The 121896-nt window shown below is 38.9% G+C and overlaps 5 protein-coding genes across 6 annotated transcripts; 4 read left to right on the forward strand and 1 right to left on the reverse strand.

Annotated features, from left to right (window-relative positions):
• The first annotated feature begins 10285 nt into the window (after positions 1–10285).
• LOC121397960 (olfactory receptor 11L1-like) lies at positions 10286–11221 on the forward strand. The gene has a single exon (XM_041576275.1). The coding sequence runs from the start codon at positions 10286–10288 to the stop codon at positions 11219–11221; it is 936 nt and encodes a 311-aa protein (XP_041432209.1).
• A 43060-nt stretch (positions 11222–54281) lies between these two features.
• rsad1.L (radical S-adenosyl methionine domain containing 1 L homeolog) lies at positions 54282–60545 on the forward strand. Its single transcript, XM_018235292.2, has 9 exons — positions 54282–54493; positions 55977–56110; positions 56201–56405; positions 57038–57403; positions 57494–57557; positions 57661–57808; positions 58071–58125; positions 59074–59177; positions 60118–60545. Exons 1-9 carry the CDS (start codon positions 54362–54364, stop codon positions 60251–60253), a joined length of 1344 nt encoding a protein of 447 aa, XP_018090781.1. The 5' UTR covers positions 54282–54361; the 3' UTR covers positions 60254–60545.
• Positions 60546–62732: 2187 nt separating this feature from the next.
• mycbpap.L (MYCBP associated protein L homeolog) lies at positions 62733–82848 on the forward strand. The gene is given in 19 exon segments (NM_001096367.1): positions 62733–62838; positions 64649–64779; positions 67857–68010; positions 68998–69104; positions 69688–69859; positions 71441–71556; positions 71634–71784; positions 71893–72002; positions 72514–72629; positions 72713–72821; positions 72977–73169; positions 74055–74242; positions 74372–74515; positions 74749–74958; positions 75210–75331; positions 76949–77064; positions 77296–77429; positions 81595–81780; positions 82641–82848. Coding segments are annotated over 19 exon segments (2664 nt in total). The 5' UTR covers positions 62733–62789; the 3' UTR covers positions 82797–82848.
• Positions 82849–85212: 2364 nt separating this feature from the next.
• On the forward strand, positions 85213–102387 carry epn3.L (epsin 3 L homeolog). 2 transcript variants are annotated; one of them, XM_041576217.1, is made up of 11 exons: positions 85213–85912; positions 86910–86912; positions 94266–94868; positions 95190–95311; positions 96381–96464; positions 97249–97362; positions 97588–97732; positions 98080–98262; positions 100177–100227; positions 100315–100533; positions 101206–102387. In XM_041576217.1, exons 3-11 carry the CDS (start codon positions 94358–94360, stop codon positions 101580–101582), a joined length of 1806 nt encoding a protein of 601 aa, XP_041432151.1. In that variant the 5' UTR covers positions 85213–85912; positions 86910–86912; positions 94266–94357; the 3' UTR covers positions 101583–102387. The 2 variants fall into 2 exon arrangements, with proteins under 2 accessions (XP_041432151.1, XP_018090783.1); XM_018235294.2 differs by lacking the exon at positions 86910–86912 and having other exon boundaries at positions 85214–85912.
• A 4826-nt stretch (positions 102388–107213) lies between these two features.
• LOC121398219 lies at positions 107214–121553 on the reverse strand. Its single transcript, XM_041577097.1, has 14 exons — positions 121424–121553; positions 121171–121345; positions 120717–120772; positions 119359–119439; positions 119034–119249; positions 116325–116499; positions 115870–115925; positions 114468–114548; positions 114144–114359; positions 111477–111651; positions 111022–111077; positions 109638–109718; positions 109314–109529; positions 107214–107236 (listed from the first exon to the last, which is right to left on the reverse strand). Exons 2-14 carry the CDS (start codon positions 121292–121294, stop codon positions 107234–107236), a joined length of 1536 nt encoding a protein of 511 aa, XP_041433031.1. The 5' UTR covers positions 121295–121345; positions 121424–121553; the 3' UTR covers positions 107214–107233.
• Positions 121554–121896: the final 343 nt, after the last annotated feature.

Consider the following 121896-nt stretch of genomic DNA (forward strand, 5'->3'; position numbering starts at 1 on the left):
AAAAATAAATACACCAACTTTTAGTGTCCCCAAAATGTCCCAAAGAATCCCTGTGTTCCACCGGGGTCCGGAGCCGGAGAAAATATCCCAAAGATCGCTTCCACAGCTGGCGATCGCTCCTGAGTTTTTAAACAGAAAAAAGACAAAGACCGCACCAATGTGAAATATTCTCAAAGCCGGTATCAGGGCCCTGCTTGGTTACTACTTACAGGATTTCCCGGACACGGCTCACACACAGGAACAGATCTGCAGTGCGGTGAGGCTCAGCTTGTCTTCCTAAGCGATGTTGCTAATGCTTTCACAATTCCACAATATGCTGCGCTCGCTGCCCTTGCGATTCTGCTCCTGGACGTTCAAGTTGCCTCGTGTTCCACAGTCTCAGCGTTCTCCCAAATTGTGAAAGCATTAGCGACATCGCTTAGGAAGACAAGCTGAGCCTCACCGCACTGCAGATCTGTTCCTGTGTGTGAGCCGTGTCCGGGAAATCCTGTAAGTAGTAACCAAGCAGGGCCCTGATACCGGCTTTGAGAATATTTCACATTGGTGCGGTCTTTGTCTCTTTTCTGTTTAAAAACTCAGGAGCGATCGCCAGCTGTGGAAGCGATCTTTGGGATATTTTCTCCGGCTCCGGACCCCGGTGGAACACAGGGATTCTTTGGGACATTTTGGGGACACTAAAAGTTGGTGTATTTATTTTTAAACGGAAGCGCATATCAAGTTTATTTTTATTAAATTTTAATTGGGATTGGGATGTTCCAGCCAGCGTCAAACAGAGAGTTTTGCCATAGGTAATTACATTATTTCTTAGTAAAGGTAACACATTCTTAATTCCTTTAAGTGCCTTTTGATGCAGTTATGGTAATACCTTAACGCTTCTAATTTGTTGTCCAGATAAAGGAAATGGTAATTTCAAGCAATACAAATATTCCTTTATGTTATATAGGTAAATTCAGTCTGTAGTCTGTAGCATAGACACCTTCATAACATATTTACACCTTAAATAGCTCAGAAAATGAGTAACAAAGTATTGACATAAATATGCAATTATATAGTTATCCAAAAAGTGTTTTCCCAAATATGGTTTGACAAAGGCTAATAATTCAAGTGTCAGCATGTGGAACCCTCAAGGAGTCCAGAGGCAGAGTGCTTCCGTATAGCGGTTTGAGATGCAGCATGAATTTTCTCAAATTTGTGAATTTCCTCCATTTTGGCAATCCGTTCGGAAGGAGTTGGTATAAGTATTTGCGGGGGAATCAAAATTTTTGCTGCATTTAAAGCATATATTTTATAAAGGTGCGTCAAGGTCGTGTTGTGGTGGAACAGAGCAGCTGCAGATTTCTTATCAACGTTTAATTTGAGTTTATCAGTGCATACTGTCAAATTCTCAGTCCAGAATTTCTGTATATCTGTACATTCCCAGAAAACATGTAATAAGGTGCCCCGTCCATTTCCACATCGCCAGTATTTGATACTCCCTGAAAAATTCTACTCAGTTTGGTAGGAGTGTTATACCATCTTGTTTTAGTTATTTTCAAGTAACATAGTAAGTTATGTTGAAAAAAGACACACGTCCATCAAGTTCAACCTTTGAACTCTATTTTAACCTGCCTAACTGTTAGTTGTTCCAGAGTAAGAAAAAAACCCCATCTGAAGCCTCTCTAATTTGCCTCAGAGGCAGAAGAAATCCTTCCTGACTCCAAAATGGCAATCAGACTTTTCCATACATTTTACCAGCTTAGTTGCCCTTCTATGGACCCTCTCTAATTCAATAATGTCTTGTTTAAGCACTGGAGACCAAAACTGTATGGCAAATTCTAGATGGGACCTTACCAGTGCTCTATATAAATGGAAGAATGACCCCCCCCCCCTTCCTGTGAATCTATGACTTTTTTAATACAGCTCAAGACTTTATCTGCCCTTGATGCTGCTGACTGGCATTGCTTGCTACAGCCAAGTTTATCATCTACAAGGACTCCAAGGTCCTTTTCCCTTAATGGATTTGCCTAGTGCAGTCCCATTAAGTGTATAAGTGGCTTGGATATCTTTACATCCCATTTGCATGACTTTACATTTATCAACATTGAATCTCATTTGCCAGTTTGTCAGATACTGTTGCAAGGATGCCACATCCTGGATGGAATTAATTGGTCTGCATAGTTGTTACTAGGACAAAATTTGGATTGTGATCCCTTAACAATCCTTCAAATAATTTTCCCACCACAGAAGTCAAATTTACTGGCCTATAATTGCCAGGCTGAGATCGTAATCCCTTTTTAAATATTGGAATGACATCAGCTTACCTCCAATCCGTAGGTACCATAACAGATGAAAGCGAATCTGAGAAAATCAGAAATAAGGGCCTGAACTAAACTTATAAAAACCGGGGGACAGCTCCTTAGCCCAGTGAAGAACTTGAGAACAATATCTTCTTGTTCTGAGAATGTTTGGTTCAAGGCTTCACTCCATTTTATAAGATGAAGTTGAGGAGGCAGTTCTGTGTCTGAGTTGTTAGGAGTATCTGGTATATGGAGGAGATGTTGCGCCTAGGGGGTGCTAAATGGCGGCATAGATTTTCAAATTCTGTAAATCTGGGGGTATGTGCAGTAGGTGGAAGATTGATGGCGGATAAAACTCATCATTTGTTGGTATCGAAAGTGCTCCGCAGATGGCAATTGCAAACTCTTTTTTATGTGTTCCCACTGAGAGAGAGTTCCTTTAGGGCATAGCTGAAAATTTATGTGATTGTGACCTGTTACCATTCGGCCAAATAACCTTTGGAGAGACCTGGAGGAATGTCCATATTACCTATCAAAGGTGTTAGTAAGGATTTTGCCGTTGTCAGCTTTTTTTGATTTTGAGCAAATCCCATAGGTTCAGAGTGTAGGAGAGAAGGTGGTGAGTGGTGGTAGTATTCTGATTTTTAGGGGATAGCCAGGGAAGGAGTTTCAATGGTGAGTTGCAAATGTTTCTTCCACGGCCACCCAGGCTTTAGTATCTTCATAGTATGTCCAGTCTATGAGCTGGAGCAGCACACTTGCCTGATGGTGTGTGATGAAGTCCGGCAATCCAAGAAAATACTTTATTCTTCTACCTCCTGGAAAATATTGTAACCTTTTCTGCCATTTCATGTAAGATAACACCACAATATGCAACACAGAACCTGCTCGATTCAATGTAGTTAGGCATCAGCTATAGTTATAGCCACACAATTTGTTACGCAAAGTTTATTGTTTATTCGCAAAGTGAACAATTTGGCCTTTGACACTTTGCCCCTCACACAACAGTAGCATAGCGATTGCGAACTTTATAGTTTGCGATACTGTGCTGTGTATGTAATAAAACTTCTTAATGAAAAATTTCAACGTTTTCACCAAAAGTTTACGCCACCTTCAAGCAGGAGTTAAAGGTTCACAATGCGCAATTAAGATTCACAATGCAATAAAAGCCTAATGAAACGAATGTTCTCTTTGTGTATTTTATTACATTCCCCACTTAGAACATAAGTTGATCATGGGTCTTGTCCGACTGGCTGCCAATTTTGAGTGAAGAAGACATTTTTTCATATTCCGAGAAGCCTACCTGAGGATCTTTCAGTTGGCCCAAGTCCCAATGGGTTGCTGCCTAGGAGAATCCTCATCAGCCTTTTTTTATTGCCACCTTGTGTCAATATCATTTGACTAGGTTTAATAGAGTGTGGGCCCAGGGTGTCAGGTTTTTTGGTGGGCACTAAGAGACCCAGTCTGATACTGTGAGAAATTTAGGGAAGATATTAAGCTGCAGGAAACATATATCAATCACGGAATAATTTTGACATTTCTGCCACACTTCTGGAGATTTGCAAGTACAGCATGCATTCCAGCGGACTCTCTCAGTCCCCAGATTATAAGGCCCTAACAGCAACACTTCTCTATAAATCCCTCTTACCTTGACTGCTTAGCTAACTGCCCTCAGCCCTGTTGCTCCTAGGGAAAACTATAATAACTTGAATATTTACTGTCCCTACTATAATAGATCATATTCTCCTGCCTCTTCAGCACCAACCATCTCCTGCAAATGGCATCAAAAAAGTCAGAACCATGGGGGTCTTCCTCTTTTAAAAACCAGGGAATTGTCTGATCTCACTGCAAATAAGCTATTCTCAGTTTCCCACAGGCTGTGCATAACCAATAGATAGACAACTGCTCATCCCTCCAAACTCTGCTCACCCCCGCCCAACCCACAGCTGTTGTTATGCTTAAGGAGATTTTTTATTTACATAAACATATTCAGAAATTCAGTGTTTCCACGTCCCTCTTACGTTGTAGGAGACAGGTGATATGAAAGGGATGTAAAGTAAAAGTAAATAAACCAGGACCTAATAATAAACCTTTAACATTCAGTAATAAACATTTTGTGGTTACCAGGTCTGAAGGAAAAATCAGTGCAATGACCTTGAATCTTTGGGAGGTGTCCTCAGGATGGTATCCATGACTGAAGTAAGGTTCTTATGCGGTAACAATAAATTGTCAGAATTTACCCTTATTTGCACAATGGGGAATCTGTAATGATGGGAGCTGAGGTACAATGGAGAAAGATCTGTGGTAAGAAATCTAGAGAGGGGTTTTTGGGCTTCTGATAGTGTGAAACATTACTATTGTGTCTATGCGAAGTGAAAGTTGATTTAAAGAAGAAAGCCTATTTCTGTTTAATCTTTGTTATGGACAGTGGGGAGAGATCTGGGAAGAGTTGGTATTAGAAGTCTTTATATGAAAGGTCTACTGTGAATATGCAGCTGCTGTTTTGCCTTTTAGTGAAAAAGTACACTCCTAATATGATATATCGGGGGGGGGAGGGGTTGGCCCTCTGCCCAATTGCTTTATAAATCAAGCTCCATTCTGTTTTGTGACATATTTGGTGGTAGTTGTATTGCAGGTCTGTTAATTTTACTTTAAGGGAAACGCCTTGATGCATGTATTGAGCTGATATGATTAACTATTGGTACTTTTTTAAGTTCCCCAGATATTGGACGGTGAATGTAGTTGGATGGTGGTATACAGAATTGTACCCTGAATATTCTCTCATAACAGAACAAAAAAAAAACCCATAAGAACCCCTGTTTTTGACCACAGCTTCAAGCCAAAAACTGCTTATACACATCTAATCATGTTATGTAGCTCTTTCTTTCTGGCCAATCTCTAAACTAGTCAGGAACTCTGCCAACTAATTTGCTAATGACACCCGAGGTGGGGAAAACAGTGAAATGCTTCCCAGCTGTATCTCCCATGCATTTTTAAAAGGATACAGTCTTCAAAACAGTTTTTGAGGTATAAGTACCAATTGCACTGAGGCTGACACGGGCTTAGTTGTGGCAGATTCAACAAAAATAGTGACCTTCTAAAACATACAATTCCCTTGGGGGACTGAAAATTAGAATTAGTTTTACCGCTGAAAGGCACAAGGCTACAGGCTGAGTTATACAGGGAACTCTGAGTATCAATTTTGTATTATAAGGATAATGTACCCCCTACTGTAAATTATAAAGATATAAGAAGTCAATGAGGGGTTCTGTGACCATATAAAGACAGAAGGCTGCAGGCAGAGTTATAGCGAACTCTGAGTATCTCTCATGTAATATACGGTAAGGGATAATGTATTCTTCTACTGTAAATAATAAAGATATTAGAAGTCAATGAAAGGTTTTGTGACCATATAAAAGCATGGCAGAGTTGATCAGAACATTTTGGTTCAGTTTGACTCACTCTGATTTCTGTATACAATATTATATCACTGGTATAGCCACAAAGGTTACTTTCAGTATAAAGTGTCCCATCTTCAATTTGTGTGAGGCAGGGGTCCCCAAATTGTTTTATCCCATGAGCCCCATTCAGTTGTAAAAACAGATGGGGAGCAACACCTGGGGATACCAAATAAGGGTCGTGATTGGCTATTTGGTAGCCCCTATGTGCCCTGGCATTCTAAATGAGGCTTTGGGGAAAATTTAATAAAAATGGCATGTCACAATAATATTCTTCATTAGGCTTTATTCGCATTGCAAACAGATTGCGAACAATTTTTGCATTAGCGACCGACACATTCCTTCCTTTGTTTGGCAGTGCATCTGGTTTTATGCAACCAAAACTCCAATACTGGAATTAAAAAATATGTACATGCTTTTAGGCCACAGCCAAAGGGCTGGGGAGCAACACTGATTGGGGTCCCTGGTCTAAGGGTTTATGGGTGAAAACCTGTGGCAGCAAGTATTCACATTCTCTGGTACTTTTGGAAGATTACAGATCCCCCATTCTTAACAGTATGTTATGTATTCTGGCTCTTGTGAAATAAAGCTTATGAAGCAAATAATAAAATTTATTTTTAGTAGTTACTTGGAACTTATAATAATGAAATATTTCTCACACCAAGTAATTAACATGAAATCCCAAGCCAGCAACCTCTACGGAATAGAAAAGAATATAAACAGGCCCCTTAGCAATATAACAGTTATTCCTTCCTGGTAGAAGCAAGCAAAACACTCATGGGAAGATGCAAGGCACATCAGGATTCATTAACAATATTCCCAAGTATGGAAAAATAGAGGCCATAATTTGCTGTTTATTGAGTTCTGATGACAATATGCAGAAGTTCAGGGAAGAGAATAGGATATTGAATTATTATCACACAGATACAAAATAGTAACAGCTACATTTCTGTTTTTTACTAAAAACAAGTTGTCTTACACTTTACAATTCTCACAGCATACGTTTTTCAGATTTTGTTGATATTTCTATGCCGAATATAATTATTATACATAAGAATAGTCTACTAATATTTTTTGTAATTGTATATATCATGTGGCTCAGCATCTGTCACAGATGAATGCTTAACAGCCAACTCTGCTCAGTGGCAGGTACACAAATATATATTAATCATAGCATTTATTTTGCAACAGAAGCTAAAAATACATAGGCATTTCTTTTTAAGGTATAAGTGACCATTTTGTACATGGGTGACACGCTTACAACTGCTGCAGAAGTTGCAGGACCCCAAATTTGTCCGCAGTAAGTTGTACGAAAGATTCCATTCCGTAAAGGTATTCGCTTCAAAAGATGCATCTTGTGCATCCGTATAGTTGCGCTCGATGCCACTGCCTTTTTCCTGTTACTAATCAGGGGTTTTGCACCTATTTATAAATATGGACCCTGGTGCTACCACCACCTTCAAACAGGTACCAGTTCTCACTGTGGGCTGCATCAACTGCCACAGCATAGTTGTATCAAAAGAATAGGATATACACATCATTTGCACAAAATGCAATTACACTGGAATAATGGGAAAAAACTATGTATTGTGCAACTTATGGTTGTCAATGACCCATTAAGATTAGTTAAAGTATGATCATTCAATAAAAAAATGACTTTAATTAATTGAATAAGGCAATTGCAGTTTAATGTACTATTACTACTACTTTATTCTTTGCCAAAAGTAATACATAAGCTTTACGTATTCAGTCTAATGTGCAGGAAATTATGTATTTTTTAGCTCTAAACAAATTTACGCAGTGCTCTACATTCATGCATTTGCCCTTGTAGAGCTTGTCTACGATCCCTATCACATTCACACTCAGTAGAGTCAGTTCTACTAGGAGCCAGTTAACCTGTCTGTATGTTTTTGCAGCGCAGATATGGGGAGACTGTACATACAGTTTGAAGTGCAGTGAAGTGTTGCTGTTCACCTATTCTTAAATATAAGGATATTAGAAGTCGCTGAGGAGTTCCATTACCATATGGGGCTCATACATATTGTGCATCAAACTGTCCAGTAATGTCCTGGCATTCATATTAATGATGTTTTTTCTGTTAATACCTAATGACATGGTGGGAGATAAGATGCTATAAAATGCAAGCTTTGGGGCTTTGCAGTTTGAATTAGAAAGACATATTTACCCATTTTGGATTAGCCAGTGTATTTATTTTCTAAAAGGATATGGTTTCCTGGGGTCAATGTAGTAGGGCTATTTTAGACATAGCCATGTATCTTGTTACACAATACATATTCAAGCAGAAATCGTAAGATGTCCTAAAGAATAAACATTTTTAAATGTTTTTTAAACTTTAATAATGATTAGATGTATGGGCATATTTATCAAGCCATGTAATTTATGTGAAGCATGTAAAAACCAATGGGATTTGTTAGTGATACTGATAATTGTAGTCAGATACTGATAATTGTAGTCAGAAATTCCATGACATCAAGTATCCTTAATGGCCATGTAAAACGTGGTTTTTTCTGCTGGCATATCTATCTCTAGGATAAAAATACTGATCTTCTTTCTTCTTCCCCTAAATTACTGTGCATTGACAGATATGGCATAGGCCTGTTGGCGCAAATGTGCTACGAATACGCTAATTCATTAAAATGCGAAGTTTCGTCCTGGGCATCGGACGCTAGTGACTTTTTGCTGTCGTTACTTCGGCTGTGCGAGCATTTCATAGCGAAGATGCGCTAGAATTAATTTGTGCCTAGCGAAACTTCGCTAGTGATCTTGCACTTAGGTCAATTTGCATAGGGTGGGAAACTTAAAGTTGTATGGACATCTTTATTATAAATGTTGCTGCAAATGGTTTTCATTACACATGTCCAGGGAACCGTAATAAAGACAAGAGAGTTAAATATAATGCCCTACACATGAGCCCACTGTAAAATTAATGTTACATATGTTATAAAATGTGTGGAGAAAACCGGTTACCCAAAAAAGTAAGTTAGGACTTTTGCAGCCAATCCCGCTTAAAAAAAGGAAAAGTCGTTAGCGTTTTTTGAACTTTAATTTATTTTTGGCACACAGGATATGATTTAAGTGACAGAAGATTGAGGAAGATCTAGGGGCACATTTACTAAGGGTCGAATATCGAGGGTTAATTAACCCTCGATATTCGACCATCGAAGTAAAATCCTTTGAATATCGAAGTCAAAGGATTTACCGCAAATAATTCGATCGAAGGAAAAAACGTTCAATCGAACGATTTTAATCCATCGATCGAAGGATTTTCCTTTGATCAAAAAAAAACTTAGAAAGCTTATGGGGAAGGTCCCCATAGGCTAACATTGGTGCTTGGTAGGTTTAGAGTGGCGAAGTAGGTAGTCGAAGTTTTTTTTTTAAAGAGACGGTACTTCAATTATCAACTGGTCGAACGATTTTTAGTTAGAATCGTTTGATTCGTAGTCGAAGGTCGAAGTAGCCTATTCGATGGTCGAAGTACCCAAAAAAATACTTCGAAATTCGAAGTATTTATATTCGAATCCTTCACTCGAGCTTAGTAAATTTGCCCCCTAGCTTCTTTTTAGCACTTTGTCTGGTCTGAGGAGAGCAAAAAGTTGTCTGGCGATAGAGTGCGAATGCACGCTAGCGACGGTCCCGTTTGCTAGTGAATTGGCGCCTGCTCCTGTTAGTTCATTGGTGATGTCCCTGCGGGTGGCAAAGCTGGCAAAAATTCGCTAGCATCAGCCACTTCGCCTCTTTAGTGAATATGCCCCCTAGTCTTGGAAATGTGAAAGTATTCATTTTCAAATTCCACCCCTGGGTAAAAGGAACTGGATCATCATTTTCGGAGTAAATATGTGGGCTGAAAAAAATGCGACATGACCCTAACAGTTATTGATACATTACATTATTATTAATTTGTCATACACGAACAGATAATGTTATATGAGGTTTCTTATGATAATCTTAAAGGTTTGATTCATTCATATGCAGCACTTACAATTGTACTATCTTTCTAGATGATGACTTCCTAAACAAAAATCTGACAACCATCCTTGTGAGCATGGCCCATCTGATGACTGATCTTTTCTACCAATGATCATATTTGCAAGATATTAGTGTTTATTAAGCGATTCATGACTGTAGAGCGAGTTATTGTTAGTCCAACATACGTCTGTATCTGTGTGTTTACGGCCATCTTCAAATGTTAACATCACAATTGCCACTGGAAGAATTTGTAGGCTGATGCCTGTAGAAGCTCTGTGACACCAAGGGGCAGATTTATCAAGGGTTGAATTTAGAAATTTTTAAAGTCAGTACATGATAAATTTCAATATGGGAATTTTCTAATTTTTTTCAAATTCAAATAGACTTTGGACTATTTCCTAGTCGAAGTACACAAAAATTAGCTCGAAATTCATATTTTTACTTAGACCTTTGATAAATCTGCCCCTAGATATGGATCTTTCCTTATATGAATACAATTTGCTGGTCTTTATATACTGATTCATACTCTCACTAAACCCCAGAGATTAGATACTACATCTTAATATGTCAGATGAAAATGAGACACAAGTCACTTATTTACTTCTTCAAGGATTTTGGAACCTTCACAGCTTCAACATGTTTTTCTTCATTATATTTCTAATCATTTTCCTTTCTACGTTAATCGGAAACCTTCTGATCATCGTATTAGTTTCAACCAGCCAGCCTCTTCATGCCCCTATGTACTTCTTTCTGTGCCACCTCTCTGTGTCTGACATCATTCTGTCACTGAATATTGCTCCCATCTTGCTCTGTACCCTGCTGGGTGGGGCCCAACGAATGTCTTTTCGAGGCTGCATAGTACAATTTTCAGTATTTAGTGCCATCACAATTATAGAATGTCTCCTACTTTTGGTGATGTCTTATGATCGATACCTTGCTATCTGTTATCCTTTGCGATATGCTTCTGTTATGGACTTCAAGACCTGTATCCATTTGGCAGCATGGTCCTGGTTTCTTGGGTATTCGGTACACTTGTGTGGATTTGTCCCAATAACTACCCTGCGGTTCTGCCACAACAAACTCATCATTGACCATTTTTATTGTGATCTTTCACCCCTTCAAAGACTTGCATGCTCTGATACCTCGTTAGTAATGTTAATAGTGTTTGTTTTTGCCATCCCTGTATTTGTGCTTCCCTGCTGCTTAATCATCATGTCTTATATTTATATTTTTATCACCATACTAAGAATCCCATCCACAACAGGAAAGCGAAAAGCATTTTCAACGTGCAGTTCCCATCTGATTGTGGTGGCCACTTTTTATGGTACACTGATCACTAAATATATGCTCCCCTACTGGGGTCATTTATTGCTTATAGATAAGGTAATATCTCTGTTGCACACTGTGCTAACCCCATTATTTAACCCAGTGATATACACTCTTAGGAACAAAGATATCAAAAAAGCAGCCAGGACTATGTGTAGGAAATACTGTATATGAAATTAGGGCTTTTTTGGCCCTATAGTTTTGCAATGGTAAAACATAATTAGGGAATTTTTGGGTCTGTTACTAAGTAAAAAAAAAATACAGTTATACACTGTACCAAATTTCAGTCGGTTGAACTTAGTTTGATTTCGGGGTTTCATTAGCAATGCAAGGAGATACTAGTATCAGTTTGGAGGTTGCTAGGACCATACTATCATGTGAATGTAAGGATTCAGCTGGTAGTATACAAAAAATATACCGACATATAGTAGAATTTTTAATCCTTCTAGCAAACCCAATCACTTAAGTGTCTAGTATTGCTGAAGTATCATCACTTGAAGAGTTTTACAACATTGTGGCCTGAACCCTCTTGGAGTTTGGTCAGAGTAAATGAAGTTTGTGAAAAGGTGGCCACGCATACTCTGAATAGCTTTTAAATAATGGAACAGTTTATACCCATATTTAACACAATAAAAAAGAGCCTGTTTTGAACATAATTTTTGCATTCTTTTTTTAAGATATATCTATGGTTCTTGTTATTCCAGTGTCTAACCTCCTCTAGATCCTGCTGGTCCAGTGTTTTCAAAGGAGTAAGCAGTAAAACAAGTTACTATTCCATACTTAAGTTGGTGTGAGATCACTTATTGTATGGTTTACTATCCACCTGTGCTGAGTGAGTGTTGTGACGCATATCTGTGTATCCCTCTGACTGTGCTCGTAAGACTGGGATCTGATTAGTAGGTTGTGCTAGAAGGGAGTGATTGCAATCCCTAGTCACCTGAGATGTGCAATGAGAGGACTGAGTATCTTTGTAAAAACTCTGGGTTCTGTGCAAAGGCCGAATGGCAGAGCTCTGAACTGATAATGTTGTTGAGAACTGTGAATCTCAGGTACTTTTGGGATTCTTTTCTTCAAATTGAGGTCTGAAGGTACGTTTTTTTTTTTTTGCTACCAGGAACAGGTTTGAATAGAACCCTTTGTAGTGTTCCTGAGCGGGACTTTGTTGCTGTGCAATTTTTTGATTATAGCTAGTAGAGCTTGTCTTTTGATTAGCTCTCTTGGAGTAGACAAGTGTTTGAATGTGCGAGGTGGTAGGGCGTCAAAAGGAATTCTGTATTCTCTGTTGATAATGGATAGTACTCAATTGTACTGTATGTGAGTGAGCTTGCCATACTTGGGAAAATTCCTCTAGACGACCTCCACTGAGAGTCTCCACTGGATTGTGAAGATGGTAAGAAGGTGCTTTTACCTCCCATAACCTCCGTTATAATCTGCTTTAAATCAGCACCAAACAGTTTATAACCTGTAAATTTGAGGTTTAGTAATTTGGTCTTGGCTGCTGTATCTCCAGACCAATGACGTAGCCATAGAGCCCATCTGGTAGATATTGTATCCATACTGACTTTGGCTGATAGTCTTACAGTGTCCATGGCTGCATCTGATAGGAAAGCCAATGCTGAGCTTAAACGTTGCAGCTCCTCTGGTGATGTAGGTTTTTGTAATAACTCTTGGCACCAATGTCTAGATCAGGGGTGCCCAAACTTTTTGCAATGAGGGCCAGATTTGGTGAGGTGAAAATGTGCGGGGGCCGACCATTCAGCCCGACATTCTTTGAACCATTAACATTAAATTACAGGAATCGAGTAATCGAGTAATCGTAGCAGTAATATTTGGGCACATTAGTGAAATGATCTACCACTTGGTCTATATTGCTGCCTGTGTGCTGAAGGTGTTAGCAATAGACACATTCTGGAACATAGTGAAGCCATACTTCTTTAGTTTACTGTACTGGCATGCCAGTAAGTCTATTGACACTTACAGCTCTAAAGAAGTATGCGAAAACAGCACATCTCTACGTGCCATTATGCGTCTATTGCTAACACCTTCAGCACACAGGCAACAGTATACACCAAGTGACAGATCATTTCACTAATGTGCCTTAATATTACTACTATGGGATTCCTGGTCGCACTGTGCTGGGGGGGCCTTATTATTATTAATTTTATGATGGAGGCTGAGGGCCGGTGTAAATGTGAAAACGGGCCGCAACTGGCACCCGGCCACACTTTGGACATGCCTGGTCTAGATGTAAGTGCTAGGCCTGCCGCTGCTACTCCCGGACGTAGAATTGCTCTAGCATGGGTGTAGTCCTTTCTAAGGAAGACTTCCATCTTTTTGTCCATCGGCTCTTTAAATACTGCTTCCTCTGTTGGTAATGTAGTGTTTTTGGACAGTCAAGCTACTGCTGAGTCGACTTTAGGGGCCTAGTCTCAAATCTTTTGTTGTTGCTCTGGAATTGGGTAAGTGCTGAGGAAACATTGGGTTAATGTAAGACAGTGTTCTGGTATTGACCACTCATTGTCTTATCAGTTGGGCCACTGACTTAAAAATATGGAAAACTCTAGACTTCCTAGGTTGGACTCCTAAGACTTTGTCAGCCTTTGAGGTGGCTGCTGTCTCATCCCTAATCTCTAGTGTGGCCAGCATCTCCCGCAGCAGACGTTTGGCTGTGTCTGGACCCGCAATTGAACGGTATCGATGTTCTCTGTTTGAGTCATCGGAGGAGCTCTCACTGGCTGACAGCTCTCCAGGTTCTATATCACTATCGTGATCACTGATATCGTTTGAGCCATAGGAATTTGAATCCAAAATAACTTGTGCTCTCCGTTTCTTAGCCTGAATGGCAGGTTTGTTGATGGATGTCTGAATCGTGGATTTAGTCCAATGTAAAAATTTCCCCATTTGAGGAGGTTTAAGTGAGGTAGAGGGGTCTTGTATGTCATTGTCTTGAGGACTACCTTGTGCCTGTTGTAACGGAATTGGAAGCCGTGACAAAACGAGCTAAATCTGGTGGGTCTGCACAATCTAGGCATAGTCCATTTAAATTGGCCTTGAGATTTTTTATCTGTTGCTTTTATAGTTTTTTTCCCTACCCCTTGTGGGTGTAGTGATGGTACTTGTCATCTCCTTCCTGAGATCCTTTAAACCAGGGCTGTCCAACTGGTGGCCCGTGACTCCCCCCCCCTGTTGTGGCCCTCCACATCAAAGTCTGCCTGCTGAGTCTCTTTACCATTTGTAAAATTTAAAAGGTATCACTACAGAGATTAACTGGCCCCTGCATAGTTTAAACCTCAAATCTACACTGTAATCCCCTGTATTGTTCACACATGTAATCCCCCCTGCATTGTTCACACTTGTGACACCTCTATTGTTCACATCCTAAAGACCTGTACTGTTCCAACTGAGACCCAGACTGAAACTGCCCACATTGTTCACCTGTTTAACACCTTATTCAAAATGCTAATGGGGCACCAGCACTGTGTCACTGTATGTAGTACATATTAGACTGGTCCTGATTCCTGTCTCCTGCTCTGTTCTGTCTTCCCTATGTTCCCTGTGTGTGTCATACATTGCCTGCTCTTTGCACCCTGTGTTTGCCATACTCTGCCTGACCTATGATCCCTTTGGAACATAAGCCTGGCATTTGTTCTGGGGGTTTGTTAGCATTTAAAAATTATTGTTAGGGGCCCCTAAAATGTTTAATCATATGCTGGTGTACTGTATTATACACAGGGGAGGAGGAGGCATATGGATTTAAGGGTATATGTCTTGATATGACTTCACTTTTTTCACATATGAGTGGCATCCCTGCCGGTGCCGGGTCAAGGTAGTTTGGCACCCTAGGCAAGAGCTTCAATCAGCGCCCCCCTGTCCTGCATTTACATTTACCTCCTTACCATGATGGTTTTTAAATAAAGCAAGAAAATGTACAACACTTTTTCATTTATATTACTGCCCCTCCGTACCTGTACCAGCAAGCCCAGCAGCGATCCATCATACTGCCCCCATACCTGTGCCAGTAGCCATCCATCATACTGCCCCCCATACCTGTGCCAGCAAGCTCAGCAGCCATCCATCATACAGCCCTCCAGCAGCCAAGCAGCCATCATATTGCTCCCAATCTTTACCTGTGTCAGCAGCAGCCAAAAATAAATCTGATTGCCCCCAAGTATTTATGTACCTGTGCCAGCGCCCAGCAGCAAACATATGGCCCCTGGCCCAAATCTGTACCTGGTTGTGCCAGCAGGACCAGTTCAGTGCAACTGTGCAAGGCTGAGAGCAGCAAGCAAGAGCCACACCAAGCAGACCACCAGCTCTCTGCCACCCAACCGACCCAGCCCCATTAAAGTAGGGATGCACCGAATCCGGGATTCGGTCTTTCGCAGGATTCGGATTCGGCCAAATCCTTCTGCCCGGCCGAACCAAAACATAAGCAAATTTGGATTCGGTTCGGCAGGGCAGAAGGATTCGGTCGAATCCTGCATATGCAAATTAGGGGCGGGGAGGGAAATTGAGTAACTTTTTGTCACAAAACAAGGAAGTAAAAATGTTTGCCCCTTCCCACCCCTAATTTGCATATGCAAATGAGGATTTGGTTCGCTATTCAGCCGAATCTTTTGCAACCAGGTAGCTGCTGAAATTCCGAACTGGAGAGCTGCTGAACATAAAGCAAAATAACTCAAAAACCTCAAATAATAAAAAATGAAAACCAGTTGCAGATTATCTCTCTACATCATAATAAAAGTTAAAACCTGAACAACCCCTTTAGGTTAAAAAGTTAACAGCTCTTTAGTATGCATTTTTTCCCCATTTTCTGTAGTAATAATACTGGCGTGTCTGGGGTTAATATGTTAATTTTTCTGTAATAATTACACGGCACGTCTAGGGTTGCCATTCCCATTATACATTTTTTGTAGTAATTATACTGGCACATCTGGTAGCATGTTTTGGTAACATGGCAAGGTATTAGGGACATGGCCATGAAGTCCCCCTTTCTATCTTTCAAATGTTGGGATGTATGCTAAAGAGAGTGCCTAAGATGTATGACCTAAAATACAAACACCACAAAATGAACAATGTTTTTTGAGCCCCAAGTTCCACTTTTGTCTTAGGCCCTGGCATATGGAATCATTCAGAATTAAAATGAACGATCAAGAGAAAAATGACAGGTAAGATCTGGTGAAGAATGAGTGGGACAGGAGTCTAACCTACAGATGATATATAAAGCTTGCTTTATTTTACAGGCATTACTGGAGAAGAATAGTCTGATATTTTCCCCCTACTGGCTGAAATGGAACAATACGCCTGTGTATTAGGACCCTGTTTTAACCGATTTGTGAATTATGTACACTTAAATCAGTTATTGCACTGTTCTGTATTGTTTCATAGATGAAACTGCTTCATAAACTACAGTTTCACTAGAGGTTACTTATTAAATGCAGCACAGGGTGCCAAGGGCAAAAAAGTGGTAATTTTTAATTTAACCCTATATGAGTATCAAGAACAAAATACAAAGAAGTAGATTTTTCCAGTAGCAAAGAAAAACCAAAAAACTTATCCAGTAGAAAAACTTTCCAAAACTGCACTACGTTACACATTATAACACACTGGGGCACAATTATAAACACTGGGAGAATCTGCACTGAGCAGTCATCCAATCGGATTTTTGCTTTCCATGCTCTACCAGCAGCTACACATGACTTAGTTGCCATGGGTTAAATTTATATGAAAGTGTAAACCTGTATAACCAAAACCTGAGACCATTTTGCCAGAATAAAAAAATCACCTTGTGTAAGAGCTCTAAAACGTATGTTTATAGCATTTCAACAGTTACATATTACGATTTCTTAAACTCACTGCATACATGTTAATGTGGTATATCTGAGTATACACTTGAGTACAGCTGAATATTCAGAGCCTATGATTAAGATAAGAAACGCATAACTCAATGCCTAATTAGAACAAAATAAATCGACTTGAATTTTATTACATCTGTGTAGAAGAGGAATGGTTCTTTGAGTACCTGCTCAATTACATTATGGTTTGGATCCGATCCCTTAGCTAACGGTTCAGGGAGGTGCACCTGAACCTTCTCCTATACTTTGTCATTTTATTTCCATTTGATTTAGAAATCATCAGCCTGTCCCAAGGGAGCCTATTATCTATGGTCCCTATCAGGTCAGTTTAATCAAAAGCCAATTAGCCAATTAACCTTCCTAATTATGCAAGATATTATACAGGATGGTAGTTCAGAGGGAGCTGAGCACATAAGACACGTGCCAATGCTTTAAGTACATGTTGTCTAGTCTTGGACTCTCCATCTTAGACTTGCAGACTGGCTGCCGAGGGCTGTGGTGTTCTGTTGTGGGCACTGGTTTGTAGATAGCCATCCCATCTAGGTACAGGTTCCCAGTGTTTTGAACTGCATGAAGAACACACACAGATGATAAGTATATCCAGTAAACTTTAACTAGCAAAGTTCATGACAGACACCTCTAAAGGAGAATGTAGCAATAAGTACAAAGTGTGCTACTGGTGTAGTAACCCATAGCGTTCCATCACCTAGTAACTTTAAATAGTTTGGAAAAAAACATCTGATCGGTTGTTTTATTTTATGTTATATTTTATAATTTTTTTTATTGATCATTAGAATCGATACACATTCTCAACCACAATAACATACATTAACATATCTTGATATTCAGAGTATATCCACATATATCTCCTTCATCAAATCATTTCTGCGTGGCCTTCCTCTGGTTCCTGGATTCCTCAATTGGTAGGCTGTGTATTTAGGGGCTGGTTAGTTTGCAGGGATGTAGGGGGGAGAAGAGGGGGGAACATACTTTGCACATTTTAATACATAACCCCAATATTTGGCTTACTACCTGGGCATATTCCAGAGGCCTTACACTGTATACAGAGAGAACCAATGGCTGCTGGACATTGAAAAATAGACCCAGCAGAATCAGTAGCAAAGGTCCAGCTGTATAAAGGACTTCACAGCAGCCTTGACTGATGCACAACTTTAGTCAGGGCTGTATTTTCTATAAAGGGACCCAAGGGCACATGCCTAGGAGCCGCAGTTATAAACCCCCTTACAGAGACAGAATAGACACTGGGGCTCGCATTTTTAACATAGGAATTTTGCCATGATTCCGGAGAAGTTTCTAGGGTGGCCAATGCAAATGACCTCTTTTAAAGGCTCAAAACCAAGGGTCACCTTTTCAGAAGAAAATTATATTCGCCCAATAATCAACTTGACAAATAGACATCAGGCTGGTGATTGCCAGTTTAGTTACCCTTCAAGAAGATATCCACCCAAATCAATCATAATAAAAGGAAATCAAATTATGAGCTACTTTATACACATTAATTATAAGTGTTTTGTACATACTGTATTACCACTACTGAAAGTGGTTTTCTGTCTGTTCTTTTGCTATTCCTTTGACTGTTTGCTTGACAACTGTAGCAATGTAGCAGGAAATGCCTTGGAATCACAGAACATGCAAAGGCATGGCAGGACCTGGAGGCTGGAGTCCTGGCTGCAGAAGTTCTAACTGACCCGGTAGCGTTTAGTTATGTTACTGCAGAGAACAGTAAAGGTGGCATTACATGGGTAGAGCCGCTTGTTCGGAGAGTTCGTCAACGAGCAGATATTGCCCCGATATGGCCACCTAGAGATCGGACTAATCCGATTGTGGGCGCAAGGACCGCATCAAAATGCCATCCATGATCTGACAGGATATTTAAACCTGCCTGAATGAGGCCAGATATCGATTGGTAAAGCCCATGGGAGGGCCCCATATTCTGCCCAGTAAGCTGCCGGCTTGGTATGTAGGCAGCTTTTATCAGCCCATGTATGGCCACTTTAAAGTGTAGAGATGTAGAGAGTGATATTCTGAGATAATTTTCAGTTGGTTTTCCTTTTTTATTATGCGTGTTTTTTGAGTTATTTAGCGTTTTTTGTTCAGCAGCTTTCTAGGGTGCAGTTATAGCAAGTTGGTTGCTAGGGTCCAAATGACCTAGGCAACCATGCATTGATGTGAATAACAGACGGAATATGAATAGGAGAGGACATGAAAAGAAAGATGAATAATCAAAAGTAGCAGTAACAATAAATTTGTAGTTTTACAGAGCATTTGTTTTAAGATGGAGTCGGTGACCCCCTATTTGAAAGTTGAAAAAAAATCAGAAGGCAAATAATGAAAAAACTATAAAAAAAAATGAAGACCAATGGAAAAGTTCGGTAACATGCTAAAAGTTTACATAAAGGTGAACCACCCTTTTAAGGCAGATACTGCTCTCAAGAGTTGTTATGTTTTCAAACCAATTTTAATGAATGTATATAAGAAAGTAGTAGTAGAAAAAATAAAATGTTTCCTTTTAGGTATCATTGCAAGGTAAGCTGTAGTGATTCTGTAGAATACTTACACAATACAATACACAAAGGGCAGCTGCAATGATCTCAAATTAGTATGCTAGATACGAGTTTTTCACCCAGGTTCCTAAAATGTCTTGCAAGCCTAGGATTAAAATTATTGCCTTGCAGTGCCAAACTTGAAGACAATTTATACTGCCATTAAGAGAGGGGTCTTGGGTGAAATAAAGTCACAAAATAGTCTAGTATTTGAGATGTATTTTCCATGGTTACAAATTAGTGATAGTAACTGGGAAAGAATGACACCTACAATCAAACAATTCTTGAGCACTACTAAGCTGAAGGGAATTGTGTAACCCCGAAACATTGTGTATTGTCCTGCTATGTAACAAAATATGCTAAAACGGTAAAATGAAAAAAACGTTTCCCTTGACTGCAACAAGACCATGTAGGTGTCAACCTCGGACCCTCATTTAGCACAAGGGGATAAATTTATCAAAGAGTGACGTTAATAGTGAAGTTCCGCCACTAGAGTGAAATTCCACCACTTTCCATTAATTTCTATGGGATTTTTAAAGGCGTATTTATCAAAGGGTGAACTTTCACTTTCACCCATTGATAAATACGCCTTTCAAAATCCCATAGAAATGAATTGTGAGCTGCGGAATTTCACTCTAGTGGCGGAACTTCACTCTTTGATAAATTTACCCAGGGTACGAAGTGTCGGGATGCACAGCCTGCACCATGCTGCACCACTTAGTGCTTTTGCACTTGCGCCCCCCTGGGACATAAATGACCCTTATGAACTTTCTCAGCAATTCAAATATCTTTAATGGCATTAATCTGGGGAATGAAACAGGCCAGACTCCCAGCCAACATCAGGTACACTAATAAGCTGATGGCTGGACTGTCATGCCCCAACCATTCATGCTTACTACAAAGCCACAATATTAAACTAAAAAGTGGATCGGCATCTGTCACCAGGAATCAAAATTTGGGTGGCCGTGGAACTGGCACTGTGGGAAACACCTCTACGTGCCTCTGCAATCCTCATACTCACAACCAAAGCATCATTTCTCTTATAGAAACCACCAGCAACACTGACACCTCTTCAATTGTTGGCACACAACATACACTGGGGCCCATTTATCAACACTTGGCAAATTTGCCCATGGGCTGTTATCTATAGCAACCAATCAGTGATTAGCTTTTTAAGGCCAGATGCAAGAAGAACAATGAATGCAGCAATCTGATTGGTTGCTATAGGTAACTGCCCATGGGCAAATTTGCCCAGTGTTAATAAGTGAGCCCCACTGACTTTCACTAGAAAGCAAGCAGGCATATGTAAAAAGTGGGAACCTTTTAACAACAATGAACTATTTTCCTTTACAGAGACCATATTCTATACAGAATTCTAAACAAAAAATGTTTCAATTATCTCCAAACATCATTTCTTACATACCAATAAAATGCTCCAATTACACTCCCCAACTACAGTCGAAAGCAAATACCTACAAAAATCAACTGATATAAGGGGCATTACGTTGGCCTACAAACTACTCCTCAAAGAAAGCCTAAAGTAATAGCCTGCAGCAATATCAGCCTGAGAGCATGACCACCAAACATGGAACTTTTTTCTCAGAATGCCAAATACTTCAGGTTCCTAAGCTACCTTGGACTGACCTGAAGCATTTATGTACCAAGGTACTGGACACCTGATAGAATTCATGCAGCATACCCTAACTGTACTGACCTATGATGGAGAATGCAGAGGAAACTGCACTCTTTCCAACATTTAATGGACTTGCCCCATAGAAAAGCAGTTCTAGTCTCAAATTGCTAATCATACAAGTGTTAAACAATCATTGGATTCTAACCCCTGATTTGGCACTCTTAGGGCTAGTCCCACCCAAAACATGCCAAAAATATATTACACTGCATATTAAATGTGCAAGCAGATATCCCTAAGCTAAGAAGTGGAAGAAAACCACCGTCCCACCACGGTTCAAAATTCAATTAAAAACTCCCACAGTTCTATGTATAAAATACAATTATTTTTCTACTGCTCAGCTAAAGTCCATTGGTCTCCTTGGAATGCCCAGATTACAAAGCACTCTAAAAGAAGCCATGTCCCAAAGCTCCAACTATATATGCTATAATTTTTTATAGAGTTGCATAAATGATTTCCTATGGTGCTTCTTCCTCTTCTAACCCCCCCTCCCCTCACCCTATCCTCCTTCTCTGAACTTCAAACCCGTTATCAGCTAAATGAACAGTACCATAGAAAGGTACGGTACGTGTTATCTTAAATGCTCGGGACCTAGGGTTTTCTGGATGATGAATCTTTCCATAATTTGGATCTTCAATACCTTAAGTCTACTAGAAAATCGTTTAAACATTAAATAACACCAATAGGCTGGTTTTGCTTCCAATAAGGATTAATTATATCTTAGTTTGGATCAAGTACAAGATAATTTTTTATTATAACAGAGAAAAAGGAAATCATTTTTAAAAATTTAGATTATTTGGATAAAATGGAGCCTATGAGAGATGGCCTTCCACTAAGTCAAAGCTTTTTGGGTAATGGGTTTCCAGATAACAGATCCCATAACTGTAGTAAAATATTAACAAAAATTGAGCTGGATCACAAGATTTCACACTCGGTAGACAAACAAAAAATAGACACCTTTAGCGTCCGTTAGTTTAATGGCTTATACAAAACATAATAAATAATACTACGAAAATATACACTTAAGACTGTGCTCCGTAGCCTAACTTCACATTTACAAAAAATTCTATCCATGTCTATTATTCTTTTTCTCCCAATTGTTAAACACCTCCATTATGTAATTAAATCTAACATGGAAGCAGCAATTAGCGAGTTATGCCATTTTTACTCATTTTACTTTATACAGTAAATACCAGCCTTCTAGATACAGGTACTGGCATTGAAGCTGTGTTGCGTATTTGTTTTACCTGCTCTATAAATATGTTTTAATCAACCATTAGATAATGTTCAAGGCAGTATCATTGGACATTTTAGCAAGGCTTAAAACAATGACTTATGGATGGACTTAGTTGGACTCTTGGTTCCTTAACAGCTAGTGATGCACCAAATCCACTATTTTGGATTCGGCCGAACCACCAAATCCTTCGTGAAAGATTCGGCCTAATACCGAATCCTAATTTGCATGGGAAGGGAAAAACATTTTTTACTTCCTTGTTTTGTGACAAAAAGTCATGCGATTTCCCTCCCTGTCCCTAATTTGCATACGCAAATTAGGATTCAGTTCGGCCGAATCCTGCTGAAAAAGGCCGAATCCCGAACCGAATCCTGGATTCGGTGCATCCCTATTAACAACCAAGAATGGGATTTCAATTGTGTCTATATTATCTAAAGCATTGGGTTCACTATCACTTTATTTTTTTACATGCTCTCTGGTCAAAGTATATGGTCACTAGGATGCTATAAATGTTTCGTCATAGTTGGTTTTAATACTCTTGATAAAGGCTGAAACATGCGGTGTCCACAACTACCCTAACAAAATAGATTACATTCTGCTTGTGTTCTCTTTCTTTATTTTTATTTTATTATATTTTAAACAGTTGGGTGACCCGAGGCAAGGTTCTTTTCACCTGACCTCATGGTAGAAGTGAAAATCCAGGCCAAGGTATAGCAGGAAGCATACCCTGGAAGGTTATATCATCTGTGGTATCTTTATGATGTGTCGAGTTCAAGACAGGCCTCTTCTATAAATTCTAATTTGTGGGTCATTAACTTTTTTTCTTGGCGCTTAAGAGTTGGAGCTTTCTTCTCAAGGGTTTGGAGGAATTAGAATCTATAGAACAAAAAAAGGTAATCATTAGTTAAACAACATGTTAGGGATTAATCTGAATTCTTAACAAATGTTTGGTATAAAACTGATCACCGTCCCTAATGTTTAATGATTAGGGAATGTTGCTTGCTTACCCCTAACTCTATCTTCATCCACACGGCACCATGAGGCTCGGTCGGATGAAGGTTAAACCACCCATTCATGGTAAGACCCTGCTCCGTGATGAGGTTGGACAAGGGAATCGTCATTGCTCCCATTGGCCCAGATACTTTGTCTTTTACCTGCAAAATAAAATACAATAGTGTCTCAGAAACCAATAAAGGGAAAACCAACAGCAATCGTTAACAAGACAGAAAGGAAACAAGTAATGTACATATAGAGAGACAAAGAAAATAAATTAGGACCTTTCTACTTACAGTTATCTCTAATATCTCATCCGTAGGGTCTTTTAACGGGAAGCTGAATTTCTGCTTCCATTCTGGGAACTCCGTGTCTTTACGGAACTGGGAAAATGAAATAATTCAATATAAGTACATGATACAAAATGAATAATAATCTACAGAATTGTTTGCATCTAAACAAATTAAACTTATTAATTAGAGAACTACATTTCTCAGCATCAGGAATGGAAAATTCCTGTAAATGGCAGAAAATCATGCTGTCGATACCTTAGTCTTCCTCTTGGCATCCCGGATCTTCATCTCTACTCTGGCAGTTGGTATCTCCTCACTATTTTTCAGCTGTTGGAAAAGAACAGAAAGTAATGCATTAGGGATTGTTGCCGGCAGTGTCCCTTATGGATAAAACATATAATAATAAAGATGGTACAATGATGACTAGGTGCCTTACCTTTAGATCCTTGCCCTTTTGAACATCTACAAAAAGGATGGCGGATGAAAACTCCTTAATCTGTATAGGCCGAGAGATTTCATTGGCCCTTAGGATCTGGAAAAAAACAACAATTTTATAAACTCCAAAGAAGGGAACAAGCATTGCCTAAGCAGCCAGTGAAGGGGATCATGGGTAATACCTGTTGAAGTCTGGCAGCATCTGGCACAGCACTAATGGTTTCCACCCTGACGTGGAGTCTCCCTGGTATTTCATCCTGAAATTGGAGCCACTGTATGGGAAAGAGAAGCAGAACTCAGTACAAAAAACTCGCTCAGCCCACAGGGCAAAATGTTATTATTCTCTCTATTCCTGGGAATATAGATTCTTACCCTATCAACAACGTTCTCTCCGTTAATTGTCTCTCCACTGAGTTGGCAGCTGTGTGTGGGAAATAATGAAAAAAGGTAAATTAAAACAAAGCTTATACCCTGAGACCTGGAGACAGACAACTCTTGAGTTAAACTATAACTAAAGTCCATTAAACAGAAGGACCCAGAAATCACAGAGCTCTGTGAAATGTAGACTTAAAAAGATGTACTCACCTGCCATAAATTTTTGATATTCCCAGTTCGCGATAAAATACGCCAAATTTGATCTTCTGATGGGGAAGATCAGTAAATATAATCTGTGGAGAAAACATTGAATCTTTTGAGAAGGAGATACATGTATGTAGATGTATGTATACAGAGGGATGTTTGGTGAATGCAATAAATGCTCTTATTACCCTACTATTCTATGTGAATAACATAGAAATGTTATACAGATAAGTCAAGTTTGAAAAATGATGAAAAGAGAATGTTATTGTAGGTGTGTGTGCAGGTAATTGTAGAGAATTGATACCTCATATGCTTGGTTCCAAGCTGGTTGCTGATTCCTCTTCGCTAAGTTAGTCTGTGCTTTCTTGCCTGCGCCACTTATAACCACGTAGGGTCGGAACATCTTTCTGATACCATGTGGGGCTAAATCTTCCGCCTCAAGTACATGAACACGAATCACATTCTGCGAAAACAATTGTATTCATTCGTTTAAATAGCTACTTAATGACCAGACACACAGATAAAAGTCTGTCCCCTACTCTTGTTTTGGGTTTTAGCCAATTGGAATATTAAAATATTTAAGTAGGTAGTGGGGTTAAGCCTACTAGGGATTATAAACTCATGCCTGACAGAAAACCTGACAGAAAACGGTGGGGACACAGGATCACAGACAGAGCTTAAAATAGTTCCAGGACATACCTTGGGCACTTTAAAGTGCAAAACATCCACATCAACTTCTTTCCATAATTTAACTGATGTGTGGGCTGGCGCGACAAAATAGTAATCCACATATTTGATAGCCGCTTTGTTCAGTAATTTCCTGCAACAGAACATAATATATTAATAAAATAAGCCCTTTCTATAGGGGAAACATGGAAAATAAAACACCAACACTGGATAGAAGCACTTACTTCACTCCAGGGATTCGCGACAGGATTCCAGTCCATCTTATTTTCACAGCCTGCAAAAAATAAATCTTAGCTCAGTAAATGAGAACTGGACAGAAAGAGCCATGCCCCTAAACTTTCCTTTTCTATTAATTGTGGGGTCTGATCGACTGCAATAACAGCTAATGATTGCCCCTCAGCGCCTGGTTACCAGCCCTGCACCCCAGAAAAATAACCTATTATATAAGAATTGTACAGCAATATTTGTCCCAATTGTCTCTAAATGGTGTTTTTATTAACTTACCGGTCGTTCTGGCAGATACCAGGTCACTGCTCCAAAAAGTGGCATGTCATTCACCAGCGGTGCCAGTATCACCCGTACTGTTCCATGTAACTGAAAGAAAGGAAAGGATATTTATTTATATGTAGGGGAAAAAAGGGAACATACATGGGGGTACATAAATAATGCCTCACACTCACTTCAATGTGACTGGCTCCAACCTTTAAGAAACGCTTGAAGAGAGCAACATCAGCCTTAATAGGTCCTTCAACACTGCAAGAAAAAGAAACGTTATATCAGTTCCTTGGGTTGTAGCTCAAGCTCCAGTTATAAAATTATATGACTGGATGAATGAGGCGAGTAAATAAGATCATGCACACTACTTACCTAATGTCCACATCAAGGACAATTTGCTTCTTTACACTCGGGATCCTCACTGCAGTTATCCGCGGTGGCTAAACAGAACATGGAAGGGTTAGTGAGTTGGGTATGAGATCTCTAAACAATACAATCTACTATGCAATATTATCAGTACAGTTATAATGAGGCTTTGAAGCTGCTAGTATAATATCAACTGACTCTGGGAGAAACTAATGCTGGATTGACATGAATATGCTCACTATATCATGCTCGAGGTCCGGAGGTGACTTCTTTAGAGGGCTCAAAATTCTACAAACAATGCGTTAACTGCATATGCCAGTCTAATTTAACTTTGCGATTTTTTCACTTCTAAATCTATAATAGGCCTAAAGAACCGGGGAACTAGCACATTGAATTAGAAGAGTTAGATGCATTACCTTTTCACCCAAATCGAATTCAAGGAAGCGGAATAACTTTAAGAACACTGACAATGCGCAGATTCGAGGCTGATAATAATCGATAAGGAGATTCTTTAAATATCGATTGAAGTACGGCCAAATTTCTGCAAGTAGCTGCAAGAGAATGGAAAGAAATCAGATTTAATGGGGTATGAAATGAGGGCAGGTTACTGGAGACACAAAATCATTATCACATCCGTTACGTACAGAAATGGCCTCTTACCTTGTTTTTAGGATCTTCTTGATTATCTGTTTCCTTTTTGGGCTCATCCTTTTCTTCTTCCTGTTGGCCAATCTGCAGATTTACAGAAAGAGAGAGAGAGATATTAGGTTCATGTTCTGATTCTTCATGTGCACCCACCAACTTATATACAGGTATGGGATCTCTTCTCCAACCTTATTGACATAGCAATAAACTGTCAAACTGTATAAAATCCCCACTTTAGTCAATTTATTTCAATAATAATATAATATATAATAAAGGCGCATTAGATATTGCCCCATTAATAGCCCACACATTATGTATGTATTTGTCTAACAACCCTAAGTATCATGAGATGAGGCATATATTATATTACAGGTATGGAAACTAGTGCCCAGAATCCTTGGGTTTTTCATAATTTGATCACTGTACCTCAAATCTACCAAAAACATAACAAATAAACCACCCCAAAATAAAGAAAGTAATTATTTTCTAAAAATGGAAGAGATTGGAGATGGCCTTCCTGTAATTCAGAGCTTTCTGGACACTGGGTCTCTGCATAAGAGATCCCATACCTGTACCAATACATTTATCCCTGAGCATCACAGGCTCCTCCTGTGTCTGGTAAGCTAGTAAACTAATGTGTTATTCTATAAAAAGTTTTTGGGGAACATACCGCTACTGCTTCTTCCTTTCTTTCTCTGTCAGTATTAGAGGTGTGGGTTCTCTCTTCCTCTGGGTCTTCATCACAGTAGACCCACCAGAAGACCAGCAGCCCAAGCGCTATGTATCCAATGTGCACATTCACTTTTCCTAAACAGTAACCTAGGGATACAGTTACAAGGATGGGAAGGGCTTTCCAGTTTTGTCTCACTTCTTCATGCCGGGCTGGTATCCGCTCTTGCTCGGGGGTTAAATAAAATCTCACAATCATGCAGGCAAGGACATAAACAACGGGTATATCGCTTCTTCCATTTAAATATGCAAGTAAAAATGTAATGGTAAATTTTATAATCCAAAAATTAATAGTCATTTTTATGTGTTTTTAAATGATAACTTTGCAAGCTGGCAGTATCTCAGGAGCTCTCTCCTTTGACGCAGCCAACTTGCAAATGACTGGTTTAATAGGGTTGTTTACACAAGTCTTCTAACTGTTATTATGAGGTCATCGGATTATACCATTTCATAAACTGGTGAAGGGGGAATTGCATTATGATGTCATCACATTATACCATTTCACATTGTGATGTCACAATGCCAAACAGCTGCTGGACTTTTGCCAGTTATATCGGAATATACCATTTAATAATATATTGCAGGGGGGATTGCATTGCGATGTCATCACATTATACCATTTAACAAACTCACCATTTCACACTGTAATGGCACAACCCCAAACAGCTGCTGGACTCTTGCCAATCATGGAATATACCATTTAATAAGGGGGTGTTATTGTGATGTCCCAATCAACTGCTTTCCTGTACCAAGCCAAATGCAATATAACATTAAATAAAATGGTAAAGGGAGGCATTACATTCAGTTTGCATTTATATAAATTATAAACAGTACACACAAGTGTAACTGTTAAGTTTGAAATATTTTATTTGGTTTTCACAATAAACCATAAAAATCAATATGATAACAAATAGTATACTAGTGTAACTGTTAAGCGCATATGACTGTAATTATTACACATTTTAAGCACTTGAGTGTGATTGTTACATATATTTGTGATTATTCTGCACAAGTGTGATTATTACGTACACAACTGTGATTTCCATGCACAAACAAACAAAGTATTATATATATATTATTATAAGTTTTACACACACAAGAGTGTGCTTGTTACATCCTATTTTGTTTGATAGGTGACACCAAAGGTCACATTTACCTAGGGTCGAATATCGAGGGTTAAATAACCCTTGATATTCGACCGTCGAAGTAAAATCCTTCGACTTCGAATGTCGAAGTTGAAGGATTTAGCGTAATTCGAACGATTGAAGGAATAATCGTTCGATCGAACGATTAAATCCTTCGAATTGAACGATTCGAAGGATTTAATCCATCAATCGAAGGATATTCCTTTGATCAGAAAATTGTTAGGAAGCCTATGGGGACCTTCCACATAGGCTAACATCAGCCTCGGTAGGTTTTAGGTGGCGAACTAGGGGGTCGAAGAATTCTTTAAAGAGACAGTACTTCGACTATCAAATGGTCGAATAGTCGAATGATTTTTAGTTCGAATCGTTCGAGTCGAAGTAGCCAAAAAAAACATTCGAAATTCTAACTATTTTTCCTCTATTCCTTCACTCTAACTAAGTAAATGGGCCCCCAAGTGTGCACATTTGAAGATACTCCTGCAGCAATCTTTAACAGAGGAGGTTGTGCGGGGAGGGGGCAGTTGGAGAAAGGTTTTTTATTCTCATATAATCTTATACCTACTTAATACTCTCTGGTCTCCACCTAATTGCCCTTTTTTATTGAAAAATTACATTCTTCCCCTATTAACCTAGTAAGGGCCCTATCAGATATTTCATGTTATGAATTTAGTATTTTTCTAAAAATCACACTACAATAAGAAAATTTGCTCCAAAATACTATCTGAAGCTTAGACATGCCTATTTGCTTCAGCCAGGGAACCATCTCTGCCCAACATTGAGGTCTACCTGGTCTCCTGTTCAACCGTACCAACTTCCTTAGTGTACATAAACTACATACTGCAACCCCCCAGGAGAATGAGATAAGACAATCTGTGATATATCCCTCATATTAGGCTCCGACTCATGGGTTGAAGTGCTATAGTCTCATCCCATAGGTGCGCTATGCCAACTGCAGCATTTATTCATCTCATCTGGGAAATGTTTAAATAATCTTATAAGGCCTAAACTTTTTTTTGCTGAAAAAAATTATTTGTTTGAAGTCATTGATGACCTAGGGGCAGATTTATCAAAGGTTGAAGTTAAAAAAACGTTGAATTCAAAAAGACCAACCGAAAGGTGGTCGAAATTTTTTTGAGGTCGAAGTGGGCCTACTTCGAATCGTATGAATCGAAGTTTTTTTTTACTTCGACCTTCGATCTCCCAAACCCCCTCCTAATTGCCTCCATACAGGTTCTAGGAGGTCCCCCATAGGCTAAAACAGTACTTCGGCAGCTTTTAGGTGGCAAATGGTCGAAGTTTTAAAGAGACAGTACTTCAAAAAAATTTGACCTTAGAATTTTGACGTTTTTTCAACTTTGAATCAAAGTATGACTATTCCCTAGTCGAAGCATCGAAAAAATAGCTCGAAATTCAAAGTTTTGCCACTTCGAAACTTCACCTCGACCTTTGATAAATCTGCCAACTAGTATTGGACAATACTGTAATGAACACTTTTTATTTATTAAAAGGTATAATGCTTTAGGCAAGTCTGCCATGCCTAACTGTGCCAGGCTAGTAGAAACTGGGAAATAATACCCTGCCTCTTATTTTTTTATTTTACTATTTTGAGTGTTCTTTAGAAGGCTGAAAATTTGCACATTGATTAAAAATTACACCACTGTGTGCTATATAAAGGCACAAGGCTGCAGGCTGAGTTATACAGGGAACTATATCACTCGTGTATTATAAAGGATAATGTACCCCTACTGTAAATTATAAGGATATGACAAATCACTGAGGGGGTTCTGTGACCATATAAAGGCACAAGGCTGCAGGCTGAGTTATACAGGGAACTTTGAGTATCACCCATGTATTATAAGGGATAATATACCCCCTACTGTAAATTATAAGGATAATAGAAGTCACTGAGGGTTCTTTGACCATATAAAGGCACAAGGCTGCAGGCTGTGTTACACAGGGAACTCTGAGTATCATTCATGTATTATAAGGGATAATGTACCCCCCTATTGTAAATGATAAGGATATCTATATATGCATATATAAAATATGCATGTGTATAAGTAAAACACCAGCACGCATTTATGTGTGGGCTGCTTTGATTTTTTTTGCCGGGTCTGCTCTTTACTCCCAGTTTGGCCCTGATGGGCATATTAATCCCAGAAATGCCAGTATAATTCTATAGAAAATATCATAGAATAATCAGCATATTAACCAAAGCTGGGCCAGTATAATACCGAGATATGGCCAATAAGCAATTCATCATCCCGGACATGCCAGTAAGATCACTGAAAAATGTCCAATAAGTACTTCATTAACTCTACACATGGCAGTAAACTCACTGTAAAATGGCCAGTAACATTAGTGAATAGATTGAAAGCTTTACCAAAAACTTGCACAGGCAGCAAATTTTCATCTTTCTCTGTGCTCCCACAGCAGCTTGGCGCACTTTTCTCTCTCTGCCTGCCTGTCTGCCTGCTCTGTATGCTGCGTAAAGATCCAAGATGGCTGTGTGCTCCACAGTGGAATGTAAGGTCCTACACGAAGAACAGAAGAGTGACAGGAGTAAGGAAGGCAGTGAGAGTGGATGCAACGACAGGGAGGGAAATCATTTATTTTAAAAAATAAAACCTTTTCGCACAGTATGCCACCCAAGAGAATTTCCCTTGAGAAAGGCTAAAAGCCGAAATGGCGGGGCGATTCTCCTCTCAGGGCAGGTGTATCCGCTTTCTTTATCATATTGCTGTTATATATCACTATATTTTGAGTGGTATGTATATTTGAATCTCTGTGATATTGTCTGGCATGTTTTGGCCCTGTCTTATGTATGTGATTTATTTCTTTTTAAATATATAAATATATGACTATTCAAATACCACTTGGTCTATCTATTTATTTGCTGGAGTGCAGGCCTTTTTGCATAATTCTGTGTCTGGCCTTATATGGGGGCTTTCTTTGGGCTTTATTTTATTTATTGTATGTATGGTATATTAGAGTGCCCTCCATCTGAGAATATTTCCTAGAGTACACCACCCAAATCAGGCGGCCCTGGGCAGATGTCCCATTGTTTAAAGTTGTCCTGCCCATACTGGTTAGGGTGGGTCCCCCTGATCCCCCATAAATTTATTGAATTACGACAACCAATCTATGAGTTGATTTCTATAATCTGGGTCACCCAAGAAAAAAGGGGGTTGTTCACCTTTAAATTAACTTTTAGTATGATGTAGAGAGTGATATTCTGAGACAATTTGCAATTGTTTTTCATTGTTTATTATTTGTGGTTTTTGAGTTATTTAGCACCTTACAGGTGCCAAAGCAATGCCAGGGGAGAGACATTCTGAAAACACTTGCTTGTTTAAAAACAAAAATCCCCCATACTTGCTTTCAGAATAATTCTGCCATTTGGCTTCCGACTTAATAAGGTCATTTGTCTTTCTTACACCTACATTTCCCTCCTAAACACCTTTCTGTATTAGAAATAATTGGGGAAGAACCAGCAGCCAACCCCCATGAATAAAGCACTACCTGAGTTTGGCAAAGCTGTATTTAGGCATATGTTTGTAGACACACCACCCTCCTGCCCCCTTAAAATGGCCATACACGAGCAGATTAAAGCCGACAATATTAAAGATCGATTCGGCAGCTTAGCTGCCCGTGTATGGGGCTTCCGATGGTTATCCACGATCGATATCTGGCCAAGATATCAATCAGAGAGGTTTGATTTTTCTGGCAACTGAGGACCGCATCTGCTAGTTGATGCGGTCCATGTCCTGTCGGTGCCCATTCTCTTTGTTCTAATATGCCCTTGGGCTGAACTTTCAGATTAACCTATCGCCCTGCCATTGGAAAAAGAGATCCGCTTATTTGGTGACCTCGCTAAACGAGCAGAACTTATCGTGTATAGCTACGTGTTATTCAGACATGTAATTTCGTTATTGCCAGTGAATACAGGCCCTGTACTTACCAACTGCCCTGGGGCAGAAGGTAAGTACAGGGCTGCCTTTCACTTATCATCATTTTGTCTTGGATATTTTTTAACCAAGGCAAGGGGCAGGGTGCAGCACTGTCCTTACAGCATGTTGGAGGTGATTGTGCACTAAGGGATGTGCTTCTGCGACCCTTAGTCTCCTGCATGTGTGGCAGGGTCAGTAATCATTAAGTCCTAATGTGGATATTTTGGCAGTTCCCTTTATAACTGAAGAAAGTTGGCACAGCGGAACATTGTAGTGACATGAATATATTCTGTACATAACGCCCTACCTGTCCTTTTGTCAGATTTCAGGACTGGCATATGCCCTCTCTCCTCTTTATAACATAGGTGTTATCTGTGTCTTCTTCATCTCCCTCCTCTTCTCTTCCTCCTGTAAGTAGAATGGGAGAATGTAGCTTATGGAGCAAACCATTTTTTCTGTATTTACAAAACATTTATATTCCTCATTATGGTTTCAGACTCTACTAAATCCCCAACTCATCTGAATGGGAATTTGCACACAACTATAAAACCTCTCCTATCTGTCAGGGGGCACTGGTATTGCAGTTTAACAAATGGAAAGTTTAATGTAAGATCAGGGCTGCAATGAGAGAGTGGCAGGACTACTCTAGGACTGGACATCAGTTATTTCCTAAATGCAGCAATATCTTGACCTACACGCTTCAGGGCAGGCAAGACAATATTTGGGACTCAGTGATGTTTATTAAGGGCTCATTTCTCTTGCCATCAGTATGGGGAAGCTCCACTTTAATTGTATGGGGCCCCACTCACTTCCTAACACTCCCTCCTGTGATTGTATCTGTAGCTTTGCAGACCGAAATTTCTCAGCACCCAATGAATGTCAAGTAGTATACCGGAAATTCAGCCACATACAGTGCTCAGTGAATGAGGAGATAGACATCAGAGCGCTGTCCTTAACCTTACGTTTAGATAGGTCACAACTGATATCTGTGAAGGTAGACAAAAGCCTAGGCAGTTATACACATGAACTGACATTTTCTGGCAAAATTCAGAATTTCTCTATAACAGCAAACTTTTTAAGCTGGAAATGACTAGCTTTGGCCTACTGTCACTCTGAAACTTGTCTAGGGGAACTTAGCACTAATTATCAGAAGACAAGTAATGGTAAGTATAGTAGGAAGAGATTATTCCTATAGTAGCAGTGGGATTCCGGGAGTGAAAAGTAGTTGTGGGATAGCAGGTATAGTAGGGAGAGATGGTGCCTATAGTAACAGTGGGATAATAGTCTCTGGGAAGGGACTGTGGGATAGCAGGTATAGTAGGTAGAGATGGTGCCTATAGTAACAGAGGGATAATAGTCTCTGGGAAGGGACTGTGACTGTGGGATAGCAGGTATAGTAGGGAGAGTTGTTTAATGAGTGGGAAGACAGTAATAATTAATTAAGAAAAGTGATACAGATGGATACTGCTGTAAAGGCAAAAAGGAGGATTCAAATATACAACCTTTTGGAGGGCAAACTATCATCAATGTCATCCAGCATGATAGTAAGTTACAGGGGGCATTCACATGAAAATCAACATTTGCCCTAATTTCGGCATATCAATAAGATATAAATGTTTATGTTCTAAAAGCCTTTATAATTATTATGGTCAGAATAATTTATACTTTACTTAACAAAAAGTTTCAGAGTCACGTAACACAAAGTACATCATTACAGGGGTTGAGTGAACTTTTAATATGATATAGATGGTGATTTTTTTTGAGTTTTTTAGCTTTTTATTCTGCAGCTTTCAAGTTTGCAAAAAGTCTGGAATTTGAATAGGAGAGGACCTGGTTAGAGTAATGAAAAGTTGCAATAACAATACATTTCTAGCTTTAAAGAGCATTTATTTTTTAAGATGGCATCAGTGACCCCCATTTGGAAGCTGGAAGAAGAAGGCACATTTTTGAAAAACTCTAAAAAAAGAAAAAAATTAAGGTAATTTGAAAAGTTGCTTAGAATTGGCCATTCTATAACATAATAAAACTTAATTTAAAGGTGAACCACCCCTATAAGCACCAATTATAACTAATGGCAACACAAAGGATAACCATGCCTTTTCTGTATTGTAAATGGTCATTAAACAGTTTATAATGTTGCCCTATATTTATATAGCGATGTCATGTGATGTACAGCTTCAGTCGCATTTGTTATACAGGTATGGGACCTGTTATCCAGAATGCTCGGGACCTGGGGTTTTCCGGATAACGGATCTTTCTGTAATTTGGGTCTTCATGCCTTATGTCTACTTGAAATTCATTTAAACATTAAATAAACCCAATAGGCTGGTTTTGCTTCCAATAAGGATTAATTATATCTTAGTTGGGATCAAGTACAAGCTACTGTTTTATTATTACAATCATTTTTAAAAATTTTGATTATTTGGATAAGATGGAGTCTATGGGAGACAGCCATTCCGTAATTCGGAGCTTTCTGGATATCGGGTTTCCGGATAAGGGATCCTATACCTGTACTTATGAATATAACAGCTTACACTCTATCTAAATGACAGCATTGTTGTTGAATTTGTTTACTAATTGAACAGAATACGTTATTATCTTTATCTGTTTCCTTTCCAGATTCCCATATTGTTTCAGTCACGTGGCTTCTCATTCGTTCTTCCCTGCTACTGATTTGGTGGTGCTGACAAGCAAATACTGTACCCGGAATATAAAGACCCCACTCTGCACTTAATGGACTGAATTAAACATTAATTAAGAAGAAATATTCATTGCTGCATTGTGTTCTAAAGGCCAACTAAACCCCCAGGTGCATTACTGCTTAGTTTTTGGGTTCTGGGGAGAACACTGAGCACACATTCTAATGCTTAAGGCAATGGCAGACAAAGCACATAGGCAACCTTTCTCCTGCCCCCTAGCCATTCCTTAAAGGGGAACTATCGCGAAAATAAAAATGTAATATAAGCTTCACCATACAGAAATATGAAACTTTCTAAATATAACCTGTTCAGTAAAAATGTTATCCCCAACCAAAGGTGAGGGCTAATAGAGCCCGCATTCCGGTTAGGGATAACAGTAGTTTTTTCTTAAAAATGCCCCCCGCCAGCGCTACGTTACCCGCACACGGAGGGATCTCTCGCATGTGCATAACGTACATGTGCCGTCACGCATGCGCATAATGAACTATTCATGATGGCACATTACCATTATGGGCATGTGAGTGACCGGACATGGCTGCTCGCAGCGGGAGCATATCTCTGGCGGGGGGCATTTTTTAAAAAAAACTACTGTTATCTCCATCCGGAATGCGGGCTCTATTATCCCGCACCCTTTGGTTGGGGATAGCAAAAATCCTGCATGTAGAGAGACAGAATTTCTGGGGATTTTGAAAGTGTGAGCTCTAATACAGATTGGCAGATACCTATTAAGCATCTTCTGTCCTTGTTCACTCTCCCATTCACTACTGTGCATGCGTACAGTCACGCTCAGACGCGCACATATTCAGGCGCATATTATATATTACATTTTCATTTTTGCTATAGTTCCCCTTTAAACAATGCATCATTCAGATGTGCAAGTTAAGGAGCAGTGGTGGCAGGGCCTCGCTATATGACAAGAGAAAGTACAGGACTTGCCATGCCCAGTGATCTGCAGCTCGAGACAGATTTTTTATATATTCTTGGTGCTTCTTAGCTCTGCTGTAAATGACCTCCATAGATGAAAAGAAATATACCTGAGTTTTTAGGTGCCCTTTCATTTTTCAGGGAAGTAAGGTTCTGATGAATTGATAGTGAAGCAAATCCAAAGCAAGGAATGCTGTATGAATCAAATCTGATACCAACCTGCACTAAAGCCATTATTCATCTCAGCAGCGAGATAACTGACACTTGCAGAATCAAGTCCAAATGAAAGATCCAAGAGGAAGGCCCGGTCCTTCTGCCCAACACTGTATTGAAGTGTGACAGGAAATGGTCATCAGCTTCTGGGCCAATGGTACACATTACACAGTATGCTAATAACCCAAACTAGATACATTCCCTTCCACCCAGCAACTAGGGAATTAGGAAGTATAGGGTTTTAAAGCCATAGGGGGCCATTAACTTTGTGGATAATCTCTCTCTCCATAGGGCAAAACTGCATTAACGCCTGCATTTTCTGCCACTCTTTAAAGGGGTGGTTCATCTATAAGTTAACTTTTAGTATGTTATAGAATGACTAATTCTAAGCAACTTTTCCATTGGTGTTCATTTTTTCTTTTTTATAGTTTTTTTACTTATTTGCCTTCATTCTGTGTTCAGTGTTTGGGTGGCAGTAAGTGTGGGTGGCGGCCAGGGTAGGTGTGGAGTAGGGTTGCCACCTTGTGTGGAAAAAAATACCGGCCTTCCTATATATTGATCTTTTTTGCCAATTAATAACATTGGGATCAACCATCATTTTTACTGGCGAGGCCAGGTGGCAGCCCTAGTGTGGAGCAGGGAGGGAGGGAAGGTTGGTGCCCAGGAGGGAGAGACGAATGAGGGGTGAGTGTGCCTACATTCTTCCTGGTCCTCATCAATACATCACTGCCAGATATAGCCACTGCTAGGTTGCTGGGCTCCAAAGCAAAATCATATTAGGGCCCCCTAAACTTTGAAAATTAGACATTCCTCATTAACAAATATTGACTAGGGCCCCCCACCAGACACTGGATCTACTCCTTCAAAAATTACCTCCCCCTATTAGCCCGGATGCTTTGTGCCTTTTAATAAGCAAATACAGGTATGGGAACTGTTATCCAGAATGCTAGGGACCTGGGGTTTTCCGGATAATGGATCTTTCCGTAAATTTGGGTCTTCATGCCTTAAGTCTACTAGAGATTAATTTAAACATTAAATAAACTCAATAGATTGGTTTTGCTTCCAATAAGCATTAATGATCTCTTAGTTTGGATCAAGTACAAGCTACTGTTTTATTATTACGGAAAAAAAGGAAATCATTTTTAAAAATTTTGATAAAATGGAGTCTATGGGAGGCAGCCATTCCGTAATTCGGAGCTTTCTGCATATCGGGTTTCCGGATAAGGGATCCTATACCTGTACTTGATAATTACATTTAAATATAAAAAAATTTGAAAGCTCTAGAACTACAAAATGTGGCTTTTTATTTCAGTATTTTTCTTTCATTTGTATGATTTTTTAAAATTCATTTTCATTTTGTTGATCATTTCCTGTTGCAAAAATAAAGAGTCTACAAATATTACAATGACTTGGGAAGTCTGTAGAGTGTTTTGTGCAAAGGAAATGGGGTTGTTGTGACCAGGAGGTAGCTTGGGCCTTGGGGTCCCCCTGGGATCCATGTATATGAGGGGGGTGGGGTGGAGTCTGGTACCTGCTCATCTATTGTATGTTGTTTCCTATAGCTTGTAACTGTGCACACTGGTTCATTTCAGAAGACATCTCCAAATAGTCATGTATTAACAGAGGTGTAGTTTCTCTCCTAGTGTGGGATTTCCAAACCAAAGCAAGCTGCAGAGGACAGCCAGGCCAAAATCATGTACCCTTAACTTGTTTCCAAAAATCTGATATTAGTCACTTTAACATTCCTTTATTTAGTTGAGGCTTTTAATTTATTTAAATTTTTTGCAGCATCTCTCTCATTTTTCATGCCGCTCTCCCAATTTTTGTCATCCTAGGCCAGGGCCTTTGTGGCCAGCCCTCAATTCCGGACTTGAGGGCAATGCAGGATTAAGCAGCAATCCAAGGCAGCATCCGGTGAAAAACTGTCCTGTATGCCTTTCCTCATAATAACCCTAATATGTAAATAAGATCACTGCAAAAATAGACAATGATCACCTTAACCCCAGATATTCCAGTAAAATCCCAGCAGAAAATGAACACTGAGCAAACTAATAATTAGAGGCCTGTGAAGGCTGCGTCTTTCTCTCGCCCTTGAGCTGGCCCTACCATTTGCAAAGTGCCTGCTTAAGTCTACTAGAACATGATGTAAATATTAAATAAACCCAATAGGCTGGGGATCCATTCATTACCACTAGGGATAGGCGAATTTTTTCGCCACAGAAATGACGCCCATAGACTTCTATTGCATTGCGCATCAAAAAAAAAAATTCGGTGTGTGTCAAAAAATTTTTGACGCCCATAGACTTTAATGGGCGTTGGCGACATTTCACTGGCGGCGAATTTTTGGCAAAACGAACCGGGTCAAATTCGCCCAAGGCTAATTACCACTGTGCTAATTTACTAAAATGTGAAGTTTCATCTCAGCAGCTGAACTGAACTGAATTTTTGCTAGAGTTACTTCGGCGGTAACCCCAAGCCCTAAGGGATACTGCCCCTATACAAACAAACAGGATCTGCATGACTGTGCATTTTTTGAAAGCATCCAAATTGTATTTCGTTGCATGTTATGGACTGTTATTTCTTGCAAATTGGCTGCAGGCATCTGTGCTGGCTTGCATGTGTATCTGCTCCTCATCCTGGATTTTCAGGGGCATATTTAATATGCTGTGTAAAGTGAAATTCGTCAAATGACATCAGAACACATCATTTATAACTGATGACATCAGAACTCACAGTTTATAAGGATATAATTTTAAAGATATTCATGGCTTTTGTGTATTATATATATAAATATATATATATATATATATATATATATATATACAGTATATATATATATATATATATATATATATATATATATATATATATATATATATAGTCAAATACAAGAGTCCTCTGCACTCAACCCATTATCAATATATTTAAGACAGCGACATTTTGTGCATACTGCTACTAAAAAATGCCTTACCCTTTAAACAAAACAGGGATTGTTTGTCCATATATTGCAATATATTTAAGCTGGCCAACTACGTCAAAGTCATCCCATATCTGGCCAGTCCTATGCTCAATTTTATCTGATTCATTAAGAATTTAATTGCTTCATTATACATTTTACAAAGGGACCAGGTTTTACCTGCAACTTACTAGCTGCTTTCAAAGTAAACCTCCCAAACTTGACTGCCCTTTTATTAGACACCAGTGGGATCACCTGACTATAGTTGGGAAGGGTGGGAGCAATATATGGACAAACAATCCCTGTTTTGTTTAAAGGGTAAGGCATTTTTTAGTAGCAGTATGCACAATATGTCGCTGTCTTAAATATATTGATAATGGGTTGAGTGCAGAGGACCTCTTGTATTTGACTATATGTATTTTGTGGTCACAGCCTCATTGCACCCCCGCCTAATGGTTTTAAAAAATAGTGGTGAGCACAACTTTCCCTTGATATATATATATATATATATATATATATATATATATATATATATATATTTATTCACATGTAGATCATGTGGAAGAAAAAAATAAATTCATGCAGTGAGTTGGAAACAGGAGCCAATTGGGTGAAAAAAACCTAATAACACAAGCCATTTGTTCATTGTCAGTGAATTTTAATTGGTTCTTGACATTTTTACAAAATCATAAAAATTATGCTACGTTGACAAAATAAATCTAAAAGCACAAAACTGATAAAGTGATAATACATATTTTGTAACAACGAATTAGCTGACAAAATGAATTAGGTGATATAATGTAGCTATCTGAAGCATAAACATTGATGTTAATCCATTTTGTCAAACAACATAGGTAATGTGAAAAATATACATATATTTTAAAATAATAAAATAAATATGGTTATACATAATTAGGGATGGGCGAATTTCACCTGTTTAGTTTGGGCAAAAATTTGCCGCCCGCGAAATGTCGCCGACGCCCATTAAAGTCTATGGGCGTCAAAAAAATGTTGGCAAATTTTTTTTGACGCGAGGCGAAATTGTTTTTGAGGCACGCCGTCATACAAGTCTATGGGCGTCATTTTTGCGGCGAAAAAATTCGCCAATTCCCTATACATAATTTGTTTGGTGATACAAAAAGCAGTATGTTCTTTTGTAAAACAGTAGAAGTTGAGAAAAACCTGTTTGTGCTACAAAAATAATTTGCACTTTTAAAATAAAATAGATATATTATGTGTGCACCATTTCTTTTTAACTATTATCAGTTTTGTTCCACAATATGATTTTTTTAACAAAATATATATTTAAGCATTACTACCAATATTGTGTGGCATAAATATATGTTCTCATTTATTCAAAATCTATGTTTTCATTTATACAGAAAATCCTATTAACAGATTAATTTTGCTTATTTGTTGACAAAATGTACATAGGACAAACAGCACACCATATAGGAGTGATCTGAGACATTTTGGAATTGGCAAAGTCAATCAGGTCCTCTGCTATCACATAGTCTAGATTGTTGCTCACCTACTCATAGAAGGCATGTTTTTGCCAACTTTTGCCATAAAAAATTATCCCCTAACCTCACACATGTACGGCATTTCATACTACATGGCAACATAATAAGTTGGTCGTTTTTAAAAGATAGGTATAGCGTCCGAGATCGGGAAATGTATCGGTATAATCAAATCCGACATTACTTAACTTCGGTGCAGAAAAAATGCTCCTTTCACCCTAACACTTTTTTTGAATCGTTATGCCTACATCGGCCAAGTATGAAAGGCTCTCTTAGTCATATCTACCATCAAAGCATTAATACTCAGCCTATAGCTTCTTTAAAATTTGTACAAAGGTGGAACATGGAACTGACGTTAACATTGCAAGATCAAGACTGGCAGGAAATTTTTTTATGTGCCAAACGTGCTTCCACCAATGTTTTAGCGCAGGAAACTGTATATAAAGTTATTAGCAGATGGTACTTAGTTCCGAGTCGCATAGCTAAATGGAATCCCCAAACCAACCCTAATTGTTTTAGAGGTTGTTCCGAGGCTGGAACAATGGCTCATATATTTTGGCATTGTACCAGAGCACAACGCCTATGGATCCGGGTGTATCACATGATCTATTCGGTATTGCAAGTGAATCTACCTAAACGGCCTGAGGATGCTCTCCTACACAAACGAATTGACGCTATCTCTAGGGCACAATACTCCTTAATTACACATTTTTTCACAGTAACGAAGCAGGTGATAGCAAAAGCCTGGTTGACTCCGAAATTGTTTTTTTCTGATGTAAAAACCAGGATAGATGGAGTGTTCATTATGGAAAAGTTGACGAGTATAGCATTAGACAAACAGGAAAAATTCGCGGTTTGGGACCCCTGTATCACCTACCGTTATCCTACCGTTATCCGACCAGATTTAATCGATCAGCCCTAGTATATTGAGGAGAGGTCACCATGATTTTAGGGGGCAAGATAGTGAAAAGCTAGTCTTTGCCTACAAGGTCAAGGTTCTTAAGGCAGTGGAATTAAATTTTATTTTATTTTCTTTATTTTATTTTATCTTTTCTTTTTCTTTAATAGTATTTTATTTTCTCCTTTTGTTGTTTCCCTTTTTTTTTTCTTTTTCTCTTCTGTTCTGTACTTTACAGTTCTCCTTTTTCTTCTTTAATAATATGTATAAAAGGAAAACGTGCAGTGTCTACCCTTTATACTGTGTGGACTTGATACATGCTCAGCTATCATGTCATCTGCTCTGTATGTTATTCAGTTTGGATTTAGCTACTTCACTGTTAACAAAAGGGATGTTTTCATCGCTGTCTATGTCTGTGAGATAACAGTAACAATACTGTCGGATTTGTTGTTATGCACGCTTTTCTCAATAAAAAATATTGAAATGAAAAAAATAAAAAAATTATCCCCTGAGAAAACAATGATCTTAGAGTGCTACAGACTATATTCTTTAAACCAAAGTTTCTTCTCCTTTAAGCTCACTTTAGGAGCAGAGAAGACTCTCAAAGCAGGAAAGAAAAGATTTCACATCTTTTGGAGATTTAGGGGGTTATTTACTATAATTGATTTTTTTTCTTGTGGAGGTTTTTTGGGCAAAACCCCCTAGTTTTAGAGAAAAAGCAACTTGGATTTTTTGAGATTTAGGAGGTTACTTGTCAAATCGGTAAAGTTCTCACTTTTCTGAAAACTACTCCGACCAAATCTGCATGGATTTTTCACCTCTATTTATCAATAAATGTTCCCAAAAATTTCTTGTGTTGGGAAAAAACTTGATAAAATCATAAAAAAATCCAAATACCACAACTTTTTCGATTTGATGCCCGAATACTGCGACTTTTTAAATTTGACTCTCAGAATACCGCAAATTTTTTGAATTTGATGACTGAATACCTCAACTTGTTCGATTTGATACCCGAATACCGCTACTTTTTCAGAAACACAGCACAAATCAAGTATCTTCAGGACATCTGCCATTGACTTCTACCTTAACTCCGCAGGTCTGAGTTGCAGTACTTTTTTATTCAGAATTTTAACACCATCGGGGCTTAATAATTCACAAAAAAAAAAAAAAAATTTCCCTTGAAAAAAGTTTTTCCTCCTTTAAAAGTTCAATCAAGAAAAAACTGGACTTTAATATAATAACCCCCTTATTATACCCTGAAGCTGCAAAAAGTCTTTCATCTCAAATCTGTTAAGGTCATGTATAAATCAGTTGCAGATGTCCCTCCTATAATTTGAAAATATTGTGATCTGCACTAGGTTTTGTCCGATAATCTGAAAAATTTGGGGTTTTCGGGCGATAACTCGAAAAAATCTAGCGATTTGAGCATCAAATTGGATATATTCATACAATTCAGGTTTTCGCTAATTTTTATCAAGTTTTTCCCAAACTGACTTTTTTAAGTTATTTTATTGATAAATCAGATAAAATCATGGATGGGAGTTTGGTTGAGCTTGGTTTAATAAAAATAAAAAACTTCCTGCTTTTCAGCTCTCTAACTCTGAGTTAGTCAGCGACTTGAAGGGGGGCCACATGGGACATAATTGTTTAGTAAGTTTGCAATTGATCCCCAGCATGCAGGTCATATTCAAAAGCAACAGTTATGACCCATGTGCCCCCCTCAAGTCTCTGGTTACCAATCAGTGGAAACCAAGAGTGCTGCAAAGTAGGAAGTAGTGTTTTGGCTATTATGTTAGACATCCAGTCACCCCAGCCTTTATACATTACATATTTGGCTAACTAAATATATTAGAATTTTTTATTTTGTACAGCCTATTTACTCAGTTTTTATTTTTACACTGAACAATTCCTTTGGTATTGTTAAATATGCATTTATATATTTCATTAAAAAAACCTTATACTTCAAAAGTCAAGAAGATGTAAAAGATATTGCTAAAAGATATTACTTCCATCAGTAAGTTGATGGTAGGAAACACAGGCAATGGAATTTCTCGCATGCTGGCTGGGAAAATTCACTTCACCTTTAAATTAGGGAAGTCAAATCTTTCCATCACTTCCCCTTTAAAAAGTGTGGTCCGAAATCTGGCCGTCGGAAATCAAGCCATCACTAACCCTTTAAAAAGTGAGATCTGAAATCTGACTGTAACTTCCCCTTTAAAAAGTGGGGTCTGAAATCTGGCCGTCACTTCCCCTTTAAAAAGTGGGGTCCGATATCTGACCATCACTTCCCCTTTAAAAACTGGGGTTGGAAATCAGGCCATCACTTCTCAATTAAAAAAATTTGTGTTGGAATGCTGGCCGTCAATTCCCCTTTAAAAAGTGGGGTCCAAAATATGGCCACTTCTCCTTTGAAAAGTGGGGTCTGAAATCTGGCCATCACTTCCACTTTAAAAGTGGGTTTGAAAATCTGCCCGTCACTTCCCCTTTAAAAAGTGGGGTCGGAACTATGGGCATCACTTCTCATTTAAAAAGTGGGGTCTGAAATCGCTCCATCACTTCCCCTTTGAAAAGAGGGGTTTGAAATGTGTCTGTCACTTCCCCTTTAAAAAGAGGGTCAAAAATAAGATTGTCACTTCCCCTTTAAAAAGTGGGGTCGGAAAGCAGGCCGTCACTTCTCCATTAAAAATTTGAGTCGGTAATCTGTCTGTCATTTCCCCTTTAAAAAGTGGGGTCGGAAATCTGGCTGTCACTTCCCCTTTAAAAAGTGGGGTCTGAAATCTGGCCATCACTTCCCCTTTAATAAGTGGGGTTGGAAATTTGGCCATCACTTCTCTTTTAAAAAGTGGGGTTGGAAATCTGGTTGTCCCTTCCCCTTTAAATTAAGGGTCTAAAATTAGTAACTAAAATTCACCTGGTAAATGTGTGTAAAAAACAGGCTGATATAAAAATTTTGTGTATTTTAAGGTTAAACACGAAAAAAAAATCGAGAATTTAAGTCCTCCATAGAACTTAATGGTACTTGAAAAATTAATACAAATTGATAAATCTCAATATGTTTGACGAATACATTTCAGGTATACCCTCCGCAAACTCAAAACAAAAACGTGAAAAAAATGAAAATATCATAGGCTGTCGTGAACACTTTAATAAATCTCGAAATTAGCGATATTGGGAAAAGAATATTATATTTCTGACAAATAATTAGTAAATAGCCCCCTTAGTGTCACTGATGTATGATAAGGGATAATGTACCCCCTACTGTAAATTATAAGGATATTAGAAGTCATTGAGGGGTTCTGTGGCCATATAAAGAGACAAGGCTGCAGACTGAGTTATATAGTGAATAAAGTACCCCCTCTTGTAAAATATAAGGATATTATAAGTTACCGAGGAGTTTCATGACCATATAAAAACACGAGGCCGAAGGCCGAGTGTTTTTATACAGGTCATGGAACTCCGAGGTAACTTCTAATATCCTCATATTTTGCAACTGGGGGTACTTTATTTATTATAATACACACGTTTCAGTGAGTCATGTGACAGAAATGACATCAGAACTCACCGTTTATACATGATGACATCAGAACTCACCGTTTATAAGGATATAATTTACAAGATATTCATAGCTTTTGTGTATTATACAGAGTTATATAACTCTGAGTATTGCTCATGTATTATAAGGGATAAAGTATCCCCTACTGAGAGTGCTAGAAACCTTAATCCACTGCTGGTTGCTGTCCTGCGGAAGAGATCTAGCATTCCATTATGTATATTTTCACTAAAAGCAATATTCAGTCTTCACCCCTGGCCCCTCAGCAAGTGATGAGTTGTCTGTCTTTTGTTAGGTCTCCTGATGCCCGGCAGTAGCTTTTTCCCCTAGAAAGCCAGTGTATGGGTCTACAGAAAACATATGAGTGGGAGCTGCCATGTTGTTTGCCTTGGAAAATACAAGAATGCAGCTTATAAGCAGCTTTCCATAGTTACATGGTATAGTACATAATTAAGTTGGGTCCAAGTTCATCAAGTTCAACCCCTTCACAAGTTCCCCAGTGCACACATATACACAAATGTATACTGACCTATCTATACACTCACGTAAATAACTAGCCTGTAGTATGTAACACGTAGGGGGTTATTTATCCAAGTCCGAATTTATCTCAATATTTTCTGAAAAAAACTCCGACCAAATCCACACGGGTTTTTTGGCTTATTTATTAATACACTTTCCTGAAAATTTTGTTTGCGAGAAAAAATCTGAGAAAAAACGTGAAAAATCTGATTTTCGCGATTTTTTCAGATCTTTCATCCGGTTTTCAAGTTTTTTTTTTTATTTTTCGCCCGAAAACTCAGAAACTTAGGGGTATTGCCAAAAACCCAGCACACATCAAAAAATCATTGGGACTTCTCCCATTGACTTATGTGCAACCTCAACAGGTCTGAGATGCCGGATTTCAGATTGGGACTTTTTTAAAAGTCCGATTTTATAAAAAAAAAAAATTGTGAATTTTTCGTGATTTTTGCATTTGGAGTTTAGTAAATAACCCCCGTAGTGTGATTCACCAGGACTCCCTGATTAGTTGAGCACATGTTAACAACATTGTGGACATCCCTTTTTACGCTTCTCCCTATAACTATCCTGATATTTATTATGTGGGAAGAAAGGTTCCATCTTTATGCCCCAGTCCTTTTATTCATGGAGGCCAGGTTTGGTTTATGTATCAGGAACTCTTTTCATGTTCCCTGTGTTCCCTACCTACACATAATAGTTACAGAGTACAAAAATAACTAATTGACTAATCTTTTAATGCAATGAAATTGAAAAAATCACTAGATCACATAAATATAATGATGCCAACCAATAACATAAAGTTGGCGTCCAAATTAAAAACATGAATGCACTGCTATGAAAGATGAGGCTCGGCTGCACCTGCCCCAAACAGATGACTCCAGAAATCTCTGCATCAGCACTTTTCATAGATAAGCCATGAGCTAGGTATTAATATACATATATTCATCATTCCCAGGATTCTGAAGGAAAGTAAAGGGAATGTGTATTCATTGAAATAAATGAGAATAATTGTATATATAAAAACTGATATTAGACAGCTGGGGCCATCACAATGACTGTTGTCTGCTGGTGACCTCACAATGACTTGTCTGCTGGTAACATCACAATGACTTGTCAGGAAGTGACATCACAATATCAAGATACCACCCACTAAGAAAAACAAGCCTGGGACATCACTGAGAGATTGCAGTCATGTGACATCACATCATGACATCACAATGACATGAATCAAGGTACTGACTTTGATCAGGTCAGTTTTGATCAGTTGCAGTGAGTGAGTGAGGTCTTAGCTTCACATCACTGTCACTGATTCAATTTCTATTAATTTCTATTTAACCTTTATTAACTATATTTACTCTAAAAATCTCAATATGAAGAAAAGTTGTATAACATGTTTAGCCTTATTACCAATAATTTGGACAGTTTGGACGACCATTTGCCTTGCAATATCTTATACTATAGCTCTTACTCTGGGACACATAAAGCCTCTTGTGCCATTTATAAGGTAAGTCTGTGTTCTTTTCCTACATGGAATGTGCTTGGGCTGGATAGCAACCAGGACCATCTAATAACATATGATTTCTATTTATCTTTTAGTGAATTAGGAATACAGCAACCAGAGATGACTTTTACCAAGACTACATCAACAATCTCCTGCATTATAGGTAAGTCAAAGCAATAGCATTAAATAGATATATTTATATAGTACAGGTATGGGATCCATTATCCAGAAACCCATTATCCAGAAAGCTTCGAATTACAGAAAGGCTGTCTCCCATAGACTCTTTTATCCAAATAACCAGAATTTTTAAAAATGATTTCCCTTTTCTTTGTAATAATAAAACAGTATCTTGTACTTGATCCAAACTAAGATATAATTAATCCCTATAAGAAGCAGAACCAGCCTATTGGGATTATTTAATGTTTACATGATTTTCTAGAAGACTTAAGGTAAGAAGATACAAATTACGGAAAGATCCGTTATTTGGAAAACCCCAGGTCCCATGCATTCTGGAATAACAGATCCCATACCTGTAAAATATAACATCACCTTCAATATTTTTTAATAATATGTCAGTTTTCTAATGTCTAACTCCATTACCCATGATCTAATAAGGTTTATTTACATTTTTCAGAAGTTGCAGTGATGTATTTGAACTTTAAATTCATCAAGCTGTACAAACCCGAAATCAGTCGGCGCCGTAATATATTCATGTTATGCTGTGGACTCCTATCCTGTGTCGGCTTTGCCTTAGCTGCTTATATTAGGGTAAAAAACTGTTCCTGTTTTTCAAATTTGATCTTGAAATCAAAATTCCAGGCACTAATTGTCGCGTTTCTTTTGTAGGGGGAGGAATCGACAGTTGGCCATCGATTAGGAGGAGGTCTGGGATTTGGCATGGGAGGTTTTTACAACCTATTGCAATGTATCGTGTACATCAAGAGTTCGGCCCAACAGAAAAACCCATGGATGGTTTATTACCGGATGTTTGTTTGCGTGTTAACTGCTATTCCATTTATAACCTGTATCCTTTCTTGTTAACTGGTTCAAGTTCATGATTTATTTGTGTCCTGTATGAATTCCACTTGGGGGAGGGGCAGGTTAGAATCCAGTTTGGGGCACAATGGTTCAGTAAATCAATAGTCCACTAAAAGGATGGGTGTAACCTCATGTTCCTTTAGTATGGGGTCTTCCATCTATAGAACCTGGTTAGGTAGATGGCAAACAACAATGTCCCTGCCACCTAATTAGTATGTGGTTTTGTGTAGCCTTCCTGATAACCCCATTATGTTATTTTGTACTTGTTATAGATATTGGTCATTTACACCCCAGTATGTTCCTGTACCTGTACCCCTAAAGTATTTATACTGTTGCCTGTATATTGGTAATGTGTTTTCCTTAATGCAGACATCTTTTAGTTCCGACAATATATCTTACTTGTGAGGTATTGCAGAGCTGCAATGAACTCTATATGGTAAGTCATCATTACGCATTTAGATGTTATTTGTATATTTTAGCAGTCATGTTTGTTTATTTTTATTAGCCACAAGAACTGGGAATATCTTGTAAAATATATCCTTGTCAGCACTGTGGGGGTTATTCATCAGTGTTCGTATTTTTGATATTCCGCTATTCAGATCTTTTTTTGTTAAAAATCATGAATGTGAATCATGGTTTAAAAAAAATAAATGTTTAATATTTATTGAAATGTAAAACTTTGGCATCCAAAAGTCGTGTGCAAGTCAGTAGGAGCTGCTATTTATTTAATTCTAGTTTTTTGTGAAAAAAAAAATTGGGGCTTGTTATCCACAAAGTTTAGAATTAAGGAATAGCCCATTCTCCATTTTATCCAAATAATCCAAATTTTTAAAAATAATTTCACTTTTCTCTGTAATAATAAAACAGTCCCTTGTACTTGATTCAAACTAAGATATAATTAATCCCTATCAGAAGCAGAACCAGCCTATTGGGTTTATTTAATCTTTACATAAATTTCTAGTAGATTTAAGTTGAAGATCCAAATTACGGAAGGATCCATTATCCAGAAAACCCCAGGTTTCCGAGCATTCTGGAGAACGGGTCCCATACCTGCAGTTGAAAAAAACCTCTCAAATCACACAAATCGAATTATTAATAAATAGGCCTCACTGTGATGTCAGCCATTATCATCGGAGCTTAGTGATGTAATTTATGACACAGCATAGCCTGATGCATTGATTTAGCTAAGGAACTCATATTTTACAATAAGGCATTATACATAAATTGTATCTTATGTTAAGTCTATGTTAGCCTAGGATACATGTAGAGGTATATCATTTTATCTTCTGTGTTTTGTTGCTTTTTTGGATTTTGTGGGGGGCAAGGTCAGGTTCTGTTGGAGTTTTGATTACAGCAAAATCAAAAATGTCTCATAATAACCATTTTAACTGCTTTTTTTTTTTTTTTAGACAAATGCAATTTGCACACTGGAGTGGATAGGAATGTTTGGGCTTCTCTGCTATATGCCTACATATGCCATGGAACTAAAGGTCAGTAAATGTGATTTATTTTTGCTGAAGACATATAACTGTATGGGAATCATCATTTCTCGCTAATGTCCTAACCATTTTTTTTTTTTTTTACTATTCAGAACATGACTCTAAAACGCCCAAAAAACATGAAAGACGACTGGATATGCAAGCGGGAAGTATCTACATTTGATGACGAGGCCCCTGAAGAACCAACACCTGTAATCTGTGTGCACAAGATAACTTTGTTACCCTCCAATCAGATCATTGGGCTCAGCGATCCAGTTAATATACAGGGAACGTATCAACTAACAGTATTAAAATAGCAACAAGAAGAAGAGTCATGTGCACAGAACACAGGAAGGAGCAAACTGCTCAGGATTTGCTCATTCCAGAAGATTTATTTTTGCCTCAGTAGTCCATGATCATGAAAATATTGTTTTAAACAAATATGCAAATAAAAATGTTTTTAAAAAGTATTATGATTTGTTAGCATTGTTATTTTTTATTTAATAAAATCTAAATTTTTCTAGAAAGGTATTTCTCAACATACCTATGTATAAAGATTATAGAAAATGTTATCAATATTTTATTATAATTATTATTTAATAACAGGTACCAATATTTGGTATGCATAGAATTATAACATTTATCTCGTGGCTGGCCATGCACAATGTTATAGGTTTAGCAAACTGAAATATTGTAAAACAAGATTATTTCCCATCAGCCTAGTAAAGAAAGAATTCTGTGCTCCATGTTATGTGGTTCAAATACTGAAATAAATTTTTATTTTTTGATGCTGAGAGTTTCCTTATTAGCAGTGAATAATACTGGGACTAACTCTTATTCATTAGGCCTGCTGGTCTTTTTTTGTAGGGATTGGGTGGAGGGTTTTGTAGGGTTAGTAGACCAGGGTTCTCCATGATACTTGTATTAGGGGATGACAAACCAAGTTTGTCATTTTTGTCACCATATTATGTATTTAATACAGTATCTTCCAAAACCAGTTAATACCTTGGTAGGTTCTTTGTAGGAGGGATTCAAGTGAGGGTTGCCGACTGTACAACTTGGGAATCCTGCAAGTTTTAGTTGAACAACAGTTAAACGGTCTTAGGTGCAAACAAACTGCCTTTATATAATTTAAAGGGTCCTATAAAGTCTGATTTTCCCCATGGTCCCATTGCTTTGAATTTAGAGTTGGTCAAGTTTGATAGTTTTGACTATAACACAAATTTTGGAAATTTGAGTTTGAATTTTAAATTCGACCCTTAATAAATCTGCCCCATTGTTTTTCTTTAACTTTCCTTTGAGTGTGCTATGTCCCATTCAAGGGCGGTGCTCCCAGTTGCCCCAGGGGTGGTATGGTTATTTACTTTGTTTTAGGACTGTGTATGGTTTACTCTACTGAATGGGGTGGATTTGCTGAAGGTTCTGAGGTGGGACACCTCAATTAGGATAAGCCGGGCTCTAAGTTTGGCTGGACACCTATAAATAAGTCATGGAAGGGACCTACTAAATGAAGGATTCTAGGGTAGCTCCTGCTATAATACACTCTAGGGGCGAGATTTATTACATTTCGAATTTATCCAGTAAAGGATTTTAAGAGGAAAACTCAACTTTATTGAGGAAAAAACTTAAATTTTTAGAGATTTGTTATACCCCAATGCTGCTAAAAATCCAAATCTGAAAATACTCCATCTCAAACCTGTCAAGGTCATGTAGAAGTCAATGGAAGGTGTCCCTGAAGTTATTTCTTGACATTTATCTGCGTTATCTGCACTGGATAATCCGACAAAGTCGAGTTTTCGCAGCGCCAATAATGTTGAGTTTTCGTGTGTGTCAATTGTTCCCTGTGTGTCATCCTCCAGAGTGTGGTGGACCCTGAGATATAAAGTGAAAACGATTGGAGCACAACGTGATTTCCTGATATTCTTAAGAACCCATTGTGGAATGAGGCTCTTTCTTTATCATTGTAATTATGATTTGTAGTTACTCTTGCTCATTATGTGTTTACTCTGAGTAATACTAGCTTTTTATTTTTTCAAACCATAATCTACATCTGTCTCTCAATCTTTACTAATTAAAATTGATTTAATTGTCTTAAAAGGGTTGTTCACCTTTAATTAACATTTAGTATCATGTAGAGAGTGATATTCTAAGACAATTTGCAAGTGGTTTTCATTTGTTATTATATTTGTTTATTCAGCAGCTCTCCAATTTGCAATTCCAACAATCTAGTTGCTAGGGTTCTAATTACCCTAGCAACCATGCAAAAGTAGCAATAACTACATTTGTAGCCTTACAGAGCATGTATTTTTAGATGGGGTCATTGACCCTAATTAGGAAGCTGAAAGCGTCAGATGGCAGCAAATAAAAAATAAAAACTATTTGGAAAAAATGAGAACAAATAGAGTTAGGCTTACTTATATGGACAAAAAAGGTCTCATTATTCTTACTCTTTTTGTTCTCATTCAGAATTTAAGAATGATCATGATACAGGTATTACAAATACAGTATTATTATTGCAGAGAAAATGAAATCAATTTTAAATATGTGAATTGGATTGTATGGGAGACAGCTTTTCTGTAATTTGGAGCTTTGTAAATAAGGGGTTTCCGGATTATGGATCCCATACCTGTATAGGCAAATACGTTCAATGGCTGAGGGGGGGTAGGAGGATCCACTCATGCCTGGGCCCATTGGGTGATTTCATTGAACACTACTTAGCCATTCACTGTGAATGTCAACAGGGCTGCAGTTTGAGCAACACAGATATAAAGTATTACTGTTGCCATTTTGGCTTAGTTCAACCATCTTATTCTGGTATACCAGCTATCCCACATGCCTATAGCTCTGTCATGCCTACTAAGTGGGACCTGGGCCGCTGAAATGGCAGATGTATCACATATTGTAATTTATAAGGGTATTAGAAGCCACTGAGCGGTTCTGTGACCATATAAAGGCACAAGTATCACTCATGTATTATAAGGGATAATGTACCCCCTACTATAAATTATAAGGATATTAGAAGTCACTGAGGGATCCTGTGACCATATAAAGGCACAAGGCTGCAGGCTGAGTTATACAGGGAACTCTGAGTATCACTCATGTATTATAAGGGTTAATGTACCCCCTACTGTAAATTATAAGGATATTCAAAGTCACTGAGGGGTTCTGTGACCACATAAAGGCACAAGACTGCAGGCTGAATTATACAGGGAACTCTGAGTATCACTCATGTATTATAAGGGATAATGTACCCCCTACTGTAAATTATAAGGATATTAGAAGTCACTGAGGAGTTCTGTGACCATTTAAAGGCACAAGGCTGCAGGCTAAGTTATACAGGGAATTCTGAGTTTATCACTCGTATATTATAAGGGATAATGTACCCCCTACTGTAAATTATAAAAATATATGAGTAGTCACCGATGGGTTCTGTGACTATATATAAAGACACAAGGCTGCAGGCTGAGTTATACAGGGAACTCTGAGTATCACTCATGTATTATAAGGGATAATGTACCCCCCACTGTAAATTATAAGGGTATTAGAAGTCACTGAGGGGTTCTGTGACCACATAAAGACACAAAACATGTTAGTGGGAGCTGTCATGTTGTTTGCCTTGACAATTGCCTGCTTGATGCAGGTGCTGGACTGTTCGGTGAAACTCTGGTGCAATCCTTGTGGAGTAAGTTTTACATCAACTTTTATCTCTTCAGAGTCACATGTTAAATAATTTTATCTTTATTATTATTATTCATTCTAATCAGTGTTCGTTCAATTACTTCAGTTGAGAAGTGAATCACAGTAACTATAGCGGAGGACTGTAAAGCAGCTGCCGTTGATTGTGGGGTTGGGTATATATTAGTTCAAGCCAAGATAGCTAGAGCAGGGCAAAATGGGAAGTGCCTCCCTTTGTTGTTACCCAAACCCTGGCCTAAGTGTAGCTTTCAACAGTCTGAGAGCAGGGGTGTAACTATGCAGGGAGCAAGCCTGTACCTGGCTAGAAGATATACTCTATGTGCTCATATGTGGTGCCAGTGGGATGCTGACTGATAACCAGTTGCCTCACAATGTATAATATTACCAGTAATTCAGGGATCTTTTATATTAATTGATATTGAATGTTATTTGAGGGGCATTTTGATACTGTGAAAGGTCACCTCTTCATTTATAAAAATGGAATCTGTAACTTGTGCCATTTGTGTGCTTTAGGCACTAATACAAGGGCATGTTGTGCCAGGAGGAGCCAGCAGATGGCGATAAGCCTTTAATTGTGCACCAAGGAAGTGCAGGATGTGTAGGGGAAGTGTGAGAGGATAATGTAGTGTGGAACACGAGAACATGTACTCAGAGGACATAGAATGAGCAGGTTCATCTCCAGGGCTGCAGTGCTGTACCAGGGAGCTGTAAGGGGTCTCTGTGTCTCCTCTAAGCAGGAGAGAGAATCTGCAACCCAGCCATGCTCAGAGAAAGAGGCAACCGTGTATGTTCATGTAAGTACTGGGCTGGCACTGTGGTTGAGGGAAGGGCTGGCACTGTGAGTGATTGAGGAAGGGCTGGCACTATGGGTGAGGGTAGGGCTGGCACTGTGAGGGTAGGGCTGGCACTGAGTGATTGAGGAAGGGCTGGCACTGTGGGTGAGGGTAGGGCTGACACTGGGTGAGGGAAGGGCTGGCACTGAGGGAATGACTGGCATTGTGAGTGATTGAGGAAGGGCTGGCACTGTGGGTGAGGGAAGGACTGGCACTGTAAGTGATTAAGGAAGGGCTGGCACTGTGGGTGAGGGTAGGGCTGACACTGGGTGAGGGAAGGGCTGGCACTTTGAGGGAATGACTGGCATTGTGAGTGATTGAGGAAGGGCTGGCACTGTGGGTGAGGGAAGGACTGGCACTGTAAGTGATTAAGGAAGGGCTGGCACTGTGAGGGAAGGGCTGGCACTGGGTGAGGGAATGACTGGCATTGTGAGTGATTGAGGAAGGGCTGGCACTGTGGGTGAGGGAAGGACTGGCACTGTAAGTGTTTAAGGAAGGTTGGCACTGTGAGGGAAGGGCTGGCACTGTGAGGGGAGGGCTGGCACTGGGTGAGGGAATGACTGGCATTGTGAGTGATTGAGGAAGGGCTGGCACTGTGGGTGAGGGAATGACTGGCATTGTGAGTGATTGAGGAAGGGCTGGCACTGTGGGTGAGGGAAGGACTGGCATTGTGAGTGATTAAGGAAGGGCTGGCACTGCGATTGGGGGGAGGTCTGGTACAGTGAGTCAGGGCCAGAACTAGGGGTAGGCAGAGTGCCTAGGGCGCAAAGCTTGGGGGCCACTTCTGCCTACCCCTAGTGCGACTGAGTGAGTTCCACGCTTCCGCCTATTTGTGCGCAAGTGCGCGCACATGAGGGGAGGGTGCACCAGAAGGGTTTCATGCGGCGGTCAGCGCGCATGCGACACTCTTCCTACACGTGCGGTGGATGGGGCATCAGGGCTGGCCGGGTTGCCTGGGGCGCCCAGCGGTCCTAGCCCGGCCCTGCAGTGAGTAAATGAAGGGCTGGCACTGTGAGTGAGGGGAATGCTGGCACTAAGTTTTTGAGAAAAGGGCTGACACTGTAAGTCACAGTAAAGATGGCATTACAGCTAGGCTTGTCTCCTCACCATTATAGTACTTGCCACATATTGAATTCAAATCCTGTATGCAGAATTAGCACATTCTATAGACCACAATGGTATCTGTGCAGCCATGCATCTATATTAATTGTTTATTAGTCTTGCCAGTTGTGGTTTCAATTTGTAGAATACATTATTATTAATGGGGTAGCAAACCTGTCTGAAACTAGCTAATAGTGCATGCTATCTATGTTATGTGAATGCTGTTGTCTCGTTGGCTGGCATACTTGCATGGAACCTAGTTGGATGTGCAAGTAACACAATGAAAGAGAAATTTGGTTGATATCTGTACATAAGCCCCTGTGATCATGACTTTTCCCTCCAGTGGCCCTACTGTGAGAAGCGCTGCACATACTGCAATTTCAACAAGTATATTCCCCGCTCTGAGAATGAAACTGCCATCCGCTCCTGTCTGGTGCAAGAGGCTCGCACACTGATCCAACTCAGCCAGGTGCACAGGTGAGCAAAATATTCCTCACAAACAGCATTCCAGAGTCTTCGGCAAATGGTGCTGCTGTACATTACTTATTTCTCTCTTTTTTTCTACAGGGTCACTTCAGTGTTTTTTGGGGGTGGGACCCCAAGTCTTGCTAGCTATGATAGCATTGCTGCAGTGCTTGAGGCAATCTCCCAGACTGCACTGCTGCCACAAGATGCAGAAATCACTTTAGAAGCCAACCCCACATCAGCAGAAAGAAGTCGGTTGCAGCAGTTTAAAAAGGCTGGAGTGAATCGACTGTCTCTGGGGGTGCAGGTAAGCCAAATGCGCAGTTTTCACTATGTATGGGCATGTACAAATTTACTTGGCAGGACCTGTATATTTCTCCCCTACAAAGCTTCATGTGGCTATTTGAAGTATATACTCATCCCTAAAATTAATAGTTGGTGTGGTAAGCCTATATATTTTTTTTTTAATTAAGTATTTGGTCACTAAAGGGCAATAGGTTACTGCAGTTTATTGATGCAATCTTATAATTTCTCAGCAGGATAGTTTATGTACTAAGTGCAAGCTGATATTTTTATACTAAATGTATCGTCATTATATATCTGTGCTAGGGATGCACTGAATCCAGGATTCGGTTTGTGATTCTGCCTTTTTCAGCAGGATTCGGATTCGGCCGATTCCTTCTGCCTGGCCGAATCCTAATTTGCATATGCAAATTAGGGTGGGGAGGGAAATTGCGTGACTTCTTGTCACAAAACAAGGAAGTAAAAAAAGTTTTCCCCTTCCCAGCCCTAATTTCCATATGCAAATTAGGATTCAGTTCAGTATTAATACTCTTAATATATTATTATAATATATTATTATTTTAGTCTTTTAATATAATTGCCATTTTTCCACCTATCCTCTTTCTATGATTGCACACCGCCATTCCTTGTGGGAAGTCTCTGGAGGACCAAGAACTTCTGCTTTTGGGAAGGACTCACTCTGCCTATGAGGCACAAAAGACTCTAGAAGAAGCTTGCAATCTCTTCCCTGGGCGCACTTCGGTGGATATCATATTTGGGCTTCCAGGGCAAAGCTTGGCATCCTGGCACAGGACTTTGAGGCAGCTGCTTGACATTTGTGATGACCATGTTTCCTTATACCAGCTGACCTTGGAAAGGGGTACTGCTCTCTTTAAAATGGTGCATGATGGTCGACTCCCTACCCCAGATGTGGAGGTAGCTGCCCAGATGTATGAGGATGCCAGAAAAACCCTCTGTGAAGCTGGATTCCGACACTATGAGGTGTCCAACTTTGCTAGAAATGTAAGCACTTTAGTCTCTGCCTACTGGGGGGGGTGTGTGCTAGGGTATCTTTACTCTGTATAACCAACATTCGTTCTATTCTTTATATAGGGAGCACTGAGTGTGCACAATATGTCCTACTGGCTGGGGAAGCAATATATTGGGATAGGACCAGGTAAGGCCTCTCCAGTTCTATAAGATCAAGGTCATGACATATGACTTTATGAATCCAAAGGGCATTGTGACCTGGAAGTGATAACCACATGCTTGTATTTTAGGGGCACATAGTCGTTTTGTGCCACGTGGCAGTGGGGGCCAACGCAGACAGGCCCGAATACAAACTCTAGAACCAGAGCCTTGGATGAAGGAAGTGACACGTTATGGACACGGAACACGGAAAGTCACAGAACTCAGCGAACTGGATGTGTTAGTATTTGGCTCTATGCCGTGTTCTCTCTTTTTTCTATTCCCCCCCTTCCCCCAGGAGTGCTATTACATTACCAGCTGAAGGAGGTCATGAGGTTAAAAACAACTAAAGGGTTGCAGGTTGCATGGCTTGTATTCATCTGGAACATAGTGGATCTTTTTTACTGTGGATGCAGAAGTACATGAGCAACATCTCTATATATTAAGTGCTTGGCTTGCACCCGTTTGCAACTATTGCTAATGTGCTCTTTCTGCTCCTCAGCTTGTCGGAAACCCTGGTTCAAGGATTAAGAACTGATATTGGTATTACTCACGAGGTAAGTCTGTACAGTGGGAGGCGAGTTTATCGCTGGTAGGGATTTTATATTGGGAAAACATGGGAAAAGTGAACAGGAATCAGTAAAGGATGTCTGCATTCCAGGCACCCACAGAGACCTTTATTGCACCATCTTAGTTTGTTAGTCCCGAAGCAGCAACTGGTCATAGTGGTGCCAGGAATGGGGTGCTGGAAGCATGAAAAGGCTGGGGTGAGGTACAATAGATTAAAGCAACACTGGTAAAGGGGAAGTTCACCTATAAGTTAACTTTTAGTATGTTATAGAAAGGCTAATTCTAAACGACTTTTCCATTGGCATTCATTTTTTCTTTTTTATTTTTTTTTAATTATTCACTTTCTTCTGACCCTTTCCAGCTTTGAAATGGGAGTTACTGACCCATCTAAAAAACAAATGCTCTGTAAAGCTGCAAATGCATTGTTGTTTTTCTATTACTTGTCTTTTTTATTCAGGCCCTCTCCTATTCATATTCCAGTCTCTTATTCATATCAATGCCTGGTTGCTATGGTAATTTAGATCCTAGCAGCCAGATGGTTGAAATTGCAAACGAGAGAGCTGCTGAAAAAGAAGCTAAATAACTCAAAAACCATAAATAATAATAGATGAAACCCAACTGCAAATTGTCTCAGTGTATCACTCTCTACACCATACTAAAAGTTAATTTATAGGTGAACAACCCCTTCAACTTGCCTTGTCCTTTAAAGTTGGAGCTATGGCATATGTGCAGCAGGCCCCATAGTGCCACACACTATGGATAATGATAATTTTAATAGTAACTTCACTTTTAAATGTCTCTCTGGACCTCAGATATACAGACCTCCAGATTTTGCTACAGATAATCTTTGCCAAATGTTGTGGGTGGGTATGACCGTCTCCTGAACCAGTACCATCAGGATAATGAGAGACCTTGTTTCTTTTTGTGTCTCTTAGCGTTGGCAGAAAATTTTTCCCTCTCTCAGTCTATTCCATGTGTTTGGCGCATCACAGGAGATCGAGGAGCTGCTGCAGGCGGAATTACTGGTGCTGGATGAAAGGTAATACACACTATTCACTAACAGAAGAAAGGAGAATAGAACTGTGGCTTCATGGTCATAGTGATGGGTGAATCTGACCTGTTTCGTTATGGTGAAAATTTGCCAAAATGCATTGAAGTCCCATTGGGAGTCTTTGCACATCATTTTTACAGCAAAACTTGGCTTAAGTTTCACTTATCACTATTTATGGAACTTTAATCAATTTTTTTGTGTAAACAAGTATCACAAATTTGATTTAATTTTGTACTTTTTGTAATAAAATGCAATCCCTCCTGGTAAGTAGGTGTTTTGACTTCTTCAAGTACAGGAATTTGAACTGCCTGTCTGACATATCCCTTACACTTTATTAAGGTTCGAATTGAATGTTCGAGTTGGATTTTTGGTAAAAAAAAACCTCACAAATTCGAGTTGGGAATAATCCAAATTCCAATTTTATCATACTTGGACCATGGGATCAACTCAAATTCGAAAATTCGTCACCTACAACCTGCCGAGTTCATGTAGAAGTCAATGGCAGAGGTCCAGTGACTTCTAGATTTTAATAGCCTTCCTGACATTTAAGGTTTTTTTTTCAGAGAAAAAATTTGATTTGAGTGTAGTCTCATTTGATTTGAGTTTTTGGGTCTGTAACATTCGTTATGAGTTTTAGACATTAGAGTTTTTTCTTAAAAAAAACTTTTAAGAGTCGACCTACGATAATTGAGCCCATTAGAACTGTCAAGCTGTAGCGTTCTATACCAAAAAGGGTTGTACTGGCAGATACAATATATCGTTTCAAGGAATGGGAACTGTCTTTTCAGCTAGTGAGAAAATACAAGGCTACTGATATAGATAGATAGATAGATAGATAGATAGATATGAGCAAATTTCCCAGTTGTTGTCCCAGTAAATAGCTTAAATGACTGTCACTCTTAGACTAACTCCCCTTTTTCCTCCACAGAAGCCTTCGCTGCTCCAGGAAGGGACTGGCTGTATTAGACTGCTTGCTGTTACCTCTGCTGACTCAACTGCAGGAGCACTGGGCTCAGAGAGAGACACTGACATCTTGTGAGCACCACAATACCCCTAAATTATAGAAACCAGCTCCAATCTTCCACAGCCATAGAGTGCGATGTAAAGCCAAGTCTAGTCACAAGTGCAAATCCTTACAAATCATACTCACAGTCATACATAAGCACTGATACACTAATTTTTCCCTTACCCTCCATATTTTTTTTGTTTTTACTTTTTTCCTCTCCCCCAGGTCCAAATGAAAGGATATACCAGACACTAAATGCCAAATAATTAAGGGTTTTATTTATTGATGTTGTAAAAAAAGAATTTAAGCATATTTCTTTATTTATTTGGAAAATAAATTTTAAAAAAAGACAGTTTATTATTGCAATGTATTTTTTTTATTCAGAAAAAGTGGCAAACAGAATCACCTTTTAGGGTAATGGTAAGATTGGTAAGATTTATCACCTGTGGTTAAATCTGCGGCGATCTGGTGTAATCGTGGGAGAGCATGGCGGTCTTAAAGGAAAACTATAGCCCCCTAACAATGTAGGTCTCTATAACAAGATATTGAATAAAACAGCTCATATGTAAAACCCCGCTTCATGTAAATAAACCATTTTCATAACATACTTTTTAGTAGTATGTGCCATTGAGAAATCATAAATAGAAAATGGCCACCCCCTGGGATCGTAGGATTCACGGTGCACACAAACAAACCAAACATGTTAGGTCACATGAGCCAATACAGACAGAGTTCTGTATTTTGCTTCCACGCTTCTTCCTGTTATATCACCTGACCAGAAATACTACAAGTCTAACTTTGAGGCAGCACACAGACCATCACGAAATGGTGGCTCAAGGCAAGAGATGTGAAAGGGCAATATTTACTTAAATATAGATTCCAGTTTGGTAAGATTCTTTACTATGCCACTTAATTTCATATAAACTATCTGTTGCTTAAGTATTCATTTTGGGGTATAGTTTTCCTTTAAGCATTCTGGATAATAGATGCCATACAAATGCATTAAAAAAATTAAAACATAAAAGCTGTTCTTCCAATAGCAATACAAAGATCTACATTACAAATGTATGTTTTTGTTTCCCCCCCCCCAGAATTATTATTGATGCCAATATTGATCACAAAACCGATGTCAAAAAGACAATTTCTGGGGACAAAGAAATCCCTGAAATCCTATAGAATTATCAGTTAGTACTAGGGGTGCATTGGCAGGCAGTGTCAAAATGCGGCCTGCAAAAGAACCTGGGTCCTTTATTTGGCATTTTTGTCTTCTTGTTGTTTTTACTGGCCAGCGGCCAGCTTTACACAATGGTGCATTGGAGCTAATTTTGGATAGGTTTTAAAGGGGTGGTTCACCCCTTTATTATTATCTATTTTTTACAGTTTCTTTAAATTATTTGCCCAGCTTTTAAATGGGGGTCAGCGACCCTCCATCTAAAAAAACAAATGCTCTGTAAGGCTACAAATATATTGTTATTGCTATTTTTTATTACTCTTCTTTCTATTCAGGCCTCTCCTATTCATATTTAAAGGACCAGTAACATCAAAAAAATCAAGACAAATGAAACTTTAAAATCGCAAAGTCTTAATTAAGAAATAACTTACAGAACTCTGCTTACGGTCCTCTTCAGAAAAGGTGATCCATCGTGCGGCGCTCGATTTCTCCTCCCTGTCTTCATTATAGGAGATAGCCAGGGAGGAGAATTCAAGCGCCGCACAATGGATTGTCGCTTTTTCTGAAGAGGAGCGGAAGCAGAGTTTCGGGAATTTATTTCTTAATAAAGGCTTTGCGATCTTAAAGTTTAATTTGTCTTGGTGGTTTTTTTTTCAATGTATACGAACAAATGTTTTAAGTCTCTTATGCAAATCATTGCTAGGGAGATTCAGGCCCTAGCAACCAGATTGCTGAAATTGCACGCTGTAGAGCTGCTTAATATTAAGCTAAAGAAGTAAAAAAAACACAAATAATAAAAAATCAAAACCAATTACAAATTGGCTCGGAATATCACTCTCTACTTCCTACTAAAAGTTAACTCAAAATGAACCACTCCTTTTCAGTTGTGGGGTTAAATTTAAAATATGCTAATTGTGGGGAGCCTGAGACTGGGCTATTGGTGAAGGGGCCACAAGTGGGAGACTTGTTTTGAAGACCTACTAATGTAGGGTGCAGCGCCCATTAATGTTTAGCTAGGCCAGTGAATGTAGGTGTGCTAAGGGCATCTAAATAAATGGCTGACCCTCCTTTCAACTAGAAGAGGTTTTTCTCGTCAAAAACGACGAAAAAAAATGTTTATTGAAAAAAACCTAAGCCTCTTGCTAAAAATAAGGGACAACAAAGTCACAGATGGCGACTATGTTTGCCTTCAAATTATATTCAAGAGGCGGCTCACATCGCACTACCGTCATTTCTCGCAAGAAAAAGCCTCAGCTCTGTTTTTAAGAGCTGTGTGCGTCCTGTTGCTACGCGGAAGTACGCCGCCGCGCTGCCTCCTGGGATCTGTAGTCTTTCGCTGATGAAAGGCGCAGTACGAGGAACTTGCGTGAGCGTAAAATGGCTTGTATACGGTTGCCTTGGAAACCGCTCTGTAAGACGAAGCATGGCGAATAGAACTGGCAGAAGGGATACCCGGACTCGGACACCTACTGGTAGAAACTCTCCTGGGTTTTAGTTGTTTTACGTCAGGCTGTACAGGATACACTAAAAAGGGTGATACCATTTTAGTAAGACTGGGGGGTGACCGGCAGCAATAACGAGGTACAATGAGGCTGAAATGATAAAAACAAGGGGTGCAGTGACAGGCTGGAATTGTAAGAGGGGATACAGTGAGTGAGGCTGAAATAAGGAGTCCAGACTCCAGTGGGGCTAAAGTAATGAGAGGTACTACAGAGGCTGGAATGATAAGGAGAATACAGTGACAGGGTACAGTGAGGCTGAAATACTGAGGGGTACAGTGACAGGCTGCAATTATAAGGAGGTTACAGTAACAAGATGAAAGAATATGGGATTACAGTGACAGGGTGAAATAATAATTGTGGGCGGATGGGGGGAGCCCAAGCTTATTATGCCACGTTTCCCTGGGGAACCAGATACATCAGCGCTGCCACCCCAAATTGGTTTAATGCAGAATAGGAACCTTGTTTCATCTAATACTACATAGCAGTGTTGGACTGGGACACCAGGGGCACACCCAAAAACCTTTGACCAGGGGCCCACCAATTAATCTTAACACCAGGGGCCCACACTTAGTCTCTTTTCTTTACATGCTATACTCTATTTTTCCATCTATTTAGGGACAGATTTATCAAAGGTCGAGGTGAATTTTCAAATGAAAAAGGGAGTAGTCCAAATTCGTTTTGAAAAAATGCGAATATCGAAATTTATCCTGACTGTCACTTTAAAAGTTCGACTTCGACCATTCGCCATCTTAAACCTGCCGAATTGCTGTTTTAGCCTATGGGGGATCTCCTAGAACCTATTTGAAGTCAATTGGTGGACTTTGAAAAAAATCAAAGGTTTTTTTGGGGGAAAACGTTGAGTCGAATTAGCTATTCCTTTGATTCGTACGATTGGAATTCAACCGAATACCGACCTATTCGATCGAAAACGGACCTACTCGGCAGAAAAAAAACCTTCAACTTAATTTCAGTTGGTCTTTTTGAATTTCTAAGTTTTTTCAATTCAGAATTCGACCCTTGATAAATATGCCCCTTAGTTCTTATAGAAATAGGGAATGGCCATGAAATAAGCATGAGGGCCCGCTGACACCTGGACCCACCAGGAGTTATCCTGGTGGGCCAGTCTGACACTGCCGTCTAGGATTTCTTTTCATGGAGACCTAAAGTCAGGTTCATGAGTTGCCAGTTATCCTACTAGTGTGTTTTGGACTGGGATAGAGAATCACAGCACCCATGGGAACCCATGCAGACATGGGCAAAATATACCAACTCTGTTTTTAAGTTGGAGCTGAACTGATTCACATTAATTGTAGGCTAATGCCATGTTAAAAAGAAACATTCAATATTATGGCTATAAATGGGGCAAAAGAACACATGCCGCCAATCTGAACGAATAGTAATATGTGATTTAAAGAATAAACATATATACATTATAAGGAAAAAATAGATACTGCTCATAGTATTTCCTTTACTGTTCTCCCACTCACTGGAATCAGAAGAGATACTTTAAAGACAAAAAGCCCTGTGTAATGAGGCCCTTCCCATGATGGACTCCACTCAAGATAAAAAGATTATAAGGGTGGGTTTAACTATGAGGTAGAATGTGGCTAAATGGTTTCTTCTCCAAAAAATGGCAAAAAGATGGGATCAAGAGTAAATTGCACTGTTTAGTACATGAACCCTATCTGTGGTACGCCTGAGGAACACACACTTGCAGTAAACCTATAAAGACTTTCATTGAGCAACCATTTGTCAGAATAATGATCCCTTTGTCTTGCAGAGAGAAAGAAATCAAAAGTCTTAGAACAGCCCACCCCACCTGTAGCAGAGGAACCTGAGCCAGACCCCAGCAATGTGTTGAAGGGAGATGAGATTCAAGCACTAGCAATCAGATTGGAAGATCTTGAAAAGGTAAAAAATGGCCTGTCTTGTGCCCCAGCACAGATTTCAGCACATAAACTGACTGACCACCTTTAAATTGCCGCTTTGCTGGCTTTTATTTTCAAAACAACAAAAGAAATCTTCAGCCCACTGGCTTCACATGGGGGGAAATAACATAACCAGTCCCACTTTACACCCTCACTGGTGTTCTCTTTACTTATGTTTGAGTTTTAGCCCTCACTTGCTTTCAGCGGACCACAATTCCCAGAATCCTCTCTGGGCACACTTGAGACACTTGTCTCCTTTGAGCGGTTTCTTTGGTCCTCTCCCAGACCTTTGGAGCCCTCTCCAACTCAGGGGAATAACACACTTGTTCCCTGGTGCTCACCAACACTCCTTCTGTGGCCCCTCACCCTCCTCCACTCCAGGAGATCTCTAGGGGAAACATCAGCAGCAGGCCTGTGGTGTTGCTCCAAACCTCCTTTTAACTATTCTTAATTAGCTAGCTACATTAGTTTCGGCAGCTGCAAAAGCAAAACCTTATATAGCACAAGGGATGGAAGCCCACCCTGCTCACTTCCATTCACTCCAGGGACCCATTATCCAGCTTTTCCCAAGCTGGTGCAGAATTTAAGGGGCAGTAATGTAAAAAAATGAAAGTGTTTTAAAGTAATAAAAATATAAAGCAGCGTGGCCCTGCACTGGTAAAACTGCTGTGTTTGCTTCAGAAACACTACTATTGTTTATATAAATAAGCTGCTGTGTAGCAATGGGGGCAGCCATTCAAAGGAGAAAAGGTTCTGGTTACACAGCAGATAGCAGATAAGCTCTGTAGAACATAATGGTGTTATTATCTGTTATCCACTATTTAACCTGTGCCATATAGCCTTTTTTAAAATTCCACCATTGCTACACAGCAGCTTGTTTATATGAACTATAGTAGTGTTTCTGAAGCAAACACATAAGTTTTACCAGTGCAGGGCAACAGTACATCATATTTTCATTACTTTAAAACACTTCCATGTTTTGGCGTTACTGTTCCTTTAAGCAGCACTACATACTGCAGCAACACACTTTTCCCTGGAGTTCTGATTTCACCAGCTTTAATGCTCGTGAAATACACACAATATAGTGCCCTTTAGGCAGCCATATCTTACAATATCCTCCTTATACAACTGTATCACATTCTGAGCATTCTGTTTTTTGAAGTTTAGTGATGCTTCAACCCAAAGGGCTTCTATGCTTCAGCAAAGGACCAGTGAATAACATACAGAATATGAAATAGATAATATTTATGATAAGGCTGTAGCACGCTACTGTGCAGCAGTCGCCAATACATGAACATCATAGTTGTCCTTTTTTGTGGGATGCCAGAGAAGGCATTGTGTACCCCTTTGGCAAATGAAGGCCTTGTATACACAGTGTGACTGTTAATTGGCATACAGTACCATTTCTCAAAAGAGCAAACAGATTTTTTTATATTCGACTTTGAAATTTGACATGGGGCTAGACATATTGTCAATTTCCCAGCTGCCCCAAGTCATGTGACTTGTGCTCTGATAAACTTCAATCACTCTTTACTGCTGTACTGCAAGTTGGAGTGATATCACCCCCTCCCCTCCCCCCCCCCCCCCCCCAGCAGCCAAACAAAAGAACAATGGGAAGGTAACCAGATAACAGCTCCCTAACACAAGATAACAGCTGCCTGGTAGATCTAAGAACAGCACTTAATAGTAAAAACCCATGTCCCACTGAGACACATTCAGTTACTGCCAGAAAGCATTTCTCTCCTAAAGTGCAGGCACAAGTCACATGACCAGGGGCAGCTGGGAAATTGACAAAATGTCTAGCCCCATGTCAGATTTCAAAATTGAATATAAAAAAATCTGTTTGCTCTTTTGAGAAATGGATTTCAGTGCAGAATTCTGCTGGAGCAGCACTGTTAACTGATTCAGTTTGAAAAATGTTTTTTTCCCATGACAGTATCATGAACAATGATGTCTCTTCTGTTTTTGGTCTGCAACCTTGTGCATACACCCTGCACTGCCCTTCAGTCTTGCTTGTTTTTAGTTGCATGAACAGGTGAATGCTGCACTTGTCACAGTACCTTAAGGTCATATCCAAATTCCCCTGTTGTGTGCCTTTGTCAGCTTTCTTTACAGTTAACCATACATGGGAGTCGTCCACCATATGAGATCATTCCCCAAATTGGCCATCCGGGTGATTCAAATCCTTCTGATCCAATTATAAGACCCCAATGTCAATGATCAGATCACATAGAAGCCCCAAGCAGACTCATTAGGAGAGAACCGCACATATGACCTGATTCTGGTGCATTGCCCTTTTCTGGCTGGATTTTCCAACCTTCTTGAATTAAAATAAGATATTATTCAGGGAGGCCATCATTTTGGCCCATATTCCAGCATATAAACTGTCAAATTTGTTTGGAGTGGACAAGTCAGCAGTCATGTTTCTGGATTCTGGAGTTGCATTCCATAAGAATGGTTTCTCATTCTAGATTAGATTAAAATTATGTTTTTGAATTCTTGGAGCAGACCAGCATTCACCAACCAACCTCTCCATTTGGACTACCCTGTTATGTTTAATGCCTTGAGGCGTTAAGCCATTGTAAAAGATTTTCAGAAACTTCCAGTGCAGTCTATGGGAAGCATCTAGTAATTGTGACTGTCTCACTAAAATGTGTACAGTCACATCTGGCATAGATAGTCATGACAAAAATGTTAGCAACTATTCTCTGAATGTGATATGCACCTCCTCCTTTTAAGTACACTTTATAAACAACCTGTAGCCCCATTTTTGGGTCTTGACCAATCAGATAACTCCATCCTTAGGTTATTTATCCCATGAAAAGCAATATGTGAAAGAATTGGATATATTAATACTAATCTTATTGTAGGGTAATGCTCTATATTGGCCCAGTCCTTGCGCTGAGCAGGAAGGATAAATCCTTGTTTTTCAGGAGTTTTGATCTCCAGCTCTTGTTGAATTATAAATTCCAGTGGACAGACATTGCATAACAGCTGCTTGGGGCTCTTTGCTTTCATATTGCATATATTTCTAAAACAAATATCTTTTATATTTGCTAGATTCACCCGCCTCGGCTTTCCAAAGAAGAGCAAAATGTTACCGGGACTAACCATGTTTTGGTTAGGAAACACAATACAGATGGAAGGAAGAGATGTCTACTTGTGGCTCGCCCAGCACCTCCTGAGTTGGAGACACGTGATCTGGTCTATTTTGGTATTTCAGCATCTCTCTGCTCTATTAATGCGTGCAAATTGCACGATACTTTAAAAAAAATCCATAAACTTTGTAGTCCATTATTGTAGTCCAAATTTCGATTCAGACTGGACACATCAGTGAGCATCATTTAAGGGAAAACATGCTCTATGTAACTTGTATCCCATGCATTAATGGCTAGAAATATAAACTTTTACTGCTGCAGTGAAAGCCCCTTTTCCATTGTGTTGTTATCATAATGATTTCATAGTGCTGCGATGTCCCTTGTAAGCACCCAAAAATCTGTTCCTCTCATCCAGTAAGAACAGTTGGTGCTCATTATTTGGATCACTTATTCTGGGCTACAAAACCTTGACCCTTTAAATGCAGGTAATCCTTTGTTTTTCTTCTCTTCCCACCTTAAAGGAAAACTATACCCCCCAAACAATGTAGGTCTCTATTAAAAGATACTGAGTAAAACAGCTCATGTGTAAAACCCTGCTTCATGTAAATGAACCATTATCATAATAATATACTTTTTTAGTAGTATGTGCCATTGGGTAATCATAAATAGAAAATTGCCATTTTAAAAAATAAGGGCCGCCCCCTGAGATCGTAAGATTCACTGTGTACACATACAAACCACATGTAAGGTCACATGAGCCAATGAACAGACAGAGTTCTGTCTTTTGCTTCAACACTTCTTCCTGTTACAGTTAGTGTTGTAGTATTTCTGGTCAGGTGATCTCTGAGGCAGCACAGATACAGTCACGAAATGGTGGTTCAAGGCAAGAGATGTAAAAGGGCAATATTTATGTAAATATATATTCCAGTTTGGTAAGATTCTTTAATATGTCATTCAATTTGATATAAACTATCTTTTGCTTAAGTATTCATTTTGGGGGTATAGTTTTCCTTTAAGGAATGAAATATTTCTTGGGGATATCCCCGAATTTTACATTTAGTAACAGTCAATTTAAAATTGATAGTTTTTTAATCTTGTTTCAGGAAATGAATTCAGTTTGTTTGGATCCCAGAAGCAAATTCAGCCACACAGCATCCTGGGAACACTGCAAGACTTGAAAAGAGTTGCTTCAGCACATGGAAATACACAGGTATCCCCCAATCCTCAAAGGCCTTCCTGCATTGAATTTACTATCAGTTTAAAGAATTCTTGCTGTTTGTTCTGTAGGAGCTAATACTGCATATATCTAATTGTAATGTTATAGTACATCAGATATGTACTTTTGTGTACATTAACACCTTAAAATCCCCAAACATTCACAGTAAGTCATAGAGTCTGCTTCCTCTCTAGTTTCACTTTTGATTTCAAGTTTAATTTCCTGTTGTTTTTCTGCATTGAGTTTTATTTCTGACTGTTCAATAAGAGCAAGAATTTAGTTAGCTAGTTAGAACATATATGTATGATATCAGTAAAGATTAATGTAAGAGAAAGCAATTGAAAGACTAGAAGACAACATACACAGCTATAAAAGACTGATATGACATCTTCAAAGTTCTATAGAACTAGCTTGTTGTGTAGCAAGTTATTTTGTAGCTGAAATATGTTTGATTTAATGCTATTACATTGGTAGCTGGCTATTGTAATACACTAACACAGTCAACATCCAGCCATGCATGATTGATTTCAAGTGGTTCTAGCCTTAAAAGCTAACGCAGAGTTTGGCATTTACCCAGGTAGCCCAACTTATTCCAGAGCCTGACACTGTCCAAATCGGCCTCAGAAAATATAAGAGATTTCAACAAAACAATCAAGATGATTCTGGACTCCCTATAAAACAAGACAGCTCTCTGATCAACTGGCAGCATCACATGAGCTTGAGAAAGAAGCAGGTGGAGACACTGTCCCGTGAGTTGAATGTGTGAATGATGCTGTGTGTTTCCTTTACCTTATAAATCACTGTCCGTGTGTAATACCCACAACTACTTATTTGGTATGAACAAGTTGCTTTATGTTGGCTAAGGCACTTGGCTATTAGAACCTTGAAAAAGGGCACTGCCCGAAACATGTAGTGCGCAAACACTGCTAATAAATATTTTGCAGTTTAAAACTACTGTTTGGAGCTGTGATTGATTCACCTTTATGCTTTATTAGAATCTTGACAAGTACTTAAAGAGCAAGTCAACCCCAAAATTAAAAGTTTTCTAATAAATGAAAATATAATTCTGAGCAACTCTCCAATATACAATTATTAAACATTTTCAGTGCTTATTTGTTAAAACAATTGCAGTTGAAAGCAGCATTTGCTTAACCCATAGTTGTTACTTTTTAAACAATGTTGCAAAAGCCTTATTTCCCCAGTCTGTTAATCAGATGCGTTGTCATACATTGTATCAACAGTCTCAGCCACCAGGGCACAGTATAGAATGGGACAGACAAATTGTGCATTTGATAGCAATATATATACAAATAACTAAAAAAACCATAGAAAAACATTAATGCGTGTATATTGCTAGTTGCTTAGAAATATGTTTTCTTTGATTAGGCAAAAATATTTTTTGGGGTTGACATTCCCTTTAAAGGGGTGGTTCACCTTTAAGTTATATTTCAGTTTAGTTATAGAATGTTCCATTCCAAGAAACCTTTCAATTGGTATTCATTATTTATTATTTGAATAGTTTTTAAATGATTTGCCTTCTTCCTCTGACTCTTTCCAGTTTTCGAATGGGGGTCACTGACTCCATCTAAAAAAACAAATGCTCTGTAAGGCTACAAATGTATTGTTATTACTACTTTTTATTACTCATCTTTCTATTCAGGCTCTCTCCTATTCATATTCCAGTCTCTTAATCAAATCAATGCAGATTACTAAAATTGAAAACTGGAGAGCTGCTTAATAAAAAGCTCAATAAATAACTCAAAACCACAAATAAAAAATGAAAACCTATTGCAAATTGTCTCAGAAGATCACTCTCTACATCATAATAAAAGTGAATAACCCCTTTAACACATAGGAGCAGATTTATCAAGGGTCGAATTTCAAAGTTAAAAGTACTTCGAAATTCGACCATCTAATTGAAATACTTCGGCTTTGAATATCGAATCAAACGATTCGAAGGATTTCAGCGATCGATCGAACGATTTTACTTCGACTTCCAAAAACGTAGAAAAATGCTCTAGAAGGTCCCCATAGGCTAACATAGCACTTCGGCAGATTTAATTTGGCGAAGTATTGAATTCGACGTTTTTTAAAGAGACAGTACTTCGATTATTGAATGGTTGAATATTCGAACAATTTTACTTCGAGTCGAAGTCGTAGTATCCTATTCGATGGTCGAAGTATCCAAAAAATTACTTCAAGTTTTGAATTTTTTTACTTAGAATTTACTTCGTTCTCTATATTCCAGTTTTTTTTCCTGCTATCTTTCAGTGTTCTCTGTGTTTTCCATAATGTCCCCCATTCTAATCCTGTTCCTCTAATTAACTCAGGTCGGCTAGGTAAGCCTGCTGATAGGCTTGTGATGAACCTTGGGGAGGGTTTCCGAAATGTCCAAGAGGAGAAACAATTGATTGACATGAGCATTTCAGCAGCTGAACATGGAAAGGTAAGACTGCGGGGAATCTCTATTCTGGTTTGAGGGAAAGTTGAGATTAAGGTGCTTATATAAATATCTCCCTACAGGGCAGTAAGCTTGGGAGTGAATTCTGGAAGTTGCCTCAGCGCATTGGAGATGAGCTAAGTGGCTTGACATTGACCCTTCCCAGAAGTGATCGTGGTTACCCAGTACCATTAACTCGTATCGGAAAACCTCATCGTATCAAGGAAGAAACAGGTATGTCACCTCAGTAAAAAAAAGTTATTTTCCTTCAAATATTAATGGTGCTTAGAAACAAACATCGAGAGTGTAAGAGCTTTTATCTTATTTTGGAATATTTTCCAGGCGCCTTGCTTCGCTCACCATATGACCAAAGTTGGGATAAGAGTCTTTACCTTGAGCAGCGCCGACATGAGTTGAGAGCTGTCATGGAGGAACTGAACTTTCCCAAGCCGGTGAGAGACATTCCATAATTCACTTGGTATAGAACTAGCCATCTGCAAATACTGTTACTGACTGGCCATAGACACAGTAGCAAAGAAAAACATGGCAAATCTGTAAGGTTGTGGACAAACAGGAACATAAAACCGCAGAAACTGTGCTGCAAGGTTTTTTTATTCACAACATGTTTCGAGCTAGTGGCTCTTTCGTCAAAGAAAAACATGGGATCCCTCTTCCTTCACACAAAAATAAAAGCATTACGACAGTAATCATGATGCCTCTGACCCCACTTGCAATACCATTCTTTCCACCTCCAGCATAATGTGGGTGTAACACTTGTAAAGCTTCTCCAACACATTGCCACTGATTTACTTCACCCCAACACATTGACAGTGACTCTCAGCACAGCTCATTGTAAGGTTCACCTTGCACTTCCCACCTCAACATCTTTGACTTTTTGACCTCCAGTGATAACTTGTAGTCAGATATACTTACTTTAATCAGAGTTGTCCTTTACTTTTGCAGGACATCGATGGGTTGGAAGTGATTGGGCATGGGCAGCCTTTCACCTCATTATCTGCAGAACAGTTCCCTTTAAGTGAAGAACCAGAGGAAGCTGCCTCAGAAGAGAAAGAAAACATGTGAGTGCTCCAATGTTGGTCCTTATTGTATATGTATCTGATATTCAAATGGATTTTTTGCTGAGTTGGCTATTCTTTTTTAGGGACCCCCTGAAAAACTTCCCTGATGTGGTGCCGGAATTTGTTTTGGGCCCCTCACTAATCTTCTGTGGGCAGCTGGCACAATGGGTGGAGGATGATGTATCGCACAGGGTAGTTTGACCTTTCTGTTTTCTGTCTCAACCACAGCAATCTGTGACTAAATTTCTTCCTCTTCGCCTTGTTTAGTACTGTTTGTTTTATAAATTTTTTCTGGGACATGTGCTTTCCTTACAGCCCCTTTCCAATGATTTCAACTTTTTTTGTAGGACAAAGTTGGCATTTCTACACGTATCACCTTTGAAGCACTGGCAGGAGAAAAAGCCTCCTCGGTCCTGGAGGTAGTAAACAATGGAAGTGCTGCAATATGGTATGAATGGAGGCGTCTGCCTCCAGCCGCCCGTCTTCAAAGGAGTCACAAAGAGCCCAGAGTGCAACGTTTCTACTTCAATACCAGCTCTGGTGAGTATATGATAGGAGGAGAGTTGGTTTTGTGTGTGAGAATGATAGTGAAGTAAAGTAAACTGTGTAGAGGGTGTTTTTAAAGACTGTCTGACACAGGCCTTTCCCTCTTGTATACCCACATGTGCAACTTCTGTGCACTAAATTCATGTTCTTTTGCATGCTTTGTAACACCATACACAGAGGGATTTTGCAGCCATTGCACCTGTTAAATCGAATGAGGTGCAAAATATATGAAGTAATTTACAATCAGGTCTGGACTGAGAACCAAGAGGCCCTGACATTTCAGGTACAGTCAGCCCACACAGGGCCCAAACAGCCCCCACCAGCCCACTAAATACTGACTTTCTATGGCACCTTATAGCAGCCCTTCTGGCATTTGCCAGAACCCACAGATTGCCAGTCTGGGCCTGTTTACAATGCTCCGTGCATTACACATGCACACTGTGCAAAGTGCCCACTGTGCAAAGTGCAGGCAGTACTGCATGTATTAGGCAACACTTGATTTAAAAGAGGTGGGCCTATGTGCCTCCTTTGGCCTCTATCCATGCTTTGAACCTCTTTCAGGTGCAAGTTTCTTAGCAGAGCACAGCAGACAGGGGCACACAAGTGCTTCTGGAATGAACGCTAAGGGGCACGCTCTGACACTCTTTAGTGCACTTGCACGCCTGGTTGTCATAAATGACCCCTGTAGTGCCTGGGGCAATGTACAGTGAGCAGTTGGTGCATATTGCACCCACATGCTGATTTTGGGAAACTGCAAACAAATGGAGCATTGTGGAATCAAAAATGGATAGTTGCCCCAATCATTTTGCAATTGGCACTTTGTCCATGTTAGTCAGTAAAGCTTAATATCACATTTGCTCAATGTTTGCTTCACCACAGGTGTGATCCTGCCTGGAGAGACTCAGCTTTTCCCCTTCCACTTCAAATCTCCGACTGCTGGGATCTTTGGAGAGAACTGGGAATTCTGCACCCATCCTGTCTTATTAGCTGGGGCCCTGCTGCAAGTATCTCTCTGGGGCATTGCTCTTTATGAAGATAAGACAGCGCCACACAGAGAAGCTTTGCAGGTTTGTAAAACACTAGGTAGCCACCCTTGAGTGCCCAAGCTCCATTGCCTGGCTCTGTGTTTATGCAACTCTTACTGTCTGACCACTGGGAAAGATATTTTGCCAAATCTTTTATCTTTTTCAACTCAGAGGGAACTGGAGGCCCGGGAAGCTCTGGTAGTAGCACAGCAAATTGTTGAGGAGTTGCTGGAAGGAGTTCGGAGCCCAGAGCGCCCACAATCTCCTATCAGAAGTGTGACTGAGGAGGAAGCTTTCATCACAGTAAATCCAAAGGTATCTGCTGTGTTTTCTGTGCCATGTGGATTGTGTCACAAATTGTGTCATACATAACAAGAATCCATTACTTTAGGTGTAGCCAGAAGCTATCTTGCTATTCCTCATATGTATAATCATCTTTTAATGTAACCAAAAGACATTTTGTTTTCCCTTATCTGAATGTTCACCAATTGCCATTTGTGTAACCAATAATTTGTGTAAGCCGTGATGTTTTCCTGTATTTGCCACAGTTGCATTATAAACATCAAACAGTGCAAGAGCTTAAACACTTATGGGACCTCCAAACCTCTACATCTGCCCCTGAGGAGAGCAGATCTCTCTCTAGTTCCCTGATTGATTCTCTTCAACTGATTGATGGTGCTGAGGAGACTCATGTGCCCCAAGCAAACACTGACGAAAACAGCCACCCCTGGAACTTGTCAGTAAAGGATCTGAAACAGGTAAATGAACTTAACATCGCACATGCTAACTCAGAAGCACACACGCTGGAACTCCGCAACCAAATCAAATGTCTGATTATTTGCTATGAAATACTGTACTTGTGCACTCTTACATCTGTTTTAGTAGTTCATTTAACAAAGCCAGTCTATGGTGCTACTGCCACTGTCCAAATACAACTACCCAATATTAACAAGCCACCAGTTATGGTAACTAATTCTCTAAAGTTGTGGTCCTGCTACTTCTCCCCCAGGCAGCTGGTTGCATAGAAGAGGACGGAGAGAGAGAAATGTTTTTGTCTCAGATAAATAAGAACATTGCTGAGCTCACTGTGCCACCACAAGAGGCAGCAGTGGACCTTTTGCACCAGGCAAGGTAAGTGTCTCATATTTGGGAAATTGTATTGCTAGCCTTAGTGCATATATTGGAACTTCAAACCCTAGGATAAACATGGGGCTATATGCTTTCATGCACCTGTCTGTCTGTTTGTTGCTTTACTTTCTGCCTGTGGACAGAACCATCAAACAGCAGCTGACAGAGATTCATCTTGCTGAACTGTCTTTTATATGAGTTGGCCCTAGGAAATTCTGAGCCTTTTAATGAAGAAATGTGCTGCATTTCCAATGACCCTTACAAAATGGCAGCTGCATTTTCCACAGACACACACAAATAAATCTGCAGGCCTTATTTATGAACACAAGCATGCAAACTAACTTTTTTACCCACAACCACTTTTCCTTACAATTGTTACATAATTGGAGGCAGCTGTATAATTGTGTACCCCACAAGTTTACCAGTGCACAGAGCAGCAAGAATGTTAGCTTGTAGTTCATTAAGTACAGGTATGTATGTGCAACAGACAAAAACAAGCAAGTTTTAATTCAAGCCTCCCTTGTGTTTGTGCACCCTGAACAAGTACCTTTATGAATTGCTTATAAATGTGTGCAATTAAGCATTTCATTCTGTGCTTTGCACTTGTGTTCATACATCTTGTAGAGCGTCTAGAACTGTAAATAAAACACTAAAAGTTTTTGTAACAGATCCATATTGATTTTAAAGCCACAATAATTGATCAGCTTCTGTGCCTTTGCAAATATGCTGCAAATAAAATTGCAACCCCCTCTATTGAATTAGATAGCATACCCACTAAGACTAGTGAAAATTGTCATGTAGAGTTAGGGCATCTACACATGCCAAACAGATATTTAGCCTATGGGAATTTTTCAAATGGATAATACAGTGGCAGCTCATGATGGGTGACTTGATGATTTCTATTTGCCATTATAATCAAGGAAAGCAATGTAATGGAGAAGGAGATCTGCAGCAAATTTAGCCCAGCTGTATTTTGCAGGAAACCTTGTTCAGCAAGTTTCACCACTCCTTTAAAATTCTGCATACCTATGGAATGAGTGTTTTTTTTTTCTTGTTTGCTTTAAAGATTTAATTAAAGTGTCCTTGATCTAGACAGTTGTAATAACTGCATGCTTTGCAAACCCTAGTGCATAGCAGTGCAAAAATAAGAGGCAGCTTAGTGATGTTCCAGACTACCTTTTATTATCACATTTGATGTGGAGGTACTCTATATTCATAATCCAGTGATAACTGAGCCATGAACACAAATACAGAATAATCATTGGTCCTGCCGAAACGTCAGTTTTTGTGCCCACATTAAACTTGTTTGATTACTCGTAAGACCTGTAAGTGCTCCTTCTTGAGGACTTTTAAAGGATTGCACCCAGGCAGTCAGTTACATCTTTTTTTGCGAGTGCCGGCATTTCAATAGTATATACTGTATATAGAGAGAGAGAGAGTTTATGTAGCTTGCATTTCCAAAGGACAGCCACTAGGTGGAGGGATGTTACAAAGAATATGTTCTCACCAACAACAATACAAGTGTGGTGTATCTGTAAAAAATAACCTTTAGTTTTAGGATCTTTTTTTTACATCTTAATAACATTTTCTGGAAGATAACGTGTACATTTCCCTTATTAGTTTGCAGTTGTGGCGTGGGGCGATCGATGAGATGGTGGAGCGATCTTTTCAGCTGAGAAGTTTACTAGGAATGCCTAATAAGGATGTCTTTGTTGAATCTTTACCACTGGAACAAGGTAAAATTTGCAAAGTTAATTTCAAAGATTTTATGTGTGCATAACATTTTTTTATGCACAGATTTTAATCTGTGCATAAAGTAACAGATTATTATAAAGCAGGTTTGTCCAGATCCCTGAATGGCAACTGTAGCCCCAGATCTCAATGCACTGATTCCACAGCCAGTTACATAAATGCAAACTGATCCTAAAACCAGCAGGCAAGATAAAGCCCTATCAACATGTTTGCAGGTCTGGACCTAAAGACAACCAAAGCAGGAAAGGAAGAGAAGAAGGGAGGGAGTCCCAAGGAAGAGAAGAAGACATCACCAGTAAAGGATAAAGAGGACAAGAAAGGAGGGAAGACAGGGACAAAAGATAAGGAGGTAAGTGAAGAAACACTTGTACAACAATGAAAAGGAGCCAGTTCCATACTGTCAAGTTAAAGGACCAGTAACATCAAAAAAGAAATTGTTTTAAAGTAATATAAATATAATGCACTGTTGCCTTGCACTAGTAAAACTGCTGTGTTTGCTTCAGAAACACTACTATTGTTTATATAAATAAGCTGCTGTGTAGCAATGGGGGCAGCTATTTCAAAGAAGAAAAGGCTCAAGTTACACAGCAGATAGCAGATAAGCTCTGTAGAACATAATGCTATCTGTTATCCATTATTTATTCTGTGCCATATAGCCGTTTTTCCGCTATTGCTACTCAGCAGCTTGTTTATATAAACAATAGTAGTGTTTCTGAAGCAAACACATCAGTTTTACCAGTGCAAGGCAACACTACATGATATTTTCATTACTTTAAAACACTTTCAGTTTTTGGTGTTACTGTTCCTTTAACAACTCTGGCAAATGCCAAAGGGACCAGGGATTCAGCTCTCTGACTCTGTTGGTCAGCGACTTTAAGGGGGGGCACATGGGACATAACTGTTCAGTGAGTTTGCAATTGATCCTTAGCATGCAGCTCAGATTCAAAAGCAACAGTTATGACCCATGTGGTCCTCTCTCAGGTCAATGTTTGGTTACTGCCTGGTAACCTATCAGTGGAAACCAAGAGAGCTGCAAAGCAGGAAGTCGTGTTCTGTTATGTTAGACATCCAGTCACTCCTGCCATTTTTGGCTAACTAACTATATTGATTTTTTTTTATTTTGCAAAGCCTATCTATTTACCCAGTTTTTATTTATTTATTTATTTTTGATTGTTTTCAGCTTATTAATGGGGAAGTATAGTGAACATTTAAATGTAATATACTCTTCATCATACTGAAACATGAAGCTTTCTAAACATAACCAATTAAAAATTCTGAGTCGTTTATGAAACAATCAAGTCACTCCCCACCACCCCTCTCTCAACATCTGTCTCTCTTCATTCTGTCTTCATGCAGGAGCTGGGAGTCTGATTATGATTGATAGTTAGGTCTAATATATCCTTTGGGGGGGCTCCGAAAGGGAAATAGGGGAGAGCAACCAGACCATTTCAAAAACAGTCAAGAACCATTTTTTTATATTTAAAATTTTTATTTTCAATTATCAACATATGGCAAGAATAGGTACAGTAAAGTATAGTAAAACTCAAGAGTCTGCAGGTACTGGACAATTCCCAGGCTGCAGCAATATAAAGTCACATTGTTACATAAATTACATTCCTGAGTTTTGTAGTGGAGTTGCGTCAGTAGCAAGCAAATAAATTATATAAAAAAGAAAAGGAAAAGAAATGATCAAAAGTAAACCATTAAACTAAATAAACTATTGCCTTTAACACCTGTGAGTACTGTCCTCATTTCTGCACTTGCAGTTTCAGTATCCGGTCAAGAAAATTTAGGGTATCTGCTGGGTCAGGGTGGGAGAGCATTAAAGAACACTTAGGTTAATTAAATATTCTGGTATGCTAACCAATGGGACCAAAGATTTCTGTGTGCCATTTGTGTAGTTAGATAGTTTCTTAAGAATGAGGACATTGTCTAGGCTCCTTTTAACCTCAGGAAAGTTTAAGATGGGGGGGGGGACTTCCAGGCTGCAGCTATGACCTGTTTGGAGGCAGAGAAAATATGCATTATTCATTTCCTGGTGAATTTGTTAATTCCTGGGATCCGCTTGTTGATCAGTGCCTCCCCTGGATCCTTTTTTAGTGATAGTCCCGTCACATTTGTAATCAGTGTGTATATTCGTATCCAAAATTGGGCCGCCTTGGGGCATTCCCACCATGTGTGTAAGAACGAACTGTGGTGGCCACAGCTCCGAAAGCATAGGGGGGAGCATGTGGGGTACCATTTTGTCAATTTAGAGTGGACCATGTACCACTGGTGTAGTACTTTCTGGGAAGTTTCCTGGATAGATATGTTCACCGAGCAGTGTATATTGTCCTTAATAATATCAGACCATTGATCTGCCTCCATACAAATATGTAAGTCTTTTTCCCATAGTTGAACAAACCTTAAGTCCTTAATAGGGGTCAGGTGGATCAAGTGATCATATATTGCTGATATAGCCTTCTCCCGTGGGAGTATTTGCAAGCACATATTTTCAAACATAGTTGGGTTAGGAAATTTTTTGTCCCGACCATAGGGAAGATATATACCTTCTGATTTGCAAGTATCTATAATATTCACTCTGTGGGGCATTGTAAGAGTCTTGTAGCTGTTGCCATGATAGTAGTTTGTTGGTTTTGGCCAGAGCATGTATGGTGTGAAGGTTGTTTAGTTTCCACCACTTGAAAGATTCTTTCTTTGTACCCAGAGGGAACTCTGTGTTGAGGTTAAAATTGACGACCAGTTTATGAGGAGAAGACAATTTGTGCGAATGGGAGATTGACTTCCAAACTTTCAGGGAGTGTGATATTATAGGATTGTAATTGAGTTTTAGACCACAGCAAGTTGTGTAAGGATCCCACAGGGAGGGTATCTTGCTCTATGGTGGCCCATATCGGGTTGTCTGGGGATTCATGCCATTGCCAGTTTTTATTTTTATACTGAACATTTCCTTTAAGCCTTAGTCCAGACATCAGGAAAATATAGCTACAGTGCCAGAGAATGTCCATATTATCCAGATAAACAAACATTGTATCCGTAAAGGTAAACTTACGCATTGAATAGGGATGGTGCAATGAAACCCTGGGTGCCAAAAAAACAGTTTTGGGGCAATGGAAAAACGTACCTGATGTGCTGTGGCATGGTTGCAGTCTAAAGCTGGCCATAGATGCAAAGATCAGCCGATGTTCTGCCCCTGACAGCAATCTTACGAAAGTTATGTCCGACAAAAGCTAGTGACAGTCTCCCATTGGAAATCGTACGATCGGCAATACATGCAGAGATATTATCGGCAGCCGACAGAAATCTTTTAACGTGTCCGTTCGACCAAACGACCGATCTCCGCCGGACGAAAAATGACAGGACTCTCCACACACGGTCCAAAAATCGTACGAATCTTCGATTGTATCGTAGCGCCCAGCGCCGATCCGCGCCTTTATGCCTCCTGAGGCGGCCTTCCGTTGCCGACCCCTCCTCACGGCGCTCACATTTTCTGCACAGGGGGTCGGGGCGCTGCACGACGCTAGTGCAGAGAGCGCAATTGCGCTCTCTGCACTAGAAGAGCCGAATTTCCAGGTTGAAAACTGGAAATTCGGCTCTTAATTACCAGGAGCGGCATTTTTGCCGCCCCTGGTAACCAGGGGGGCGCTGCCGCCTGAGGCGAGTGTCTCAACTCGCCTCATTGGTGGAGCGCCCCTGGTAGCGTCTATGGCCAGCTTAAGAGTGTGACATGTATCACATTTCATAAGGATGCAGCCTACTTGCAGTGACCTTATTTTAGTCTACTTCCTTCATTGTAGTCATCCTTGCAGGGACCTGCTGATTGCTTTGCAGGGTTGCTTTCAAATGATGAACCCTCTTAGAGCCCATTCAGGGGCTATAGCTGCTGCAAACACCACTAAGATATGTTATTATTTACAGCATTTAGAATAATACATTCATATATGCATTGGGTATCTTCACATATCAAGTACAAAGCTTATTTTTCATTATGACTTAGAGAGAGTATATAGTTAGTGACATAATGGCAATAAACTGACATTGCTTCCTGTCAGTGCTGTCTAGTCAGTGTGTGACTTACAGTTTTAGCCTGACATATAGGTTTGAACTGACCCCTGGCTGAGTCCGAAAACGGCACAAATTATAAGAGACTGGAGCAAAGCCAACCACAGTGATATCATAGCATAGAGGTACTGGACACACCTACACAGAACAGTGTATTTGCATAGGCAGTGGGGGAACAACCTTAACAGTTATAATATCCCATTGGATATTTAAAAATCCCATTGGATGAGGACAGCATTGGTGTGTTAATGTGGTCCTCTCCCTCTGAGGTCTCCATAGGCCTGCTGTATAACCCTGACTAAATTATCAGATCAGTCCATTTTGTCCCCAAGCATGGGAGGCCAAAATGAGGTTAAGATCTGCTTGTTTGGCATCCTCAAAAAACCAAGCAAAACTTGTTGAGTATATAAATGACCTCACAAAGCCTGGCAACCATTTTGTGTGCATTGCAGGATCGTCCCGGCAGCAGGAAGGCAAAAGGGAAAGATGAGAAAAAATCACTGAAGCCTTTATTAGGCAGTGAGAGCAACGAGTTGATATCATCAGGAGAGAGTCTGGATCCTAGTCCTACTGGCTCCCAGCTCTGGCAAGTCGATCCAGTTTTGCAGAGGAAGTATGAAGATAATATGTACCTTGAGGTGCGTCCCAATCACTTACAAAAAATACATCATCTTCATAAATATCTTGATTGTTCCTATTCCTAGTCTGTACTACCCACATCTGGATCATTTCAGTTAAGTCTGTATTGACCAGCACTGGGGTCAGTTCCTTTGTATTTGTAAGGCAATCAGTAGGTTGATAACAAACGAGGGAAATCAGTAGGTTGAGTCCAGCGGTGGGTAATTAACCCTGGGCCCTTAGTCAGAAAATATCCGTAGTAAAACAATAAGCTGCATATATCATTGGTATACTGTATGTTTGATTATAATAATTTATTTTCTATGCCCATGCTAAGGGTTTCAGCCTGCTAGCTGCTGCTTTACAACAACTCCCAGAATCCTATCCCCAGCCAGATACATCTGGTGATTCACAGAAAGGACACCTTGAAATAAAATAGAAAAGCAAATCTACTGAACAACAGCTTTATTTTGGCCAGCCTGCATTGTACAGTGCTTCTATGTGTCTCTCAGGGGGACCTAAAATGTTCGGAAAGACGAGGCGTCTTGTATGTAGTTTGAAGTGCCACCCTAGTGTGCCATCAGTCCTAATGGGCAAGGCTTGGAAATGCCCTGTCTTTTACATGTTGTTATATGTATTATGAACCCCTGGTGCTGTTAGATTAGATTATGTGTGCCTAAAGGGACAACATGCCCATTCATTTTATAAATGAAATATTATTTTCTATTTTAAACGATGCACATGGTGCATCCAAACACCTAGTACTATGGACAAATCACACTGATCTGAGCAATGGGACTGCAGATTCAGATCTGGCTGGGTATATATTCCTCATGGCCAAGAAACCATTACTTCTTTTAACCAATTCCAATTGTTTCAGGTCTACGGAATCCTTGTGCGAGTGATAGAGGATATGGTAACTGTTGCGGAAGACTCGAAAGCTGGAGACTCTGCAGTGGACGAAGAGGACTTTCCAAAGAGTTTGTTGTTCAGAGGAAGAGCTGAACATGAAAGTGACACACAAACCACTCTGTAAATGACTTAAAGGGGTAGTTCATAATTAAATAAACTATGTATACTGTATGTCATAGAATACCCTATTATTAGCAATTATTTGCCTTCTGCCTCTTTCCATTTTTTTAAAGGAGGGGTCACTGACCCCAGCATCGAAAAACCTCTGCAAGGCTACAAATTGTTATTGTTACTTTTCTATTATTTATCTTTCTATTCAGGCCCTCTCCATATTCCAGTCTCTCATTTAAACTACTTCCTGGTTGCTAGGGTAAACCAAATAGCTGCTGAAACTTCAAACTACAGAGCTGCTGAACAAAAAGGTAAATCACTCAAAGTAAGAAATGAAAATCAATTGCAAAATGTCCCTGTCTACATCATACTAACAGTTCATTTAAATGTGATCTACCTCTTTAACGCCTATGCTAAAATGACTCTAGCAGTTTGCTGTTTCCTCTTGTTGCATCAGAGGTGGCATTACCCAATATAAACACCAGACTCATCGTCGTCACACCCAGCATTATGTGTAATATATTCCTTCGTGCTATAAGGAAACAGTGACAATGCCTTATACACCCAAAATGACTTTAGCGCCAGCATGGCAGTGTCTCAGCCGAGGATTACAGACTGCTACTCTCTGTAACCTTGTTGCTTTGATTTTTGTTTTTTCACGCCAGTTACAGAAATAAACCAGAATGAGCAGGCTGTAGGCAAGGATGGAACAGAGGGTGTGTTAACAATTCACCTTAAAACCATTTGATGTTAAACAGCCTTGCAACACAGCGCAGTGATCCCAAGGATACAGATGCAGGGCCATGTTTGTGCACCAGCTAGAGGATTCCGGTTAAGCATCCCAGCTTTTATTGTACCGATGATAAAATGTAAAAGCTGCTGTGGACTTTACCATGACAGGTCAATTGCCAGTGACAGCAAAATGATTAACCATATGGATCACACCAGAGCAGCGTACAAATCATCTTTTCGTGTAAGGCAAAATATCCACACAAAATTTTCGTTTCTGTTATGTTAATGCACGACAACCTCATTGGGTCTTCACCTAAATGAAGCAAAGTATTTATAATGGAAACATCAAGGTCTTCAGCATGTAAACAATCTTGATGGCAACCTCTGATTTCTATAAAGACCTCCAGGCCCTCCTCATCATTACGTGTCTGTTCTTGTCAGCCCTGACCTGTTCTTATCTGCACGTTTGCTGTTGCCTCAATAAAGTGTGTACTAACAAACAGAAATGGATGTGTTAGGATCTAGTATTAGGAAATGGGGATCTCTGACTGACGCACAGTTTGTTTATAGAGAGAACTAGACAGACCAGTCCACCCATTGCTATTTACTAATTAAACCTTCCACCCAGGAGGGCAGAAATTTATGTCACTTTCGACCACTAATTTTCAAAAGCCCGGCTTTAAAAGACACTGATACTCAACACACCTTTCTATGTATAAATATAAGAAAGAAAAGACCAGAAAAGGTTACTTTGTGTTCTTGCTCATGTCACAATTTCTGTAAACTCTCATACAACAGCATTGTTGGCTTGCTTTATGGCCAATAAAATCTGCCGGTTGTGCTTCTCAATACCAATCAGCAATGGGGCCCTACCTAACAGATATTGATTGGTCAATTTAAAAAATGCCTTTGGGTGAGGGCTACATAGATTTAGTCCGCACCTGATGGGATTTTCATTGACAGTTTAACCAAGCCAAGATCCATCCATTTGCCAGCCTGACAAAACAATGTGGATCTTATAGCTTTATGGTTATATCAAGTGGAACAAGAGATATCGCAGGATCCTTTTTCTTTAAGGCTTACTGTATGTTCATTTGCAGCACTGCTGCCTGGAGTTGCTTCGGACTAAATTGTACAGTGAGAGAAATAAGAAAGCCTGAGAAACATGAGGCATAAATACCTTTATTAAACCTAAGAAATACCCATTAAAAAATACCCTTTAATGCAGAAGAAAGGCGGTGATCTTCAGTTTTCGGCATTAGAGCACTATTTATTAACCTCGATTTTTTTCTGGTCTGGCTTTTTGGGGCAAAAACACAAGTTTTTCATTGGAAAAAATTTTTTTCAAGATTTATTATACCCCGATTTGCAAAAAAGCCTGAATCTGAAAATCTGCCCAGACCTGTTGAGGTCTTTTATTAGTCAAATGTCCCTGGTTTGTGCTGGGTTTAGCCCAGTAATACAATTAATTCGGGGTTTTTGGGGAAAAAATTTAGCGATTCAGGAAACAAAGCCCAAAGAAATCATATGATTCGTGTTTTCGCTTGATTTTATCAGGTTTTTTTCCAATCCGATTAATTTGAGTTTTTTTAAGTAAGTAAGGTCAAATCAGGCATGGGAGTTTGGACGTAGTTTTTTTAAATAAAAATATGAGATAAATTTGTGGTTTAGTAAATAACCCCCTATGTGTGCCATTGCATTTATAGTGTAATAAGAAGCTCATGCCAGTGGAGTCATCTGGGGCCCTCAAACAGTTGTTGCACTACAGTTCCTTTTGGCTCCTTGGGATTGTAGTTCTACTTCACCTAGAGGGCTGCAGACTGGACATCATGATTCCCTCTGCACTCACCCATACCTTAAATGCACGTCTGTCCCTTATTCCTATTGACTTCCCCTCCTCTTTTTTTTTTTTACCTGAAACCAATTCGCTGCCTCGTCACAGAAGGGGTTAAACAAATGCCAAATTCCTTTCGTCTGTCCTGCCTAACAGGCTGTGCAACTTAAAGCAAATACAGAGACCAGGGAAGTGAGTGACATGGAGACTGACAGGGACACAGTCACAGCCTGAAAAAAACACCTTAAGGACACCGACAATTAAAGAAGAGGTGCAGGCAGAGCCAGACTGGCAGCAACAAGGCAAGACTGGCAGAGGCACGGGCAAGACTCTTAACATCCAGAGAACTGGGCTCCTCTTTATATATCTAAACTGCTGTTTAAACTCATCTACACTTGTGTAGAGCTAATCCCTCTCCTATACACGTTTATGTGCACCTATAGTGCCAATAGCCTGTATTTGTTTACACCGAGACGTATCTGAACATGACATTGCGAGGCTGAGTCAGATTTACTAAACAGCTGCTCCCTACGGTGAAGAAGACGGAAGAGGAGCTGTTCTGTGTGAGTACAGATATGGGAGGGCTGCTTTGGAAGTTAGGAAACTGCGCTTGAGATTCTGGTATCTGGATGCTGGTTCTGAATGTGTTTCATTAAATTGGATGCTTTAATGTTCAGCAGAACTGAGGTGTGTGTGTGTGGTTGTAACTAGGCACTATTAATATAGGGTGATTTTATCCATGCTGGATATTTGGGCATCTTGTGTTTATGCTATAACTCAGCTCGCACCCAAGGATTCCAGGTACCTGTGTTGTGTATGCCGGGCTCCTCTCTGAAATAATCATGGCTTTTATAGAACTAATGGTTACCATTTTTTTTTAATCCCCACCTTGGGGAATGTTATGTACATAACTGCCTTCAGAACCTTTATACGTTTCAGGTTATGTAGCGCCCCGTGTGCACTAGTGCAGTGCCTTCCTTGACAATTTTAAAGGCAGCATACCAAGTCCAGTGCTCCCCTGATCTACCCCCTGCTTTAAACCCACCTGGTTATATTATCTTACCCATCACTGCTTAGTATTAATAGCCAGTCAGTGCCCCCTATCCATATGCTGCCCTGTGCAGTGTGGGAGGTAGTTACGCAGTGTATGTAGGTAAGTACATATGTGTGTGTATACACGTCAGAGTAAGGCGCCTCGCCTTATATGTATTTATATACTTCCTGTTCCTTCAATTCAGGGCTATAAATACAATTCCACCCTTGTTGTGGCAGTGGAGAAGGTGTGTGGGGGGGGGCTTGAACAGCAGCATCTGGTTATGGTTTCTAATTCCGGAATTTCTGCTTTTCCTAAATATTTAATTAAACAGGCTTAATTTGCCTGTGGCATTATTTTGGCTGTTGGAGGCATGCTGTGAGTTGTAGTTCAGCATCATTGGGTTGGGGGATTTGAATGGAATCAGGAAATCTGCTCTTTGCCTTCTGTCAAGCTCACATTTGTTTAGAGTATGGATTAGTACAGCCATATCTGTACCTTTTCTAAACAAATATCTGTCAGTGCAGGGTGTGGGTGCGTGCTTTTCATTTCTGTGTTCACCTCACTGTGTTACCTGTCTTATCTGCCCCACTGTGTGTAAAGGTCCTTAGGTGTGAGGATATTTGTTTATGTTATGAAGATCACTGTGAAAGTGTTATCAGAAACAGGGTGGAGCACTAAGGGGGTGTATGAAACAGCTTTGCATACAGATGTAAAGGACCCCTTTCTGTTAATGACATAGAATAATGTACCCCCTACTGTAAATGATAAGGATATTAGAAGTCACTGAGGAGTTCTGTGACCATATAAAGACACAAGGCTGCAGGCTGTCATACAGGGAACTCTGAGTATCACTCATGTATTATAAGGAGGGATGCACCGAATCCACTATTTTGGATTCGGCCGAACCCCCGAATCCTTTGTGAAAGATTTGGCCAAATACTGAATCCTAATTTGCATATGCAAATTAGGGGTGGGAAGGGGAAAACATTTTTTACTTTTGTTTTGAGACAAAAAGTTATGCGAGTTCCCTCCCCGCCCCTAGTTTACATATGCAAATTCAGATTAGTTTCGGCTGGGCAGAAGGATTCTGCCGAATCCTGCTGAAAAAGCCCAAATCCCGAATCCTGGATTCGGTGCATCCCTAATTATAAGGGATAATGTACCCCCTACTGTAAGTGACAATGACCATATAAAGGCACAAGGCTGCAGGCTGAGTTATACAGGGAACTCTGAGTATCACTCGTGTATTATCGGGGATAATGTACCCCCTACTGTAAATGATAAGGATTTAAGAGGTCAATGCAGAGTTCTGTGACCAAATAAAGGCACAAGGCTGCAGGCTGAGATATACAGGGAATTCTGAGTATCACCCTTGTATTATAAGGGATAATGTACCCCGTACTGTAAATGATAAGGATATTAGAGACCAGTGCAGAGTTCTGTGACTATATAAAGGCACAAGGCTGAGATATACATGGAATTCTGAGTATCACTCTTGTATTATAAGAGATAATGTACCCCCTACTGTAAATTATAAGGATATTAGAGGCCAGTGCAGAGTTCTGTGACCATATAAAGGCACAAGGCTGCAGGCTGAGTTATACAGGGAATACTGAGTATCACTCATGTATTATAAGGGTGGTATAATGTACCACCTACTGTAAATTATAAGGATATTAGAAGTCACTGAGGGGTTCTTTGACCATATAAAGGCACAAGGCTGCAGGCTGAGTTATACAGGGAACTCTGAGTATCACTTATGTATTATAAGGGATAATGTACCCCCCCTACTGTAAATTATAAGGATATTAGAAGTCACTGAGGGGTTCTTTGACCATATAAAGGCACAAGGCTGCAGGCTGAGTTATACAACCAACTCTGAGTATCACTCATGTATTATAAGGGATAATGTACCCCCTACTGTAAATTATGAGGATATTAGAAGTCACTGGGGCTCATTCATCAACACTGCGCAAATTTGCCCACGGGCAGTTACCTATAGCAACCAATCAGTGATTAACTTTTTGAAGCAAGCTGCAAGTAGGACAATGAATGCAGCAATCTGATTGTTTAACATGGGTTACTGCCCATGGGCAAATTTGCCCATTGTTGATAAATGACCTTCACTGAGGGGTTCTTTGACCATGTAAAGGCACACGGCTGTGACTGGGCTGCAAGGCTGAAACTGTCAGCAGGATCAGAATCCCCTTCGTAGAAGCAAAGAAAAAACATTATAATGGATATAATTTCACATGATTATGTAAATTCCAAACATATTGTACTATAATTATACAATGTAATTCATATGTTTAGCATGACCATTTTTTTCTGAGGGGGCCCTTCTCCTCCTGGAGGCATAAGGCCAATGTTGTTCTAAAACTGTAAATTAACCCAGTTTCTTTGCCAGCTTCTCCCTGTAAACCAAGCTTTTCTCAAGGTCTCTGGGGTCGTTTCAGCCCTGGTTGCTGCCCAGTCCCTTATCACTCTATGGCTTCAAACTGACATTAGGCACTGCCATGCTTGTAATAAAGATATCTGACCAAATGTTCCACCCCTCCAGTACTAATCTGTTCAACTCACGTGCTCCACTTTGTATTGTGGAATGCCTGATAACACTAATGGAGCAGTAATGCAGTTTAAACATGGCTTTTAGCAATTCACCGGTTTATACATTTCCTAGACTTGCTATCCAACATCACGGACAGTGTTCTTAAACGGAAACGTTATCCTGTTTCAAAGTCCTCTTTATAGTCCTTTAACTTAACTGTAAATGTACCATAAAACACATTGGCATAGGTTATTGTGCCTAGGAAACCTTTTTTTATCTGGGTATTTGTGTTTATTAATGTCAGTAGGAATTGCCTTGATTGCAGTGATGAGGAAATTTCGGACGACTTCGGAAAACAAAGTGCTGCGATTTTCATTCTAGCCGGCAGGGAGGGCAGTTCAGGGAGATTAGTCGCCCGAAGAAGAGGAGATTTGTCACCGGGCGACTAATCTCCCCGACTGGTGGGGGGCGGGTACAAAAAGGGGCGGGTGTGACATCAAAGGGCGGGGTTGTGTCGTAAAGGGGTGGGGCCATGGAGCGGCCAGGACAAAAACGGAGGAAAAAGCTAAGTTCACAGGGGATTGGGGGCGAGCCGAGGGGTCTTTTTAAGGAAATTACAAATTTACCGGCAGCTACATTGCCGGTAAATTTGTAGCCCCGGCCTTGGCAGGTGTTTTACCGACTAGGCCTGTAAAATACCGGCCGGGTGGCAACCCTAGGCATGGCTATGGGAGTCAAGTGGATCCAGGCACATCACTTTATCAGACGACCAGGTTCTATTTGAACAGTCACATGAGTAATTGCACTCCGGTTCTGCCATCAAGTGGTTCCAGTCTTCATCTTATCACTTAAAAGATATAATGCAGACTGGCAATGGGTCCTGAAAATATTATATGTGGTTGTATAAAACAAGGAACTCCTGGACCTGAGAGATGCTTCATTCCAAAGTGAGTGAAAGGGATTGTTGGAGACAATGATTATAGTGACCCTCTAAAGTCTTTAGTGTAGTTGCAGTCTGAGTGATTTTTCTTATGGGTGCCAAGTGGGTCCAGGCATATCATGTGATCAAACTACTAGTTCAATTGCAATATAAGTGGTACTGCTAGGGGTGTCAAATGGATCCAGGCACATCAAGTGATCAAACTACAAGGGTTGGAAGGTATTGCTGCAGCCAGAACACTTGCAATTACAAGTAATTGCACTCCAGTTCACCTATCAAGTGGTTCCAGACTCCATCTTATCACTAAAAAAGTCACAATGCTGACCATGTATTCTGAAAATATTATATGTGCTTGTATAAAACAAGGGAACTCCTGGGCCTGAGAGACGCTTCATTTTAGAGTGACAGTTATTGTCAGAGACAATGTGTATAGTGTCTCTAACATCTTTAAAGGAATTGTTCAGTGTAAAAATAAAAACTGGGTAAATAAATAGGCTGTGCAAAATAAAAAAATGTTTCTAATATAGTTAGCCAAAAATGTAATCTACAGCTGGAGTAAGCGGATATAGAACAGAACACTACTTCCTGATTTTCAGCTCTCTGACTCTGAGTCAGTCAGTGACTTTAAGGAGGGCCACATGGGACATAACTGTTTAGTGAGTTTGCAATTGATCCTCAGCATTCAGCTCAGATTCAAAGGCAACAGATATGACCTATGTGCCCCCCCCCCACTCAAGTCACTGGAAACCAAGAGATAGTGTCGGACTGGCCCACCAGGATACCAGGAAAACTCCTGGTGGTCCCATGTGTCTGGGGCCGTGTGCTGCTAAAGATTTGGCCTATTTAATGTCCATTTCCTATTGCCTTGAAAACATAGAGGCTAAATAGATGGAATCATAGATTAAAGTATGTAATAGAGACTACGGGGCCGATTCACAAAGGGTCGAATATCGAGGGTTAATTAACCCTCGATATTCGACTGGGAATTAAAATCCTTCGACTTTGAATATCAAAGTCGAAGGATTTTAGCGCAAATAGTGCGATCGAAGGATTATTCCTTCAATTGAACGATAAAATCATTCGAATCGAACGATTTTAATCCAACGATCGAAGGAATATCCTTCGATCATAAAAAGTTAGCCAAGCCTATGGGGACCTTCCCCATAGGCTAACATTGAGTTCGGTAGCTTTTAGATGGCGAACTAGGGGGTCGAAGTTTTTTCTTAAAGAGACAGTACTTCGACTATCGAATGGTCGAATGATTTTTAGTTCGAATAGTTCGATTCGAAGTCGTAGTCGAAGGTCGTAGTAGCCCATTTGATGGTCGAAGTAGCCCAAAAAACACTTTGAAATTCGAAGTTTTTTTACTTTGAATCCTTCACTCGAAGTTAGTGAATCGGCCCCTACGAGAATAGAGGTTGAGTGAGGAGAAGAATAATAATAGTACTGAGAGTGGGCCCCTGGTCTATGGTTCTTTGGTGGGCCCCTGGTCAAAGGCTTTTAGGTGGGCCCCTGATGTCCCAGTCCGACACTGCCAAGAGAGCTGCAAAGCAGGTGTACTGGCTATTATGTTAGACATCCAGTCACTCCAGCCTTTATACATTACATTTTTGGCTAACTAACTATATTAGAAACATTTTTTATTTTGCACAGCCTATCTATTTACCCAGTTTTTATTTTTACACTGAACAATTCCTTTAAGGTAGTTGCAGTCTGAGTGATTCTTCTTATGGGGGTCAAATGGGTCCTGGCATATCATGTGAAACTAATAGGATTGGAAGGGATTGTTGCAGACAATGATCATAAATGTTTTAGTGTAATTGCAATATAAGTGGTTCTTCTGAGGTACTGCTATGGAAGTCAAGTGGCTCCAGGCACATCATGTGATCAAACTACCAGGGTTGAATGCCATTGTTGCAGACAGAAAACTTGGTTCTGTTTGAACAGTCTCATGAATAATTGCACTCCAGTTCACCTCTCTGCAGTCAGGTGCTTACACTCCATCTTATCACTAAAAAACATGCAATGCCGACTGGTTATGGATCCTGAAAATATTATTTGTGCTTCATTCTAAAGTGAGTGTTCTCCCATCTTCCCTTGAGTAATATATTCCCAATAGAAATGCAGCTATGACAGTCATACCAATGTATGTTACTGTATTTTTAAGGATGAAAGAAATGGTGTTTGCTAGGAGGTGTAGAGGCTAAAAAGGTTGCGGAAATACCTGCCCAAACTGATTATGGGTTGGGTACACCATAGGAGAGGTGAACCCTGCCCATGCATGTGATTTACTATATATACAACATATACATGTGTGTGCTGACAAGACAAAAAGTGTATGTTAGTGTGAATATTAGTCAGCATCGGATGCCCAGTGTATTAATGCAAATAGAAACAGGTGGATCTGCCAGTGACTCACCCAATAATTAACCTCAGTGCCAGGCCCTGGAGACTCGGGACACGTTTCTATTTTTATATCTATAGAAAACATTGGTCAGAATCTTTTGTTATTGACACGTGGCCTGACCTCTGACTTTTTCGGGAAATGTGCGAGAAAAAGACAAATGTTCCCACTTTCATTCTATCAGAAGCAGCAGGAGTGTTTTTTGCAGCAAGAAAGATAATGGCTGGGTTTATGAAATTCACAAAATAATACATATCTCAAAAACTATATAAAATGTAAGAATATGGAAAGAAAATATGTATTTATTACACCTACAGTAGCAGCAGTCTACAGCCATCATGGCAGATATTTGGTTACTTCACTGTCACTAAATTATGTTGTCAAGAAAGAAAGAAATTTGTAATTGCTTCCTCCAAAATAACAAATATTTGTGTTTGAGGCAGCATACTGTATGCAATGATTGCTTTACACTGAACATACTGTTATTACATATTTTACTGTGAAATATTATGTTACATATGCAACTCTATCTTATGTAATAAGACAGTGGCCTCCCCTGGGGTAAGCCTGCAGCAGTGGTGGGGGCTCATCCTAAAAGATAATTTGAGTGCCCTTTTCCTGTCCTAAATATACCTGAAAGCATAATCTGAAGGTCAGTTGGGGTGAGATTTTGGATTTCTTCTATCCAAGATGTTCTTTGAACTATGGCTGATATGCCAATGTTTTCCTTTATCTGTAACCTTGTTATGAGCTAAGGGGGCCCAACCTGAAGGTCAGTTAGGGTGATATTTGGGATGAGTATAATTTGTGCCCTGGGTACCCCTGGAACTATAGCAGGGTGACTGTTACCCTAATGTTTCTATATATCTGTAACCTTGTTATGAGCTAAGGGGGCCCAGACTGAAGGCCAGTTAGGGTGAGATTTGGGATGAGTATAATTTGTGCCATGGTTACCCCTGGAATTATAGCAGGGTGACTGTTACCCCAATGTTTATATATATATATATCTGTAACCTTGTTATGAGTTAAGGGAGCCCAGCCTGAAGGCCAGTTAGGGTGAGATTTGGGGTGATGCTTATTTGTGCCCTGGGTACCCCTTGAAATATAGCAGAGTGACTGTTACCTCCATGTTTCTATTACCTTGTTATGATATTTAAGGGTGATATTTGATATTAGGTTGAGTGCTCTGGGTACTCCTGGAACTATAGCAGGATGACCCCAATGGTTGTTCTCTTTTATCTTTAAGTATGTTAGGAGCTAAGGGTGGGTCCCTGACCAAATGTTACACCTCGAAGGGGTCTTGAACCAAAAAACTGCAAAAAAAAAACACTGTATACAGAATAATACAGTATACACCCACATGAAATTTAGCCAGTCAGTAGCATAACTTAGAAGGTTCTTTAACTTTGGGATTACAGCCAAAAAATGGGAAGTTCATCTAAAGCTAAAGGTATGCACATGTATAATAAAAGAAGAATCCCACCTGTTTCCAGTGAAAGCCTAGGGCCCCAAGCAACACATATTTACAGACTCATATTGCTAATGTTAAATGTTTCCCCTGAATACTGTGGCCAACCTAACATGCTGCAACTTGTATCTTTATACACCATCATATGTTAGGGGGTTTAGTCTGATTAATTTATACATACTGAAGGAAAATGATGGCTAGGTGGGTTCAAGTTGGAGTGGTCCTTGGTACTTTGAGATGCATTTTGCAAAGGATTTTTGGCACCTAACATGCTAATTTCTACCAAATGTTTTCCCTTATGTTCTTCAAAAAAAAAAAAAAAAAAACACTTAAAACCACTTATGACAGTCACTGCCCACTGACCTATATTTCTAATTGAATGTGTTTATATGTTTTGGAGTATAACTGTAGAGCAAGATGGACCCCATGGGTTATTCCTGGGATGGAGCTGGAGATATAGGTGGTAGATTATTGCTTTGACAATGATTATTTATGATACAAATTTTGTGTTTTTTTACAGACATCTCTAAAGAGAAATATAGAATTTGCGAAAGGGTGTGTATAGACCCAATATATTCTGTTCTGCATTCCTACCACTATCAAAAAAGTATTATGGCCACATCATCCATACGCCGGCAAATGAAGAACATTGTAAACAATTACTCTGAAGCAGAAGTCAAGGTGAGAGAAGCCACTTCCAATGACCCATGGGGTCCATCTACATCCCTCATGTCTGAGATATCTTTTATGACATACCATGCGGAAGCCTTCCCCGAGGTAATGATTATGATTTGGAAGAGGCTGAATGACAATGGGAAGAACTGGCGCCATGTGTACAAAGCTCTCACCCTCCTGGATTATCTCATTAAGAATGGGTCGAAGAAGGTGGTAGATGAGTGCAACGAAAATATCCACTCTGTACAGACACTGAAGGACTTTCAGTTTATGGATCGCGATGGAAAGGATCAAGGTATCAATGTGCGGGAAAAGGCAAAGCAAATAGTCTCCTTGCTGAAAGATGAGGAGAGGCTGAAACAAGAAAGGATACAAGCGAAGAACACAAAAAGGAGGATATCGCAAGGATTCAATGCCATTAGCACTCGAAAAATAAGCTTTAGTCAAGGTATGATCTGTCTTTAAAAGCTTTGGTCTTTGGTGCCTCTGCAACTGCTACCTAATCCTCACACTATCACAAAGGCCCTCAACCTGTAACATTCAACTAGGGATGTACTGAATGCAGGTTTCAGTTGAGGATTCATGGATTTGGTGCATCCCTACATTCAACTCTGGACAGAGATCTACAGCTGACTTATACATTTAGAGAGGGGTTCCTTCTCAGCACTTCTCTGCATTGTGTCATGCCAAATTGGCCTTTTATATTCTTTTCATATACATCACATGCATCCCAGTTTAATATTCTCCACAATTAAAATCTTTTTCACAGCTGCTTCAGGCTCATGTTCAGAGCTCTCTCCAGACCTGGAACAAGCCAGACCCCAGAGTAGTGGTGAGGAAGAACTTCAGCTTCAGCTTGCGCTAGCCATGAGCCGGGATGAGGCTGAGAAGGTAATGGTCCAGGCAGCTTACTGTTAGTTGCTTGCATTTTCCTAATTTAAAGATTACGTCCAAAAACCTTGATCCATTTTCATTAGACTAATTTTCTACTTCCCCATATCCATTTGCATCCATTCTATCCACGTACTTACCCAGGTAAAGAAATCTGATTCTCTGTGCTGCTCTAATTCTTCTGTGCTACTTTTTCCCATTTTGATGTAGGGCATCCTCAGGGTGGTAGATTGAGACCCAAGATGGGGTTCTTCTTCATTAAACTAGATTAACCCTTTAAAACCCCTGTAAGTTCATTACTACTTCCTTAGTACACCCAATGGAAATGATATCCACCACAGATAACTATAAATTATAATTCCTTAATTACCTAATTGTCTGGTTCTACGGGAAGTACTAAGGTGTACAGCAAAACGTGTTCATTTATTTGGATCTCACACATAGTGGGAGGGTATAATATTTATTAATAAAAACCTTTAGCTTCACTTTGATGGATATAAGAAGATTTATAGCTCTGCTAACAAAATTATCCACCAGGCCAAGATCAAAAATCTTGACTAATGTATGTCTGCTACCTGTGTAAATTAGGGATGCACTGAATCCTCTATTTTAGGATTTGGGTGAATACTGAATCCATTGTGAAAGATTCGGCCGAATACCAAACTGAATTCTTATTTGCAGGGTTGGACTGGGGGCCCCCCCTTGCGCATACGTAAACCGCGCCTGTGCGCATGTGCACATGGCGCCACTTTGGAGCGCATGCACTCACGGCGCTGCGCGTTGCCAAAAATACATCTCAACGAGTGTAAGGACGGGGTCGGCCCAGTTTGCATATGTAAATTAGAGAAACGAGGGGGAATGAGAACTATGTGAGCACTTACAATATTTTTGCCTTCCTTGTTTGTGTGATGAAAAGTCACATGATTTTTTGCACTCGGATTTGGTTCAGCCAAGCAATTGGATTCAGCTGAATCCAAATCCTGGTGGAAAAGGTCAAATCCCGAACCAAATCCTGGATTCAGTGCATCCCTAACATAAGTACAGTCACAGAATCTCCTTTTTATTGCAGAAGAATGTTCCTTCAGCCCCGGATGAAGAAGAAGAGCAGCAGCTGCAAACAGCATTAAACCAGAGTAAAGAAGAATATGAAAAGGTACTTGTGTGTTGCCTCTTGGACCCAAAATTAAGAAAACAGAAATTCCTCCATAAAGGCAATTTACATGTAACACTGGGTTAATGGCTCTGCAGGTCATGGCACCTCATCAGAATTAGTCCCACTGCTTAGATCTGGAAATTCTAATGAAGACTGGACTTAACCAACACTGATAATATATTGAAATTACTGTATTTCTGCATAAAGTTCAGATCAAAGTCTCATTTTGTACATTGTAGTCTTTTAATGGTATCTTTTGAAGGCTTCATAATAATTTCAAGCAAAGGCCCTTAAATGAAAAGTAACTGCCCAACCTCCTTTTTTAAGTGTTGGACCACATGCATAGGGGACCACCATCCCAACACATTATGTAAAGACCTTGTAAATAATCTCTAAATGCAGAGTTGAATAGCAGGGTTGGTGGTCACAATGTTTGGCAACATCATATCCAGAAGACAGGTCCAGATTGGCTTCCAATAATTATTTGCAATTTTTAAAGTTAGCTGAGTGTTCATATGAACCAAATCTGAACCTTAAAAGCAACACTGACATAAACTCCAGCTTATTTAAATATTTCAGCAGGGCCATTCTCTCGACTCGATATTTGGATACATTTTCATGTCTACAGCCCCCTGAACTTGTAGTCCATAATCATTCCATAGTGCCTGAGGAGTGCAAAAAAGTAGGGTTGCTGCTCTTTCTTGTCTATGGAATCACCCATTATGCCTGCAGCCTAAAGTGTTCCCATTTCGATAACTGTGCATCCCTCCCTATGTTTTTAAAGCAAATGAGGTTGGCTCATGGTGAGAATTCGTTGATTGAGAGGGCCCTGAACCAATTCCAACCGTCTAGTGAATATCACGAGTTGGAAGCCATCAAGAAACCAGAGAAATCTGAGGTAAGTAATTACAGGTCGGGGCAAGGCAATAGAGGAGAAACACAGATAATGATCTGCTTCCAATACTAAAGCCTAATTACACTCAGTTGTTGCTAATGAATTGTACAGGGAAATTATTATGCTGGGATAGTTTTGTAGTTATATATGCTGGGATAGTTATATATATATCTCTTGTACACATAGGTTAAGAATTCACGGTGCTATATGTATTGCCTTTTTTTCTAGACACATCTTTTGGATCTGGTTGATATATTTGGTCCTGCACCATCATCCTCTACAGACCCCTGGAATTCTGTCTCTTTACCGCCACCAAATAATGGCCCAACAAGATCAGCTTCGTTTGGGTCCTTATATCCAACTTGGGCAACAAGTAAGTTGTTACAATCTGCAGATATAGCCAGTTCCCTCATAGGGCTTTTGAATAAGTACATGAAGATATCCAATCAAATTTACAGAAACAAACAAAAAATGTAGTGTTATATTACAGGACATTATGTGTTGCCCTTGGGTTTTGACCCTCACAGAATCAGGTGGAGAATGTGTGTATTTAAGATAAGATTATGATATGTCTCAACAAAGGAGGAAACTGGCCAAAAATGTGCATGGACCATAATAATTCATGTGTAAGTCCAATTCAAATGTAAGTCCAGCTCATCAAGCCTAAAAGGTTTTCCTGATGTATTCAAGGAAACAAAAATATGGATTTCTCTTTTTTAGGTGGAGTTTCAGCCATGGGTTCTTCATCACTTCCTTGGGATACTCCTTCTCCTAGTACCCAGCTTCGTGAAGATCAGGCAAGCCAAAGCATAATATTTGGATCTGAATCATCGGCAGGCTTACAGGAATCAATGATTATTGTGAAGAATCCTCCTTCTGATCCATGGGGGGACAATACTTCAAGTGAGTACCTGCATAAATTCATTCACTTGTGTATGGATGGAGCGGATACCTCTATGTAGTTTTTTTGATGTGGAACCAACCAATAAGGTGCTTTTGTATCTACTAGTATTAAGAGTGATAGCTGATGGAAAGGGGTGTCAAAATGTGCCGTGTGCTATAACCCTATGAGAACATGTTTGTCTAGAGCTTGAGACATATGGTCCTAGTAAAGCCTAAAAACTGATGGAACCCAGGGAGTATGGTGTCAGCCTATTCAGGAGGCAGGAAGAGCATGAAACCACCTCTGGTGCTTTATTTGAATGGAACATGCGTGACATATTGGCACTGGTGCTTTTCAGCCCAAAATCACATCCAGCAGTGGTGGATTCTGGTGCTTCTGCAGAAAATAAACCCTTTGTGATATTAGCCTAAAAGAATGGCAGTGTAGTGAATGGAGAACTACTTTTGTAATTTGCAATTTGTACTGTGAATAATCACCACCTTTTTTCACAGGCCCATAATTATGCTTCTATTTACTAATAATTAGCATGTTTGCACATTATCACTGTGTCTGATTATCGCTCAGTTAAGCAGAGGTTTAAGTTAAACCATTTATAGGTATATATTCACGTTTCTTTGTATATTAATGTTGAGTAGAAGATAGTGGCATAGGGTTTTCTTTATTTTGGAAACCTCATTTACAGGAACATTTTTGTTTGTAATACTCCATTGTAGCAGCCCCCTCTGGTGGACTAAAATTGTCAAAATGCTTCCTTAGCTTTACCAGTCAATGACTTAGCAGCTTAGAGTTGCCACCTGGCCGGTAAAAATGATGGCTGATCCCAATGTTATTAATAGGGAAAAAAGATAGATATATAGGAAGGCCGTTTTTTTTTCCAGAAAAGGTGGCAACCCTAATGTTGCTTCATTCAGAAGAAACATTTGTATTTGTTCATAGAATTCCTTATTAATCAGTATAATTCTCATTAAGGTCTTTTTCACTTTGGCATTTCCGTTAGACTGACAATGATACATAATAGTATAATGCTACATAAAAGTATTTCCCCTAATCTGGGGGAAGAACTCAAGTCAGTCGAAGATGCAATATCACTTCAGTTCCAATGTGATTCCCATCCCTTATCATAGACATTAGTGGTAATGCAGCAGAAAATGTTCATGATGCAATGCCATCCACCTCCCACAAGTAGGGTTGCCACCTGGCCTGGCCTGGCCGGCTTGGATGACAATGATATTAATAGGGAAAACCCATAGAAGTATAGGATAGCCGGTATTTTTTTCCAAAAAAGGTGGCAACCCTACCCACGAGGTAAAACATCCATAGAAGTAAATTTGTTAAGTCAAGGATATGAATCACTGTGGGTGGAGAGGAGCAGAATGAGTTGCTGTATGGAACCTCTGGATTTTATATTATTTTTTTGCATTCAACACTGCATTTGCATTAGACTAATACTGACTGCTGATTGGGAAGTATGGGCTACATTGTTGGGTCCCTAACTGTGAGGATGACTCACTGGGATAGCCTGTAGTTGTGGTAAGGGGGCTCAGGCTAAAGGCCTATGTGGGTGAGATTTGGGGAGAATGCCTATTTCCAATTTAGATATCCTAGATATTCTTGGAACAATTGATGAATGTCCATTGTTTCCTACATGTATATCTGTTATGAACTAAGGGGTCCCTGACCTACAAGGGTTGCTTGAACTGAAAAAGTCCTACAACCACTGGGTTAGTAGAGTTGGGACTCTGCACCAGACTTGTAGAGTCAATGTAAAAGAGTCCATATTAGATAAATCATATATACTCCACTAGATTGGCAGTAGACTATTCAAAAACTATTTATACCAAAAGTTTTTTTTATACCTAGTGAGTATTTATTTAATGTATATCAGTCTAGTAATGTAATTTTTCTTCTTTTAGACCTTGCTGGCAACACCTTCAAGTCTCCCTTGATGTCTGAATCCCCTTTTGGTAAGGAGTTATGAATGTCTTAGAAATCCATATTTGTGGATGATCCTTGAATATTAACATGCTATATTCTATTTCTTTCTGCTGCAGAACTAGATGTCTTTGGTGAAGTTGTCTCCACCACTAAGCTGAACACAGATAGTCTTGATTTAAAGGCTCTTGAAGACTCCCTTGATGATGCCAAGGCTAACCCTCGGTGTCGCACCCCAGAATCCTTTTTAGATCCAGCTGCACGGTCCCTTGTCAATCTGGATAGCCTGATTCCAGGCCCAGGTTCTAGTGCCAAGAATCGAAACCCCTTTGCTTCTGGTGAGTCTCTGGCATTCAGAACAAAAGTAATATATAGCATTGGTTGGTTTAAAGACAGAGTAGATGGGGTATACATGAATAAGGGAGATGTGGAATGTCCCTTGTTCAACACTACTTGAGGTTCAATACCTCTGTTTCATCAAAGCTTTACATGATTAAAATGGTCAATACCTGCAGAGATGCCAACCCAGATCCAAAGTGATTCTGGTGAATCTTGGCCATGCCATTATCCCCTTAAATCATCCACCATTCAGTCTCAGCTCAGTCATATTTAATGATTTGGGACAGCAAAGGTACCATTAAAACAAACCATGATGGACTATTTGTGTTAATGGCCATTCTTACAGTTGAGGTATACAGAGATTATCAGTCAGAATACTGTAGGCCCTGCATGTGCCAAATAAAAAGCGGAAGAGGTAATATTGTTGGTGTTTTCCATTTATAAAATAAATATGTAATATATACAGATGGAGCTGCCATCATTTTGCAGGCACATTTGTTGCACATTACACAATATTTGGTTCAGTGGGGAAAAGGAGCGAAAATGTATGCCAGATACACAGGTCATGGTGGCTCCATCTGAATCTACAGGTTCATGCATCTAAAGGTTAATTTACATACATTGGTATGGAGACAGGATGTTAAATCTCAGTTTTCTGTTTCTTTGTCCAGGACTCAGCACACCAACACCTAACAACCCATTCCAACTGGGAGAGCAGAAACTTTCTCTAAACCAGATGAGACCCACCTCCCCAGAGCCGGGCACAGTGGTTCCACTTATACCTGTGCAGAATGTTTCTACCATGCCAGCCGTCTCTATGGGACACATACCAAACACCTTACCAACTCTCTCTACAGGGCCTGGCTTTGTTATGCCAAATTCCACCCAGCTTCTGATGCCACTGTATGGCCCTGCAGCTGCAATGGGAATGCCTCCCTCACTGAGTGTCCCACTCCATCAGGTGCCAGCTATACATCAAGCACCTTTCAGTTTACCACCACCAATACTGCCACAATCTTCCCAGGTTGGGAACAATCCTTTCCTGTGATCCTTAGCAATGTAAATGCATTGCAGGTTCTGAAATCACATCTGTTGGCTGGGATGAACCATTGTGGCTATACAGACAGTTATACATTGAATTTGTGACCACTTGTTGCAGGGCGGCGGTAACACTTAACAAACCTGTCTAATTAGAACTTGCAAACCAAGCAAGAATTGGATTCAAACAAAATAACTGCTTTATTTTCCTTATAACATGAACCGGCTTCATTCCCTGATTAGATGGACTATACTGGCCTCTCTAATGGGTAATTATTATGAATCAGTATCTTTGCCAGGCAGCAATGAATGCCCTCTAGTCTATAAATGTGGGCACACAATCCTTACCTGCCTAATTGCTCCTGGTGCCAGAAATCATTAACATTATTGCTGAGTCAGGTGAAGAATTATTCAAATGCCTTCTTCAGCTGCAAGATATACCCTGAAACTGTCATGTTATTCTGGCAATTAGCACATCTCATTTACATAGCAATTAGATAAAATGGCCTTCTGACAATGCGGGTTTTAAAGAAACATGATGACGTGGATTCTTTTGTGTTCTGTTCTATTTTGGTCTAGCACTTTCGAGTTCTTTCACATGCAGAGACAGAGAGGGGATACAGGTGGTATATGAGGTGCAATGAACAAACCTAGGCCTTTGTATTATTTAACATAAATAGCATTGTGACTTCTTTTGTGTTGTAACTTCTTCTGTGTAAAGATCCATAGCAAATACACTACAAAAGTATCAGATGGGAAATCTAAAGATATATATAGTAATAAATGGATTAATAAAAATATTGATTTTGTGTGGACACAATGCTGCCAGCATTATATATGCAAACATCCATTATCGAATTTGTCACAAGGTCAGACTGGGCCAGTGAGACACCAGGGGAAGTCCTGATGGGCCCAATGCCCACTACCTGCCAGGTGGTAGTAATGCATGAACAATTGCTCATCTAGCCCCACTAGGGTTTCCACCTTTTGCAAAAAAAAATTCCGGCTGGTGGGGTGCGGGTACAAAAAGGGGCGTGGTGTGACGTCAAAGAGGGCAGGGTTGTGACACAAAGGGGCGGGGGCACGACCAGGACAAAAACCAAAGGACAAGCTAAGTTTACAGGGGATTGGGGGCGGGCCGAGGGGTCTTTTTAAGGGTATTATAAATTTACCGGCAGCTACATTGCCGGTAAATTTGTAATCCCGGCCTTGGCAGGTGTTTCACCGGCTAGGCCTGTAAAATACCGGCCGGGTGGCAACCCTAAGCCCCACTAATGTAGGGGTGTTATTTGTTTATATACTTGTGCTTATCCTGTACCCTCTAATGACATCAGCAAAGGGATGGGTGAGATGCAGGTATATAAATTGGAGCAGCACAGTGGGTCCATTTGGTGATCCAGCTCAAGTTAGGGTCAGGTCGAATTTTTTTTCTATTAATGTGTGGGACAGGGGATGATTTGCTGGAAGTTGGGCTGGGGGGGTTTACAATGGTGATAGGGTCTTCAGTGACTTGGGTGGTGAGATCTTGAGGTTACAGTCCCCAATGGGCCCCATATACCCCAGTCCAACACTGAACTGCCATATGGCAACGTTCAGAACCAGTACACAGTTTACCCACACTAGGACCAGAAATGAAAGACAAAACACAAGGTGATAGAAAAGGGACAAAGGCAACACAATATAAAAGAGCAGAATTGAAAGCATCCAAAAGGCAGAACACAAGAGAGGACGAAGAAGTGAAGAAGAAAAAGGGTAATGATGGTAATATAGGCCCATTATGAAGTATATTGGAACCATCATGTACAGTTACCTAAAATGACTGACACCATGCCCATTATTTAGCTACCACATGATCCCACATCGTGTCAATACAAAACTAGCCCATTGCTAAATACTTCAAATTTAAAAGTACAAACCACACTTTATTATATATTAAAATTCTAGACTGACCACAGGAAGCCAGGCAAACGTATTTCATGCTTACCCCGCACTTAATATTAGGCCCCAAAGGGAAACACGTGGCGATCAGTATATATCACATTAAACTTAGAATTTATACATATCCCAGTATACATTTACTCAGTGTTCAACTTTTTTATAAATCCGTAAAGTAAAAATATAAACACATCATTTCACATAAGTTATTTATTACTTAGTTACTCAAACATAATTCATCCTAAATCATCTTAATGCAAACAGAATTAAGACATAGAACTATATATTAGTTTGGGTTTGATCATTGATCTTCTATTGTTCAAAACAGTTCAAGGTCCTCAACTTGACTCATATCTTTCCTTTTGAGGAGGAGCACTAAGAGAGAGATCAGCCACACATGGAGACATAAGTGACAGAATTTATAGCCACCACAAACTATTGGGTTCAATAGATTTTAAATAAACTGTATTGGTCTCCAGACAAGGATTCTAGGGTGGAAATCCCAATCAGAATATGGGTCTCGTCCCACTTTAGGCCCCATTCACTTTTACTTGTGGTTTATTTTTGTCCTGCACTAAACGGATGGTTCACTAAAGTTAACTAAAAAAAAAAACACTGTTCAATTGGCTTTAATTTTTTATTTTTCATAGTTTTTGAATGCAGATTTCTTCTTTCTTCTCAAATGGGGGTCACTGCCCCCTTCTAAAAAAACAGATGCTCTGTAAGGCATCACATTTAGGGGCAGATTTATCAAAGGTCGAAGAAAATTTTAATGTCAAGCTAATTTTTGTGTGCTTCGACTAGGGAATAGTCCAAATTCGATTAGAATTTGAAAAAAATTCAAATTTCGAATTGAAGTCAATTGGTGGGCTTTGAAAAATCGAAGGTTTTTTTGGAAAAACTTTGAATCAAATTAGATTGAATGCGCTATTACTTGGATTCGTATTATTCGATCGAAAACGGACCTATTCGGCCAAAAACTACCTTCGATTTAAAGTCCTTTAATACTGTTAGTTGATAAGTTCCCTGTGTATTATTGGGATCGCTGAGCCCGATTATCTGATTGGAGGGTAACAACGTTATTTTGTGCACACAGATTTCAGGTGTTGGTTCTTCAGGGGCCTCTTCATCAGATGTAGATACTTCCAGCTTGCATATCCAGTCGTCTTTCATGTTTTTTGGGCGTTTTAGAGTCAGATTCTAAATAGTAAAAAAAACAATAAAATAGAAAGTGTTAAGACATTAGAAAGAAATAATGATTCCCATACAGTTAAGTGTCTTCAGCAAAAATAAATCACATTTACTGACCTTAAGTTCCATGGCATATGTAGGCATATAGCAGAGAAGCCCAAGCATTCCTATCCACTCCAGTGTGCTAAGTGTATTTTTCTTAAAATAAAAAAAAGGATTAATTAGTGGTTGGGATGTATAAGGGTAATTTTTATGGGACATTTTTTATTTTCATTTATCAGTTATCAAATCTCAACTACAGAAGCAACAGAAGATAAAATGATATGCCTCTACATGTGTCCTAGACTAACATAGGCATAACATGGGATAAAATCAGGACCAGAACTATGGGTAGGCAGAAGAGGCACTTGCCTAGGGCGCAAAGGTAGAGGGGCGCCAGGCACATACCTCTTCTGACACCACAGAGAGGCCTATTTATCAATATTCAGATTTATGTCATTTTAGAGGGGTTTTTTCTACTATTAATAAACACAATCTCACAATTTAAAACAACCCCCACAAAGGTTTACCTTATTTATTAAAAATTCCATATATAAAAGACTCAAATGAATACAATTGTGGAAAAAAAACCTGAATACCTTGAACTTTGTCTCGTCATTTTAGAGTTTACAAGTTCTAAAAATAAATGTACAAAACTTAGAATTGAATAAATAGTTTACATTTTGTTCCCATTGACTTGTACATGACTTAGGTGCCAAAGTTTTCCATTCAAGATTTTTTTTTTGATTAATAAATGCTGCAATTCATTTTTTTAAATTATGATTCACATTCATGATAAAATTTGAATCGTGGAATAAAAAAAATATGAACGTTCATAAATAACCCACATAGTGTCGATAACGATATATTATAAGGATATATTCTTTTGGGTAATAACAATAAACACATCACTGCTAGCATTTACAAATAACATCTTAGATTTATCAAGGGTCGAATTTCCAAGTAATGGGAGTTTTTTGAACTCCCATAACTTTGAAATTCAAATTAAAAAAGATCGGAAATTATTAAAAAAAATCTAAGTTTTTTTTGGCTGAATGGGTCTGTTTTCGATCGAATAGGTCCGTTTTCGATCAAATTCGAATCATACGACTCAAAGTAATAAGGCATTCGAATCATACGGTTCAAAGTTTTTCCAAAAAAAAAATTGGATTTTTCAAAATCCACCAATTAACTCCAAATAAGTTCTAGGAGGTCCCCCATAGGCTAAAACAGCAATTAGGCAGGTTTTAGATGGTGAATGGTCAAAGTCGAATTTTTCAAGAGACAGTACATGATAAATTTCGAAATGTTTTTATTTCTTTTTTTAAATTCGAATCGAATTTGGACTATTCCCTAGTAGAAGTACACTAAAATTAGCTAGAAATTCCAATTTTTTAATTTGAACTTTCACTTCAACCTTTATAAATCTGCCCATAAATGTGTAATGATGACGTACCAGATAATGTTCATTGCAGCTCTTCAATATCTCACAAGTAATACGTACTGTCGGAACTAAAAGATATCTACATTAAGGAAAAACACATTACCAATATACTGGCAACAGTATAAATACTTTAGGGGTACAGGCACATACTGGGGTGTAAATGACCAATATCTATAACAAGTACAAAATAACATAATGGGGTTATCAGGAAGGCTACACAAAACCACATACTAATTAGGTGGCAGGGACATTGTTGTTTGCCATCTACCTAACCAGGTTCTATAGATGGAAGACCCTATAGAAAAGGAACATGAGGTTACACCCATCCTTTTAGTGGACTATTGATTTACTGAACCATTGGGGCACCAGACTGGATTCTAACCTGCCCCTCCCCCAGATGGTGAAAGTGGAATTCATACAGGACACAAATAAATCATGAACTTGTACCAGTTACCAAGAAAGGATACAGGCTACTAATACAACACCAGTGACTATGCAAACAGACATCCGGAAATAAACCATCCGTAGGTTTTTCCGGCCTGGAGTCAAGATGTACACCAAACATTGCAAAAAGTTGTATACATTTTCCATGCCAAATCCGAGAACTGCTCCTAATCGATGACCAGATTCCGATTCCTCCCCCTACAATAGAAACATGTCAATTAGTGCCTGAAATTTTGGTGTCAAGATTAAATTTGAAAAACAGGAACAGTTTTTTACCGTAACATAAGCAGCTATGGCAAAGCCGACACAGGCTAGGAGTCCGCAGCATAAAATGAATATATTACAGCGCAGACTGAGTTCGGGTTTGTAGAGCTTGATGAATTTGAAGTTCACAAACTTTACAGCAACATCTGAAAAATGTAAATAAACTTTATTAGCTCATGGTTAATGGTGTTAGACATTAGAAAACTGACATATTATTGAAATATATTGAAGGAGATGTTATACTATATAAATATATTTAATGCTATTGCTGTGACTTACCTATAACGCAGGCGATTGTTATTGCAGTCTTGGTAAAAGTCATCTCTGGTAGCTGCGTTACTAATTCACTAAAAGATAAATAGAAATCATATGTTATTGGATGGTCCTGGTTGCTATCCAGCCCAAGCACATTCCATGTAGGAAAAGAACACAGACTTACCTTATAAATGGCAGAAAAGGCTTTATGTGTCCCAGAGTAAGAGCTATAGTATAAGATATTGCAAGGCCAATGGCCGTCCAAACCGTCCAAATTATTGGTAATAAGGCTAAACCTGTTATACAGTTTTTCTTCATATTGAGATTGTCAAAGGGTAAATATAATTAATAAAGGTTAAATAGAAATTAATAGAAATTGAATCAGTGACAGTGATGTGAAGACAAGACCTCACTCACTCACTGCAACTGATAAAAACTGACATGATCAAAGTCAGTACCTTGATTCATGTCATTGTGATGTCATAATGTTGTGTCACATGACTGTTATCTCTCAGTGATGTCCAGGCTTGGTTTTCTTAGTGGGTGGTAGCTTGACATTGTGATGTCACTAGCTGACAACAGTCATTGTGATGTTACCAGCAGACAACAGTCATTGTGAGGTCACCAGCTGTCAAATATTAAGTTTTTATGTATACAATTATTCTCATTAATTGTAATGAATACATGTTTCTTTTATTTTCCTTCAGAATCCTGGGAATGATGAATATATGAATATTAATACAGAGTGCATGGCTTATACAGGTATGGGATCCGTTATGAACATCTCCCATAGACTCCATTATAATCAAATAATCCACATTTTTTAAAAAGGATTCCCTTTTTCTCTATAATAATAAAACAGTACCATGTACTTGATCCAAACTAAGATATAATTAATCATTATTGGAAGCAGAACCAGCGTATTGGGTTTATTTAATGTTTATATTATTTTCTAGTAGAGTTAAGGTGTGAAGACCTAAATTACGGAAAGATCTGTTATCCGGAACACCCCAGGTCCCGAGCATTCTGGATGCATACCTGTATAAGATAAGAAATGTGTTGCTACAGAGATTTCTGGAGCCATCTGTTTGCGGCATGTGCAGCCGAGCTGCAACTTTCATGGCAGTGCATTCATATTTTCAAATAGTTCAAATTTAAAAGTACAAACCACACTTTATTATATATTAAAATTCTAGACTGACCACAGGAAACCAGGCAAACGTATTTCATGCTTACCCCTAACTTAATATTAGGCCCCAAAAGGAAACACGTGGCGATCAGTATATATCACATTAAACTTAGAATTTATACATATCCCAGTATACATTTACTCAGTGTTCAACTTTTTTATAAATCCGTACAGTAAAAATATAAACACATCATTTCACATAAGTTATTTATTACTTAGTTCCTCAAACATAATTCATCCTAAGTCATCTTAATGCAAACAGAATTAAGACATAGAACTATATATTAGTTTGGGTTTGATCATTGATCTTCTATTGTTCATAACAGTTCAAGGTCCTCAACTTGACTCATATCTTTCCTTTTGAGCAGGAGCACTAAGAGAGATCAGCCACACATGGAGACATAAGTGTCAGAATTTATAGCCACCACAAACTATTGGGTTCAATAGATTTTAAATGAACTGTATTGGTCTCCAGACAAGGATTCTAGGGTGGAAATCCCAATCAGAATATGGGTCTCGTCCCACTTTAGGCCCCATTCACCTTTACTTGTGGTTTATTTTTGTCCTGCACTAAACGGATGGTTCACTAAAGTTAACTAAAAAAAAAAACACTGTTCAATTGGCTTTCATTTTTTATTTTTCATAGTTTTTGAATGCAGATTTCTTCTTTCTTCTCAAATGGGGGTCACTGCCCCCTTCTAAAAAACAGATGCTCTGTAAGGCATCAAATTTAGGGGCAGATTTATCAAAGGTCGAAGAAAATTTGAATGTCGAGCTAATTTTTGTGTGCTTCGACTAGGGAATAGTCCAAATTCGATTAGAATTTGAAAAAAATTCAAATTTCGAATTGAAGTCAATTGGTGGGCTTTGAAAAATCGAAGGTTTTTTTTGGAAAAACTTTGAATCAAATTCGATTGAATGCGCTATTACTTGGATTCGTATTATTCGATCGAAAACGGACCTATTCGGCCAAAAACAACCTTCGATTTAAAGTCCTTTAATACTGTTAGTTGATAAGTTCCCTGTATATTATTGGGATCGCTGAGCCCGATTATCTGATTGGAGGGTAACAACGTTATTTTGTGCACACAGATTTCAGGTGTTGGTTCTTCAGGGGCCTCTTCATCAGATGTAGATACTTCCCGCTTGCATATCCAGTCGTCTTTCATGTTTTTTGGGCGTTTTAGAGTCAGATTCTAAAAAGTAAAAAAAACAATAAAATAGAAAGTGTTAAGACATTAGCGAGAAATGATCATCCCTATACAGTTATATGTCTTCAGCAAAAATAAATCACATTTACTGACCTTAAGTTCCATGGCATATGTAGGCATATAGCAGAGAAGCCCAAGCATTCCTATCCACTCCAGTGTGCTAAGTGTATTTTTCTGGAAAAAAAATTAAAAAAAGGATTAATTAGTGGTTGGGATGTATAAGGGTAATTTTTATGGGACATTGTTTATTTTCATTTATCAGTTATCAAATCTCAACTACAGAAGCAACAGAAGATAAAATGATATGCCTCTACATGTGTCCTAGACTAACATAGGCATAACATGGGATAAAATCAGGAGCGGAACTATGGGTAGGCAGAAGAGGCACTTGCCTAGGGCGCAAAGGTAGAGGGGCGCCAGGCACATACCTCTTCTGACACCACAGAGAGGCCTATTTATCAATATTTATATTTATGTCATTTTAGAGGGTTTTTTTCTACTATTAATAAACACAATCTCACAATTTAAAACAACCCCCACAAATGTTTACCTTATTTATTAAAAATTCCATAAATAAAAGACTCAAATGAATACAATTATGGAAAAAAAAACTGAATACCTTGAACTTTGTCTCGTCATTTTAGAGTTTACAAGTTCTAAAAATAAATGTACAAAACCTAGAATTGAATAAATAGTTTACATTTTGTTCCCATTGACTTGTACATGACTTAGGTGCCAAAGTTTTCCATTAAAGATTTTTTTTTGATTAATAAATGCTGCAATTAATTTTTTTAAATTATGATTCACATTCATGATAAGATTTGAATCGTGGAATAAAAAAAATATGAACGTTCATAAATAATCCACATAGTGTTGATAAAGATATATTATAAGGATATATTTTACAAGATATTCACAGTTCTTTTGGGTAATAACAATAAACACATCACTGCTAGCATTTACAAATAACATCTTAGATTTATCAAGGGTCGAATTTCCAAGTAATGGGAGTTTTTTTGAACTCCCATAACTTTGAAATTCGAATTAAAAAAGACCAATCGGAAATTATTAAAAAAAATCTTTTTTTTTTGGCTGAATGGGTCTGTTTTCGATCGAATAGGTCCGTTTTCTATCAAATTTGAATCATACGACTCAAAGTAATAGCGCATTCGAAATCATATGGTTCCAAAAAATTTTTCAAAATCCACCAATTAACTCCAAATAAGTTCTAGGAGGTCCCCCATAGGCTAAAACAGCAATTAGGCAGGTTTTAGACGGTGAATGGTGAAAGTCGAATTTTTCAAGAGACAGTACATGATAAATTTCGAAATTTTGAAAAAAAAATTTAAATTCGAATCAAATTTGGACTATTCCCTGGTCGAAGTACAGTAAAATTAGCTAGAAATTCAAATTTTTTTATTTGAATTTTCACTTCAACCTTTATAAATCTGACCATAAATGTGTAATGATGACGTACCAGATAATGTTCATTGCAGCTCTTCAATATCTCACAAGTAATACGTACTGTCGGAACTAAAAGATGTCTACATTAAGGAAAAACACATTACCAATATACAGGTAACAGTATAAATACTTTAGGGATACAGGCACATACTGGGGTGTAAATGATCAATATCTATAACAAGTACAAAATAACATAATGGGGTTATCAGGAAGGCTACACAAAACCACATACTAATTAGGTGGCAGGGACATTGTTGTTTGCCATCTACCTAACCAGGTTCTATAGATGGAAGACCCTATAGAAAAGGAACATGAGGTTACACCCATCCTTTTAGTGGACTATTGATTTACTGAACCATTGGGGCACCAGACTGGATTCTAACCTGCCCCTCCCCCAGATGGTGAAAGTGGAATTCATACAGGACACAAATAAATCATGAACTTGTACCAGTTACCAAGAAAGGATACAGGCTACTAATACAACACCAGTGACTATGCAAACAGACATCCGGAAATAAACCATCCGTAGGTTTTTCCGGCCTGGAGTCAAGATGTACACCAAACATTGCAAAAAGTTGTATAAATTTTCCATGCCAAATCCGAGAACTGCTCCTAATCGATGACCAGCTTCCGATTCCTCCCCCTACAATAGAAACGTGTCAATTAGTGCCTGAAATTTTGGTGTCAAGATTAAATTTGAAAAACAGGAACAGTTTTTTACCGTAACATAAGCAGCTATGGCAAAGCCGACACAGGCTAGGAGTCCGCAGCATAAAATGAATATATTACAGCGCAGACTGAGTTCGGGTTTGTAGAGCTTGATGAATTTGAAGTTCACAAACTTTACAGCAACATCTGAAAAATGTAAATAAACTTTATTAGCTCATGGTTAATGGTGTTAGACATTAGAAAACTGACATATTATTGAAATATATTGAAGGAGATGTTATACTATATAAATATATTTAATGCTATTGCTGTGACTTACCTATAACGCAGGCGATTGTTATTGCAGTCTTGGTAAAAGTCATCTCTGGTAGCTGCGTTACTAATTCACTAAAAGATAAATAGAAATCATATGTTATTGGATGGTCCTGGTTGCTATCCAGCCCAAGCACATTCCATGTAGGAAAAGAACACAGACTTACCTTATAAATGGCAGAAAAGGCTTTATGTGTCCCAGAGTAAGAGCTATAGTATAAGATATTGCAAGGCCAATGGCCGTCCAAACCGTCCAAATTATTGGTAATAAGGCTAAACCTGTTATACAGTTTTTCTTCATATTGAGATTGTCAAAGGGTAAATATAATTAATAAAGGTTAAATAGAAATTAATAGAAATTGAATCAGTGACAGTGATGTGAAGACAAGACCTCACTCACTCACTGCAACTGATAAAAACTGACATGATCAAAGTCAGTACCTTGATTCATGTCATTGTGATGTCATAATGTTGTGTCACATGACTGTTATCTCTCAGTGATGTCCAGGCTTGGTTTTCTTAGTGGGTGGTAGCTTGACATTGTGATGTCACTAGCTGACAACAGTCATTGTGATGTTACCAGCAGACAACAGTCATTGTGAGGTCACCAGCTGTCAAATATTAAGTTTTTATGTATACAATTATTCTCATTAATTGTAATGAATACATGTTTCTTTTATTTTCCTTCAGAATCCTGGGAATGATGAATATATGAATATTAATACAGAGTGCATGGCTTATACAGGTATGGGATCCGTTATGAACATCTCCCATAGACTCCATTATAATCAAATAATCCACATTTTTAAAAAGGATTCCCTTTTTCTCTATAATAATAAAACAGTACCATGTACTTGATCCAAACTAAGATATAATTAATCATTATTGGAAGCAGAACCAGCGTATTGGGTTTATTTAATGTTTATATTATTTTCTAGTAGAGTTAAGGTGTGAAGACCTAAATTACGGAAAGATCTGTTATCCGGAACACCCCAAGTCCCGAGCATTCTGGATGCATACCTGTATAAGATAAGAAATGTGTTGCTACAGAGATTTCTGGAGCCATCTGTTTGCGGCATGTGCAGCCGAGCTGCAACTTTCATGGCAGTGCATTCATATTTTCAAATAGTTCAAATTTAAAAGTACAAACCACACTTTATTATATATTAAAATTCTAGACTGACCACAGGAAACCAGGCAAACGTATTTCATGCTTACCCCTAACTTAATATTAGGCCCCAAAAGGAAACACGTGGCGATCAGTATATATCACATTAAACTTAGAATTTATACATATCCCAGTATACATTTACTCAGTGTTCAACTTTTTTATAAATCCGTACAGTAAAAATATAAACACATCATTTCACATAAGTTATTTATTACTTAGTTCCTCAAACATAATTCATCCTAAGTCATCTTAATGCAAACAGAATTAAGACATAGAACTATATATTAGTTTGGGTTTGATCATTGATCTTCTATTGTTCATAACAGTTCAAGGTCCTCAACTTGACTCATATCTTTCCTTTTGAGCAGGAGCACTAAGAGAGATCAGCCACACATGGAGACATAAGTGTCAGAATTTATAGCCACCACAAACTATTGGGTTCAATAGATTTTAAATGAACTGTATTGGTCTCCAGACAAGGATTCTAGGGTGGAAATCCCAATCAGAATATGGGTCTCGTCCCACTTTAGGCCCCATTCACCTTTACTTGTGGTTTATTTTTGTCCTGCACTAAACGGATGGTTCACTAAAGTTAACTAAAAAAAAAAAAACACTGTTCAATTGGCTTTCATTTTTTATTTTTCATAGTTTTTGAATGCAGATTTCTTCTTTCTTCTCAAATGGGGGTCACTGCCCCCTTCTAAAAAACAGATGCTCTGTAAGGCATCAAATTTAGGGGCAGATTTATCAAAGGTCGAAGAAAATTTGAATGTCGAGCTAATTTTTGTGTGCTTCGACTAGGGAATAGTCCAAATTTCGATTAGAATTTGAAAAAAATTCAAATTTCGAATTGAAGTCAATTGGTGGGCTTTGAAAAATCGAAGGTTTTTTTTGGAAAAACTTTGAATCAAATTCGATTGAATGCGCTATTACTTGGATTCGTATTATTCGATCGAAAACGGACCTATTCGGCCAAAAACAACCTTCGATTTAAAGTCCTTTAATACTGTTAGTTGATAAGTTCCCTGTATATTATTGGGATCGCTGAGCCCGATTATCTGATTGGAGGGTAACAACGTTATTTTGTGCACACAGATTTCAGGTGTTGGTTCTTCAGGGGCCTCTTCATCAGATGTAGATACTTCCCGCTTGCATATCCAGTCGTCTTTCATGTTTTTTGGGCGTTTTAGAGTCAGATTCTAAAAAGTAAAAAAAACAATAAAATAGAAAGTGTTAAGACATTAGCGAGAAATGATCATCCCTATACAGTTATATGTCTTCAGCAAAAATAAATCACATTTACTGACCTTAAGTTCCATGGCATATGTAGGCATATAGCAGAGAAGCCCAAGCATTCCTATCCACTCCAGTGTGCTAAGTGTATTTTTCTGGAAAAAAAATTTAAAAAAAGGATTAATTAGTGGTTGGGATGTATAAGGGTAATTTTTATGGGACATTGTTTATTTTCATTTATCAGTTATCAAATCTCAACTACAGAAGCAACAGAAGATAAAATGATATGCCTCTACATGTGTCCTAGACTAACATAGGCATAACATGGGATAAAATCAGGAGCGGAACTATGGGTAGGCAGAAGAGGCACTTGCCTAGGGCGCAAAGGTAGAGGGGCGCCAGGCACATACCTCTTCTGACACCACAGAGAGGCCTATTTATCAATATTTATATTTATGTCATTTTAGAGGGTTTTTTTCTACTATTAATAAACACAATCTCACAATTTAAAACAACCCCCACAAATGTTTACCTTATTTATTAAAAATTCCATATATAAAAGACTCAAATGAATACAATTGTGGAAAAAAAACCTGAATACCTTGAACTTTGTCTCGTCATTTTAGAGTTTACAAGTTCTAAAAATAAATGTACAAAACTTAGAATTGAATAAATAGTTTACATTTTGTTCCCATTGACTTGTACATGACTTAGGTGCCAAAGTTTTCCATTCAAGATTTTTTTTTTGATTAATAAATGCTGCAGTTAATTTTTTTAAATTATGATTCACATTCATAATAAAATTTGAATCGTGGAATAAAAAAAATATGAACGTTCATAAATAACCCACATAGTGTCGATAAAGATATATTATAAGGATATATTTTACAAGATATTCACTGTTCTTTTGGGTAATAACAATAAACACATCACTGCTAGCATTTACAAATAACATCTTAGATTTATCAAGGGTCGAATTTCCAAGTAATGGGAGTTTTTTGAACTCCCATAACTTTGAAATTCAAATTAAAAAAGATCGGAAATTATTAAAAACAATCTACGTTTTTTTTGGCTGAATGGGTCTGTTTTCGATCGAATAGGTCCGTTTTCGATCAAATTCGAATCATACGACTCAAAGTAATAAGGCATTCGAATCATACGGTTCAAAGTTTTTCCAAAAAAAAAATTGGATTTTTCAAAATCCACCAATTAACTCCAAATAAGTTCTAGGAGGTCCCCCATAGGCTAAAACAGCAATTAGGCAGGTTTTAGACGGTGAATGGTCAAAGTCGAATTTTTCAAGAGACAGTACATGATAAATTTCGAAATGTTTTTATTTTATTTTTAAATTCGAATCGAATTTGGACTATTCCCTAGTAGAAGTACACTAAAATTAGCTAGAAATTCCAATTTTTTTATTTGAATTTTCACTTCAACCTTTATAAATCTGCCCATAAATGTGTAATGATGACGTACCAGATAATGTTCATTGCAGCTCTTCAATATCTCACAAGTAATACGTACTGTCGGAACTAAAAGATGTCTACATTTAGGAAAAACACATTACCAATATACAGGCAACAGTATAAATACTTTAGGGGTACAGGCACATACTGGGGTGTAAATGACCAATATCTATAACAAGTACAAAATAACATAATGGGGTTATCACGAAGGCTACACAAAACCACATACTAATTAGGTGGCAGGGACATTGTTGTTTGCCATCTACCTAACCAGGTTCTATAGATGGAAGACCCTATAGAAAAGGAACATGAGGTTACACCCATCCTTTTAGTGGACTATTGATTTACTGAACCATTGGGGCACCAGACTGGATTCTAACCTGCCCCTCCCCCAGATGGTGAAAGTGGAATTCATACAGGACACAAATAAATCATGAACTTGTACCAGTTACCAAGAAAGGATACAGGCTACTAATACAACACCAGTGACTATGCAAACAGACATCCGGAAATAAACCATCCGTAGGTTTTTCCGGCCTGGAGTCAAGATGTACACCAAACATTGCAAAAAGTTGTATACATTTTCCATGCCAAATCCGAGAACTGCTCCTAATCGATGACCAGCTTCCGATTCCTCCCCCTACAATAGAAACATGTCAATTAGTGCCTGAAATTTTTGTGTCAAGATTAAATTTGAAAAACAGGAACAGTTTTTTACCGTAACATAAGCAGCTATGGCAAAGCCGACACAGGCTAGGAGTCCGCAGCATAAAATGAATATATTACAGCGCAGACTGAGTTCGGGTTTGTAGAGCTTGATGAATTTGAAGTTCACAAACTTTACAGCAACATCTGAAAAATGTAAATAAACTTTATTAGCTCATGGTTAATGGTGTTAGACATTAGAAAACTGACATATTATTGAAATATATTGAAGGAGATGTTATACTATATAAATATATATAATGCTATTGCTGTGACTTACCTATAACGCAGGCGATTGTTATTGCAGTCTTGGTAAAAGTCATCTCTGGTAGCTGCGTTACTAATTCACTAAAAGATAAATAGAAATCATATGTTATTAGATGGTCCTGGTTGCTCTCCAGCCCAAGCACATTCCATGTAGGAAAAGAAACACAGACTTACCTTATAAATGGCAGAAAAGGCTTTATGTGTCCCAGAGTAAGAGCTATAGTATAAGATATTGCAAGGCCAATGGCCGTCCAAACCGTCCAAATTATTGGTAATAAGGCTAAACCTGTTATACAGTTTTTCTTCATATTGAGATTGTCAAAGGGTAAATATAATTAATAAAGGTTAAATGGAAATTAATAGAAATTGAATCAGTGACAGTGATGTGAAGACAAGACCTCACTCACTCACTGCAACTGATAAAAACTGACCTGATCAAAGTCAGTACCTTGATTCATGTCATTGTGATGTCATAATGTTGTGTCACATGACTAATCTCTCAGTGATGTCCAGGCTTGGTTTTCTTAGTGGGTGGTAGCTTGACATTGTGATGTCACTAGCTGACAACAGTCATTGTGAGGTCACCAGCAGACAACAGTCATTGTGAGGTCACCAGCTGTCAAATATTAGGTTTTTATGTATACAATTATTCTCATTAATTGTAATGAATACATGTTTCTTTTATTTTCCTTCAGAATCCTGGGGATGATGAATATATGAATAGTAATACAGAGTGCATGGCTTATACAGGTATGGGATCCGTTATCCGGAAACCCATTATCCAGAAAGTTCCGAATTACCGAATGAACATCTCCCATAGACTCCATTATAATCAAATAATCCACATTTTGAAAAAGGATTCCCTTTTTCTCTATAATAATAAAACAGTAGCATGTACTTGATCCAAACTAAGATATAATTAATCCTTATTGGAAGCAGAACCAGCATATTGGGTTTATTTAATGTTTACATTATTTTCTAGTAGAAGTAAGGTGTGAAGACCTAAATTACGGAAAGATCTGTTATCCGGAACACCCCAGGTCCCGAGCATTCTGGATAACAGATCCCATACCTGTATAAGAAATGTGTTGCTACAGAGATTTATGGAGCCATCTGTTTGCAGCACGTGCAGCCGAGCTGCAACTTTCATGGCAGTGCATTCATATTTTCAAATAGTTCAAATTTAAAAAGTACAAACCACACTTTATTATATATTAAAATTCTAGACTGACCACAGGAAACCAGGCAAACATATTTCATGCTTACCCCGCACTTAATAATAGGCCCCAAAGGGAAACACGTGGCGATCAGTATATAGCACATTAAACTTAGAATTTATACTGCACATATCCCAGTATACATTTACTCAGTGTTCAACTTTTTTATAAATCCGTAAAGTAAAAATATAAACACATCATTTCACATAAGTTATTTATTACTTAGTTACTCAAACATAATTCATCCTTAGTCATCTTAATGCAAACAGAATTAAGACATAGAACTATATATTAGTTTGGGTTTGATCATTGATCTTCTATTGTTCATAACAGTTCAAGGTCCTCAACTTGACTCATAACTTTCCTTTTGAGGAGGAGCACTAAGAGAGATCAGCCACACATGGAGACATAAGTGACAGAATTTATAGCCACCACAAACTATTGGGTTCAATAGATTTTAAATAAACTGTATTGGTCTCCAGACAAGGATTCTAGGGTGGAAATCCCAATCAGAATATGGGTCTCGTCCCACTTTAGGCCCCATTCACCTTTAATTGTGGTTTATTTTTGTCCTGCACTAAACGGATGGTTCACTAAAGTAAACTAAAAAAAAAACACTGTTCAATTGGCTTTCATTTTTTATTTTTCATAGTTTTTGAATGGAGATTTCTTCTTTCTTCTCAAATGGGGGTCACTGCCCCCTTCTAAAAAACAGATGCTCTGTAAGGCATCAAATTTAGGGGCAGATTTATCAAAGGTCGAAGAAAATTTGAATGTCGAGCTAATTATTGTGTGCTTCGACTGGGGAATAGTCCGAATTCGATTAGAATTTGAAAAAAATTCAAATTTCGAATTGAAGTCAATTGGCGGGCTTTGAAAAATCGAAGGTTTTTTTGGAAAAACTTTGAATCAAATTCGATTGAATGCACTATTACTTGGATTCGTATTATTCGATCGAAAACGGACCTATTCGGCCAAAAACTACCTTCGATTTAAAGTCCTTTAATACTGTTAGTTGATAAGTTCCCTGTATATTATTGGGATCGCTGAGCCCGATTATCTGATTGGAGGGTAACAACGTTATTTTGTGCACACAGATTTCAGGTGTTGGTTCTTCAGGGGCCTCTTCATCAGATGTAGATACTTCCCGCTTGCATATCCAGTCGTCTTTCATGTTTTTTGGGCGTTTTAGAGTCAGATTCTAAAAAGTAAAAAAAAACAATGAAATAGAAAGTGTTAAGACATTAGAAAGAAATGATGATTCCCATACAGTTATATGTCTTCAGCAAAAATAAATCACATTTACTGACCTTAAGTTCCATGGCATATGTAGGCATATAGCAGAGAAGCCCAAGCATTCCTATCCACTCCAGTGTGCTAAGTGTATTTTTCTTAAAATAAAAAAAAGGATTAATTAGTGTTGGGATGTATAAGGGTAATTTTTATGGGACATTTTTTATTTTCATTTATCAGTTATCAAATCTCAACTACAGAAGCAACAGAAGATAAAATGATATGCCTCTACATGTGTCCTAGACTAACATAGGCATAACATGGGATAAAATCAGGACCAGAACTATGGGTAGGCAGAAGAGGCACTTGCCTAGGGCGCAAAGGTAGAGGGGCGCCAGGCACATACCTCTTCTAACACCACAGAGAGGCCTATTTATCAATATTCGGATTTATGTCAATTTAGAGGGTTTTTTTCTACTATTAATAAACACAATCTCACAATTTAAAACAACCCCCGCAAATGTTTACCTTATTTATTAAAAATTCCATATATAAAAGACTCAAATGAATACAATTGTGGAAAAAAAACCTGAATACCTTGAACTTTGTCTCATCATTTTAGAGTTTACAAGTTCTAAAAATAAATGTACAAAATCTAGAATTGAATAAATAGTTTACATTTTGTTCCCATTGACTTGTACATGACTTAGGTGCCAAAGTTTTCCATTCAAGATGTTTTTTTGATTAATAAATGCTGCAATTCATTTTTTTAAATTATGATTCACATTCATGATAAGATTTGAATCGTGGAATAAAAAAAATATGAACGTTCATAAATAACCCACATAGTGTTGATAAAGATATATTATAAGGATATATTTTACAAGATATTCACAGTTCTTTTGGGTAATAACAATAAACACATCACTGCTAGCATTTACAAATAACATCTTAGATTTATCAAGGGTCGAATTTCCAAGTAATGGGAGTTTTTTTGAACTCCCATAACTTTGAAATTCGAATTAAAAAAGACCAATTGGAAATTATTTTAAAAAAATCTATTTTTTTTTGGCTGAATGGGTCTGTTTTCGATCTATTAGGTCCGTTTTCTATCAAATTCGAATCATACGACTCAAAGTAATAGCGCATTCGAAATCATATGGTTCAACGTTTTTCCAAAAAAAAATTGGATATTTCAAAATCCACCAATTAACTCCAAATATGTTCTAGGAGGCCCCCCATAGGCTAAAACAGCAATTAGGCAGGTTAGACGGTGAATGGTCAAAGTCGAATTTTTCAAGAGACAGTACATGATAAATTTTGGACTATTCCCTGGTCGAGGTACAGTAAAATTAGCTAGAAATTCCAATTTTTTAATTTGAACTTTCACTTCAACCTTTATAAATCTGCCCATAAATGTGTAATGATGACGTACCAGATAATGTTCATTGCAGCTCTTCAATATCTCACAAGTAATACGTACTGTCGGAACTAAAAGATGTCTACATTAAGGAAAACACATTACCAATATACAGGCAACAGTATAAATACTTTAGGGGTACAGGCACATACTGGGGTGTAAATGATCAATATCTATAACAAGTACAAAATAACATAATGGGGTTATCACGAAGGCTACACAAAACCACATACTAATTAGGTGGCAGGAACATTGTTGTTTGCCATCTACCTAACCAGGTTCTATAGATGGAAGACCCTATAGAAAAGGAACATGAGGTTACACCCATCCTTTTAGTGGACTATTGATTTACTGAACCATTGGGGCACCAGACTGGATTCTAACCTGCCCCTCCCCCAGATGGTAAAAGTGGAATTCATACAGGACACAAATAAATCATGAACTTGTACCAGTTACCAAGAAAGGATACAGGCTACTAATACAACACCAGTGACTATGCAAACAAACATCCGGAAATAAACCATCCGTAGGTTTTTCCGGCCTGGAGTCAAGATGTACACCAAACATTGCAAAAAGTTGTATAAATTTTCCATGCCAAATCCGAGAACTGCTCCTAATCGATGACCAGCTTCCGATTCCTCCCCCTACAATAGAAACGTGTCAATTAGTGCCTGAAATTTTGGTGTCAAGATTAAATTTGAAAAACAGGAACAGTTTTTTACCGTAACATAAGCAGCTATGGCAAAGCCGACACAGGCTAGGAGTCCGCAGCATAAAATGAATATATTACAGCGCAGACTGAGTTCGGGTTTGTACAGCTTGATGAATTTGAAGTTCACAAACTTTACAGCAACATCTGAAAAATGTAAATAAACTTTATTAGCTCATGGTTAATGGTGTTAGACATTAGAAAACTGACATATTATTGAAATATATTGAAGGAGATGTTATACTATATAAATATATTTAATGCTATTGCTGTGACTTACCTATAACGCAGGCGATTGTTATTGCAGTCTTGGTAAAAGTCATCTCTGGTAGCTGCGTTACTAATTCACTAAAAGATAAATAGAAATCATATGTTATTGGATGGTCCTGGTTGCTCTCCAGCCCAAGCACATTCCATGTAGGAAAAGAAACACAGACTTACCTTATAAATGGCAGAAAAGGCTTTATGTGTCCCAGAGTAAGAGCT

The sequence above is a fragment of the Xenopus laevis genome, chromosome 9_10L (genome assembly GCF_017654675.1).
Source record: "Xenopus laevis strain J_2021 chromosome 9_10L, Xenopus_laevis_v10.1, whole genome shotgun sequence".
Classification (NCBI taxonomy): domain Eukaryota; kingdom Metazoa; phylum Chordata; class Amphibia; order Anura; family Pipidae; genus Xenopus; species Xenopus laevis.

Excerpts from the sequence above, each read along its gene's own strand:
- LOC121397960 (XM_041576275.1), top strand. The coding sequence starts at position 10,286 with ATGTCAGATGAAAATGAGACACAAGTCACTTATTTACTTCTTCAAGGA.
- rsad1.L (XM_018235292.2), top strand. The coding sequence starts at position 54,362 with ATGAGCAGGTTCATCTCCAGGGCTGCAGTGCTGTACCAGGGAGCTGTA. Across the intron at positions 54,494-55,976 it reads AGGCAACCGTGTATGTTCAT|TGGCCCTACTGTGAGAAGCG; the intron begins GTAAGTACTGGG and ends TTTTCCCTCCAG. Across the intron at positions 56,111-56,200 it reads CAACTCAGCCAGGTGCACAG|GGTCACTTCAGTGTTTTTTG; the intron begins GTGAGCAAAATA and ends TTTTTTCTACAG.
- epn3.L (XM_041576217.1), top strand. The coding sequence starts at position 94,358 with ATGGCCACATCATCCATACGCCGGCAAATGAAGAACATTGTAAACAAT. Across the intron at positions 100,228-100,314 it reads GATGTCTGAATCCCCTTTTG|AACTAGATGTCTTTGGTGAA; the intron begins GTAAGGAGTTAT and ends TTTCTGCTGCAG. Across the intron at positions 100,534-101,205 it reads TCGAAACCCCTTTGCTTCTG|GACTCAGCACACCAACACCT; the intron begins GTGAGTCTCTGG and ends TTCTTTGTCCAG.
- LOC121398219 (XM_041577097.1), bottom strand. The coding sequence starts at position 121,294 with ATGGAAAATTTATACAACTTTTTGCAATGTTTGGTGTACATCTTGACT. Across the intron at positions 115,926-116,324 it reads TGGTGTTGTATTAGTAGCCT|TTCCGACAGTACGTATTACT; the intron begins GTATCCTTTCTT and ends GACATCTTTTAG. Across the intron at positions 114,360-114,467 it reads CATATGCCATGGAACTTAAG|AATCTGACTCTAAAACGCCC; the intron begins GTCAGTAAATGT and ends TTTACTTTTTAG.